The sequence below is a fragment of the Aricia agestis genome, chromosome 5 (assembly GCF_905147365.1).
Source record: "Aricia agestis chromosome 5, ilAriAges1.1, whole genome shotgun sequence".
Taxonomy (NCBI): domain Eukaryota; kingdom Metazoa; phylum Arthropoda; class Insecta; order Lepidoptera; family Lycaenidae; genus Aricia; species Aricia agestis.
Genome location: NC_056410.1, coordinates 10,981,392 through 11,125,570, shown reverse-complemented (window position 1 = coordinate 11,125,570; position 144,179 = coordinate 10,981,392). Strand labels below are relative to the sequence as shown.

Here is a 144,179-nt window from a genome sequence, read left to right as displayed (position 1 = left end):
ACTGAAATGCTAAACTGATTTTGATAAAATTTGGTTCACCGAGTTAAGACTAATGTAAAAGGAAAATGTACCTACAGTCCCGGTCCGAAACGAATTTCGGCGATCATCTAGTTATGCATGCATTTATTACAAAAACCTGATGGTGCCGTAGTCAGTCTAATGATATCTCTTGAAATCAAACGAGATAGCTGTGAATTCTTTCGCAACGAAGTTGCGAGCAACATGTATCAAGGTTTTTTTTTAGGAAATAAGGAGGCAAACGAGTAAACGGGTCACCTGATGGAAAGCAACTTTCGTCGCCCATAGACACTCAGAACATCAGAAGAGCTGCAGGTGCGTTGCCGGCCTTTTAAGAGGGAATAGGGGAGGGTAAGGAAGGGAATAGGGTAGGGGATTGGGCCTCCAGTAATCTCACTCACTCGGCGAAACACAGCGCAAGCGCAGTTTCGCGCCGGTTTTCTGTGAGCCCGTGGTATTTCTCCGGTCGAGCCGGCCCATACGTGCCGAAGCATGGCTCTACGTTTGTCAGCAGAGTAAAATATGAGCGTAGAATACTTACAGAGTGGTGCATTTATGTGGTCTATAGTTGCTATAGTATGAATATTTTTGATTTGCGATATATTCGCCAGTAGAGCCTGAGATTTGCTGCTCCTTAGCATCGGTCCATCAATATTGTGAATGATGAGAAACACCTCTACATTATTTTCCTTCAGCTGTGTATCAATTAAATTAACAATATCTCCAACTGTCGTTGGCACATGAGTATTTTCTAGTAAATCTATAATTATTGCCTCCAGAATATTCTTCATAGTCAGACTCGGGAAGAATCCGTTAACAACTATACACGGATAGTTCTGGAGGCGATCGTTTTGGAACTTCTGTAAAATTGTGCGTTTCGATCCTATTCCATACAGTACAATGTTAAAGTCTTCGCTGAGAACGTACAGCCATTTGTCGAAGAGATCCTCGTATGTTTGAACTAATTCACTTATTCTAAGTTTGTGCTCGCTAGACATGTCAATTTTCTGCATGTTATCATCGAGATTGAGGTTCTTTAATCTGGATAGTGTGTGGTCTGAGGTTGTTATCTGTAAGTGAATATTCAAGTGTTGGTAAATTGCCAAGAAAATTGTTTAAATGCCTCAGTTTGTTTCATTTCCCACATTATGGATGAAGCATATTCACTATTCATTTAAGGCGAGGTCTTATCTCAATCCAAAACGATAACCTTCCACACAACCAAAGGCTAAGCGTGTACACATCATAATAAGATTTATTTTAGCTTAGCATAAAATTGTAGTTTCTAGGGGCGGATCTTCTCTATTTTTCATGTGTTTTTTAAATATCTTTCTAAATAAATATTAAGAAAAAAGATTGTCCGGTTCAGACCTTTTTAAAGTAGACAAATTAACAATTTATTAAAATAAAATGTAAGTTATTCTTGTTAATACTTACATTTCGATGACAAAGAGTTGTCGGAGGTGAGTTTGTAAATTAATTACAGCTAGAGTATTATTTTTTATTAACATGTTTATGGTTTAAATCCTTTTAAATATTGTGCTCTATATCTCATATTTTTTTTTATTTTGTTATTATATTGGAACTAGGTAAATCGGGTGTCAAAAAATAACAAAATGGGGTTTCACCTCACCTTAAGACTTTTTCAATCTCAATTTCTTTCTAAGAGTGAAAACTAATGAGAGTACAGCAATAATAATTTAACAACATTGCAATCACAATCTTAATAAACTAAACTACTGAATACTGATGTTGTATTTTACATAATACTGAATACCTTTAAATTACTAGCAGGTACATAAGTTTCAGTCTTATCGGTTTCTTTGATGTTTTTTATTAAACATAACTTAGGGTTAGCTACTTAGGGTTCAGATTTTCAGTAATACTTCCATGTTTTATATTTCATCACTGAACCTAAGGCAACCTTTTGTTATATCAATTGAATATGAATAAGAAAAAAGTTTCTCATTTACCTTTTTACTAGAGTTCATCATGAAGTAGTTATCAGGGGTCACAAAGTATTCAGAGTCTTTCTGTCGGCCTCTCCTGTTAACTGCAGCTGCTGTTTTCAGTTTTGTGGGATTTTGAACAACCTGTTCCTCTGTCTCTTCTTCAGATCCAGACTGAGATGATTCACTCTATAAAATATTTTAACATAATGACAAGTTTTTGGCAAATTGGGTTGAATCTTAAAGTTATGTATATTGGCTTTGTTCAGTCAAAGGGCTAGCTGTTTAATTGAAAGGCTATTTTAACCAGTTGGCTGCGACATATTGTATAACTAGATGACGCCCGCAACTCCGTTACGCCAAAATTCGTTTATCGCGTGGGAATCGTACATTTTTCCGGAATAAAAAGTATCCTATGTCCTTTCCCGGGGCTCAAAGTATCTCCATGCCAAATTTCAGCAAAATCGGTTCAGCGGTTTAAGCGTGAAGAGGTAACAGACAGACAGACGGACAGACAGACAGACACACTTTCGCATTTATAATATTAGTATGGAAGTATGGATTAAAATTATTATACTAGCATTAAATATTAAATTGTATTAGGTATGTTGAACAATAACAATATTTTTTATTTAATATAATTTAAGTTATACCACAGAATATATATTAGTAGTACTAAATTGTACAGCCTAAGTTATTCATAATATTTATACCAAACCATACCTCCTCATCACTTTTGTCAGGTACAAAATCACTGCTGCTGCCAGAGAAATCACTTTCAGCACTATCACTCTCCACCTCTTGCATTATTCCTGAAATCATATTTTTAAAATTAAAGGAAATATCTGTCAAAGATAATTAAAAAGTATTCAATGGCAGTTCAATTCAACAAGTCTCCTTAATAGGGCCGGATTTATATTTTTATGAGTATTATAGGCCACTTTAATTTTGCTGCCCCTATGTAGAACTCTGCTGTCATCCTAAGAAGCTGCCGCCCCTTTTAGGACGCCATAGGACACTGCTACCCTTTATGTATAGGCATTATAAGGCCATAGCATATATTGCCTGTACATAAATCCAGAGTTGCTCCTTAAATACCATTCAAAATAAATAAAATTATTAAGGTAGCTTTCGGATCAAGGCGACCGCGACGCGAGACCGCGACCCACTGCTGAATTAATAGGATGCAAGCGACAGAGTATGCGACGTTTGGGCTTGGCCTTCATATAACGCAGTGGCTCGCGGTCTCATGTCGCGGCCTCCTTGATCCGAATGCCACTATTACTTACTCTTTTTGAACTTGTTTACAACTTGTTTAGGTGTAGCCAATTCTTTGAGGTTTATTTTAATATTTTTGATGGTAGTTTGTGGTGTTGGGGAATTTATTATCGCCTCTTTTACCTTGTTGTGCAAATCATGTTTAGTATGTCGGGATTTAAATTTGAATATATCCTGCCCATCAACATCGTCAGCCCCAAATAATGCTGAAAAAAGATAACAGGTTTCAAAAATCTACTTTAAAAATATTTTGTGATAAATTATTTAAGTATAATTCCTCTGGTAGTGCTGTTGCTCTCTCAATGCATTAACACAGATTTTGCTAGGTAACATAAATAAATATGATATAACTATAACGGTGATGTAAAGTTAAGAGCTGACTAAACTAAATAGTAGAAAATTAAAAAGTTAAAGTAGTTAAATCAATATTTTAAAAAACCTTAAAAGAAATTGTCATCATCATCATCACCCAGTAAAATACTAACCTGTAGGTCTTTGTTTATCTACACCCTCTACTTCCTCATCTGAACTCTCAACTTCTACACACATTTTACGTTTAACTGGTGACAGTTCCAAGAACTCCCCATATCTCTTTGGTTTTGTTCTATTTCTTGCCAACCTTCTTGGAGTCAGCGGTTCAACTTCTCGAAACTTTTCTGTAAAAGCTTTTAATTTAATTCACAACTCCATAGTTTTTTGAACAGAAAAAAATTATAAAATTAAAATGACCTTAGACCTTTCTTAAATTCCAGACTTTAGAAATAGCTTTATCTTTTACATTTACATTCCAATCTCTTATATTTAACAACAATACATAAAATAAAACGTTTACAAACCTGCAGGTGGTAGCCCTGAAACTTTACGGCTAAATGATTCTGTCTCAGAATCTGAATCCATCGTAAAAACTCGACCAGCAAGCGATAACTACTAAAGCTAATTATTTATGAAATAATTTGGAACAGAATTTACTTTATTATTGCACTATAAAATGTTCTTCTTCTTCTTCTCTATAAAATGTTTCGCCGCCAAACATAACCCAAAATTTCAAATTTCAAAATAAACATTGACATTGGCACTGTCAAATGTCAAAGTCAGTCAAAGTGACTATTTTACTTCTTAATTTTTTTGCAACAACCGTAGATAGAGAAAGATACTCACTATCGGAGTATCGGGTCGTTACTCGTTCTACATTATACATATATCGATACTCGATAAATCATGATTCATTAAGATTCATATCGTGTGGACTGTGGACCGCAAAACTCACAACTCGAAGGCTCGCACCAAGCCGGCTCGATGGAATTTTAAAATAAATCTAATTTCGATCGAACTTACTCGACGCGAGCGGCCGGCGCGGCGGCGGCGTGACGTGTACACTCAGCGTTGCCAGACGTCCCGATTTTGGCGGGATTTCCCGATTTTTCCATCAAAATTAAATGTCCCGCGCGGGACAGGCTCAGTCCCGCTTTTCGGGGAACGCCCGAACGTACGCGCAGCGTGCTCAGAAAGAAAGGTGCGTAATGGAGATAAGAGTGTGGAAGATAAAGAGTGGATTTTATATGGCTACTTCAGCTATCTATTGTCACGTGAACGTTATTTTAACGCAAATAAAAAGATAAAAATTCAATAAACTTTTGATTTTATACCTTTTTTTATTTTGTCCCGCTTTTGACTGAAGAATCCCGCTTTTTCACTCAAAAAGTTCAAAGACTTGGCACAAAAAAATCTGGCAACGCTGTACACTGTACGAATTGCGAGACTTGTATTTAAATGCAGCCACCGTCTCCTTAATTGAAGTTTGAACAGACATCTTTTGTCTCGAACAGTTCTGTGGTTCGGTAAATACATAATATGTATACTCTATGGTAAATACCTACTGTCTACTGAAAGGCGTGCGTCACTTGATAGATTAAGAGGAGTCCACACCGCCCTTTTTTCCATACAAACGTTGTCTGTAACCCTGTTTCCTCCCTGGATAATTCTAGTAGAGTTTTAATTTTTTTCCTGAATATCTACGGCCACTAATACAATGTCCCTATGTTTTCTTTTATTTCATAATTTAATTATTAAATAAGATATAATCGTTCAAAAACTCAAAAAAAAAATGGCCAGATTTTCTGCTGTGATCACTGATCAAACATGGTTCAAACACCCAGAAAACAGATTTGGCTAGATTATACAAAAAAAAACATAGGAACACAGCTCAAGCCTTTCTTTAATCTTTAATGAAAAAAGTACTTAAATCGGTCCAGTTGTATATGACATTCTCTTTGGTTTGGAGAAGGAATCAGAGGACAACGAATCGTTGATTTTCTGCAGTTGTCTCTATCGCGTTCTGCGGTATAGGCTTGAGGTAAGGGAGACAGCTATAGATATTACACGTACTTTTTTTCATTTCTCTAGCCCCTGGTGTATCCTCTTAATGCTGAATGTGTGGACGAAAGCCCAAGGCGTGGGTTTTATTCTATTTGTTCGATCGAGTAAAACCGTATGTGAGTACTTAGTAATTTATAATGTCCTTAGGTTGGTCCAAGAGCCAGCGAGGACCAGACATATGTCATCTTGCAAAAGCTGAAAGTTAAGAGTTGCGTATGCTATTCGGCGTGAATCTGTTATTCGTGATACATAATTTCCGTCCAACTCGAACACAAAATCAGGAACGCGGTACAACTACCAACGTGTGAGATATATTGTGATTTATATCATTGATTTCATATTTGTGTGAGATACGTTCAAAGTTCTCAACATTGTAGCAATAATATAAATATAGTATTTTTTGTATTAGTATTAAATTTTATACATTTTATATGAATTTGTTTAATGGTGGGAACTTAAAATAAAATCCAAAGTAGCATTATATTACATTAAATCATTTATTTGCTCAACTTATTGACAATTTCGAAAAATCACAGTTTTTATTTCTGACAATTGTTTTGTAACTATCATATTACTAGACAACAGCTGTCAGCTATGTAAATGAAATGGGTATAAAATTGTAATATAAATATCATTAAATTTATTGGCCACAGTATATTACTATTTATACACTGAATAGTAATTATAATATGTTGAAATTGGTACATTCATTGTTACATTAGAGAGTAAGAAAATATGTTTTTACTAAACAATTCATTCAAGAAATAGGGTTATGAAAATGAATAATCATCATTAGAAGTGAGCAAAATTGGGATGGATTATGATCATAATGGGATTCGAAAACACGTCGAGGAATAAAAACGAATCACAGCGGCATACAAAAGCTCAGTAGAAATATTATGGTGTGCATAAAAAATAAAAATCCACTCGGCACTCTTGCCTAAAAAACCAAAAACAGGACTCGAAGAAGTAGAAATTAAAATGAAAAGCCCCTGCATCGACAGATATACTCACAACTGACTATATATCTAACATTAATTTTTAGGGGCTACACGCAGTTTAAAATTAGTGAAAAATGGCAACTATAACATCAATAAGTGTTTAAAATAATAGAAATAATGACAATCACAATAGGCTTTAAGTTAACAGCTAAATGACATTAAAATCAAACATGGGTCCGACGGCGACGCCACTTAAAATTTAGTACTTAGATATTATATTTATGGTGGGATCGTAACTCATCTATATACAACACCAACAATTTCATTAACTGATTAAATCACTCGAACCACCTACATCATGTTGTAACATAGCTTTCTACAAGTTCACATTACACATACACTATACAGTATACACTTATGACTCGTTGATTTTGAAAACAGCGCGTGTACAAAACTATGTTAAACACGTTCATTTATTGCGTTCGATTACAGTACTAATCACGTATGTAAAAATTACTGCAATAACTACTTTATTCAGTAACTAACCACACACATATTAACTTCAATTATATGACAATTCCTCGCATCCTAGCCGATGTATTACCATTTAATTCAATCTATATATTCAATGACATAGATAATTCCGTTTAAATACGAGGTTTCATATCGAATACTCTAATAAATTACATTAAACATAACCGTAAGAGAACGTTTACAAAAACCACTTACATAAAATTTTAAAAGCCTACTCGATACTACATAAACGCGCAAAAAGCGTCCAGCATATATTATACACATTAAAGTAATTATTCAAAAAATGATCCAGGAACCACTTAGAGACATAAAAATCATTAGGATCGATTAACACTTTGAGATCAATCATAGTAAACGAGGCGACGGATCCGCGGACCGTCAACTAAATATACAAACACACCGGCCACTCGCACTGCAGTCAGAAGTGAGGCGACGGACAGATCGAGGGCTGCCGGGCCGGGCGGGCCGGGGAATCTTAACAATAAAATAATTTAATAACTATTGGTGTTTCGTGTACTATTGATGTTTCGTGTTCGCGTTGAGGATAGTTTGTGTTTCGGCGCCTCGATCCGTCCTCGAGCGCTAACAATACAGCCTTGTCGAGTAGAAGTGAGCCCGACCGCGCGACGCCGCGTGTGCCAGCTGATACACACGCGATCTCCGAACCTCGACACCGATGAAGCATTCCTTTTCTTGACTCCCATTCGAAATTGAAAACTATACGGGGTTAGGTATAAGCTTGATTGATTTTATTTACAAATCTGTGCCGGCACAGAACTGTGATAAAAGTAAACGCAGAACAACCTTTGTTGAACCCACTTTGTGATGCCAACCAAAAATTGATGATAGTATGATATAAGGACATTCGGTCTTCGAGAGTCAACGTTAAAAGAAAGAGTTTCAATGAGTTTCGGAAATTGATTTCTCCATTGCGGAAGATTAAAGTTTGCATCTCGAAATACGAAGTATGAAATGATTGTCAGCAATCGATTAGTCGAACCGACGATCGGAGTTGACTGCGTTCCTTATCAGCTTGACATTTCCCAGTTCCTCGTAAGCAGTTATCAGGTGCTTAGACTTTCTCTGTGGGTGTGTCCTTTCGGGTCGGAGGCGGCGTTCGGCGCGCGGGGGGCGCGTCTTTGGTATGTGCGCGGGGTGGGTCGCTCTAGGCATACTCTGAGGGAGTATCACAGGGGACGTGACCCCCCACCATCTTTCGCTTCGACATAGGTGACCCCCCCAAAAATCTTGTGACTCCCCCCCAAAATTCGAGGCTGCGTCCGCGTTTAACACTAGGCCTGTTTGATGCGTTTCCTCGGCGGGCCTATGGGCGGGATCTGCTGCTGCTGGGTGGCGAGCGCGCGGAAGGCCTCGGCTATGAGGTGCGGGTGCGACGATATCATGTTCTTCCACCCGGCGGTGTCCATCACATCCGTCGCATGACTCCTGAAACGTCATACTAAATGAAGTGTCGAATTGCAACGGTACAAGTTGGTTTGCGTAAGTTTCATGATAATTAGAATAGATAGTCAAAAGTTAAAAACACCGCCTACACAAATTATAGTAGTATGTGACACATCACACAAGATAATGTAACGAAACTAGTTACATCTCATTCGTTAAAATTATATCGGATTGGAGCAGCTCCGACACTATAGTAAAACAAGCATATTATACATAATACATAGCACACATGAGCACAGCAAAGTCTTTGTAATAGGGTCTCGGTTTTACCCTTTGGGTACGGAACCCTAAAAAGTAGCCACTGATTTTTACATTAAAATGACATAAGTTATATAGCCTATTTAATACTATACTGACGTGTTAATGAAATCTATGGTCTGCGCCTTGAGCTGGTCCGCGGAGTGCAGGTCGGCCAGGATGAGCGTGTCGGCCGCCGTCTCCACCGACAGGCTGAGGCACAGCGCCTCCTCGCACATCACCTTCAGCCGGTCTAACGCGTACTGTAAGAGAAGACATTCATTAACTAATTGTGGTAATAGAAAAGTTGGTTTGTTGATGGCAAACATATGAGATTTGGTCGGGTTGTGTCAAAAGTCAAAACCACAGACCACAGACCACAGTCTACGGGGCACGGACCACAATTAACATTAAATTGACATAATCTGACCAAATGGCATGTGTCATTTCATGTGTGTGTCAATTAAATATCTTGTCCCCTGTGGTTTTGGCTTTGGCTGAGAAATTTTCCAGAATGGACAGGAATAAAGTCTGTTAAAGAAGTTTACAGACTCGCTTTAGACAAGCAAAAGTTGCGGAGCTTAACTGCTAATCTTCAGTGATTGGAGAGGCACTAGAAGAAGGAGACAAAAATATGACGTAGGTCGGTCAACTGCATATGAATGTCTTTGATAGTAAATATTATCTATACATATTATAAAACAAAGTAGCTTTTTTTCCTCATGTCCCTTTGTTCCCTTCAATGTTTAAAACTACGCAACGAATTTTGATAATTCATTCAGTGTTAGATAGCCCATTTATCGAGGAAGGCTATAGGCTATATTTTATCACGCTAAGACTAATAGGAGCGAAGAAATAGAGGAAAATGTGGAAAAAACGGGGAAAATTATTTGAAAGGGCTAACTTGAACGCGCTAATCTCAGGAACTACTGGTCCGATTTGAAAAATTCTTTCAGTGTTAGATAGCCCATTTATTGAGGAAGGCTAGGCTATATTTTATCACGCTAAGCTATCTATGCAGACTACTGGAGCAATTTTTATGTTATTTGGCACAGATAAGAAGTAGACCATGTGAAGGATCATTGGCTATCGATTTTAATCATTTTTTCAGTGGCTATATATTTTATACCGGTGCGACGCCGGGGCGGGTCGCTAGTGTATTATAATTTAGCACAAACTACTTAATTGTTGATAGGATTTTATATTAATACCTTAGAATTTAGAAGTTTGTTTCAAAATACTAGAAATTCCAAAATAAAGAAATACTGTTTTCTATCACAGCCAAACGTTTAAATATACTAAACAAGGAACTCCCTAACCAGAAACATAAACTAAATAATGTTGATTTTCCTCTATGCTAAACTTCCTTATTAACGAAAGTGTGATAAAAATATTCTTTCTACACAACTTTAATAACTGCTGATTGCTGAAACATCATGATAAACGGATTACCCAGATTAAAGCAGCGAAATGTATAAGAAGCGTAATCAGATAATTTAGTTCCAAGTAAATCGTATAGAAACAGTGTTTTACATAGGAAATAGCCGCAAGGTTAAAGGCGTAAAGAATATAAACAACTGATTATATAAACCGTCATATCTGTTATGTAATACACCTTCTATGTCTTTCAATGTCATAGACGCAATTTAATTTTTAAATAATAAATTGATAATATATTTGTTTTGAAAATAAGTATAATATAATAATCTAGGTAAAAAGATAAACTCTAAATCATTTTGATGTTACAGAGAACAAGGAAAATGTTCCTTATATGTGCTTTATACGATTTTAATTTTTACAAAAGTATGACTTAAGAGGATACACCAGGGGCGAGAGAAATTGAAAATAGGTATTTGAAAATGTATTGCTGTCTCATCAATCTCAAGTCTCCCACCGCAGAGCGCGATAGAGACAACACGACAAAAGTTCTAATAAAAAAACAGAAAATCTTCGATTCGTTGTCCGCTGATTCCTTCTCCAAAACTTAACCGATTTAAGTAATTTTTTCATTAATAATTAAAGCAAGGCTTGAGCTGTGTTCCTATGTTTTATTTTTTTTGTATATTCTAGCCAGTTTTGTTTTCTGGGTGTTTGAACACAGAGGAAAATCTGGCCATTTTTTTGGGTTTTTGGACGTTCTTATCTTTTTTAATAATTAAATTATGAAAAAAAAAAAGAAAACATAGGGACATGCTAATAGCGGCCATAGATATTCAGGAAAAAAATCATAACTCTACCGGCATTATCCAGGGAGGAAACAGGGGACAGCGTTTGTATGGAAAAACGGCGGTGTGGAATCCTCTTAAAAATGTACCTAAAAGGACATCGAACAATAAAAGACAAACAACGGTCTTGTCATTCACACATTTTATGACGCATGTTAATTGTTAATTATTCACGTATTATTATTCACTCAATGCAAGGTTCTTACTTCTTGTATAATTTAATTTGGGAGTGCCTCCGCTGCCGGCGCCGGCTACCAAAAATATCAGTAATGGGAACAGGCAGTACCTATACAGGTACTGGAGGCAGCCGAGATATAAAACAACGGCTGTAGGCGCTGGCACTCACAATGGGAGCCGGTGAAAATGCGTAAAACGCTAGGTTCCAGTGCCGATAAACAAATTTATTTACCTTAGCTTTACTACCTTTTTTTCAGTTACCAAAAAGTAAGATTTTGGCAACCGGCGCCGGCAGCGGAGGCACTTCCATTTAATTTTGTTCAAATGGACATAAATACATACATAATTTTTAAACCAATGTTTTTCAACCCTCTTGTGATGCGACCCACGATTTTCTTATGTTATATGACATATCCTTTATATTCAACTAGAGATCACCCAATGGTCGAAATTCGACCTTAATTTCAACGACATTAGGACTACTACCTATATTTTGCAAAAAAATATTGACTTTATCATATTTTTTTCAACTCTTGTCTCTAAGGGACTCAGCTGATCTCAGACTGGTCGTGTAAGCATTGTCTAATAGTATCTAAAATTCAATAAAAAAAAAACTATAATCCATTTTCAATTTGTTACCTTGTTGTCAACAGACTTCAACCATAAATAAGAAAGTATAATTCGTATAGCTTGTCACTCAAAAATCTGTCATTTTTTCTAGTATGTGTGTTGTAGTGTGTGTAATGTTTTATTTCTTAAAAATATGTATGATAAAAGCATAATTTCAAAATAATATTAACTCGATGCACTCCTTTACCATATAAACTATAACTGTGAAAAATTTCATTCACCTAGGTTTCCCCATTTTTCGTTAAAAAGGATACAAAGTTTTTGGCTCACGTATTAATATATAGATATGTATGTTATGTTTATACCCTTTTGTTAAAATGCTCCTACTAAATATATCGATCTTTTTAATATTTGTTGGTTTTTACTGAAACTAACCTAACCCGCCATAGGCTGAAAACCTTAAACCACTGATCTAAAGAATACATAGTCTTCTTTATCAAGTAACAGAGATTTTTAACAGATATTTCATGATTTCGTCGCTCAGGTAACCTTTATGAAAAACTACAAAAACGTTATTCTTTAGAACCAAAAGCTTACCTATATTTTAATAAGCCATCAACTTAACTAATGTTTAATTTATTTAAACAATAACATTCTCGTGATAATAAACGTGAGCGCCGCCGCTTTCGCCTTGCTCCGGTTGGCGAAAGGTTATCTTCCATGTCACCTGTTATTTGCCATTTATAGTAGGTATGTGATACCGCGACGACCTCTACGGCTTGGTGGTTACTAATTAGCACGTCGGCAATTTGAATAACAGCAGGATCTGAATCCCTATTGATCAGCCTTTCTCAAAGTGGGCGATAACGCCCCCTTGTGGACGATGAAAGTCTGAAAGGGGCGGTGCAGGTCACAGAAAAAAAATTGGGGGCGTTGTGTAGAGTCTGGGGGGCGATTTGTAATTGCATTTCATCTGGATGCATTTTAAATTAAAACAGTGGGGGGCGCTGAAACATAATTTGTTCTCAAGGTGGGCAATAGACAAAATAAGTTTGGGAGCCCCTGCTATAGATTGATAAAATTTTTCGCGAACATGGAGCAGACCAACCGATATTTAAAGGTCTATTGCTCTCCCAATGTTGGGCAGTGGGCACTGCAGCTCATCGCCCCTTTTATTCGAAACCGGCTACGCGATAGGCGCGACGTTAATGAGATGAAACTATACTAAGACCTAGCTGTCCCGGTAAACATTGTTTTGCCATAAAATGATTTTCCCTGTTTTCCTGAGTTTCTCTTGAAGTTTTTTCTGATTTTTTTTGCTATAGACCTCACGAAGCCCGAGACCTTTCTAACGAATGCAAAACCATGGAAATCGGTTCGTACGTTCTGGAGTTATAGCGTCAGGAAGGAAAACCCGACTTATTTTATATATTAGATATTAGATAAAAGCGACCTTTTCACGCATAAAATTTGGTTTTGACTTTTTGACTTTTGTATTGGGAAAGGGCGCGAAAAACAAATTTAAGCGCAAAGAAATTGCGGGCAAAATCTAGCTTTTTTAAACATTATCCATACTAATATTACTAATGCGTTTAATCTTCCACGGTGCGTTTTTCGCGTAACTTTCTGCCGCGCACTGTAAAACTCTGGAACGAACTGTCACCAGCAGTATTTCCGGACCTATACGACCTGCAAACCTTCAAGAAGAGAGCGTATTCCTTCTAAAAAGGCCGGCAACGCGCCCGCAGCTCTTCTGATGTTGCGAGTGTCCATGGGCGACGGTAGTTGCTTACCATCAGGTGACCCGTTTGCTCGTTTGCTCCCTTATTTAATTTTAAAAAAATGCGAAAGTTTGTCTGTTTGTCTGTCGGTCTGTGCTTCTTATCTCGGAAAAATGTACGGTTCCCGCGCGATAAACGAATTTTGTCGCAACGGAGTTACGAGTGTCATCTAGAATAGTCAGAAATATTTGATTTAATTTTTGAAATATAGTACTTATATTATTATGTTTACCTTATCAGCGGCGGCGAGCAGGTCGTCGGCCATCTTGTCGAGGTTGGGCGCGCGGTCGGTGTATATGAAGCGCAGCATCTCGCGCAGCACCTCGTGGTCGACGTCGGTGATGTCCACGCGGTTCCGCTTGCGCTCCTCCATCTCGTGCTCGAACATCGCCGCGAACACCGGACTCCGCGCTGGAAACCGACAACATAATATGTGTTATTATACTCACATTATGCTATATTGCTTCTATCAAAAAATTGATTCTTATACAGATGGTAAACCTACGTTATTTTGGTTAAGTTATGTTAGTCAGTTACTTTTTTAACATGGGAGAAATTGATTCTTGGACAGATATAATTTTGTCAGGTTTTGTCGAGTTCAGCTTACGTCAATAACTTAAGCTGGACTCGACAAAACCCGACACAATTAAATAAATCCATCTGTCTGCCCACGAATCAGTTTCTCTCGTGTTACAAAACTTCAAAGTATAAAATGACAAAATTTATATGAAAAGCTCTCAAAAAATCGCGACGGAAAGGACTGCACGCCACAACGCTGCCGCGGGCAGGGACAAACATCAACACAATACAAGACGGTAACGGACGGCATTGCTCTGAACGAGATAAACATGTAAGTAGTAGAGTTTTACTCTACCATTACGTTTCAACCAAATGTTAACTTTCCTAATTGAGTTTTACAAGTACAAAATAGAAATGGATAAAGTATGTGTAATAGGTTGTATTGAGGTGAACTAGCTACGGAGACATCAGATGGCACTGGCCAGTAAACTGCCAAATTTAAGAACACATTCCAGATTAAGGCAATTTTAAATTCTAATGATAACAATATTAAAATATCACAAATATGTACGTACACTACTTCTTATGTCCCATTAAGCCAAGTACCGAGCCGAAATCCCGACGTGAAACCGCGATGGCCGCTAAAACGATGTCAACGGATTTGGGTCGCAATTCGCATTTATCGCGCGAAATAGAAAAATCCAGAGATTGAATTATCGCAGCGACCTCGACCCGTTAACGCGTTGTTATTATACTTACATTAATTACCAATATTTATACAGTAATAAGGAAATACCATCGATGAATTTAATTACGTTAGCCGCGGTAATGTTGTGCAAACGACGTCGCATTTCATGATCATCTACAATAGTATTTGTATTATCTAATTAACACAAAGCCTCTTTATATCTGCCACTTGTTGTCATGTTTACATAAACAAGTTTAATGTTTTGTTGGTTGAGATAATAAGATTTTTCATATCCCAGTTTTATTGAGTAAAACTTATTTATGTTTATTAGCTTTTGCATTATTTTATATTGTATATCACCCTTAGCCCTTTGGCCAAGCAACCCTGCATCGCGCTAATAAGTACCTATAGCCATGACATTATCACATCTGACTGACAGGCCGGCAACGCACCTGCAGCTCTTCTGATATTGCGAGTGTTCATGGGCGACGGAAGTTGCTTTCCATCAGGTGACCCGTTTGCTCGTTTGTCCCCTTATCTATACTAATATTATAAATGCGAAAGTATCTCTGTCTGTCTGTCTCGCTTTCACGCCAAAACTACTGAACCGATTGTAATGAAATTTTGTACACAGATAGTCTAAAGCCTGAGAAAGGATATAGGATACTTTTTAACTGGAAAAAGGGGTTGTAAGGGGGGTGTTTATGCGTAAATTTGTTCAAATTAAGTTAGTTCCAAAAATTCATAACAGATGGCGCTAAGAGTCGCCTACATCGCGCTAGAGCTTACTCAAACGTTTTTCTATAAGAGGTGGTATCATCTTGAGTTGAGTTTCCCGATTCTTTCGATTGATATACACGTTTTTTAATAACTCACTTCTCAGTACTTTTTCTATGCAGTGACGTAACCTTAAACCTATCAATGATAAATAGTTTATGGGTAAAGCTAAAGTCGTGTAATGGAGGGCTAAATAAGCTTTAAAATTTAAAAAGTTTAATTAAAAAAAATGAAATGCACAGATGTTTTTGGGTATTTTGATTTAACCGCACCTTTGCGGTACCAGGGTTTTAAAAAGCTTTTAAATTTGACACCAATTTTGTTGACACCGCGCGCTATAAACTGTAGTCTACGCGGACGAAGTCGCGAGCAACAGCTAGTTTTATATAAACCGAACAGGGTTCTTTTCTCGGGCAGAGAAAAGAACCCCGAAAGGGATAATAATTATCTAGTTGAAGATGTTGCATATCGACATAAACCAACCTGCTAATATCGCTTTGTGCGCCTGGAACTCCCTGCCCCCCACCGCGAGCGTGACGTCCGAGAAGCGTTCATTATCAAACAGCGCTCCTAGGTCGTCGGACAGCCGGCACTCGGGCACCTTGAACTGCACCACGTTGCTCTGCCCGCTGATGTTGATGCTATCCGCGACCACGGACACCTCGCAGAATATCGTCAGCTTGTCCTCGGGGAGCAGACCGTTCGCTTCGTCTAATAGGAAATCCCTGGAAACAGACGGATGCATGGTCAGTTTCCACAGTTTAAACTGCCCACTACTATGACTATTGTAAAAATATTGTTATGGCCAGTTGCACAATCGCCTAATTATAAGTGACAAATAGGTGGTCCCAAAATTTTGTCAGCTACTCAGTATAAAGTAAGCAGCTTCAAGATATATAAATCGTAACTTTTAAGGCGATTTGCGAATTGATAGACGTAGTTATCAAGTTACAACATTATTTACCACCAAAAAAATCATCATTATTATATTCTAGTTAATTTTGCAGTTTAGGCAAAAAATTATGTGTACCTACTACTTAGATAATAATTATGAAATTATAACATTTGAATTAAAATAAGGTACTTTACTTATTATAGCGTACCATACTACTTATCATTCCGAATTTGCATGCGTGGTAGGTACGAGTACAAACTTTGATCCTTGCTAATAAATAAATAAACTCTACGAATTGCATAATGTTAAAACAAACTATTTGAATATACTTACCTACTAATACTAGTTACTACATTATAGTACGTAGAGAAAAAGGGTACCTTCTGATAAACTTCTTGAATCCCCAATCCTTGCCCTGCACGAATCTGTAGGCGCGCTGCGACTCCATCGCCTTCGTCTCCTCCCGTTTGGCATTTAATATTGAGAACTTAAACTTCGCCCGCACTTCTGATTTATTACACGACACTAACAATAAATATAACGATAAATAGTCTTTGCTCTCCTCGTCCAGCCCTTTGGGGTTAACGCGGAGACACCACTTTAATTTGTCACTAGCACCCGCTGAGAAAGTCGATGATTTTAGCACTTCACCCATTTCTTCTCTACAGAAACTAAAATTGTTTATCGTCCACATATAACTAAATTTGACCACCTTAACCTGTAACAAACAAAAGGGAGTGTTAGTTTTTATAATCTACTAGTTGTCCCGGTGAACTTCGTGTCACTTTAAAACCTTCCCTGTACTTCTACGAATATTTTAAGACTAAAATCAGCCCAATCCGTCCAGCCGTTTTCGAGTTTAGCGCGACTAACACATTTGAAAATCCATTTTTATATATATAGATATTCTATACTAATAATATTATGAAGCTCAATTTGTTTTCATTGAAAGCGCTAATCTCACGAACTACTTCAACTACTGGACCGATCTTTAAGTGATTTGGTACAGATATACAATTACATGTAAAGGAATTATAGGCATAGTAGGCTACTTTTTGAAAATATGCGGTTCCCGTGTAGAATTCCATTTCTAAATGACTAGAGGTTCCACGTTACCTCTAGTCATTTATATTACGTTGGAGTTTGGACCCTGCGGCCTGCTAATTAAGTACAATTTACAACATTATACATCAACTAACTTGTAAATTCTAGCAAAGGACCTTACTTATCCCTTTTTGATAAACACCAATTACCAAAACAGATTACTTATTAGTAATAAGTAAGTTATTATAAGTTATTAGTACCATTTGCGTCCTAGATTCTTAAAATAAACCATCAACTCCTCGTTTTACTTCTTTTCCAAGTCATGACGTGTCTTTGTCGTTAAAAACAATAAATAAAGGACGAATTTCACTTGCGCCTTGTCTCGAAAAAACAAACAGCGCGAGTCACAATCATCTTTATTCTCTGATTCGCAATGAGGAACAAATATCAGCACATATTGTTAAGCTTATTTTAGTTAAGCGAATGTAAATGGTAAGTTTTGCCACATAACTATAATTTTCTATTCATCGTCAAAAATCAAAATACAGTTCGCTGTAAAAGCTTCGGCTTTTAACTTCCAAAACCTGTATGTTACGTTGATATTCGTTTATGATAGTCTATGACGTATTTTGTAATATGCAGCATTTTTTTATTTGAGTACGAATACTACCTACCTGTACATACTCCACGCTCGACTTCGGTACTTATGAATTTTGTCATACTCGTATTAGTCTTATTGCTTCGATAGAGGTACATTCTGCGGTCGCGTGAACATGCGAAAACATCTGGTAGGTAGAGTATGCGTAAGCTCCACAACGATTTTAGGGGAAGGGGTTTATAATACTTATTGTATTATAACCCCTTATATATAAATTCATGAAATATTAAGTGAGGACCACTTAATATTTCATGAATTTTGTAATACAAGCGGTACTGCTATGATAGAGCAGGTACCATACATTTACGCTCGGCGAGAGCACATAGGCGCTTTTTACACGAGATATCCCGGTGGTGGGCAAAGCTCGAGGTCAGGGCTAGGCGATGCGCGGCGGGCGTTGCCCCCGGCGGCTGTTGGCTTGCGGTGCTGGGAGGGTCTTCGCCCGGTCACCGACCCGCGCAAGGCCGCCCGCATCATCCCAGTGGATGAGCCGGTACGGTGCTCGCGAAATCAGAATTCTTAAGCCTCCATAATGGTATCCCCAGCGGAGCCCCTCTGCAAAAAACCTTAACCGTCCCAAGCTACTTATACAGGGTATAACAAAAATGAGTGATAATACTTTAGGGTGTGTACCTGTTCCTTGTAGAGAGTTCACTGTGAAAGTGGCAGCGCTGAAAGATGAAAAAAAATTTATCTTTTGTATGGGCAAAAGCCCGAGCGTCACGAGTTTTCCCATACAAAAGTGAAAAAAAATTTTGGTCTTTCAGCGCTGCTACTTTCACAGTGAACTCTCTACAAGGAACACGTACATACCCTAAAATATTATCACTTATTTTTGTTACACCCTGTAGTACCTACGACCCGTCCAAACTTTAGCACGATTAGCCAGTTCCCTGTTCAGTATTTAAAATTGTCCACATAATAATTGTTTATCTGCTAAAAGTAGGAAATCAAAATACGCCGACCTTGGCTCAGCAGATTCTGTTATTATTACACGGCACGTATAGCGCGGTAGATAATGGAGTGAATTCATAAAACAGGAAAATTGACGCGAAAAATATTCAAATCGTATAAATATCACGTAGTAGGTGTGTAACTTGTTATGAAACTCGATATTAATTAAACAGAATCAAGTAAACGAAGTGAATTGTTTATATTTCAAGTTTATGAAAACGTGACACGAAGGGCAGACGTAGAGACATTTTAGCACGTGATACCAACAAATAGAAGTTTAATCACGTGCGTAAATTTTACAGATTTCTCAACAAAACATTAAGTTTAAATACAGAGGAAAGTTTGTCAAATATAAAAAACACCGACGACAATTTGTTTTTATTTTAATAATAAAATATATTGTAATGTATTAATAAAACAGGAAAATTGAAGCGAAAAATATTTATTATTAAGCGAAATATATTTAATATTTTCAACAAATATTTTAAACTCCACATAACTCACAAAATCGAGTAAATGTAAACAGAAAGAGAAAAATAAGGAAAGCTCTACCTCAGGGGTTCCGAAACTTATTTTGTCTACTGCCCACTTTGACAAAAGATTATGTTTTAGTGCCCCCCTAGTTTTAATTTAAAATGCATCGAGATAAAATAAATCACCCTCCAAGCCTCTACACAACGCCCTATTTTTTTCTGGGTCCCATACCGCCCCCCTGTAGATCTTCAGCGCCCACAAGGTGGCGTTATTGCCCACTTTGGGAAAGGCTGCTCTACCTTCATTTGCAAAACTCTTAATTAAAAAGAAAAAAGAAAATCAAAGAAGATATTGATAAACAGTTCGCCTGGACGCCTGGCAGATGCGAAAAAAGTTAATGTGAATTAGGGAATAGCAAAACATCTGTTACACTTTAGCGTGGCAACGCGTCACGTCGTTCCGCAGGTGCAGTGAATGACTTTATTAACACTTAACCGTATTGTGTGACCACCGACCAGTCAAATGTCCCGTTAGCCGTTGCGAATTAAAGAGATTTTGGTAAAAAGTTCCAAAAAAAGTCAGTACCGGGTCGGCGGGTAGCGAGGACGTCGCTCGTCACTCATGCAACGGTCGTTCTAATTTTTTATAATACATGCCTACTTCATTTGATATTTAATACGCTTGACTCATAGGAGGCACCGACTAGTATAATCTATATATTAATACGTGAGAGAAAAACTTTGTAACCCTTTTTACGAAAAATGGGGAAACGTAGGTGCATGAAATTTCGCACAGTTATAGTTTATATGGTGAAGGAGTGCATCGAGCTAATATTATTTTAAAATTATGCTTTTATCGTATATATTTTTAACAAATTAAACGTTACACATACTACGACACTACTACTAGGAAAAATGACAGATTTTTGAGTGACAAGCCTATACATACGAATTATACTCTTTTATTTATGGTTGAAGTCTGCTGACAACAAGTTGACAAATTGAAAATGTTTTTTTTTAAATTTAATTTTAGATACTATAAAACAATGCGTAAACGGCCAGTCTGAGATCATCTGAGTCCCAGAGACAAGAATTGAAAAAAACTATGATGAAGTATTTAATACAAAATATAGGTAGTAGTCCTAATGTCGTTGCAAGTAAGGTCGAATTTCGACCATTGGGCGATCTCTAGTAATATTAAACACGGATATTTAAATACCGCGGTGACTTACAGTCTCGACGAAACTCGTTGAAGTTACGATACATTTCCTACAGATATGTCAACGAGTGCCATTTACAGGCAACAAACGCGACGGCGGCAAATCGTTGCAATTATCAAATTATCAATCAATTTGAATTCAAAATCCGAGAACAAGACCTCATCCTATGGGCTTTGACACACGCGCGCAGAATGTCCACGCTCGGCTCGCTTCCTTGTTGTTTCGTATTAACACAATCACCGCATTACATACGTAACATTTCAATATCACATTCTCTATCTTGTTGAGGTATGGACTACCCATACTTACATACTAATAGTATGAATGAAGAAAATGTGCCTATTTGTCTTATTTCTACATACATCTCTGAACCGATTATGATGAAATTCGATATGGAGACACTTTTAATTTCTTTTAATTCCCTTAAAACTGTCATAGAATACAAAACTTTCCTGGAAAATGAACGATTCCCGCAGTCCGCACTATAAATAAATTTGTGTGAACAAAGTTGTGGGCAATATCTAGCTATTATTGTGGACATTATCAACTGCACTTACGGAATAGAAAGTAGTAAGTGGAGATACAAGACGGCATTAATTAATGATTTGTTATCTAAAGTATACATCCATTGTCTATACTGTATATTGTCCATAGGTATACCGAGTTAACGATCCGCGACGGTAAGCCGCTTTGTTTGACTATACATATGACTTCAACGCGTTCTTACACCCTGTCCGCAGGAAGTATAGCGCAAATCGACTAGGGCGAATATTTGAGAGAGACTAAATTCATGTCTTCGAAGTTGGGTTCAAAACACCTTCGTAAATTTGATGTAACATTACACATTTCAATGTCTAATTAACTTACGAAAATGCTGCTAAAACTATTTGAAAGTAGAGTTAATATTTCAAAAGTTATTATAAAAAAAGTACCAAATTATGAAATTTTTGCGTGTCGTTTCGATACTGCCACTTACAATTTATTATTTATAAAAAAAAATGAGCTAGAAAGGATTAAAAATTTAATGTTAATTTTAAGATAAAGAACTAATAAACTATCCGATACCAACAAATAACACATCAACTTACATTAAATAACTAAAAATTATATTTTTAAAATGTTCATAAAATTCGCGTCATTGTCCTGCGCATTGTTTGTTTTGAATGCCTTGCCGATATACTCAACGTGACGGGTTGAAACCTATTTTGCGATAAAATCTGCTGGCTCACTTTATTTGATCGCAGTGCTTTGGTGTGGATAGAGGTCTTCGTTTTATGCAGGTGAGTCTTTGAAATACGTTGTACAAAAATTTCCAAATAAGACGTCATTTACATTTCTCGATGTGTGCCAATATTTGTCTGTTTTTCACTACTTTTTTTTATACCAAGTTATAAAGGCCCGCAACATTTCTAAGTTCTTAATAATTTTCTTAGTTTTCTTTATATCAATACTTAATTATAAACGAATTTAGTGAATTCCTCATTTTCCTGAACGTCTTTTTCCTGAATAGGTCATTTTTTTTATAAAATGAGGGGGAAAACGAGCAAACGGGTCACCTGATGGAAAGCAACTACCGTCGCCCATGGACACTCGCAACATCAGAAGAGCTGCAGGTGCGTTGCCGGCCTTTTAAGAGGGAATACGTTCTCTTCTTGAAGGTTTGCAGGTCGTATAGGCCCGGAAAAGCTGCTGGACAGTTCGTTCCAGAGTTTTACAGTGCGCGGCAGAAAGTTACGCGAGAAACGCACCGTGAAAGACTGCCACTCATCAAGGTGATGAGAATGGTATATTTTTCGCGTGGGACGATGGCGAAAAGTTGCAGGTGGTATGATTCCGAACAATTCTTCAAAGCGCCCCCGTAATACAACCGTTAGAGGATGCAGAATGAAGCTACACCTCGGCGTAATTCCAAGGGGTCCAAGCTGTTTGAAACACCATGGCAGTTAACAATTCGAGCGGCCCTTCGTTGGATACGATCCAGAGGGAGCAGTTGGTATTTTGGCGCCCCTGCCCAGAGGTGAGAACAATATTCCATATGAGGCCGAACCTGCGCCTTGTAAAGTTGTAGGCGTTGGTCCGGACTGAAGTACTGTCTCGTTTGCATTTTGCAATGTAATGGTCATCGCACATTTCTCAGCTCGCACGCGCCGAACGCGCCGCATTTTAGAATTCGTTTTATTCAATAATGTGACACCTCGCACATTCGTCCGCAGTCCACACACGCGCGACAATCGTGTGCTATGCGGTGCGTTCGACGCGTACAGCGCGTACGGTGCTGACAAAATATGTGCAATCAACTTAAACCATGCGCGAGCTCCGTGGACTTCTTATAAAATGTTGCGGTAAGTCATAATATTTGCCTTATCATTCGATACCTCTGAGTTTGAATAATGTTATGGTAGGTGTCTAGAATCTAGAGGTATATTCTTGTCGCACTACGCATACCCACCAGGGCCCCTTTAATTTTGCCGCCCCTATGTACGAACTCTGACAAACTCCATCCTAGGACGCCATAGGACGCTGCCGCCCATAGGCCATGGCCTATACTGCCTATACATAAATCCAGAGACCCACCTGTGTGAAGCACCAGTTCTCGGCGACGGGCGTGTTGCCGTCGTGCAGCGGGCTGGGCACGCGGGTGACCGCCATGCCGCCGGCGTTGGACGTCACCCGCGCCGACTGTGGGGCGGGCGCGCCGCCCACTCCGCCGCCGCCGCACTCGCTGCCTGAAGCGAGCCTGAAACATCACAGGATACGGTCATACAACGAATTACAACTCTTTAATCTAATATTATGTTATTGGATATACAGAAGGTTCTTGTGCAAGGAGATCGTTTTAATAAACTATTACGTCTACTCGATACCTTAGAGGTGTAATATGTCAATATTCGTCAAGCGTATCTTGAGAGAGGATACGATTGAGGAATGGGACAGGAGATATGAAATGGGAGGGACGGCCGGAGTCACGAAGCTCTTTTTCCCAAGTGATGCTGCTGCATATAGGATTGTCAAAAAGATAGACATAACACACCACACACCACAGATTCTGACCGGACACGGCGGATTTGCCTTCTGCTTGCATAGATTCAAGTTGAAGGACGATCCGTCGTGCCTGTGTCAGCCAGGAGTTGAGGAGACGGTTCCTCACTTAAGAGATGTTAGATAATAACGTAACGTGAGAATTGTGAAGTAAAGAAGTCATTCCTCAATATTATGGTGAGTTGATGTACAGTTAGTACGAACATTTCGCAAAAATGTTGGCTATTTTTGGCTACGGTGTGCAGTACTTTATAATTTCACCAAAATTTTGTGTGAATAAAGTTTGGGAGTAGTAGCAGATTAATAATTATTATTTGTAGAGGATATTTCTTGTCCAATGGCAGTGAATATTGGAGACGTATTTGGCTAGAAATGTTTTAATAAGTGCCTACTTAACTTTGACATTTTAGTTTTGCCAACAAGGGCAGAGCAGCACTAGACTCACAAACGACGAAAAACATTAAAGCCAAAAGTATAACCAAATTCGCTTGAAAGATTGCAAAATAGCATTTATTAAGTCGTAACATAAATGTAACAAACCTATTACCCAAATCTACGTTCACAGTTAAAGCATCCTAAAACTGGGACACTAACAAAATTTTGTTCCAGTACGTGCACACGCCGCTTTCAATTGCAGCGATTTTGTTGTCGGCTCGGAGTTCGGACGCCTTAATAAGGGCCTGTTTCACCACTTCTTGATAAAGTGCCGGATAGGCTATCCACAACTTATTTGACTGATCTCCATTCTCTATCTGTCAAGTTAAGTGGTCGATAGCCTATCTGGCACTTATCAGGAAGTGGTGAAACAGACCCTAAGCATAGTTTTTGCTTTTGGGTTTCGGTGCCATCCATATGTCGAGACTTGAGACTCGCGACTCAAGAACATGTCAAAGTGGAACGCGTAAGAAGCGAAATAACGCTTGCGTGACTTTCACAAATTTCGGCTCTATTACCAAATACGCTTTAAAATCTATGTCACCATTAACTTTTAAGGCATTGTATTTATGTTTGTTTCTACTTGATGAGTAGCTAAAAACAGGGTGCAGTTACTGGTTAACCTATAATTTTACTACTTTTACACTTAGTTGTTGATATTTTTTCCTAACCTTTGACTTCTGAATTAGCATGTCTGCTATGGTAGTAAAGTATAAACGTATCAAAATATACAATATTAAAATGATTCAAAGTATGTAGAGTAACTATCGTTTTGGATACTCCCACAGATCAGAGGTCAAAACTCAGAGGGGAAGTGATCATCAACACCTAAATATGAAACAATTTACTTAATTCGAGTGAACCATGACACGACCTACGCATCTGGACAAAACGAGTCACTTATAAAAGTAGGCTACATTAATTTTATTAATCGGTACGACCCAGAAAATAAAGACGTTGAAGGAGAGACAAGTTGACACACTGGCGGTAAATTGGATCCATTGTTAGCGCTCCTTACGTGCAATTCCTACCCACAAAAACGTCAATATTCATTTAAGAATATCCAGTTGCCAGTTGGTGTGTTTTAAGATCTAAAATAAAATTCAAAGGCGAAGCCAAAATATATTGTACGGCGAAAATAAAGAGGAATATTATGCGTTGTTAATTTTTTAGGTCTCTTTATGCTTGAAAGTGATCTGACGGTGACACACGTTATTACCAGCTATTGGACATTATTAGTAGGTTACCCATGCGTCGATATCCCCCTCCAGTGTTGTCCAGCGATCATGTCACATAGTGTAGTCGATAAAAAATAGCAAAAGTTACCAATCATGTAATTCGCTCTTGCACAATTCGAAGCCAAGGTTCGCGCGTTTTGCGGTGATGTCCTATATTTATGATTTTTCCATACGAGCGTATGCCGATAAGATATTCGATAGAAGCGATCGGTTCGAGGTCGGCACACAAAATTGCCACTGTGGCAAGTGGAGCGGCCCGAACGACCTACATACAGTTTCAGCTAACCGCTCCTATTATGATTAACAATGGCTGAAGTGTCCATATCAGTGTTTCCACATACCGATATAAGGTCGGCGCTTCACAGAGGCCATTGAATTGGGATTAACTCTAAAGAACCTTCCGCTCATATATCTGGTCCGAATTTTAAGTTTAGTGGGATGAAAACTGACGGATAGAAGATTACCATCGATTAGAATTTAGAAGCATCTCGTTTATCGAGCTCAATCCTATTATCCTACTTCCTACTAATATTATAAAGGCGAAAGTTTGTTTGGATGTTTGTTACTCTTTCACGCAAAAACTACTGAACGGATTTTAATGAAACTTTACAGTAATATAGCTTATACATCAGAATAACAGATAGGCTACTATTTTAACCGACTTTCAAAATGGGGGAGGTCATATTATGTTCGTTTTTTATGTTCAACGATTACTCTGCCGTTTGTTAACTGATTTTCAAAATTTTTCTTTTGGTATATAGGGTATCATGCCAATTTAGTATTATATTCACAAAAGTGGTGATCTGATGAAGGATCCATAAGTAATCGAGGGAACTCCTCAAAATTTATAGGGAAACGTGTGGTGACTTCGGTTTCGTGAGAAGTATTCTAAGCATATGCTACCAACAAATAAGATTTTGCACCGAGGTATACCTGGTATACCGTGGTTCGGAAGGTGCTGAGACAACTCCTGATTCTTTATAGATACAAGTTTGGGAGTTTCGGCGTTGTTTTAAGAGCGGAAAGCAAATTATGCTACTATGCAAATTACATTCATCACCATCATCACTACCATATTACACTATGCGTCGTCGATTATGAGCCTATTATGACCCTGTTATTGGTACTTTTCAAAGTCTTTTAGATCGAGACTCGAGTTTGTCAAGCGATAATTTAAAAAAATCTATATTAAATATTTTTAACCTGAAGAGTATGTTTGCTTGAACACGCTAATCTCAGGAACTACAGATCCGATTTAAAAACTTATTTCAGTGTTAGATAGCTCATTTATCAAGGCGATTAAGGTTATAGGCCTTATATTATATTATTATATTATATTATCACGCTACGACTAATACGACCGAAGAAACTCAGGAAAATGTGGAAAAATCGGGGGAAATATTAGAAAGTGTTTATCTCACGAACTACTGGAGCATTTTTTATGGCAATATTTGGCACAGAGTAGACTACGTGAAGAGAGTAGGGACATAAGCTATTTTTTATGAAAAATGTACGGTTTCCGTAAAATTCCTAATTTACGCGGGCGAAGCCGCGCGGGCCATCTAGTTAGCTATATTTTACGATATGAAAACTGTAAAGGAAGATGAAAATCGATTACGAGTATCTAGTCTCAGTAAACAGTCAATTTGCATTCGTCATTCAATTCAATATTTAACGGCTGTTAAGCTGGGAACAAATTATCGGACGCATCTATAAGTCGCGGCTGATGGATACGACTTAACAATGTGCACGGTTCATACGGGCATCCGCGGACGAAGGAAGGTTTGTAGGAAAATGAGTCTTCGGATGTTTTTTTTTTTTATGAAATAAGGGGGCAAACGAGCATACGGGTCACCTGATGGAAAGCAACTTCCGTCGCCCATGGACACTCGCAGCATCAGAAGAGCTGCATGTGCGTTGCCGGCCTTTTAAGAGGGAATAGGGTAATAGGGGAGGGTAGGGAAGGGAAGGGAATAGGGGAGGGTAGAAAATCTAATAGGGTAGGGGATTGGGCCTCCGGTAAACTCAGTCACTCAGCGAAACACAGCGCAAGCGCTGTTTCACGCCGGTTTTCTGTGAGAACGTGGTATTTATCCGGCCGAGCCGGCCCATTCGTGCCGAAGCATGGCTCCCCCACGTATAATGTATGGCCAGTCATTTCAGAAAATTGTCCGCCGTCCGCGGATGAGTCCCGCGCCCCGTTCATAATGTCCGCGGATGAAAAACATCAGCTGTTCGGATGTCCGAACGCTATAGGTCGTCAAGGTCGCGGACGCGACCTTGAGCATACGGACATCCGAACACTGATCTGGCTGGCTGGATGCAAAAACATCGCATCTCTGAAGACGTTTCGGGCATAGATTAGTGACCGACCGAAATTTCAGTTTCGGCCAGTTTCAGCCAAAAAATCTAGTTTCGGTTTCGGCCTTAGTTTCGGTATCTGCCAAAATATAGCCGAAACTTTCGGCCCCGCCGAAACTCGAGTGTTCGTAAATTTACGTGCGCCGTGCGTAAACTACGCATACTTTAACTCGTGCTTGCTCGTCGGTATTAAGGCCCCGGCTTAGTTTGCCACCGTCCATTTAACCGTGTTTTGAGGTTATGTTTTGCAAATGAGTGCCAAATCACTAATTAGTATTTATTTTGTTTTTATTAGTACTTCGTTTTATTTTCATTGCATTTTCTAAACTTATTCTTATCGAACATTCGTAGGCCTAGGATCATTTCCATACGTGACACACAGACAGACAACACAATACCTATCCGAGCGCTAACATGACTAAAGTTAAGGGCCTTCCCTACGGAGATTCCGTAATTTACCGTATTTAGAGCCTTATAAAGTGATAATTTTAAAGCTACGAAGTTATAATAAAAATAGCTCCCACACCGGTTTCGGTGACGGTGGCCGGTTTCATTGAAACCAGGCCAACTACGCAGGAGTCATTTTATAGTGCCCAAGTGTGTGCGCAGTACACAAGAGCACTCTCTATTCCTGTACTCATACATACATAATCCAGTGGGACGGTAGACCGGCGGAATAAAAATACAGCATTAATCTTCAGTATATCAATATTACATCTTTTAATCAGTTGGCTAAGTGTCGTCTAGCTGTAGTGTTGAACGTTGCAGTCCACAAGTCGGCTAAACGACGTATAGCCGTGTGATTGATGGCGTTGTTCAGTCAAAGGGCTAGCTGTTTGATTAAACGGCTATTTTAACCAGTGGACTGCGACATGTACATAATATACCTATATTGTTATCATTAATAAAGATTATTATTATTATATTGTTGAATTTTATTTCTAAGCGACAAACGCACGTTTATTTAATATAATAATATTAGGTATGTAACTGTTGGTGAATTACCTGGTGGTGGATGATTTATGACATATTCTTAAAGTGCGATAAGGCTTTAAATGAAAGTGGGCGGGGCGGGGCGGGGATATATTTCTGTCGTCTGGTACCTGTAACACAAGTCCATGTAGATATTATTATTATTGTTACTCGGATAAAAAAAACGGAATATGAGTACTGAAAAGTTTCTGGGGAACATATTCGATTCTAACATTAATAACATTTATTTTAATCCAATTTGGCACTTTCTCTAATGTATTAATAAAATTAAAAAAAGTAAATTTCAGTAAATAATTGTAATTTTAAATGTTATCAAATTTTGGTTTCGGTTTCAGTTTCGGCTGAAAAATCAGTTTTGGTCGGACACTATAGGTAATACAATGCAGAGTTTTGGGTTCATAATATCAGTACTGTCAACTACTGTCATATTATATTTCTTTATGGTTCATAAGCTTTCCGAGGGTGCTTTCTTTTTTTTGGCGGACAACACAGCGCAGCTACCGCTAAATAATCATCCTCACTGTCGCTGCTTGACAATTAACATCTATAGTACCTGAATGGTTGACATGCTTCCCGCTAACAATTTGAAATGACTTGAATGTGTCATGTGGTGTCATGTGCTAAAATCTGACAGAAATTGATGTTTATTACTGCACATGCGGGAAAGCTGCACATGCGCATAAAATGAAACGAATACGACTGAACGTCCGCGGACGAGTCCCTGCGCCCCGCCGTGTCCGCGGATGAAAACACATCTCGCTAGCCAGATTCTTTTAAGACGTCCGAACACTCAAGGTCGCGTCCGCGACTTATGTCAGACAATGTTGCACAGTTTAGTGTATTTTGTATTAACCAGATAGAAACAAGCCGCATCCGAGAAAAACATCCGAGGACAACGTCCGATAATTTGTTCCCAGCTTTAGTTGTGACTTCGATCGTCGCGTTTAAATTATTTTATCGGACATCTTAGACATTGTGTAAAACACTTTGGTAAGATATCCTAAAACCTTTTGATATCGCCAAATAGAGCTAACGGATAAAATGGTGATAAAACAGACGTGTTAAATCAATAAAAGTCCAATAATCTGCTTGTAAGAGTAGCTGGAAACAATTAGGAACATGATACCACATGAAGGGTAGGTACTCGCTACTCACTCATTCTCACTTCGTTGGATTGTCTGTAGTCAGGTAATTGTTCTGATAGTGACAACTGACAACTAACAAGAGTTGTGCGAATAAAATTTATAGGCCAGACTAAATATGGATTTTAATCTTGTGGTTTTAATTACGTTTACGTACGTATAACTATATTATTTTATAATTGTGTAAAAATTGCATCGATTAATGAAAGCCAGAGGAATATGTAAAACGGTTTAGATAAAGTTGATGGGTGAAAATACTTGAATGAACATAATATTATATTTCTTAGAATATACAAAAGTAGTGAAAATTATAACGCACAATATCAAATATCCACCGTCACAGCGTAGATATAGCTTTAATAAACAAAGGATATCATTATTTATGAGATAATGAATGACGATAGACCATAAAACGGAGGATAACAATGTTTTAATTGTAAATAACATATTGCATTGCAAATTATCTGACGACATTATTTAATTATTATTCTTGTAGTATTAGACACGTACGGTGCTTATAGTAGCATTAAACATAATATAGACTTTCAATAAATAAGAGGGCACTACATAATAAAGGCAGATAGACATAAAACTTTGAACAACCTTTGAAAGGTTAGAAAAAGAATACATACGTACTGGAAAAAATTAATAAGCATTCATACTAATAAGTAATAACTTATTATTTAATTATAGCATCGAGTCTACACTCTGCAGAGACGACAAATTTTGTTCACCAGACATTTGCAAATCGCATCAAAAAGTTGAGCATCGAGCAAAAAGCATTAAAAAAGTAAAAACTTTGGTATTAAATGCACAATTTATATGTTTCGGTAAGTCAACAACCGTCTACGAGTGACCGGTCTCCATGGTGCGTTTCTCTGATCTTATTATAGATGTCACCCGACCTGCCGCTATCTCCTTCTATATTTAAAGTTCATCCGACGTCGTTTCATGATATAATTGGATTTAGAATTGAGATCTACTCCACGGCGAGAGTCGAGACAGTGTAAGCCGTGAATAGGGTTATTTTAGATATAAACGATCTCAAAGGCGGAAGCTAACCGAATTATTCTGATCCTATAGATGACGATTCTTGAATGTTTGTGGCATAACAAGCTAACTGACTTATTCTGATTCCATTGAGGAATGTTTATAGCATAAAAAGCTAACTGACTTGTTTTGGTCCTATAGACGACGATTCTTGAACGTTTGATGCCATGCACGAAACAGGGCAATATGCTAAAACTTAAAACACAAATCAATTCAGCGTTATTGTGCCTTAAATAGCGAACAATATAATCAGAATAAATTCTTAATGTAATGAGCCTTTCGAACAATAGGGACGAAATTAGGGCGCAGAACAATAAGTCGGAATAGGTGGACGAGTGTTTTCTTTATGTTTGCAGTGCAGGCGCGCCGGGGGGAGTAACCAAGTGAGCAATGTCCTCTTAACGACGACTGCGTGCTGTGACTCAGACGCCCTGAGGACGACCCGACAATAGGGTCCTCGACTGCGCGCTTGAAGGACGGATTGTTTACCGAGCGGGCCGGCCCTGCGATATACCTATACTGGAGCGATACGCACTATCTAAATTAATATTATACCTAATACTGAAGTTTGTTTGTTACACGGTACACGCATGACGCAAGTCACAAAGATTACTGCTTCGAATTAAAAAAAAATGAGCTGGATAGTCAATTTATGAAGCTGCGACCAATAACAGAAAAGCCTTTAGAGGAAAAGGAGAAAAAAGGGGGAAAATTAGGTACTAATCTTGTATTGAAACGGACGAAGTTGCGGGCAACAGCCAGCACTTTGTAAGCGAGTAATGTATTCGGAGTAACATTGAAATGTCGAGCCAATGTAACTTTTGTCGGAGGCTATTTACCCCTACTGCATTAATATCACATTTAATCAGATATTTTATTTTATAACGCTATGCCCTTTTAACGATCGCTTGCCACACATTTTTTCATTTTAATCGTTGTATTTTATCTTAAGTTTTTAAAACTCTACATAATACGTGTGAAGTGTTTGTCCGGTCAGTATCTCGCGGTGCCGAGGACCTAGTTTACTTTAACAAGCCTTGATATTTTTGATTATATCAACCTAATTTTGTTTGTGGTCTGCTCCAGCAATCTACTCTGTACCAGATAACCGACGTTGATAATAAACCACTTAACCGTAGTCGAGGTCACAATTTAACGTCTCACACTACACAAAAGAACGAAGATTAAAGAAGTCGCTCGTAGACCGTTTAAGGTAAATAGAAAAATTGGCATTACACTCTATTGTGTTCATACTTAAAATCATCAATTGGATACATAATACAATTAAAACGAAGCGTCCCCTGCTGTTTAATATTATTAAACTATGAAAATGTAATGAATTCGCTGGAGGAGCTTAAAAGTTCTTTTTGAGAAATTGATGCAGAGATATTTACTTCAATAGCTATGCCGATATTATTTAAAAGTCAATGTACATTTTCTCTTTTCTTCAAAACGCAGAATGAAGGCTTCTTGCTCTGCGCCAAGTATCGATCTTGACAGCCTCAATGCAGCAGCTCTATTGGATATCCATATTATTAATATTATTAGAAGCCGCCTTTTAAAGTCACCTTTAGCTGACTACCTCCCTTAATTTGATTCTATATCAGCGTGGCAGGGGCATTTGTTACATGTTACGTTATAAGAACATTAGGTTCCTTTATTTATTAAAAAAACAGACACATTAAGGAAAATTTTCTATATATTTTCCTAACGTCGCGTCGGGGACTAAAAAAGTTCACTTTTAACATTGACAAAATACCCGAGAGCAATTCCAAGAAGAATTCCAAGTTTGTAAGTAATCTAATTGTCCTTATTTTATTCACGAAAGGACCATTTTTCACTGTCGTCTTGGTCACATCGGAATCCTCGGTCGGACGCAATTTACAAAGGATTTCGCTCTCCGCTCGCGTTACCTACGACTTGTGTGCAAATCTGTATAAAACAACTAATGCATTTTACATTAGGCTCCGAGCCAAATTATCGAGTATTTTAAATTCTAAAAATAAATTAATCGATATACTTATTGTCGGTTAAATTGAACAATGAACTGAAAATCCATTCTTTTGAGATTGCAAGACTTACATAGCAGTAACCATCAATAAGTTAGTAGGTATAATAGTAGCATGTAATAATGGCGGAAAATAACCTGTATGGAATCTTCTACAATTTCGATATAGATTATGATCCCTTCGCTCGTAGCCCTATGGTTAGACTGTAATCGGGCTAATTGTAGAGAACGATACGAAGGGCAGTAATAAAGCATGCCCTTAGAAACTTTATGTTCCTGTCGTTACAGCAAACAAGACCGAAATGCATTCACATACTTCAGCCGTTGGTTACATTCGTACTTTCCTACAACCACGACAGTAAAACTACTTTTAAATACATTTATAAATAACATATTATTATGTATATAATATAAAGTGATATATAATAGCACAGGCAGTAGGTACACTTGTTTACATAAGTGACGCGTCGAGCAAACTCATGATCCGCCCAAGGCTACGACAGTCGTCATGTATTGGCGGTCCGTGATAATTTGTAACAATAACGTTTCAATGTCAAAAATATACTTCCACCTTATGTTAATTGTGTAAAGTGGTAATTGCGAATCTTTATTAGATAGTAGGAAGCAGTTTTATAGTAAAGAACAAAACGAACGGAGAACTCAAGAAACTAAGTGGCTAGATGCTACTTCAGTTCAGGATTTGTTTTAACTTTTTGAAGTTCTCTACATATATTCTTAAAAGAAGCACACATCATATAGTATGGGAGCCCTGGAACATTTTTTTATTACTAAGCTATCAAGCAAATTTTTTGTGAGTAGCTTCATTTTGATAAGACGAACAACATTTTTATTTGTGAAAAATTTCAAAAGTGGTAGCTAACAGAAATAGAAAGGATTTCATACTTTGAATTGATGGTCCTGAAATATGGACTGTTTTATTTATAGGAAAATGTTAGTCTTAAATTAAATGACTATTAATCTATCAATATTCAAAAAATAAGCTCGTTAGGGTTCCGTTATAGGGTTCTGTAATCAACAAAACTTGGTTGACTACTGAACCCTAAAACGGAACCCTAACAAGCAGATTTTTACCGACTTCCAAAAAGGAGGAGGTTATACGTTCGGCTGTATGTATATTTTTTTTTTGTATGTTCAACGATAACTCAGCCGTTTGTGATCCGATTTTCGAAATTCTTTTTGTGTTGTATAGGGTTTAACTCGAATTTGTTACCATGTTCATAAAAGTGGTGATCTGATGATGGGATCTTGGAGGAATCGAGGGGACTCCTTGAAATTTGTATGGAAACATATAGTGATTTCAATTTTTTCTGAAGCATTCCAGGTAAATGCTACCAAAAAGTAAGATTTCGCACCAGGTTATACCCTGGATCCGAAGGTACCCAACAGAACTTTTGAATCCTTATAGATACAGGTTCGGGGGTTTCGGCGTTGTTTAAACAACTGAAAGCATAAGCCAACACATCAATTTATTTGATCATCATCATTAAAATCATAATTATGCCATGGGTCATCACATTATGACCCAATTATTGATGCTTTTCGTGATATTTTGCATCGAAGCAGATGTTTTGATGATTATTTCGCTGTTTGTGGACCGATTTTCAAAATTCTTGTGTTGTTGCATAGGGTATAATCTTGATTTTGCATAATAGCCGATATTCAAATAATGAAGACTGTAGTATGTACAGAAATAGTTGAGATTTAGACGAATTCTGAAAAAGGCACTATTATAGAGTAAGAGTTATTTAATACTTTTTAGTTCATTATTATTGTTTTTACCTTGGAAGTCGGTTTTAATTTTTTGTTAAAAATAATAATTTGTATATTGATAGGTTAATAGTTATTTGATTTAAGAGTAACATTGTCCTACAAAAAGAACAATCCATATTTTAGGACCATCAAGTCAAAGTATGAAATCCTTTCTATTTCTGTTAGCTACCACTTTCAAGATTTTTCGCAAATAAAATGTTGATCGTCTTATCAAAATGAACTATGAAGCTACTCACAAAAAATTTGCTTGATAGTTACCAAAAAAAAAAAATTCTACGGCTCCCGTACTATTATAGAATTATTAAATTATTAAATTATACATTATGAAATTACTTTCTGATCAATAGCCAAATACACTGTTTTATGACTGTTGAGTGCAAAACAATAATAATTAGAAATTCTCTTAAATACACTCAATAAAGGGACTGGTTTTGACTGTGAAAACATTTCAAAATTTCTTTTTAATGCAAATGCGCAGTCAATGTTTTTAAAGGAATATGAAATTTTAACGATAGCAATCATTAACCATGCTTTCACCTCGTAAAAAATTCGGATTAAGCTCATTTGATGTTACGTAAATCGTAATGGCATATTTTGATGCTCAAGCACAGAATATAATATATTAGTTGGCTCTAGTAAGTAAAACATATTATGTATGTTATTTTAAAAAATAGTCAATATCGATCAATTACACATTACTCGTTTTTATTGTGCAGTGACTATCGTATTTCATCACTTAGGGCCTGTTTCACCCTTCCTGATAAGTGCCGGATAGACTATACACCACTTAACTTGACAGATAGAGTATGGAGAAACTCTATCTGTCAAGTTAAGTTGTGGATAGCCTATCCGGCACATATCAGGAAGTGGTGATACAGGCCCTTAATGTTATAGGACATCTATTTACTGCTATACATAATAAAATATTACTTGAATATCTTACACGGTGTAGGTAGACAACGCTGTACTTAGTAATTTGGAATAAATAGAATAACGCAGTAATTAAAAGCAAACGTACGAAGGACGGCCAGCGCGATGTGGCTCGTGTCATCAGACAAACAACGGAGCTATTTGCACGGGCCGGGACACAAGGTGACCGCGCCTTTTGTGTGCCGACTATTGTTACTGTAATAATATTATAGCTAGCATCACACAAGGTCCAGAAATGGATAACACTTGGCTAGTCGCTTGTTCAATAGCAAAATAGAAAAGTTCTCTCATCACCAAAGATGAGACAAAGAGGAATAGTAGAGTAGAGCAGATGAGTCGTTCTATAACATTTAATCGTTGAGTCATAAGTTTGGTGTATTTATTATTCATATCAGCAAAAATGAAGTCAGATAAAATTTCTAGAAACCTTAAATGTTTATTGCCAGAGTACCTACCGCTAAATACGATTGATTACCATCTAAAACAGCTCCAAATGTTACACCAGTTACAATAACAACGCATTTAGTTAAATCATTATCAACTGATCACGAGGAAGTGATGACATAATCTAATAACGGTATCTGAGAGCGTTGTTTATCGCGTATCGCCGTATCGTGGTGCGGGCCTTATCGACCACGGAATTGATAAAACACCAAATTCTAATGTAATAAACCTTCACGTATCCGAATACCCTTGATTGATATTATTTCGAGTCGCAATCGTCGAAGTGACATCATGCGAGCGCGGCGTTGAGGAAATAGATCTGAAATATCCAACACCGTCGAGAAGTATGTTAAGAAGCTCCGGCCTCGGGTGGAGCTAGCGGCTAGAGATCGGCGAACACAGCGAGGAGTACGCCGCTAGTCGCTACGTCACGACCTTCATGGGCTGGTGAATGACGTCCGTGCACACGCCTACCGCCGCGCTAGCACGTGGTGCGTGTATTCTCGGAGCTGCGGCGCCGCTCCTGGCTCTTTGCGGAAGGGATCTTGAGATAAATTATACGAAAGCAACGCAAGGGCACCCGCTATCCGAACCTTAAACTAGTACTGTTAATACCAAAAGAATACGTACTTTATCCAAGACGAGCGCACGCTTTGCTGATTATACCTAGAAAGCAAAGATGCAAATACAAAACTCGTGTTTAGTGGCACATGTATAGTATCGTTACGGCTAGGTGATGATAGGTCTAACCCCTATGGCTCGAGAGCATAATGGTCGCGGCAGTTTCGAGCGAGGATAACATTAAGACGGAAGTGGATGTGGCGAGGCCGAGGACGCGGGGCAGTTCACGAGCAGGCTCGCAAACGGTTTAGGGAGTGATATGCGATAGCCTTATACACGCTGAAAACTAGATGGCTAATTTAATAATTACACACGCTACCTTGCTGTATCTCGGCGATTATAGTGAGGTCGTTATTCAGCGGAGACGATGTAAAGCGGAGCTTAGCACAGTCGCGAGCGCGACACAAAGAGCGGGAGTCAGCGCGAGGCGGTTGCGCAACGCTCCGCCTGATATTCGTGAGCGGTTCGGCGCGAGGCCGCCCGCCCCTCACACCAGGAATTAATACGAGATCCCCAATTCCCTAGCAAACACACGCAACTATGTATGTCACCCAATTTTACTACCCGTTTTAAACCTCTAGCGGCCCCCGATCTATTATTTTAAATTATAAAGCCATCCTTAAATCGTGTTACGACGGCACGCGAGAACTAGATACGAATAAGGTCGAGAAGCGTTACCAGAAAAGAGGTCGATGGTAAATAAGGGCAAGTAAGAATGTCAATTCGCGCGGCTCTCGATAGTAATCCGGCCGAAAGTAAGCCCGAAACGGATAAAGAGTTCGTTTGGCAATCCGTTTTGGAAAGTATTCGATAATGTAACGTAAAGGTATTCGTCTATGTGGGACAGATGAATTTATAAATCAAACAAGAAACTGTGCCACCTCGGCCCTATTGCAAGACGTCCGATACTTAATTGCGACATTATTATGCACGAAGAAAAATTTGCTATTAACGCGTACGATGGAAAAGTCATAAGGAAGCGAGAAGGATCAATAAATAATTCGGTAACGAGAAGGCCGAGCGATGTTTGGCCTCAAGCTTTATTGGCTTATGAATAGACGACTACGATTGGCGAGACCTTGAATTTAAGCTAATATAAATTAAATGACCCCCACTTCCTCGTACGCGAGGGCCATCGTTCATCAGTCATCGCTAGCAATAGGAGCGCGGTTAAATCTACGTGTAAAAATCGCTCGCTAAAGGTGTAACAACTATCAACATGATCATCGTGCAACCGAATATCAAGTGATACCAAACTTTGTGCATGGAAAACTCACCGCTTCAATTATATCGACTCTATGACGTAGAGTTCTGACCTAGCAACAAGAGCGCGTTAGTTGTTAGAGTTTATGAAGCCTATAATAATATATTATAATTTCGCTGAGTATACGCGTCGATTGTGCATTACACGGCATACGCTGTCAGCGAACAGCGGGCATCGAGAACGCGACCCGGTTCGCGATCGAGAAAGCATCTACAAAACTCGGTTGAGGCCGCGCATACGGCATAAGGCAAAGAGGACGCGCGCCTCGAAACGTATCAATCTTTAAACATTAATACATACAACATGCGAGCCTTTTCGTATGCATATTTCCCGACAAACTGAAGTGACCTTTATAGGATTTAGCCAATGCTAAAATGGCAAACCTCGAAATACGAGGTTTTTATTACTTCCGCGTTGTATTAATATTTGTTATGTAACGTTCTGTACCGACTCTACGTAGATCGTCTTCGTAAACTTTAACGTCATTCGAAGTGGTATTTCTCGTCGTCCGAAATGTCTACTGCCTAGTTATTAAAATAAAATCGGTAGCTCGCCGAAAGGAGGCCATAGTCGCCGCTTGCGTAACATGCGTTAAATTCAACTCTACTGAATTTTTAATTTCATAAATATACTTTTTACATGGGTCTTTGTCTACTCGTTGGTAAAATCTGTCCTATATTGTAATAAGAATCTAATTAGAATCATCGGAGCGCTACACAACAGAAAAACTCTTCATGTAGCAACAAAACGGGGTCAAATTTGACATCGTAATGCATTTGACCTACATGAATGAGTGGCGTTATGAAAAAATTTAGAAAAATAACTTTGGCTTTTAATTTACTCAATATAAATAGCTTTATGTATCTACAATTGCGGAAATATGGGTTTCGGTTTTGTTACCTGTATTGACATAATTAAATTACTGATGAATATATATATATATATATATATATATATATATATATATATATATATATATATATATATATATATATATATATATATATATATATATAATTGGAATCTCGGAATCGGCTCCAACGATTTTCATGAAATTTAGTATATAGGGGGTTTGGGGGGCATTAAATCGATCTAGCTAGGAATCATTTTTAGAAAATGTCATTTTATTCGTGTTTTATCGAATACTCGGTCAAATAGCTAGTTATTGTTTATGTGTCCTTAGACCCTAAGAACATTGGAAAGACAAAAGTTTTCAAAAACGTGTCTGTGTTAAGAAATACATGACCCTAAAAGGCCGGTAGTGGCTACGTAGTTTATTTTAGTGCTTGCGACTCAACTACTACGTGAAATTTTAATGGTTTTTTTCCCGCAGTAAAATCCTATCTTATTAGTACCTACGCCCTTTCTTGGGACTCAAAGTATTTCCAATCCTACTGCCATTAAAACGGTCAAAGCGTAAAAAAGTTACATATAAAGATAGACAGACCTAGCCCTAACTAGAAATGAAGTAGCTCCTAGCGACTATACTAAAAATAGTAGGGATTTTATAGGGAACGATGACGTGCGTGTATCTCGATATTTACATTGGGCCAGTGGTTTCGGGTCATGCAGCGCGCTAAGGAGAACAAGGTAAAAGATGGTGCATTGAAAGCGGCCTTACGCCCAATAGCGATCTGCGACCGTGTCGCTTCCTATTGGCGTGGAGGCGACAATGCCATACTACCTGAGGCTGCCACGAAGGTGACTACACAAAGGTCCGAAAGCTCATGATCTTATTCAATTATTATGCAGGTATCTGTATAAAATTGCTACAAATGAGGTTTTTGTAGAGTTTTTAAGACTGAATTCGAATTCAAAATTGTTTGATCGAATATGGAGTGTAGAGTACCTTGAGAATTTTGTTTCGTTAACATCAAGTAACAGCTAAAATTGAGTTTCAATTATTATTATTGTGTTAAATGAAAGTTGTTGAAATTGTAATTACAATTTACAATTCAAATGTCCTTTTACAAACAAAGCATCCAGGAAGTGCAAAATGAATAAATTCGACCTCAGTAGATTGTTACTTTTCCTTAACAAAGTAAGGTTTGGCTGCCATTCTAACAGTCTCTCACCTTTGCTTTACATCCTTGACTCGCTATAAACGAAAGTTTAAAGCTGTATGTATACATTCGCCTGGGAGCTTATTTCGGTTTACTGACGTTTTTACTCATTAATAAACGTAAATATCCATGTTTTACATATCCGTCGACTACAAAATAATTTTGCAAAAACAATATTATACATATTATATTAAGTATATATGTATCCTTTATTCTGTAATGTTAACAAAAATCTCGGATAACCTATTCAAACAAAAAAACCTGCGAAAAGCTTACGCGTTAGAAGGTCTTCGTATTAAGGTCAAACCGAAAAAATGCTCAAACAGGGGCGTTTAGGGAGGGAGGGGTAAATAATGGATGAGGACCCTGACACAGTTGCGAAGCACCAAGTGGGAACGAGATTCGGTTATTACAACATCATCGATTCCGCGCCGGTCCCATTGCGTTTTGAGTTCTAAATGGGTCAATCCGTTCACGTCTTCGTGAGCTTTGGAGGGCGCTCGGTGTCCCAGTTCCGAATTGTTCCCTTGGCGAAATTAGTTACACGAGTATCACTGTTTCAACACGCTCTAGCCTATATTATGTAGCCTCCTACCCGAGACGCGATCTGATCTCTCGTTTCGTACAATAATGGTATTAAGATGATCGCGATAACATTTACGAACATAATTTTTAGAAAGCTACGGCGATCGTATAACAGGTGGGCGAACGAATATAGAGAAATTAAGATTTTCTAATCTCTGCAGGGATCTAAAGTTTTCTACAAAAACAATCTAGAATGTTATTACTTATTATTTACTTAAATACGCAATGAATTAAAATATTAAGTAATACAAACGTTGTATTAGGTCAAGACAGTTTGGTAAAATAACGACAAAAATGATGAAGGTTGTGTGTAAATATTCGCCGAAGCCATATTGACTAAATACCCAGCAGTTTCTTAGCGCAAGCCGCCGAGCCTCTAAAATGGCTAAGTACTTTCATTAATGTAAGTGCAACTTAAGTTGATATTTATGTAGGTAGCATGTAAGGAATACTAATATCATTCCATTATCCCTTGGCTAGTTATTATTTTTGGGTCGGTTACAACTTACAAGTAATAAACTAACAACTTTAAGGCACGTTTAATTAAGAGCTCTACAAATTAATTTTATTTAAATTTTAAAGTAAATCGCAAAACAGATAGCACTGAGATCCAATTTTGTCAAAAATGGTAGAGTCACTTTTAATGATACAGCAACTATTGGTGTACACGAGTAAATTAAAAGATAGGAATGAAAAATAAATTAAACAAATTCCAAACGGCGAATTGAGGCACAAAACATCAAAATATAATATAGTGCTTAGTAGTATTATACTATATTCAATGCCTAATTATTTTGATTATAGTGTTACTCTTCTAGAAGGGACTGTGGCGATACGGCGTATGTTTTTACACTTAACACGTTCTCTGCCGGTAGTACAAACAAGAAAAATTACAAAAAAAGCTTTTTGGTCGAAATAGATGTATTAGGTCAAGACTTAAACCATGACACCATTTAGGGTTCGATGGGGAGCAGGGTTCCTGAGATATATTAAAAAAACCCCTTGAGGTCACTTGTGACCTACGCTGCGCTGTAGTACGAAAAGTACGCAATCTTTATCACTGCGCCGCTCCGGTCACGTTTCCGGTTACCGCAGTCTGTCTGTCTCCTGGCTGTAACTCAATAACCGCTATGGCTAGTCTTCTGAAATTTTCACAAATTATGTATTTCTGTTGCCGCTATAACAAAAGATACTAAAAACAGAATAAAATTAATATTTAATGGGGGCTCCCATACAACATACGTAATATTTTTAACCTTTTTGGCTCGTAAACAATAATGGAAACAGCTAGGCACTTGAATTTTTTACAATATGCTTAATTTTATCTGTAGTCTAATAATTAATAATAAATTGTTAATACCATTATTGATAAATGAATAAAAAGTTATAGAAACAGATATTTTTTCCAGACCTTTCCGTTTTTGCATTAAAATTTTCACGTATAATGAACACAGGTGAATACCATGTGAGAGTATTGCTCTGCAGCGCCGCACCGGTCACTTACTACAGAGAAATGTACGATAAACGTGTCCACATTGTGTGATACAGGTATGGGTCCGGTCACCGGTGACCTACGCGGCAGAGAACGTGTTAATAAGGTTGTGGTATCATCGTGCTGGTATGATAGTAATTGTGACCGGGTCTCGACACAGTTTCGCCCGAGCGCGGGCCGGGCCCACTTTCAGCGCCTCCCCAGCTGTTGCCGACTTGCGAGTTACGAGTTACGACACACTCGCACGACTCTCGCGACGTGTTCGTTATTTTGTGAAACTCTTAATACCATAGAGAAATTTAATTTAACATTTGCATTTTTTTATTAGACTCTCATTAGGACAACAAATGCATGTGTGGGGATTACATTGAAATGTTTGTGTCTACTTTATAACATCATCGCATGCATTTAACGAATTGGTCTCTACATTTCCCTGAATTAACTACACAGCATACAAAAGAAAACGCAAAAGGGTTAAAGACATTTGAGTAACGTACCGCGATTAAAGCGTATTACCACAGCGATATCGTAGTGAAAATAAAGAAACCCAAGGCGTTCAATGCGTGTTGTGAAACTGTAGTCAAGATCGTCCGACGAAGAGAAGGTGCCACGCATCGACGCCAAAACAAATAAACAGACGACTTTTCGCACCAAAAAAAAATGCAAATTATTTTTGCACAATAATACTTCCTTATTAAACTAAAAATTCACACTTTGTAAAATTACAAATTTTAAAATGTTATCCTTGTCTGTCGAGTGGCTTTTGTAACTTTGTAATCAGAATAGGAGAAAATATAGATAATAACGACTTTACAAGGTGCAGATCTATTTATTAGTTGAGGGGGCTAATCTATAACAACGTCCCAAGCATGAAAAATTCCTGTCATAATGTCCCTATTTGTAGAGATTATTTAAAAAACAGGGGGATGCTACTAATTACACAACAGGGAACTCTAATTAACGAGTTTGTTTGAAAAATGATCCTCCATTTTAAAGAGAAAGGCCGGAAGAAAAGAGGCACAGCTGTCAATTACGTTTGACACATGTGCGCTTTAAAAAAATAACAGAGAGTCAGCCGTGAGCGTTTCCGCCGATCTTAAACATTTTAAAATATTACACATACAGTATACTGTATACATTTAACAGCACATGACATACATTAAATCCCAAAAGTTTTTCTATCAAAACGGACGGACGTCTACCTGTTTTAAATACTCGAACGTCCTTGACATTAGATGCGCTACCTACATAATTTAAACGTTATATTATTCGTCAATTCTTCAACTATTAACATCTCATTTAAATAATATATTTTTCCATGTTAACTAAGTAATTATTGTAGTCTCTACAATGAGTTGTTTACCAAAAGGCATAACATATTTTATCTTATATTTGAAACGAAACAAACAGCAATAGTACAAATGATTTTCGGGAAGATTTAGCGGGATAGATCCTAGGAAGTTACGTTTATGTTTTTCTCTTCTTAAACTAAAACGTGTATCCAGACTAATAAACTCTATAATACCACAAAACGTCCAAACAACGAATGCAGGTATACATCTAAGCGTATAATATGGAGATTGGAGGTATGTTGGCATCAAAACAGGAGCACAGCGGGTTCGTCGTCGGGCGAGCGGCGAGTGAACGTGCACCGTGCAGTAGGCACAGTTAAATTGATACACTCTTGCGAAATAACCTCGTTCAACTTATTCCTACACAATCAAATTAGACGGCAGCGGCACAGTTTCTGATACCGACGTAGAGAAAGGAGGACTTGGATTGTGATTCAAATTATATTCAAAATTTTTATTGCGGCGATGTTTCACTTTCGTAACATAATGGGGTCTACTTTTTAAAGACAAAAACTAATATTTGCAATCTAATTTGAGTTGAAAACTTTAAGCAAAAGCACTATAGAATTTTACATTACGCGATTTTTATGCCTTCAAAATAATACGTGCGGTTTTAGAGCTGCTTTGTATAATATTGAGTTGATTATCGCCGACGCCGGCCAACCTATTATTATTTCGAGTCAGCCCTGTCCTGTTTTCAGAGTAACCACCGCCATGTTGAAGGCTATTGACCCCTTTGCTGGCGCATCTTCGCGAATCCTTATCTTCACCCACGCGAACCAACTACTTGAACTAAACGCCACATCTAACAACTTTAAGGAAAGCTCAGTTTTAATACTCGAAACTTGTTTTTATATTTATAAACTAGAACTAAAATGGCTATTAAACTATATTTAAACATAAATGCATATTTGAAATTTCAAGAAAATACTCTCAGACCATGCTCGTTTTGAATTTTGATACAAGGCGATGTCATTAGTTTTATTATATTCAATTTGTTACGTATGATTAATGCGTAGATTTAGCCCGGCCGCACATTGTCCGAATTCTGATCAGAAACAGTTGAATTTCGCCGGACCGCCACCCCGCACACTATCCGAAATATCCTTCCGGCGAGTTCGAGCTCACTCGGCTCAGTACAAAATGTAAGAGAAAGCGCGGACGTTCAACTGTTTCTGATCAGAAATTTCGGACAATGTGCGGCCGGGCTTAGCCTATTTATCATTTCGTATAATCCAGTTCGGTGTTATGAAATCGAAATGATAAGGTAGAGTTTGAATTTTCGCATTGTGAAACCACAATACTAGTACGCCCTACTCTATGTGGTGCGAAATGGTTTATAAGAGAACGGCTTATTATGAAACTACAAATTACAATACATTGAACACGGGTGAGAGAAACTAAACAATAATAGTAGAGTTCGTCGGATATGAAAGCTAGAAATGACCACATTAATTGGTTGCATTCCAAATATTTTCTACGTAAGCTCGGAGGATGCGTTTATACGTCGTACACGTTAAAAGTTTTACGCGCAGAGAGCTTTGCGGTTTAACCTTTTCATGCAACGTTGAGAACAAAGGCAAAGACCTAAAAAATTAAGCTCGCAGGACGAGTTGTTTTTCGGTCCTTTTTGTTACCTGCTTAGGGACGAAACGAGTCCTTGCTTCTGAAATCAATAATATGGGTGCCGGATGCTGCCCTGCCACTGGCTCATCGCTTTTGAATTTGGAATCGCATTTTGAATGATTCAGATATTACATTGTTTGATTTGGTATAAAATAATGCACCATGATGCATGATGATTTACTATAAACACCGGTATTCTGGTATTTACATAAAATTTATTTGATTTTAAGTTTTTATAGGAAGTCTTTAACGATGTTTTTGTCCGCACAATGTAAAATTATTTTTTATTCGGATTTCAATTTAAATATTGTAAAATTATTTTATGTGATATGGTTTCCTGATTGAAATATTCCAATGTTACTTAGTTATTAAGTGTTTCGTGTATATGCATTCAATTTTTCAAATCAATATCCTATCCGTCCTCTGTTTATTAAATTTGGAACTAGGACCTCTAAGCAAATCAAGATCGAAGCAATAAAAATTAATATATTATGATGTTCAATGTACTGTTACTTCTAGTTTAGTATTCATGATATACTGTAAAATTATTCAGTGAAAAATAAATAATGACAATCAGCTGATATGCACGTATCTGTATCGTGCGTGCATACAACAAGAGCGCTAACTTAGGTAGAGCTTTTGTCGTTCACAACTTCTGCCTGCCTAGCATACGCCAACGAGATATCTCACTTTACATGTTTTCTCGATGTTTGATGGTTTGTCTCTTCATCTCTATTGACCCTAGCATGACAAACATTTTTTCTCGCGTAGATCTATCATCGAAATAACACATTTTTATAGAGTTTTGTCGAGATAATGTCGAGATTTTGACATTATGAGACAAGTAGTTTTTAATTATCTCGAGAGTGAGATAATATCTCGTTGGCGTATGCTAGGCAGGATGGAATACCGAGAATTAACTATTTACTATCAAAACAATATACATATAGTCGGAAAGTCACTGGGCAAATACAATTTAATGCATGTAGAGATACTGCATTCTAGTATAGTACAAGTACATAATTCTCTACCTAAACAAAGTGTAACCTTATATGCTTTTAAATATTGACAAATTAGTCAAATGATCAATTAATTATTGAGAGCACTTCGAAAGCAATTCACAATGTTGTAATGTTGCTTTTTAATAATCATAATCGACCTTATCTGTAGGAGTTCGCACACTAATCTATTTACATATGTATTTTTCAAATCCAGTGCAAACGTCAGTTGCGTGTGTGTGCGTCAGCCGTGCTGCGTGGAAGATAAAATAGAGAATACATAGGTGAAATTTAAAATACATTCCCATCGACAGAGGGCTGGGGTTCGGCGTTTGGGGTAGCCGGAACGAACAAGGGTGAGGAGAGAAAACATCGGCTTCGCATTAACGGACACGAGGGCGTTTCGAGGAAAACGCACGGTTTCGTAGCGCGCCGATAAAACGTATTCACAGTAAATTATTTCACCGCATTTGTAGATCAAAGGTGATTATGTTTAATGATTTCTAAATCGCTCCCTCTACCTGGCTGTCACTTCTTCGACTTACACAACAAAGAAAGTTATAATGCGTGCGAGTCTCCGTAACTTTCGCTGTATGCAGCTGTTTTATTAAAATAAAAATACATACATAATATATAAAATTTATAATTAATATAGATCGACATTCGACACAATAATAAATAAAGGTTACGATACGTTATCTCAATAGAGAGATTTACCAATTACCTATACAATACAACGTGAAATATGCAGCAATTTTATTGCGCAAACTGACGTATCACATGTAGGAAAATCCTTCAACAAATACAGCAAAATAAAATAGTTCCGTGTTGACCACAGCAACCGAAATAGCTCACCTAGCTAAGGCCATTATAATGTAATCCACAATTTTACACTTATAGCACAGTATCACTGGGGATCGTCCGCGTGATGTCCACCGAGCCCTAAGTCGAGTGCGAGTGATCACGTCCGTCTCACATCACCACATGGTTACAGAGTCGCGCGGGACCGGGGTACAGGCGTGGCGCGCGTTTCACGAGCGACGGGCGACTGGCCGTGGACCGAGGCGGCGAACGAAACTCGCCCGAGCGGAGCCGAGCGCGCGCGGCTCTCGGGCGCTCCGGGCCGCCGAGGGCGGAGCACCCGAGGGACAGCTGCGCGGACCCTTTCTCCTCTCCGGCTCCTCCGGTGAAAGCCCATGAACCCGACGTTATCGAGCTTTTATTACAATTATGTGCCCACTTACGACGCAAATTAAAACGACCGCGACATGCCTCTGAGCGTTTAGCTGGTAGTTGGTACTTAACAACTTTTTGGTATTTGAAAGTGTTTGAACGTACAAAATATTTCATTTAAAGCTCAAGCTTATATTACTTTATAAAATATATACTTATCATGAAAAATGTATTAAAAATATAAAGAAATCATCTAAACAATTATTTTATTAAGGGCCTGTTTCACCACTTCCTGGTAAGTCCACCACTTAACTTGAACGAGAGATAGAGTATGGAGCATCTGTCAAATAAGTTGTGGATAGCCTATCCGGCACTATAATATTATCAGGAAGTGGTGAAATAGGATAGGCCCTTAGAGATTCATATTTGTGATCTTAAAATATCAAACTGTGGTCATAGGCATAGCATTGTTAACGGAGATAAGTCACTTGAGAAAAATTTAAGATACTGAGATAGACTACAAATCACAACCGATTTCAAAATATCTTTGGACGTCGCATAGTCCGTAATTAAAAAAAATATCCACAGCCGAACATATAACCTCCTCCTTTTTGGAAGTCGGTTAAAAATAAGACTAATAACTACTAATAAGACTGTTCAAATAGAGGACACAAAATTCAACAAGGGATTTTAAATGCGATTTTCAATATGTAATCACTGCAGATTCACTCGTGCGCACTTTCCACGATTAACTTTCTCATTTACTATTTGACCTTTCCTTTCTATGGCGTTCACTTGAAGTTCGGGTCACTTATAGTTCCTTTTACGTACCTATAACGAGCGCTGAATACAATATTTAAGCCCTCTAGTACGATAGTGGATGAAACTCTTGAACCATAGCGCAGCTCTATCCAGTCAATCGCACAATTTCCCTGCAAATGTATTTAGGTTATGGCAATAAATATTTAAGATCATTACATAATGTTGGATTATGGATATAATGAGATTATCATTATCCTTCTAAATACAAAAAACAAAGAAAAAATATTATCACATTTAACCGATAGAGAAGGAAGATGGAAAAGTGTCAGGACGTCGAGTATGACGAAAGTAATAAATTACAAACCTAATTTTGGAATTTGGATGACAATAAAAAAATGAATATGTAGTTTTATGAAAGTGGACACTCTTCATCTCTACATAACTTTGAAACATGACCTAATAAACAGTCGAAATGCAAAAAGCATTTCACAGTATATTGTTATCAGCTAAGTTTCACTGCTCACTTTCTACATAAAATAAAATATCAATATATTAACGCAGGCGATGTTTTCATATCCATTCGATAAAGTAAGTAGGTACATAACTTATAAAGTCGAGTGCAGTTTCAACTCTCGCTTTGTTAACAAACTGAGAAAGCTCGGAGTGAAAACCCTACGGCGGCCGCGGGGCCGGGGGCGCGGGGCGCGGGCTGAGGCGACATCAACTGTCACGCATACTTTAATATCTACATCCCATTCGGCTTTCAAATACGCCCGACAAAACTAAATATGACTGTGAAAGTGTTCATTTAGCCGGCCAATGGAAATGCGCTACGAATGTGCATTTAAACCTAAATTAAAGCAGGTTCAATGTTCATTTCGACTCATGGTGACTGGGATTCGTTTAATTTCCAAATGTTTTAGCGATTGACAGAAAAAATATATAGGTCCAGGGAGTTTATTTCTACAACATTCAGAAGGCTAGAACACTCTATCGGTAGGCCGCTTCTTAAACACCGACTAAAGCTGATGCATCAAAGTTGGGCAACCCACAAAGTGAAAGCGTATCGCGTTGCACTCGTGAAACTTTCAGCTCTTTTCAGGAGTAGAAACCGCAAGAAAGCGTCAAGCAGGGCGGCGGTGAAGTCGAATTTGAAAGCGCCATACAATAGCCCGTTGTCGAAATTGGAAAGTCGAGTTGCGCGCATTAATTGCGTAATAGCTCTTACGGAGCGGTGTGCCGTGTGACGGCTGACTCTGACGAAAGGTACCGTGACGTCACACGAAAGTGCATCGGCCGGCCCCCTCCGGAGCGCACGTGTGCAGCGGCGCTTCCTGCACCGGAGGACTTTCTATTGGGAAACGGCGCCGAGTAATCGCCCCCAGCTATTGGGAAACTCGCGCCGAGCGCCGTGCCATCTAGGGAATGCAATCTCGTTCTCGCGAGATCTCGGCCTTTTTTAGCGAGATTGATCTCGGACGAAAAAAGGCGAGATCTCGCGAGTTTAACGAGATTGCATGTGAGCATAAATACGTCTTATTTGAAGCGCGGACTGACGGACTTTTGACGGACGGAGTTGCGATCACGGAGTCAAAACATAGAGGAGCTGGCCTAAGCAACTGTGCACTGTGATTCTCAACTAGGTCCTGAATTTTGACTTCTCATTATTTTGTTAGTTATAAAAGAACTATTTTATTACTAAAAGTTTTGTGTTTGATAGTGCGCTTTTATAATTCTGGACGTCACGTTATCCTACGTTATCGTTTTAGGTACCGCGGACGTCCAAAATTATAAAAGCGCATTAGAAGAGAAGACTGGCTGTTTCTTTCATTTGTTATTTGATAGATAGTAGATTCGTATGTCAAAGTTTGCTACTTAAAAATTATAGACAGATACATCAAACAATGTTTGATGCATAAAATTCTATTGAAAAAAATCGTGAAAACGAATGTTAATTTTTTTTTTTAATGAAAGAAGGGGGCAAACGAGCAAACGGGTCACCTGATGGAAAGCAACTTCCGTCGCCCATGGACACTCGCAGCGTCAGAAGAGCTGCAGGTGCGTTGCCGGCCTTTTAAGAGGGAATAGGGTAATAGGGGAGGGGAGGGTAGGGATGGGAAGGGAAGGGAAGAGAAGGGAAGGGAATAGGGGATGATAGGGAAGGGAATTGGGCCTCCGGTAAACTCACTCACTCGGCGAAACACAGCGCAAGCGCTGTTTCACGCCGGTTTTCTGTGAGAACGTGGTATTTCTCCGGTCGAGCCGGCCCATTCGTGCCGAAGCATGGCTCTCCCACGTATATTTTTTAATACTCATTACTTTCTTCTCGTAATTTATTCAAATATTGTGATTATTTGCAAAAAAACCCACCAAACTGCTTATCTCGCGAGATCTCGAAATTGGCGAGATCTCGCGGTATTGTATTCATAAACTCGCGGGATCTCGCTTGAACCCCAATCTCGCGAGATTTGCATTCCCTAGTGCCATCCGACGAGAGACGAGAATCGAGATGCATCTGATTGAGTAATGAGCTCGGCTTACACAATTAGAGAGGCCGCATTCACCGTGGTAATTGTCGATTACGTTTCTCAATTTCGAAAAGCAGGTACTCACACTTTTGTTGAAGTCTCCCGCCGGCGGTTCTGAAACAGAAGAGGGCCTATGTTAAACGGCGCAGACACAATAAAGCCTAATATTAAAATCGATCGTAATTGCTCGTTATTACGTAATGGATATGTGCCCACCTTGACACTGTTTGCATTTAACAAAACTATAGATGAATGCGTGATAAAAATGTTTGAATATTATTTTAAAACTATTTAAACGGCTCTTTATTATGAAAGGCTAGGCAAACCTACTTACAGTATTTTAGGTATTCCGTATTCATATTTTTATAATTTCATAAAATTTCATGGACGACCGGACGACCTACTAAATTAGCAACCTTCGTTCATAATATTGTTATTTTTTAGCACATGACACAGTTAACAGACACAGAAAGAATTGCCTACTGTACGAGTTACGATTTCGTAGCTAGGATTTACCTTAGGTATTCTAAACGTACCATCGAGGAAATTGATTCCTATGCAGTTGACGGACCTACGTCATTTGGTCGGAGTTTGGACTTATGAAAATTCAATGTTCAATGTGATCGGTCGGATCTTAGGTCCGCCAACTGCCTATAGGAATCAACTTCTCTGATAGTACCTAAATGCTATTTGTAAAGCTTTTAAACCCACTCTGAAAACAATTTGTATAACATTGACGTAAGCCATACAAATGTCATTCTGATTGACCAATAAGTGAGAGAGTTTAAAAATTGAGGTCTCAACTACGCGGGACGTTCCTCAAAGGAGTTCATGGTTGAATGGAACATGTATAGTATTCGAACAGAAATGAAAACTAATTTTGAACCCTCCATCCCTCGACATAAGGTTCACAATGTCGGTGCAAAATTGTTAAGTTCCTAATTGTAAGACAGAAAATATATACACAATAAGCAACTAATTGATACCTTCGCCGCTATAAAATAAGGTCGTTATTAGATTGCACGCGATCGTCATTCACGAAGTAGGTTGAGACAACTCACATCTAGCTCTACACTTGTAAATCACAAAGATTCATTAATTCTACGTCACCAGATTATACTAATAACATCACCGCTTCAACAATATAATAAGGTTAACGATCACTCGCCGATAGATCTGAGGCAAACGGAGCAGCCTAGAATCTAGATCTGTCTTATCTTCATCTAGCTAAAGCAATAATAGATACTCGGTTAAACGATCTAGAAAATAGATTAAGGTCAGGGATTCATTAAAGTCGTAATCGGGGGCGGCGTAAGCGGCTTCGGCGCGGCGTCCATATTTAAAGTAAGGAGCAGAATAAATCGTCTAAAATCTAAATCGTAAGACACGAGTACTTTCTAAAGGCCGCACCAATTAGCGTCGGGAAAGTCTATGCACAGAACTAAATCGAAAATTTAGTTCTGTGCATAGACTTTGCTCGGCTGAATTTCCTAGGCAATGAATAGTATCAGAAAAGCGTGCCCGTGCACTTTCTATTGGAGCAGTTGGCAAAGTTACGATATCTCTGTGACATAATAACCATTCGCCGCCGAGTGCTGCGCCTCGGCCTACGCGGTCCGCAACCCGCAATACATTATGAAGCGCATTCAAATCGTGGGCCATACTTCATTTAAAGTTTCGACGTAAGGTCAGTTCTACTTATTAAATCCAATACTATGGTTTCAGTCCAGCAGCAGCGCATGACCATTGACTATAATAATTGCGAACAGGTAAAAATACTGAAAAGTTTAGGGGACAGAATGATATTACGTTTTTTAGGCAGGTACAGATTATGTCCTTTTTATTTCAAAAAATCTTCCAGATGGAACGATAGAGATCTTAAAGAGTGGGGAGGAAAATATAACATAATTTTTAGGAGGGAATAGGTTCATAATTATTATTGTTGAAAATCCAGAGATCATAAATTTATTGTTGAAAATTCAGAGATTATAACGTTAATCGATTGTGAATGATGTAGATTGTAGACAGTAGACCAAAATTCACAAAAAGCTTTCAGTTTCATTAAAACTTTCATTACCTACTTTCAAATTTATTGTTTAATTTTAAAAAGAAGCAGAAAACACAACGAGGAACCAGCTAAAATGTATTGTAAATGAAAAGATTTCAATCTTTTTTAACAATTTGTTACACTATGTTTTGTAATTCAAAATAAATAAAAACATTAACTTCTGTTTTACTTTCTCTTGCGGAAGCGAAGCAAAATGGTAAGTCGGGAGATGAAAGGTAAGTAAGCACTCGCGGTAGTTTCTTTGCTTCTCAGTATAATAAAATGTAAAAATATAAAATCAGAAAGTTTCCCAAGCTTTTTTTGCAATAAGACAATGATCCAAACTGAAGTTTTTTTTGTTTCATAACATATTTTAATTCGGCTTCCATCTAGATTCTAGAATCTAGACTCTAGAGCCGTGGTCTCCAACCTTTTTTCATACGGGCCACAAACATTCTTGGTCTTGGTGTCGTAGGCCGCAATAAAAATTTTTAGGGTTAAAAAATAACGTTCTTCAAAATTAACGATTAATTAAATTAATAAATTAAAAAAAGACCCCGCCAAACAACTTTAAAAAGTAATGAAATAATATTTAACTGCCTTCAAGTTCAAATAATTCCTAACTTGTGTAAAGTAATATTTTAGTCCATAATTGTTGTCAAGGTGTGTCGGGCGCAAACTTTTTTATAGTAATAATCAAATTTTAGTAACCCAATGTATATTTTATGATATACGTTTTATATAATATTCGATTAAAGTGTAGGAGCTGGTCAGGAATTTTTTACAACTTAAACATAGTAACTTGTGTTTATTTATGTGTAGTAATATTTGTAACAAATTGGTTTATTTGCTATGTTTGTGTATTTTTTTTTAAATACACAAACTTTTTTGGCGGGGTTTTTTTAAATTTCTTAATTTAATTTTATTTCATACTTTTTAAACTTGTGTTGGTTATAGTGCAGAATATTAATTCCTATCAACAGAATCATATTCTCATGATTACCATTTTTTTTATTTTTATTAAATGAGGGGGCAAACGAGCAAACGGGTCACCTGATGGTAAGCAACTACCGTCGCCCATGGACACTCGCAACATCAGAAGAGCTGCAGGTGCGTTGCCGGCCTTTTAAGAGGGAATACGCTCTTTTCTTGAAGGTTTCCAGGTCGTATAGGTCCGGAAATACTGCTGGTGACAGTTCGTTCCAGAGTTTTACAGTGCGCGGCAGTATTTATCGATGTCCTTTTCGATGAGGCCGTTAATATGAGCCCAAACATGAAACCTCCACTTTGGGTTCATACGAAGCTCGGTTCCTATAGAATCCAGGTGATGCTGCAGTAGCAGCATGTAAATATTTAGTGTTTATCTACTTCTTTCTGGCTGTCGCAATCAAAATGAGCTTAAACACGAAACCTCTGCTCTAAGTTGGCGAGGAGTTGGATATCCTATTGATTACCAGGTGATGCTGCAACACCAGGTCAACTTTCCATTATTAATATGTGTATACGTATATTGTAAATTCACTACTAGAATGAAATATAAAACCCATCAAACGACTAAAAGTTGTTAACGGCCTTTCATGAACCAGATAAACCCTGATCCAGTGATGTCCAGCACTGAGCAGGCTGATGATGATGAATTATAGCTAAGAACACTCTCGATCATTTCAGCTTTCAAACAAAAAAAAACTAGATCAAAATCGGTCCACCCGTTTCGACGCTACGATGCCACGGACAGATACACACACAGACAAACAGACAGACAGACAGACAGACACGTCAAACTTATAACACCCCTCTTTTTTGTCGGGGGTTAAAAAGTAGATTATTTTATTTTCTAAAAGGTGACAATCTTGATTTCGTCATAAAGGGTACCTCTTACGCGATAGAAAGGGAGCGCACATGTAGCCAAATATAATTGTAGGCACCTAACACTGCGCGGTCGGAATTTGAACTTTATAGTATCGCAGCATGAGTTGTTATTTTTTTAAACGGGTTTCACGAGTTGGACTTTTGTTGGTACTACTAATATATATTCTGTGCCCAAACATGAAACCTCCACTTTGTGTTCATACGGCTCTCGGCTCCTATAGAATCCAGGTGATGCTGCAGCAGCAGCATGCAAATATTTACTGTTTATCTACGTCTTATTAGTTGTCGCAATTAAAATAAGCCCAAACACGAAACCTCTGCTCTAAGTTGGTGAGGAGTTGGGTATCCTATTGATTACCAGGTGATGCTGCAGCACCAGATCAACTTTCCATTAATGAGTACATATATAATATAATATATTCATAAATGTCACAAACTAGAATGCAAAATATAAAACCTATCAAACGACTGCAAGTTGCTTATCGGGCTTTCGTGAACCAGATAATCCGTGATTTTCCAGCAATGAGCAGGCTGATGATGATGAACTATGGCTAAGAACACTCTCGATCATGTCAGCTTTCAAACAAAAAAAACTAGATCAAAATCGGTCCACCCGTTTGTATGCTACGATGCCACGGACAGATACACACACAGACAAACAGACAGACAGACAGACAGACACGTGAAACTTACAACACCCCTCTTTTTGTCGGGGGTTAAAAAGTGGAAAAAATTTCACGTTTTTCACGACGACTTTACATTACTTTGCCGGTGGGCGTAAATTTCAAAATGGTTTAACAGCAACGGGCCACAGGTAAAGTCCCGGCGGGCCGCAGGTTGGGGATAGTTGCTCTAGAGGGTACAAAATTCTGAATCCAATTTTTTTTCTTCCAAGGTACTGACTGCACTTTAAATGTTTTTGTGCCAGCCCAGAGAGTAGATTTTCACTCCTTTGCTTAAAAGGAGAATACCAACATGTCCTTTCCTATGCATAGTTCATCTTTGCTGTAGTCTCTACTCTCTACATAGAGACGTCAAGAAGAGATACAATTTCTCCAAAAGGAGATACAGCAACATGTATATCGCTGTATATTCCATCTATAATACGTAGTCTCTGTATATATAGAACTGCCATGTTGATAATTGAATTTCCTTTATCCGAAGCAGTGCCATAGAAATTTTCTATGTTCTTTCACTGTACATGAATGTACAGTGAAAGAACACTGAAGTGTTAGATGGTCGTTTAATCGGCAAGAGATCTCAGTAAGAAATACGTTCACCGTCCTAGATGCGCGGTACTTTCGTTTGGAAATCGGCTCGCACAATTGGCCGTATCGAGACAGAAGCCAGCTTGGAGAACAGAGAACGGTGGCGGAACGCATTCCAACGTTTCTATTTTTTTTACTAATAGATTAAACAGCTAATATGTACATTGTACGGAGTTTCATCCACTTCAGAAGAATAAAATTAATATGAAGGAGATGTAGCGTGGTTAAAAATGGACCTCCGCAGTATGTATAGAAATTAAGTGCCTGAATTGTTTTATTTTTTAAGCTTGAAAGCTGTTGTGTAGTTATAATACCATTTTGTATCGTAGTGCTTTATTTGTAAAGAATAGTTATGAAGTGAAGTAAATAAGTCCGGTACTATGGCAACGACCAAAGGTAGCATAGATAAAGTAAAGTATATGTCAGCTCTCCCCCGCTATTCCAGAATGCCTTGCGTAGGCAAGAGCTGCTGTAGGTTACTTCATACAGAAAACTGGTACAGCATCAGTAAGGACCTGGACGTAGTGTTGTAGGCGACGTAAAATAGTTAGGTTTGGTATCCGCATCCTCTAAAGTATATGTCAAAAGCAATCCAATTTTGCTCGACCTTTTTTTTGCACTTGTTTATTGGCACCAATGTTTGTTTTTTTTTTAAATTCATAACAAGCTCACAACCACAACTCTGTAGAGTATAAACTCTACGTAACAAAAAAAGAGGAATAACTCGTAGCTTCTCTACGCCGCGCGCCGTCGAGTACACTGTGCAGTGTACACTGACAAAGTTAGCGTAGCCAACTTCCTGTTCCACGGTATTCACAACTTGCGGAAGGTTTTGATACAGTAAATGCCTACATTTAAATTGCACGCTGCTATGTCGCATTATATTACGACATTAATGTGTTTAGCGCTGCAATATTACATAAAATGCGATTGCTATTTTAAAATTAAATGTCTCCTTAATTGTATAAATATTAGAATTTTTAACACATTTTCAGTACTTAGTCTTCCTAGCAATCGAATCTTGAGTTTGCTAGAGCTCTACATTCTTTGATTTTCCTTGAATGGTCGAAATAGATCATCGCACAAATATTACCATTTCCGTTCTAGAACATTGTACATTCGTACTGGATGAATCATAGTAGTCGTTATGTCATAATAAAATCACAAGTGACCTAAAAAGTGCGACTACAATGTGTCCCAAAAATAAATTGATCGCCAGTTTTCCCCTTTGTGACACGACTGACGACACGTATTGAAATCGGTTATTGAAATTTCGTAGAGTGAATTATTTAGAATGAGAGCGCAAACTCGAATTATAGGCACGTGAAATTCTATGTCATTTATGCAGTTAGTGTGCGCCAGATTTCATAAGCGATCTCTCCACACCCTGATCTAGGTTAGGTGGTCGGCATCGGCGGCAAGCGGCGGCAGCGGGCGGCGGCGTATCGAGCGCGGCCGATGTTAACCTACATACATTGTCGAGCGCGCGGGGCTACGCGGGGCCACGCGCGGGGTCGCGAGAGCCCCAGCACGCCAGACCCGTGACCCGGCCCCGACGACCCTCGCTTCTTTCCTATCTACTGAGTACGGGCCCCAAGTACAACAGTTACATAATTTCGCTGTGTATTTAACGATTTATTAAACGGTCTCCGGTGCCCGTGCTCCGTGGGACCTCCGCCAGAGAATCATTGGATCGAGACTTGAATTATTTTTTGGAGATAACATTCTCAAGCGCGTGATATCTGACAGATTAATAAACAAATTATCTTTTTTATTCAATAAGCTGGTGAAAATATACATGAGTCATGACCGTAATAGAGTCGGAGGACTTATCTACAAAGTCTATTTTTTAAAGGCAAAGAGTGTTTACAATAGAACGATTCCTATCGGTTATTCTTTCCAAAGTGGCAAATATGCTAGTACATAAAAGCGAGGTCTCGTCAAGATAAGAATATCAACAGATTTCCCTGTCGGGTAACAAGGAAGTGACCCTTGTTGGTGCTACTTTGTGTCCTAGAATAAACGAGTCTATTAGGCAAAGAGAACACAAATTATTTACGCTCACAAATCACAATCTATTAGACACAGATTCTATTAAGAACATAGAGAGTGTGGTAAAGCCAAAGGCTTCTATTTAAATTCTTTGGGTAAAGCGCGCCACCCCGGCTACTCTGACCCCGGTAACTGCACCATATAATAGATTTTTTTTCTTGTTAGTAAGTGAAGGACCATTCAAAAATAGGAATATAGGTGAAAAAATGACTTTGATAGCTTAAAAACTCTCCAAGATATCCATACAAAATGTTACCTAACTGTGACGTCACGCTTAGGTAGTTTGTTTGATAGCTATGTCAAATATTGCGTTTATGAAAGTGGTTTCATATATATTTTTTTATAAATTGCATAACTTATCGAATGGTGTACAAAAATTGAGGCATTTTATAAAAAAAATCGACTTGACTATCCAACATTGAAGGCTCATATCAAAAAAAAATACATAAGTTATGAAGCTGAAATTTTGGAAATACTTATATTTTATCGCTATGTCTTTATTTTATTTAAAAATCAGCTAATCTTTGACCTTGTCGTCATCCCTATTCCACACTGCTGATTGGAAATACTCTCACTATAATAAATAATATGAAGTATGAAAGAGTAACTCAGTCCAAAAAAAAAAGGTTCCACGTAACGCACACCTAGGTGACTTTAGTATTAAAGTTGGTTAGTGGTTACCATACTCGGGTCATCGGTCATACAATTTTCCTTGCCACAACGAAATATTCTTATGACAATAACAGCCATATTTAAGCGGTCAAATGTATGTGCGTAATCGTTCTATGCTGCATTATATTTCTACGGATTCAGTGTAATATAAAATTATAGCAGTCATTACGTTTAAATTTTATTGTTTTTCGAACCAAAAACAATTTGTCCCGTTAGTAACGGTCGTCGGATGAAGAAGGGTTTCCGTGTTGTAACGCACTCATTCACCACCGCGACCGGAACATTGCCTGCTCAAATGTTCTGTAATTAGTGCATAATGTGCAGTTACTTTTCAACACTATTATAATTATTTTTTTTGTGCTGACTACATTAATGAATTTTACTTACTTTTTAATTAAATTAATGAATTTTACTTTTCAATAACAATTTGTATTTGGTCTATACTCAAAGTAACAAAGAAAATTAAAACTATTTTTCGTGCGACAATAATGCGTCTTGATACTCTTGAATCTTTAGGGGTTTTTTGGCAAATTGCTTTAGAAAGAATATCGAGTACAGCAAAATAAAAAAGTTGGTTAATAAGTTTAATATTATTATAATTCGTTGTGTCAGTGAAGGCCTGCAACTCTAAGGAAAAGGCTCTATCAAGTGATCCAGTTAACCCCCCAGAGGAAACCACAAAAGTGAATCTTGAACGTTGTGGTGTGGTCAATTTTACCGTGGTATCGGGTTAGACACCGCCTCGATATCCGGTGGTCGTATCACAGATCGATAACCTGATTTGCACATGATTCATCATTCACTATAGTGTCGTTATCACAGCTAATGGCTATTAAAAACCATGAACGAGGCTACAATAGCGTGAATCGTGATACGTTTTACAGTTCACTATTTCGACTGCTGATTGCTTAATTTCATATTAATTGTTCAGCCCCGATAAAAAAGTGGGATATAAGTTAGATGAGCTGTGTCTACACATCTTAGCTCCCAAAATCAAGAAAGTTTGAAAAAAATATTTTTAAAACTTTCTTGATGTTCAGATGGACACAAGTTTTTGATTTCGTTCTATCTGCATAACTTGTGACAAATTAAGTCTATAGCTCCAGCTCTACCATTTGAGAGACTTGACTTGTATTATTCTAGATTTTAGAATACAAATAATATAGGTATTTGGCTCGCACGCGACAGTTCACAGTGCAGGCGCGTCCAGCGCGTACTGGGGTCGTCGGCCGCGCGCCCGGGTTAGCTGGGGACAGACTGACCCAGCCCCAACTTGCAGCGGGGTTACAATTATTTACATATCGTAATAATTATTTCAATATTCAAATTGAAAGAGCACAATAAGCAATCAGATTTACTAGCCCTCATAAATTCAAGAGGGGTATCAAACGTTTATAATTCCACAGACGTTTTGGTATTTGAAAATTCATTATTTGGGCTAACTTTTGGGTCGATTTATATTATATATACTAGTAGGAACAGACGCCCCGATTTGGTCGGTGCCGATCAAATCGGACCGACCAAATCGGAGCGTCTGTTCCTAGTTCCTACTATACGTCCGTGCGAACGAGCGGTTTGGCCGTTACGCCGCGAGATCAGCAAAGTATGTAACGATTCATTTAATACGACTGCTTGTGATCTCGCGATGACCGGTGTTGCCTCCAAGCTCCTGTTAATATTTTATTTTTTATTTAAGGTACCTAATAGACAATAGTGTAGCAATTACCAGTAATACAGGGCACGAAAACAGTTAATTTTTAACTGATCTCGTGCCTAAAACGTATGGGTACGCATTTCATTCTGTAACCGTTGCCAGAATTTCGGAGGTTACGTAAACTGTAAACACAACACAACTCAACAGAGAATCACGATTTTATGATATCAATTACAAACGTATGAGGTATGATACCATTTAATTAGCCAGCAAGCCACTACAGATGTAGAGTTTAATGAACTATTTATTACTGACACCGTAACGTAACTGTCATTACCAAAACATTTGAAAATCACTTAGTTTTTGTTTCATTCAGGTAATATTATTTAGTTTTATGTTAGGAAAGTTTGTTACAGGAATAGTTATAAAATCCAATCAATTTCACAACTTCTTTGCTGAAAACCTCAAAACTATTTAATATTTTTGTACAGTTCAGTCTCTACAAATTTATTTTCTGCTTTTTATCGGTGAGTTTTAAGCCGTTTAGTAAATTATAAATCATGATAAAACTAATTTTATGAATTTTTACGTACGTTTTAGAACATACTTTTTTCACGACAGCCAAAAAATTATAGTTTTTATTCGTCTAAAATCCAACAAAACAAAGAGCGCAAAACACAACATGTAAGTACACAAAAACCATCGTTGTACCTAGCAAATATTACGCACCTTTGCAGAATTATATAATGGGATACAAGCCGTTAAATTCTGTATTTGGGACAGGGTCGTCTGGATGGTGGCCTAGAAACGGGAAATCATTTCGTGTACCGCGTCCTAAATCCTTGGGAAAAACTTATTCAAGGTCTACCGGGCTACGGAAGCATCCTTCAGCGTACTTCAATTATATAACAGAACAAGGTCACATCGATTATAGCGTTACAAAGGGCGACAAAACCCAACCTTCCACCGTTACTATGTACGTTAAACCGTTCCAATTATACATATTTCCATGTAAATTGTAAACTCAAGGATCAGCATAATATAAAAATTATGTGTTTTCGGTACTCGGTAGATACGGAAATAATACGGTTTTGTAGATAAGTTTTCGTTTTATGATATGTATAAGTTCTAGATTTTTTATTTTCATTTTCTTACAATGGAAATGCACAAAATTGCTTATCAGCATGATAGTTACGTGTAGTTTAAAACGATGAGCATAAAGTTCTTAACGACTAGGACTTATAAAAATTATGTAGTGGATTTTCTTGCTATGATGAAAATTTGTGTATTTTTCCGTTACGTTACGACTGTCTGATATTTCAAAGGTTTAGATAAAGATTGATGATAAAGATAAAGAAAGATTAAAGAGAATTTTGAACTGTTTTAGCTAGGAAGTAGACAATACTTGGTTCTATTAAAAATAATAATTAAAAGCCTCTTTAATCTGTTTTTAGGGTAGGGTAAAAACGGGACCCTATTACTGAGACTTCGATGTCTGTCCGTCTGTCTGTCTGTCTGTATCCAGGCTGTGGCTCAATAGCCGCTATATCTAGACTTCTGAAATTTTCACATATTGTGTTTTCTGTTGGCGCTATAAATTATATTTCAACAAATACTAAAAACAAAATAAAATTAATAATTTTTTGCCCTTTTTTGCTTGTATTATCAATAATGGCACTTGAAATTTTCATAAAAGCCTTAGTTATGTAAATACTTTAATAATTAATAATAATATTTAAATAAAATAAAACATTTAGGGGGGGCTCCCATACAAAAATACAATTTTTGGCCTATTTTTCGTTATTAACGGTACGGAACCCTTCCGACTCGCACTTAGCCGATTTTTACGTATTCCGCGATATCGAATCACAAATAGAAAAGTTACGCTGAAGTTAGAAAACATACGTAGGTGCCAATTTCTAGCCAGACTAATATTATAAATGCAAATTGTGTCCCTGATGGAAAGCAACTTCCGTCGCCCATGAAAACTCGCAGCATCAGAAGAGCTGCAGGTGCGTTGCCGGTCTTTTAAGAGGGAATCGGGTCACAGGGGAGGGTAGAGAAGGGAAGGGAATAGGGGAGGGTAGGGAAGGGAATAGGGGAGGGTAGGGAAGGGAATAGGGTAGAGTATTGGGCCTCCGGTAAACTCACTCACTCGGCCAAACACAGCGCAAGCGCTGTTTCACGCCGGTTTTCTGTGAGAACGTGGTATTTCTCCGGTCGAGCCGGCCCATTCGTGCCGAAGCATGGCTCTCCCACGTATATTCATGCTTAAAGCGCTGAACCGATTTTGATGTTGTATGGACATAAACTTGTATGAGCGATAAACGGATTTCGACCTAACACAGATGCGAGCGTCATCTAGTATTTAAATATACATGTCTTTCTATCTTATATTCTATACTTATAAGTATATTTAAAATAGCGCCGTTGGTCTTTGAAAGCAGAAAGAAAAAAAAATGCGTTATATTTCTTAACTGTTTTATGTACATATTATTGTTATTTGATTCAATATCAATAATTAGATTCAATCAAAAATTTAATAATACTTTGAAGATTTATTAGTTATAAACTTATAACCCAAACTTTGGGGACGGTACTCTAATGCGAAGGAGTCACAATAGATCCTCCAGGGTCGCAGTGACATCAGGGCTATTGCCTGCAGCACAAAAAAAAGGGAATAGCTATTGGCTGAAAAAAGTTTTGGTCCCTACTCCCTTATGAAGATCATGGAGTCGAGGAAACTGAGGCTATAAAGAAAAAACCTTTAATTTGTGTATATTAGGCAACCTCACTTATGGATGTAAAACTTGGGGTCTTACTGCTGCTCAAAGATCTAAGCTTGCTAGGTGCCTAAGGAAAGGAGCATGCTGCATGACCCATCCAGTTATAGGAGACAAGATAGAGTGAGAAGTATTGGTCTATGTACCAAAACAGGAATCACTGATGTCCTCACTCACATTGATCAGCAGAAATGGCGCTGCACTGGCCAATGTTACACACACAGGACGCAAAAGGAAAATGTAGAGAGAGGTGACGCAGGCAAATTCAAAGATGGGAGGATGAGCTAAAACTTACTGCGGGAGACCGGTTGCAAAAGTCAGAAAACAGTGGAAGTTGTTGGAGGAGGCCTATGCCGAGAGGCACACTGCGCTAAGAGATCTTTTTAAAATGTAAACACTTAAGCCCCAATTTCACCAACGACTGTTAAAGTTAACGCTCGAATTAGTATCACGTTACCTCTTTCGTTTTTCTTATGAATGAAAGAGAAGACTTGACATTTTAACAAGCTGTTAGCACTAACAGACGCTGGTGAAATTGGGGCTAAACCTCAAAATTTGTTAATTTTCTAGTCCAGTTTCTATAACCAGTCCCATAGGTATTTTTTACATAACAACAAATAAGTTAATAAGCGCGTGTGACGCGCTTTTTATTTGTCAATGGTGTACACTGTACACAGTGTACAACCATTGACAAATTGAACAAGTGAGCCGGACTAAAAAATCACATATTATTATATTGTAATTGTTATCTCGTACTTTTATCTATAAACATAAAAAATTAAGAAAACGAATTTTTGCCATTTGTTTGCAATACAATATTTTTAAAAGCTTTTATTTAACTTGCTCTGTATGTATGTAAGTATGTATGTTCGGGTGAAATCTTGGAACTCAATTTTGGAGTCGACTAACCGATCGAGCTGAAATTTTGCAGGCACGTTTAGTTTAGATGACAATACATGATATTTTATGTGACATCACTCTAAATCCAATATGGCCGACCATCCAAGATGGCGAAATAGTTATTTTCTAAGCAGTTCTACAATATGGATATTAAATGAAGGGGCTTTTTGAGAGTAACTCGAAAACGATTGTAATGTCATACTACATCCAATATGGCGGCTCATCCAAGATAGAGGTGTAGTTATTTTTAATGCACTTCTGCAATGTGGGTATCAAATGAAAGGGCTCATTGAGAGTAACTCGGAAACGAATGTAATGTCATTCTACATCCAATATGGCGGCTCAAGATAGGGGGATATAGTTATTTTTAAAGCACTTTTGCAATATGGGTATCAAACAAAAAGGCTTATTAGGAGTAAATTGAGTCATGTCGTGTCCTGTCGTGCCGTGTCGTGTCGTGTCACTCGTATCGTGTCGTGTCGTGTCGTGTCGTGTCACTCGTATCGTGTCGTGTCGTGTCGTGCCGTGCCGTGCCGTGTCGTGTCGTGTCGTGCCGTGCCGTGCCGTGCCGTGTCGTGTCGTGTCGTGTCGTGTCGTGTCGTGTCGTGTCGTGTCGTGTCGTGTCGTGTCGTGTCGTGTCGTGCCGTGCCGTGCCGGGTCGGGTGGGGTCGGGTGGGGTCGGGTGGGGTCGGGTCGGGTCGAGTCGGGTCGGGTCGGGTCGGGTCGGGCCTGGCCGCGTCGGGTCGGGTCGTGTAGTGTAGTGTCGTGTGGTGTCGTGTCTTGTCGAGTCAAAACCATTCGGGCATTATAAAATGCCTGGTTGAATGTGGTCATTTTTGTTAAGTGATATTTTAAAGTATTTAAATAAAAGCTTTTTTTCAAAAAGTTTGCCTATAATTTATTACAACTAAAAATTAATATTTTTTTATTCTTTATAAACACCTAGCTTATGAAAAATCTGATTTGCCCCCCCCCCCCCCCCCTGGCCTAGAACCTGGGTAATTTGCCCCCCCCCTGGCACCAGAACCTGGGTAATTTGCCCCCCCCCCCCCCCCCCTGGCTCAGAACCTGGGTACGCCCATGGCCCTTTACTATTAATTTATTTTGTTTTCAGTATTTTTTGTAATTGCGGCAACAGAAATGTAACACAATTTGCAAACATTTCAAAAGTCTAGTATAGCAGTTCTTGGGCCTGGAGACAGACAGATAACATCTTTTGTGTCTATAGTAATCTTCAATCCATACCTAACTGGCTAATTTCTGTTTAAAATGGGATGGGACTTTTGCATTTTTTATTGGTTAACATGTTAACAGTAATAATTTCATGTCATCTTAAAACATCTCAAAAACCCAGGTATTAGAGTGGTATTGAAAGATATTTGTACAAAGTGCAGTTAAAGACACATTTTGTTTATATGATTTGACATCGAGATTCAATATTAGAAATGCAGAACTGTTGTCAACTGTACAAATATTCTTAACTATACCTTATATATTTATTGCAAACCAGGGGTCAACAATTGGCCGACCGCCAACCTATTGTGTGCGGACCAAGCATGTTCGAAGATGATCTTCGTTCATCTTAGGACTTCAACATCTCCAGGATTTAATGTCAATATCTATAGCTTGCACCAATATTTCACTCCAAACTTTAGAGATAATTAGCTACAAAAATTGTTACTTTTCTCATTGATATCTAAATAATTACCTTTGTTTACTAATTTTTTCTTTTATAAAATATGTGGACCGCGAAGGTCTTTTCATGTCTTAAAACGAACCCTGAGGGAAACTAATTGGTGAACCCTATTGTAAACTATAGTTTATACAATAAAGACAAGATATTCTGTATTTTGAGTCTGTATCCAGTTAATGCACAGTGCTGTTGTGTGTGAATGTCAGAGTAAGCTTATATTGATAAAGAATTTTTTTTGTCTTTTAAAAAAAAGAGTTCCCAGTTTGAAAATAACCTAAGTATCAAATAATTAACTTCATCATGACACGGTTAGTGAACAATAATGCCTAAATTTGGAAATGTAACTACCTAGTAATACTTGTAGTAGAAAACTTAATAGGAGTCATCATTACTTTATTGCGGTAAATCAACTTTTTGATAAACGAAAATATTGACTTTGAAACTAACAATCGCGTATTCTTTTTGTCAGTTCTCCATGTTGGTCTTGGAACGTCATCGTAAATTCTATTCTACACAGTCCTTTTACACGAAAAGGACATATTTGTCGTGAAGAAATTATAGGATTATCATTAGGGATCAGATTATCTGATGATATTCTGCTACCTTTTGTTGCATTTTGATAAAATAGGGTAGTTGATTAGAATAAATCTAAAAGTAGAATTTGCACTTACCTTTAGCTCCACTTGTTATTGAATCCTTAGATTATTATTCATCACACAATGGACATATAACTAAAGAATAACTAAAAAGGAGTTAAAACTATACAATGAATAAATTTTTAACACAAAAATTTTCAAAAAAAACAAGAATTTCAGACAAAACGCAAACACACCTCAAATACTTGGTAAAAAAGTTGCATGACGTTTACAGCATACAGATTAAATATATAATATTATACCACAGATTACTAGTATATATCGATATTATACTCTATGGTTCGGTCTCGGCATCGGCATTGTCTCAGCAATCTTGTATCTTTCATTGAGGTACTATAGACTGGAGAGAGCCTTATATCGGTGTATAAGCGTCAAAAGCGTGTAATGTTATGTCTACTTACTAGGACATAACAAAGGAGTCGGTCTGCAGATTTCATGTAATAAAAGTGTTAATAAAGGTTTTTAGTGAACATTTAATGCTAGATATTGTTGAGTTTTGTGGTTCCGCTAAATAATAAACCATAAGAATGGTCAAAGCAGGGCTTCAAATACCGTTATTTTTTCATAACGTTATTGCTTCAAGGGCATAGATAACGGTATGAAAATTTACCCGATACTAGAAATAACGGTAAAAATTGGAATTAATACCGGTAAATGTTATAACGGTAAATAGGATTTATAACGGTAAATATATGTCCTTTGATAACGTTATCTTTTGTAAAATAAGTACTTAATATTTTAATCAGTCACTTCAGTATGCAGTATGCATAAAATTAAACTAGACGTGTCTGGTGACCAGTAGGTATATATTATAGGAAAAATGACGTCTAATGAGAATGACATGGTCAGTACTCAGTAGTTCAGTGCTCAGTATCTTTGTTCAAATATTACTAATTTATGGTTTGTATAGTAAATTATTGTTTTGTCAGCACGTGCGCCGTGCACTGGCTGCCGGACGGACTCTGTTGTTTTGCAGACGACGGGGCGAGGTGGTACACAAAGCACACGACGAGTGGAGGCAGTCAGTTCAGGACGTTCGTTCTAGTGGAGATAGAGAGAATAGAGCTAGCTGCCGCCTCGCGCCGCCGCGCCGTCTGCGTTACTGCATGTAAACTGGTTTGTGTGATCCACGGACATGCCGCGCCGCCAGAGCCCGCCGGGGACCTGCGGAGCGGTCTTTTTGCCCTTGGTGTGCGTTGGTAATACATATTGTAGGATTCTCTTTGTGCTATCGTTCACGGCGAAATTGACCGGTCCGCCCAGCCCCGTCGTGTGCAAAGCGCCTCTGATCCGACGGGCTACGCTCCTTAAAATATTCTCCGTGTTATAATACCCACATATTTTGTAAATGCTATCATATAATTTTGTGCTTCCTTTTTTAAATGTGTTGATATTTTTAACTACAGTCTACAAAATATATATGTATTAAACTTAGAATTCTAGTAATAAATACTAAATACCGCATTCGCAACAATTAAAACAAGTAAATAAATACGGACATAGGTACCTTGCATAATTTTCTGCATTCATTGACTAAACAAATTGCAGCACCATCTTGACTTGTTAAGTCAAAGTTTTTTTTTTAATGAAAATAAGGGGGCGAACGAGCAAACGGGTCACCTGATGGAAAGCAACTTCCGTCACCCATGGACACTCGCAGCATCAGAAGAGCTGCAGATGCGTTGCCGGCCTTTTAATAGGGAATAGGGTAATGGGGAGGGTAGGGAAGAGAAGTGAAGGGAATAGGGGAGGGGATTATGCCTCCAGTAAACTCACTCACTCGGCGAAACACAGCGCAATCGCTGTTCCACGCCGGTTTTCTGTAAGAACGTGGTATTTCTCCGGTCGAGCCGGCCCATTCGTGCCGAAGCATGGCTCTCCCATGTATATAAAAACTGGTGCTCGGAAGTCGGAAGTTGGGCTGCGAGTGAGATTTGGTGCACGACGCATACCGCATACCTGATACCAGAAAATATCGTTATATTTACCGGTATTTTCATAACGATATTTTTTGGTTATGTTACTAGATATCTATAAAAAAATACCGTTATCTGGCTACCATTATGAAAATACCGGTACGTAACGATATTTTTTCGGGTATTCGATAACGTTATGAAGCCCTGGGTCAAAGAATGCCTCAAACACGTGGATTTTACATTAGATTTTGAACAACGTTTTTTTGGCTTTTCAATCGGTATTTTTGTAAGCTAAAACGATAATTTATAAGTTTATTAATCCCTCATTCGTGCTATGTAAGGCATTAATGCTAAAAATGTCACATCAATTAATAATTTGGCTATAAAAATTGCACAGCTTTTTACGTGTGTTTACGGATTCTCATCACTTGAACTATAGTTCATCGATATCATGAACTAAATGACTTTCTTTCCTGTATCATAATGTGCTTCGAAATAATCGACAAAAAGAAATATTCAAGAAAATAAACGCACACTACTTGTATGAAAATAAGCACAAAATGGCCACGCGCTGACGGGCTAAGGCCTAAGACTACATCTATACTATAATACTTTATCTATGGTATCTTTATTATCCATAACTTATGTCTTTAAACGAGCAATGGGCATTGTCCAAAAAAAATCACATGTACTTTTTATATTTTTTTTCGTTAAAATAGGGTATTTTAAGAATATATATTAAATAATTTTGAAATTCATTGGCTAGTTTTTTCTCAATAAATTTTCAAAGTTTCGCTCTGACGTCATCATCGGCCGCCAATTGACCTCTGCATATGTTTTAAATTTCCTTTCAATCTTATTTATAATGGCTGGTTCGTCAAATGCAAGTTCTCATTATGTGAAAGCTGATACGAGAAGCTTACTAAAAGTTCGAAACGTAATGTTGGTCGAATTTATTGCTAATTTAACGCCATTGAAGGTCAAACAAAGGTTAAACGTATTTTTAAAAAAATATAAGTAACTAATGGGTATTTTTTTCGTTTATATACAGAAAAACGATCACTGACCTTATTCCTCGAAATGTTTTTGTAATGAGCAATATTTAAAAAAAATGGACAATCCCCATTCTTGTATAGTATTATTATTCGCCAATAGATGTCAGGAAGAGTCATATTTTTCAGTTTATCGATTATCGATAAAACACGAATAAATGACATTTTCTAAAAATGATTCCTAGCTAGATCGATTTATCGCCCCCGAAACCCCCTATATACTAAATTTCGTGAAAAATTTTCACGATTTTCACAATATGACTCTTCCTGACATCTATTGGCGAATAATAATGCTATTATGAGAGTAACTAATTGTTTTAACGACCAGCAGATGGCGTTATTATGTAACACAAGTAACAGTTTGCTATACCGAGCAAAGCTCGGTCATCCAGGTACTTCATGTCTTATGCACACAGTACACGGTTAAATTAATTCCACAATTCGAGCGGCCCTTCGTTGGATACGATCCAGAGGGAGCAGTTGGTAGGTATTTTGGCGCTCCTGCCCAGAGGTGAGAACAATATTTCATATAATATGAGGCCGAACCTGCGCCTTGTAGAGTTGTATCCAAAAATGGTGTCACTTTTGTGTAACAGTAACACAAAATCTTTTGTGTTACTATTTGACAATTCTGGTGGCCTTACCCAAATACCAAAGAGAATATATTCAGGCAATTAAACATTCTCAGCTAGCTTCTCACGGCGTGTGATATCACAAGCCGCGCCGCGCCGAGCCAGCTATTACGGGCGAGCACGAGCCACAGGCGAGCACGAGCCACCCCTTCTCACGGCGCGTTATATCACAAGCCGCGCCACGCTGACAAACATTTAAGTAAAATTAAACTTTATTAACATATCTATGCCGCCAATTTTATTATATTAAGTTTAATTACTTTATTTTGATAACAGATGCCGCTACCTGGCGGCTACGTCGCGCTATAGCTAGCACGAAGATATTTGTTATAGGTATACGGTGATTAACTAGTATGAAAGTATTTCCATATACACTCACTTTTGGTCTTGTAGAATTATCATGCCAGAGCGATTTTAGTCCCATGGTACTGCCGTACAGACGGATTTCGTGATTTTGTGCTCGAACAGAAGCGTCATTCTTCCACCAGTACGAGTGGAAACATAATAATTATTATTATTGTGAATTACAAAAGTAGTATAGCATCACGGGGAACTGGGAAGGTTTTGAGCAATTATTATTGTTCGAAATCGTACATCATGCAAGCTTTCGTCATCATTCCACGCGAAAAACATACCATCATCAATCCACCTTGGTGAGTGGCAGTCTTCGATCGTGCATTTTTTGCGTAACATCCTGCCATGCACTGTAAAACTCAGGAATTAACTGCCACCAGTATTTGAGGACCAATACACGCCATAGGAATTTAGTCCCAGCCCCCAGGGTATCCCACCCTGGGACTTAAATCCCTTTGGCGTGATAATACATTAAGAATGAGTGTAAGTACTAAGTGAAAACAGTTTCATATTAGTTAATCACCTATAATAAAAATCTTCGTGCTAGCTATAGCGCGATGTAGCCGCCAAGCAGCGGCATCTGTTATCAAATAATTTATGAATTACACTTAATTTAATAAAATTAGCCGCATACATTGAAATTTTTTTGTTGAAAAAAGTTGCATTTCATTAAAATTTACTTATAAATGATATCATTTTGCTCTAAGTCACTTCGTTACTTAGAGCAAAATGATATCTATAATTATTATCGTGTTAATAAAGTTCCATTTTACTTGAATTTTTGTCGGCTTGTGATATCACGCGCCGTGAGAAGGGGTGGCTCGTGCTCTCCTGTTTACTCAAGCCGCGCCTTTGAAGTTACCGATTTTAATCGGATCGGGACGCGCCTGCACGAGCCGCGACGCGCCACCCCTTCACACGGCGCGTGGCTCGAGCGGGCGCGGCGCGGCTCGTGGTAGCACGCACCGTGAGAACGCAACCACGCCACCACTTCCTTAGGGCGCGTGATATTAAACGCGCCTGCTCGAGCCAGCCCAAGCCACCCCTTCACACGGCGCGTGGCTCGAGCTTGCGATAATACGCGCCATGAGAAGGCACCAATAGCTTTACTGTCTGACTTAAAATATTTTTAGTTGGATTTTGCATTTGGACTTGGCTTTTAGGCTATTCACATGACAGGCTATGCATAGAACTGCTGTTTTAATAAAATTTAGATAATATTATAAACATTCATAAAAAGTATTGCAATGAAGTACCTAGTTTTCTTTTGCTGCTGGTATTATAGAATGGCCAAGGGCATAATAATATTTTATTATCTTTTTGAGATGCTCATATTTTATATCATTAGTTATTACTTATTACCATAAAAAGGCCATAATAATTATATATTTTTTTATTTAGTAATGAATATATTAAACTGAAGCCTGACAGATATTTTAATATAATCAGTTAGTAAGAGTTGTAAGTGCAGCCACCACATCCCCACGATGCTCTCTCAATGTTCTTTCTGCTAATGTTCTTGAGATTTCCATTTCTTTTACCTGAAAAATATGAAGTGTCTTTGAATTTTTGTCTTAAAATATTAACCCATAAAGCCCTATAAGGACACCGGTGACCGTGACAACAATAGATTTCCAAGAATCTCCAATCGAAGGATTGATTAATCCTTACATTAAATTATATATAGCAAGAGACAATTAATTAAATCATTTAAAGTGCCATTCTGAGATTTAATAACTACTTATCTTGAAAAAATGATACTGATCAAAACTTTTTGCATTTTTGGTCAAACTCATCATTAAATTAAAGTATTTACCGCCGTACTCAGATACATTTAAGTACGATTAACCTCGAATTTAATGAAGAGTTTGACAGATAATAGGGCTTATGTCAAAATTTTGAATTAATAACAATTAATTCATGAAGCCCTAAGCGGCCGCATCCGGCCGCGATAACAATAGATCAGCTTTTGTGTCTCATTATTCCACGATCAATGGGTTAAGTAAATAATGTTCCACTCTGAGTGCGGCAGATAGACTTCTTAAATTTTAAATGTGCCTACTAATTAGCGATAACCAGACTTTTTTAAGTTTTATATATTATGTGTTACATTCAAGCTATGATTGGATGGGTTGTTAATGATGTATAACATACTTACAATTAATTCTATGTCATCCTTCTTTACAGATACTTTTTGTAATTCTTTTTCTTTTTCTAGTCTTTCTGCAGCTTCTTTATTCCTCCGATCACCAATAAGAGAAAGTGCCTGCAGATTTTAAAGGTTGGATAGATTGAATATGTTTTTTTTATATAGAATACATCTTTTGTTGTTGATGATATACTTAGTACAAACTAGATTAATCTCAATAAATTTAATATAACCTCTTTCGAATTGTTACATTGTATCTGTATAATGGGTATAATTACTTACACCAGATATGTCCTGAGATGATATTTCCTTTTCTTCGGCGTAATCTGTTACTTTTTCTAAATCCGCAACGCCACTATCGTGTTTTGCAGTTTTCTTTTGGGTTTTATCTTTATCATGTTGTATGTCGTCAGTATCTCCATTAATTTCTTCATCAGCCATGTTTATATTTAGTTAGATTTTTATATTCCTAAAACCAGAACTAAGGACGTGTGTCCTTTCAAAATTATTATAAATTATTGAATTAATGAGAATAGATTATTTTAAATAAAAATTACAACAATGCCTTGCTCGAAAAGCAAAACTTGAAAACGTTCTTCTTTTCCTTCTTTTGACGTTGACACTGACAGTTAATAACCAAAGACATTTTTTTTTTAATTCGTCCCGGTCGGGATAGGCAAAGTTAACCAAAGACAAGTGATATTGACATAACGTCTTCGTTTCTTCATATTATAATATTTAAGCTATGGACATGTCAAAGAACGAAAAAAATATCGGCCAAGTACGGTACGTACCATAGACTTAATATATATGGTACGTACGAGTCAGACTCGCGCACGATGGGTTCCGTGCGTTATAACTTTTATGTACACTACTAGGTTCTATTCTATGTTTTTTTTTATTAAATAAGGGGGCAAACGAGCAAACGGGTCACCTGATGATAAGCAAGTACCGTCGCCCATGGACACTCGCAACATCAGAAGAGCTGCAGGTGCGTTACCGGCCTTTTAAGAGGGAATACGCTCTTTTCTTGAAGGTTTACAGGTCGTATCAGTCCGGAAATACTGCTGGTGACAGTTCATTCCAGAGTTTTACAGTGCGCGGCAGAAAGTTACGCGAAAAACGCACTGTGGAAGACTGACACTCATCAAGGTGATGAGGATGGTATGTTTTTCGCGTGGGACGATAGCGAAAAGTTACGCGAAAAACGCACTGTGGAAGACTGCCACTCATCAAGGTGATGAGGATGGTATGTTTTTCGCGTGGGACGATAGCGAAAAGTTGCAGGTGGTATGATTCCGAACAATTCCTCAGAGCACTCCCCGTGATGAGCACAACCGATAGAGGATGCAGAGTGAAGCTACATCTCGGCGTAATTCCAGGGGGTCCAAGCTGTTTGAAACACTATGGCAGTCAACAATTCGAGCAGCCCTTCGTTGGATACGATCCAGAGGGAGCAGTTGGTATTTTGGCGCCCCTGCCCAGAGATGAGAACAATATTCCATATGAGGCCGAACCTGCGCCTTGTAGAGTTGTAGGCGTTGGTCCGGACTGAAGTACTGTCTCGCTCTGTTAAGAACGCCAAGCTTCTTCGAGGCTAATTTGGCCTTACCCTCAAGATGATATCGGAACTGGACTTCGCTCGATATGTTGACGTCAAGTATCTCAATGCTAGGGGAGATGGTTAAAGATGTGCCCTCGAAACGAGGATAAACGACCACTGGTGGTGTTGAAATTATAAGAGTGTTTTCAGGGTTTCGAGATACATATTAATTTTGGAGAAATTCTAAAGTATTAAATAAAGCAATTTTATGTAGCTGTATATTTTAATAATATAATTAATTAATAGAATATGACATAAAACCATACTTAAATTATTTTTTTCATAGATGTAACGTTGTGTTTTGGCTTGTCTCATCCTTCCTTTCAGCGCTATATGGAGGTGGTGGCAGGCTGTTATCGTGTATCTAAAAAAAATAACATTAGGATACTGCTCGTATCTATTTTAGTGTCTAAAGTCTAAACACACTATGCCGAATTTCCGCGGCGGAAGTTCGGCTTAATTCCGCCTGCAATGTATTTTAAATTACCGATGACACAGTACCATACCGAAATTCCGTCGCGTTTGTACGTATGCGTTTGACATTCATGCTGACGTAATCATGCGGAATTTTCACCGCGGAACTTCGGCACAATCTTCGGCATGGTGTGTTTAGAATTTTAGACACGATGGATGGACAAAATTAATCGAACATCACAGAAACCGTTCATTTCCCCGATAAAAAACAATTAACCAGGAGTTTGGACTTGTTATTTATTTTAATATTATAATGTGGAAGACTTTGTTTGAACGCACTATTCTCAGGAGCTACTGGTCCGAGTTGAAAGACGTTTTCAGTATTATTAGTTTCATGTATCGAGGAAGGCTATAGGCCAGGGGCTCCCAATCTTTTTCAGGCTGCGGCGCACTTACAAGTCAATATTTTGTCACGGCGCCCTACTCCATAGCTCGTGCTATTAGAGCTAACCTAGCTATTACAAAAATATACCTAAATAAACACCTTTAATGATTATAGTTAGGTCAAGCAAGTAAAATAATAATTATTTAATCATGTGCCTGCTTTGTACGAGTATAATTCATATTATAATATTTGTGGTTATGGATAATGACGATTGATGCAGGATCGACTTACGGCGCGCGGCGCCCCCCTTGCCTTTCCGCGGCGCACCAAGGCACCGCGGCGCACAGTTTGGGAACCCCTGCAGTATAGACGCAGTATAGGAGCGAGGTCCCCGCGACGCCCCTGTACATATCCCGCCTGCACTGGTCCATGGAGGTCGAGGACGTCGTGGACTACATCCAGAAGAAGATGACACTGCGCCTGAGGGTCGAGCATCTGCAGTCTCGCCACAAGGTTAACTTTAGCTCCTTTGTGGTGAGAGTACCGACGAATCTTCTGTCGACTTTCGAGGCGCCGGAGTTGTGGCCGATGGATGTAGTCTATCGGAGGTTCCGGGGGAGACTCCGGAATGAAGCGAACCACGTCGCCGGCAAAACGTGACAGTGTTAGTTTTTAAGAATATACTTATATGCATACAGTATGTTAGTTTTAAGGTATCCATACTAATATTATAAATGCGAAAGTATCTCTGTCTGTCTGTCTGTCTTGCTTTCACGCCAAAACTACTGAACCGATTGCAATGAAATTTTGTACACAGTTATTCTAGAGTCTGAGAAAGGACATAGGCTACATTTTGATGTGGGAAAATATCTTATTTCCATGAAAATATCGATGAAAATGAATTCGCATTGCGCGTGGCCAGCGCTCATCCCGGGGGTCCTGGGTTCGAGTCCCGCAGGCGGAACAAAAAGTTTTCAATGTTCCTGGGTCTTGGATGTGTATTAAAATAAAATTTCAAAAATCTTAAACATATTTTATGTATAATATTATAAAAAATCCAGAAATATATCGATGCAATGAACATTTTAGTTCTAATACGATTCAACAGATGGCGTTTTAATTTTTACTTTATTGTAACATAGAACTAATCATACTTATTAGTTAGTATGTTTTTGTTTATAGTTTTTAATACGTTAGAATATTATGTTTAATAATATAATCACTTGGTATAATAATAATCAATCTATCTTATCTTATAGAACTCCTACTGCATTTCTAATTTATGTGACAAGTTGACAACAGAAGGCGCTCTAAAATAAAGGAGTTCGAGTGTACCGTGTTGGCCTATATTCCATCCAGAAAATATATTAATGCAATCAACATTTTAATTCTAATATATGAAAACAGATGGCGTTTTATTTTTTACTTTATTATTGTAACAGAACTAATCATACCTACTTTACTATATAATATTGTTTTTATTCATAACTAGCTGTTGCCCGCGACATCGTCTGCGTGGACTTTAGTTTATAGCGCGTGGTGTCAACAAAATTTGTGTCAAATTTAAAAACTTTTTAAAACCCTGGTAAGTGGTACCCCTCTTAGGGCCGCGCTACACCGGAATGGCAGCGCTGAAAGTGCTCGCCTCGCATGGCAGCTCCATTCCGGTGTAGCGCGGCCCTTAATTAATCAAAATACCCAAAAACAGCTGTGCAGTGTGCACATAATCTATACTAATATTATAAATGCGAAAGTATCTCTGTCTGTCTGTCTGTCTGTCAGTCTCGTTTTCACGCCAAACGCCAAAAGTATCTCTGTCTGTCTGTCTGTCTGTCTGTCTGTCAGTCTCGCTTTCACGCCAAACGCCAAAACTTCCGAACCGATTGTAATGAAATTTTGTATACAGATAGTCTAAAGCCTGAGAAAGGACATAGGCTACTTTTTTACTGGTAAAAAGGGTTGTAAGGGGGTGAAAATGCGAAAATTTGTTCAAATTAAGTTAGTTCCAACAATTCATAATAGATGGCACCGTGCGTCTTCTACATATCTAGTTTATTATATAATTGATATGTACTTATGTTAGATTTTAAGGTATTTGTTATATGGGCCTTTGATGCCCGAAATAGATGATTTGATTTGATTTGATAGGCTATAATATTATTTTATCACGCTAAGGGCCCTTCCACACGACGTTTGTATTACATCGATACAAAGGCAAGTTGAATGCTCAGCAAATGCAAGGCAGCTTAAAGTTTTAAACTTTATAATATGTGCCAAAACGCGACGAAAACGCGCAGAAGACGAGCGCATCAGAAACGCACGCAAAAAATACGTCGTGTGGAAGGGCCCTAAGACTAATAGGACCGAAGAAACCATAAAGTTAATATACCTACAAATCGGAATAGAGCAACAATCTCGTGCTGTCAAACGAAACCGAAATTGATTTACATCTGTGTGTAACAATATGTGTACGTATACACTTAGGTACACATTACACAAGCATCTTTCTATATTCACTTTATGGAAGAAACAGAGGAAAATGTGAAAAAAAAAGGGGAAAAATTGTTATTTGAAATTGCTTAATATCTCACAAACTACTAGAGCAATTTTATGTTATTTGGCACAGATATAGAGAGGACCACATAAAGGGACGTAGACTATTTTTTTTGTGGAAAAATGTACGGTTTCTGTGAAATTCCTAATTTACGCGGCCGAAGCCGCGAGGAACGCCTAGTATTAAAAATAATTAGTTATACTTACAAAGCCGGCATTTAAGTAAACGGCTGCAGGGTAAATAGCTGAGCCAGCAGGGGCTGCCCTGGAATATCTGCAAAATACATAAGCGTAGTTTATGGGTCACAGCCTTACAGCACACATATCAACTCGGAAAGGGATCGATCGTCACCGTATCGCCTTTCGCCTCGCCGTCAACCAGGCGACAACCTAACGTATGTAGTATGTACGTAACCAAAGCGTATCAGTAGCGGCTGTAAGTCAACTCGGCTACGGCTAGGCGACGCCTCGCTTACGGCTCGGGGAAGTGGAAAGGGGCAAGGGTGGACCGTGGACCAAGAAACGTAAGCGGGTGGACGACGAGCCGTCCACGCATCGCATCCCGGTTCGGAGCCTGTTCCGAGGCGAGGCGATTACGTTACGGTTCCGCTTAGTGTGCGTTTCAGTAGGACCATTCCGCTACAGACGGCCCCTAACGAGAATTTTTAAAATGTGGCATTAGTTACATTTTTCAATTGGAAACTGGAATATACGTAAGAATATGTGTATTTACTAACAAAACAACTTTATCGGTAAAAAATTGAATTCGAATAATTTAGAGCGTTTTTAAGCAATAAGTATCATCTTAGTGTCTAAACACACTAGGCTGAATTACGCCGGCGTAAATTCCGCCGCAAATGTCAAACGCATACAAATACGCGACGGAATAGTGTGTCGTCCATAGATAAAGTATTATAGTATAGATGTAGTCTTAGCCCGTCATCGCGTGGCCATTTTGTGCTTATTTTCATACAAGTAGTGTGCGTTTATTTTCTTGAACGTTAGCTATCTAACCTAACCCAATCAAATCGTATTGGGCCAACATTGCTATTAATTAGGTATTTAAGAATCATTAATAAATTTACTAACCCATACAATTATAATACAGTAGTGAATTTCGATAATATTTCTTAATTTTTAATTTTTATCAAGAAACCTTGAATTATATAGTTTTGGAATGATAAAATCTTTCACCATATCTCATCATAATTGACAACATTTAAAAATTTTTAAGCCTTAAAATAAAAAATACCGTTTCTTTAGTTTCTTCTCCTGATATCAAAAAAATATTCAATTTTTTTTTATATTGCTTATTTACTGAGAAAATAAAGAAAAACTGAAAAATACGCTGTGACGTCATACTTACGGCATAATATCATACAGTTTGTTTGCCTGTTGTAAAATAGTTTTAAAAAGACAACATGAAGCATAAAAAAAAAACGTCACTGTCAACCACCTGTCAACAATGACATTTCTAAAAAATAACATTACCTCATTGGTTACCTATCCTCCAGGTTGACGATGACATTGACAGACGTCATAATAAACGTAACAAACTTACATTGACAGATTTTTTCTTTTGTTAAAGTGTAATGGAATTATCCGTTCAGACGTAAGTATGACGTCACTTGGCGCTTACGTCTCTTTAGAATACGAAGAATTAAAATCTATTTTTTAGGTATCATAAAAACATAATTTTGAAAAAGCAAGAAACACCTGTCGCCTTATTTTAAGTCTACTTTCAAATAAAATAATAAAAAAGCCATGTTAACATTTTGAAATGTTGTCAATTACCAAAAATCTTTGTCGCTAACACAGATATAGATCAAGATATATCTGTGGTCGCTAAAGAGTAAAGAGCGAGCGCAAAGGAGTGAGTGCGGCGTTAGATGAGGAGGCCCCAACATGTTTTTCAGTAAAACAGAGAAACAAAAAGAAGAAAAGTTAGGTTAAAAATATTTTAGTTGCACGATTTGTCAATTTGTAGACTTGTTTTGATAATAGAAATTGATTTTATTGTGGTGCACCTTTCGATATCGTTTTTAAGAAATTCCGTTGTAAGATTGTCCAATTTAGAGTGGAAGTTAGTATTTTTGATAAACAATTTAAATTTTAGTTTTACAAATAATATAAGTATCCGATGTATGAACCATATTTTTGGTGTGAATTCGGTTATAAAGGTCGTCTCGTTTTGTATGATGTTTAAGTTTTTTTTGAAGGACATGTTCAGTTAATCAATTGTTTTTTTGATCAGCATTCAGTTAATTAGCGGAGTTAAGGTAGTGTGCTGAAAAATTATTTTGATGTGCATTTAATAATATCCCATTTATAAATCATTGCTTAACTAGTTAAAATGTATCCCTTCAAGGGATATTTTATTAATAAATATGCTTCATTTTGCCTGTAGGAAGCTTTAAGTGTGTTAAACTATTGCACCCGCGATGATGGAATCGCCCAGTAGGCAGTTTCATACAAACCATAATATTGAACGGCTCGAGGCGATACGGTGCCGATCCCTTTCAGAGTTGATATGTGTGCTGTGACCTTATATCCTCTTTGTAGGTACATTATACTGTACTCGGCGAAACATGGCGGTTTTTGTTGATTGTTTGTAAGATAAACTGTAACTAACATAATTACTAACACTATCACTTACACTACTTACTAACTTAGTCTAAGAAAAATTGTTACTAACTAAATAACTAACACATACTTATTATGGATGAATAATGTCCGAAATAAATGATTATTATTATATTATTGACTTCAAAAACTTGTCATTTTCTATTGAAACCGCGATTGACAATGAAGTGTCAGATGTTGTCAATCGCGGCTTTGACAAGTTTTTGACAGGGAGTCAATGACCGCTACCGCCATGATTCGATCTAACTATAATAATTTTCATGTTCTGAGATGATAATAATATATATATTTTTTTAATTTCCTTGCTAATTTGATTCGAATTTATATTAGTGCTCACAATATTAAATTTAAGAGGAAAATGTACCTATCTAGAACTGGCCGTAGCCCGTTGGTACCTACTAATTAGGTATGCTAATAAATTAAGAAATTAAAAAAAACTCCCGCCAAAAAACTTTAAAAAGTAATGAAATAATATTTAAGTACTTACTGACTTTAAGTTTAAATAATTCCTAAGAGTAAATTAATATTTTAGTCCATAAATGTTGTAATGGTGTGTCGGGGGTTGTTTTGTCATGTAAAATATTTGGCCCATATTATTTTATTGAAGCGACTAAATTCGCTATCCCGTCGCACAAACAATGGTCGCCGTCAGTCTTGACTCTTGAGTTGTAATAATTTATTATTATTTATTCAACAAATGCACTTATCAATATACAATATACATATAAAATGTAGCCAGTAGCCGATTCTCAGACCTAGTGAATATGCATAGGTACTTACCTATTATTAAATTTGGTAAAAATCAGTAAAGCCGTTTCGGAGGAGTACTAGTAACATTGTGATTTGTGACACGAGAATTTTATATATATTACTTAAATAAGATTTGGCATCTACCTTGGTGGAGCGTCTCGTAATCTTTCGTCGACGTGTATCTGTAAGCTCCCCACTGAAAGCCTACCCTCGCAGTTGACAGATCTAGTACCGAGTCCTCTGAAATAATACGACTCAAATGATTTAAATACTTACACAAATAAAAATAAACATATACTTAAGTAGTAAGTACCTAAGTCAGGGGTCACCAAATGGCGGACCGAGGACACATTGTGTGCGGACCAAGCATGTTCGAAGATGAACTTCGATAAAAATAAATTTAGGTCTCGACTTCTGATCTCCAGGATTTAATGTCATAATGTCTTGAGTTTGCAGCAATTTCACTCCAAACAAGCAACGAAAAATTGACACTTTTCTCATTGATATGTAAATTTGTACCTTTGTAATTTCTGTAATTAAATTTTTTTATGTGCGGACCGTGAAGGTCAATTTATTTCTTACAATGGACCCCGAGCACAACTAATTGGTGATCCCTGACCTAAGTAGTTATCTAGATGACACTCGTAACTCCGTTGCGCCAAAAATACGTTTATCGCGCGGGAACCGCACATTTGCTGGGATAAAAACTATTATATGTTTTCCCGGGACTCAATAACAAATTTCATCAAAAATCAAAATTGGTTTAGCGGTTAAAGGCTGGTTTTATCGTTAAGCGTATCGGAAGCGCCGTTGGAGCGCGCGTTCGAATATGTATTGTTTGAATACGATTTATACTCGCGCGCGAGCCACGGCCCACGAGACGAGCCGCGAGCCGCGGGACACGGGAGCGGTTTCCAAAGGAGCTCGAGGGGGACGCGAGCTTTGTGTTTACACTCGCGCTTCGACGCGAGCCGCGAGCCGCGCCGCGAGCCGAGCCACGAGACGCGAGTTGGGGGTAGTATCGAGCGCGCTGCTGACGCGCTGCAGCAGCGCCGGCGCCATAGTCCATTCGTCATATCTCTCCAACTACTTACTTACTTACTAACTTATTTTCCTGTTCTGAGGTGCAGCCTGTAGCCTGTGGGTTCGATCTCAAAAATATAGTACCTGCATTTGTAGACCTACATAAATGCATGCAGTTGAAAAAAAAAACATCCTTCTGATGTAGCCGGGTAAACATATTACCAACTAAATGACGCCCGCAACTCCGATGCGCCAAAACTCGTTTATCACGCGGGGACCGTACCTACATTTTTTCGGAACAAAAAGTATCCTATGTCCATTCCCGGAACTTAAAGTATCTCCATGCCAAATTTCAGCAAAATCGGTTCAGCGGTTTGGGCATGAATAGGTAGCAGACAGACAGACAGACACACTTTCGCATTTATAATATTAGTATGGAAGTATGGACTTACCGTATACTGGTGGCGGCACACATTTTGTACAATAGTATGAATGTAGCGAATATGCCAAGCACGAGCGCCGCCGCCATGATTATTTGCGAGCCAGAAATTAATATAATTTGGTCGATGGGGTCTCTGCGAAATAATAAAATTCCTCCTAGAATTAGGCATCTCTTTATAAAGGGGTAGGTAAAAACAACAATAGTGAGTGTGGCAAATCGCACCTACCCGGCAAGTGCGCCATATAGCTATAATTATACAGGGTGTCAAAAGACCGCTTCCGATAACTTCGTGGGGTTATTATAGGGCATGAGATATATCCATTGGTGCAAGAAATTTTCATGTAATCGCCAGTTTTTAAAATAGTCAAAATTTTCAACACGCAATGTATAATGCGTGCAGTTAATGAGCGATAATATCGCCCGCCGCCAATGAATGAAACCCCGGGCCGAGCCGGCCCCCCCGCGCCGCCCGCGCCGAATACCGCGCGCGCGGCTCTGCGCTAGTCATGAGTTAAGACAAAACAGCTGATCGTGGTGTGCCCTATACCCTAGCCCGTAGGTAGTGAATAAACCACCAATATTGTAATGATTATTAAATTACAATAGTTTTCACGATTTAACAAAATGTTACAATTTATTAATTACCGTTTCTCAGGTTTTTACTCAAAAATACTCAGTTTTTACTTCCGGCCAAAAAGGAAAAGAAATCATAATTCACATCCGATCATCATCCGATTTACACATCTGTAAAAATACATACACAGTTACCTACTGCACCTATCAATACCTATCAATGGAAAACATACGTGATAACATGTTCACTGACCTGTGATCAGCTGTCTGCTTTTATGAAATGCAGTTCGAACTGTGCTCCATGATCCATCTAACTCGATGTAGATTGCAGAGTTATTCAACACTTAACAAAAGTAATTACAGGAGACATTCCAATTCTTTAAACACTTTTTATTGCACTGTTTAAACCGCACTATCGTCTATCGACGACGATGTTCACCTGTTCCTTAAAGCATCGCACATTCATCGGACGTATCTTGTCACGGCCCGTTATTAATTACAAACATAAAAAAAAATAGTTAACAATACACAAAACAAGCAATAATGTGACAACATCTAAACGTAAAATAACAAAACTTAAACAAAAACGTCACAGTACCTACACCAGCACGGCGCGTGTTAGACAGCCGACTGAACAAAATTGAAGAAAAAACTTTGTAAAATAATAGGGATGTATCCCTGTGCAATGTGAATATTTTGAGTAATCGATAATTTAAATTTATTTAGTTTGTTATTATTTTTAGCAATATTCCGCGAAAACAACTTCCACCTTTTTAAGTAAATGAGTGAGTGTACGCATAGGCATGCGTACAGCACCTCCCTCCTCCCACACTGCCTATGCGTACACTCGCATGCAAGAACTTGCAAACACCACCACCACACAAGCAATAATGTTGGCAAATCCGTGCAAGGCCCCTCACCACCATGCAGGTTGAAAACCTCGACGCGCGTTTCGCCCCAACACCGGAGCATCCTCAGGATGTGGACTCTACGAACAACGTCCGTTAAGTCAAGTCTTAAGTTAAGTCTTAACGGACGTTGTTCGTAGAGTCCACATCCTGAGGATGCTCCGGTGTTGGGGCGAAACGCGCGTCGAGGTTTTCAACCTGCATGGTGGTGAGGGGCCTTGCACGGATTTGCCAACATTATTGCTTGTGTGGTGGTGGTGTTTGCAAGTTCTTGCATGCGAGTGTACGCATAGGCAGTGTGGGAGGAGGGAGGTGCTGTACGCATGCCTATGCGTACACTCACTCATTTACTTAAAAAGGTGGAAGTTGTTTTCGCGGAATATTGCTAAAAATAATAACAAACTAAATAAATTTAAACTATGGATTTCCGCAAAGTAACGCCTGATTCCATTAACTAATCGATAATTTTTTTATCGATAAATCGTATTAATTGTTTTACATACGAGTACGTATTGATTACTGTCAAACTAAAAATAAACAAATATTTACTCAATATTAAGAAAAGCGACAATAATTAAAAGTTATTTAATTAATTAGGTATTAAAGTATTTTAGACGCGCATAACGCGTACCACGGTATAACAATCACTTTATCACGATAATGTAGGTATCGAATTTAAAAAATGAGATGAGATCTACTAAATAATAGTTATAATTTTTATTATTTAATGGTAATTTAAATATCGACTAAATAGTATTGAATTTATAGGGTACAACACTTAGATTGTCCTTGAAATGGATTAGCGACACGTGCGTCGGCACCTGCAGAGCGGCGCGCTTTGTCGGCGCCGCGATCAAAGCAAGCCGCCTTTTGTCGGTGTCTTTTGACTACTTCCGAAAGTCGATACACGACGAACATTATTTCAAAAATTAAAATAGATTTTTTAATTTAGTAGCCATTTGAGCATTGAGGTAATAGGTTGTTAGAGTTGTTAGGACTTAGGAGATAATTACTTCAAGTATCAAAACGTGGTAGTATTGTGTAAAGTGTTAATAATTGATTATTATTTCAGTTGTAATAAAATACTTTGTGGTGTGATACATTTCGTTAACGAGAAGTTTTTTTGACGTTCTTGGTGGTGACTGGTCTTATTGCTTGGTGTTAAGGACTATTTTCAAAATGCATAAAGAAGTAAGAACACTTGAACTCAACATTTTTCACGTAAGTTAATTGCCAGTTTTATGTATGAGGTTTTTTCGTGTATCATCTGTTATTTCGATTGATAAGTGACGATTGCGGATAAACAGTTCATCCGCATAGGTTTCGTTACTTACGATGAACTTTTTAACGAGTCTAATAATCTTAGAAGTTTGCCATACTGTCGTAAGTTGTTACACATGCACAGACAGTTACTTACATTTTTCTACATGAGCTACCATTAAACTCTTAACACTGCAAGTAGCTTAGATGAGAGGTCAGAGGTCAGAGTTCTAAGTTCCACGTCATGGTGACCTTCATGGGTTTGAAATTGAAAAGACATACATTAGGGTTTCTGTGTGTTCTGTCGTAAGTCGTAACTCGTAGTGTATCGTCATTCGTCGCATACGACCTTTTGACTTAGCGTGCGTAGGGCGGAGCTAACAGCTGATTAACGCGGTCAACGTTCTCGGGTTTGTACCTACTCGGAACACGAGAACGTTGACCGCGCGCTTGCAAATGCTTATTGGGGTAAAAATAATAAAATTTAAAAAAAAAAATTAAAATATTTTTCTATGTATGTAATTATAAATGTAATTATAAAAAAATAAAGAATAAAAAATTTAAAAAATTAAAAAAAAATTAAAAAAAAAATACATATTCGTAATCAGAAAATGTAGTATAATCATACCCCAAAGTTATCGGAAGTGGTCTTATTACACCCTGTATACTGCTGATTGGTAGGGTCCAATTCCAATCAACAGCAGCAACGTAAATTATAAATATACAATGATATTCTATGTTACTAACGTAACTAGATTGGAAGTTTACGGTAGCAACGCGTTGCCACTTCGAAGATGCCTGCAGGCATATCTCACATACATAATGACATAACGAATATATGACTTGACATTGTCTTTTGAACAAAAAAGTGGTTACGCATTTCTGAGAATCTTTTGTAAGACATTGCTACTTTAGTATTTTAGAAACTCATTGTAAATATATATATTTTGTAATTAAATTTAATATTGTCCTGTATGACTATGATGATGGGTATCAAAAGTGAATTATTGGTAAGTATACCTATACTTTTCTCGCAAAATGGCATATTCCTATTTATTATTCGTAGGCATATCTAGCATATTCATTAATTGAATGCGTCAAAATCCACCCGCGTTGGAAAGAATAGTGTCATAGCGTCCCGGGCATGCCTCACGTGCGATGTTGACTGCGCTATAACGCATGCCCTTGATGAACAAAAAAAGGCACAGTGTGGACAAAGCTAATGGCCGTAATAACAAAAGCTTTACCTGCAGATCCAGTTCCCGTGAGGTCCATAGCATTTCTGGCAAACGCCGTGCCAACACTGCAGGGTCTCATTCCCGTGCTCGCTGCAGCACGGCCCGTAACACTTTTCTCCTAACGCTGCGAATATATGCGTCGAAAAATACGGATGTTTGACTGTATAATATACACATGTCCTACTAGTCTGTCAGGGATGATGGAAACAAACTCGGTCACCGGCTGGCTCTGCAAATTGCAGCAACGGCAGCAATTTGCAGAGACAGCCGCTTCTCGAAATGAATCGGATATCGAGCAACTAGTTGATGTTATCACTTATATGATAAACGGCGCGACCACGGTTTCTTTATAGCGACCCGCCAATGTTTACCGGTTCGATAACCGATTGGCTACCCCCTGCAGGCTGACAGTACTATAACAGCATTCTTAACAAAATCATGCACCACGAAGAGAAAGATTCTATCGGCCGAACTAATCGTAGGTAGCTAGTACCTACTAACAAGCATCTAGATATGGGTACAATAATTAATAATTATTGTACATAGGGCATGTTTTACCAATCGCCAATTTCTGATAAGTGTCGAATAGGCTATCCACCACTTAACTTGACAGACTAGAGTATGGAGAATCTGTCAAATAAGCAGCTGGCCCATGGCCATGCCTTTGCTAAAAAGCTTGGCTAGGGCATTGCCGTGCCCCCAGATAATATTACCTGGACATTTGACGCAGGTGTTCTGGTAGAAGTTGGGCACGAATTTATAGGCGCAGTAGCAATGCCCATTGACACACTCAAACTCATCGCCGACACAGTACGCGCATCCATCTAAAGCACAAAACACACAATACGAATTTTAAGTCGGTTCCAGGGTCATTTTCAGGATTGATTATTTATTATTTGATGTTGCAATCTTGTGAAACCAGTTTGGCAAAATATCCTGGAATAGATGTCCCGCCCGGCTTCGCCCGCGTAAATTGGGATTTTTACAGAAACTGTACATTTTCCCATAAAAACTAGCTATAAGTACTCCTTTCACGTGGTCTACTCTATATCTGTGCCAAATATTGCCATAAAAATTGCTCCAGTAGTTCGTGAGATAAACCCTTTCTAATACTTTCCCCGTTTTTCCCACATTTTCCTGAGTTCCTTCGGTCGTTTTAGTCTTAGCGTGATAATATAATATAGCCTTATTAGCCTTATAGCCTTACTCGATAAATGAGATATCTAACACTGAAAGTTTTTAAATCGGACCTGTAGTTCCTGAGATTAGCGCGTTCAAGCAAACATACTCTTCAGGTTTAAAATATTAAGTATAGATTTTTTTTAATTATCGCTTGACAAACTCGAGTCTCGATCTAAAAGACTATAAAAAGGCTCATAATCATGGGACGATGCATGGTATAATATGGTAGTGATGATGATGATGATGAATGTAATTTGCATAGTAGCACATGCTTTCCGTTCTTAAAACAACGCTGAAACTCCCAAGCTTGTATCTATAAAGAATCAGGAGTTCTCTCAGCACCTTACGAACCACGGTATACCAGGTATACGTCGGTGCAAAATCTTACTTGTTGGTAGCATAATATGCTTAGAATACTTCTCACGAAACCGAAGTCACCACATGTTTCCCTATAAATTTTGAGGAGTTCCCTCGATTATGGATCCTTCATCAGATCACCACTTTTGTGAATATAATACCAAATTGGGATGATACCAAAAGAAAAATTTTGAAAATCGGTTAACAAACGGCGGAGTAATCGTTGAACATAATAAAACGAACATAACACCTCCCCCATTTTGAAAGTCGGTTAAAATTGTAGCCTATGTATTATTCCGATGTATAAGCTATATTATTGTAAAGTTTCATTAAAATCCGTTCAGTGGTTTTTGCGTGAAAGAGTAACAAACATCACATCCATACATCCACACATCTAAACAAACTTTCGCCTTTATAATATTATTAAGTAGGAAGTAGGATTACCAAGATGGGCGTAGGCTATGATTTAGGTACATTATATTTTCTATAGAATATTATTTATCAACTAGCTGTTGCCCGCGACTTCGTCCGCGTTAGCATAGTAGATCACATCCCAAGTATTATTTATTGTACAAAAATTTTCAATGTACAGAATTGACTTTCCTACGATTTTATTATATTATATATTATAAAGATGTTCCGTGCGGTTTCGCTTGCGTAATTTAGGAATTTCACGCAACCGTACATTTTTCCGCAAAAAATAGCCTATGTTCCTTCACGTGGTCTATTCTTTATGTTTGCCAAATAACATAAAAATTGCTCCAGTAGTTCTTAAGATAATAAGCAATTTCATATAATTTCCGTTTTTTCCACATTTTCCTCTATTTCTTCGCTCCTGTCACTTCGCACGCTATGATTTTAGTCGCTGACTAAAATCATAGCGTGATAAAATATAGCCTATAGCCTTCCTCAATAAATGGGCTATTTAACACTGAAAGAATTTTTCAAATCGGATCAGTAGTTCCTGAGATTAGCGCGTTCAAACAAACAAACTCTGCAGAATTATAATATTATAGTATAGATAATTACTAAATTATAAAAAAATGCCAATGAAACTAAGCGTAATTTAAATTTACTTTTTATAAGAAAAAGGAAGCGATTGTTAAAATATGTACACCTACATGGGTGTAGACAGACTCTACAATTTTAATCAGAATTACGTATTTCAGTATTCTGCTAATTAAACTGTAAGGAAATAATTGGTAAATGTAAAAACTGGTACCTTCTTCAGCTGCAGTATGTGTGGCCACGATCACGAGGGACGCAATAAACAAAAACAATCTGGCCATGCCTCACCCGCGCGCCGATTGCAGATAATTTCCAATATCATTGTCTCAACAAGCCTGTCACCCATATTGCGAGCAGTGGTTTAACGCAGTAAAAAAACATACTGATATGTTATCAAAGATCTATCACGTTACGATACAGTTTTGAGGCATGTTTTAAGGAAAATGGAACGTATTTTCATTTATGTAGAGTCGACTTTGTGAAGATTTAGAGAACATATTATATTGATTACATGTAGAGTAATGTTTTAGTTCATGAGCTAAAACGGCAACCTTGATGAAGCAATTTATTGTACTATAATGTCATGTCTACTGAATATTGCGGAAAATCTCCCGAAATTTCTTTCTCTGTTTAATTTTGATAATTCGTAGCTCGGAATGTATTGTGGTCTGTGGATTATATAATATGCAATATAATACTGTCACCAGCAGCATGGGCGTACCCAGGTTCTGGGCCAGGGGTATAATTTTTAGTTATAAAAATATTGAATTGCAAGCAAATGACAAAAATTCGTTTTATTATTTTTAATTTTTATACATGAAAGTACTAGATAATATACTTAGTAGGGACGTCAACATGATCCAGGGGGGGCAGTTGCCCCCCCCTGCCCCCCCCTCGGTACGCCCATGACCAGCAGTATTTCCGGATCTATACGACCTGCAAACCTTCAAGAATAGAGCGTATTCCCTCTTAAAAGGCCGGCAACGCACCTGCAGGCTGCAGCTCTTCTGATGTTGCGGGTGTCCATGGGCGGCGGTTGTTGCTTTCCTGAGGTGACTCGTTAGTTCTTTTGCCCCCTTATTTCATAAAAAAAATAACTACGCAGAAATTGACTTGGACCCTGCTTTCGTGGAGCTGAACGAGATGCCTATTTAAATTCTGTGTATCTCAAAGAAGAACTACTAAATACTAAGTAACTTTACGTATTTCAGGCATCGTTTGACTTTAGCATATTTACAAGAAACAACTAAATTCATTTCCTCATCATTCAATAGTATCTACGTTGGTTTGTACTTGCCTAACACTTGGCAAGCTAAACTTTAATTTTTTAGAATTCAAGAGTAAATTATTAGCATACAGTACTATTTTTGAGAGAGCACTATTAACCTCGTCATAATTAAATTGTCGCCGCTTCACATTAAAAATAAGTGAATTGTCATCAGCAAAAAGTACTATCTCATGCTTATCTTTTTATAATATACTAGCGACTCGCCCCGGCGTCGCACGGGTATAAAATATATAGCCACTGAAAAAATGATTAAAATCGATAGCCTATGATCCTTCACGTGGTCTACTTCTTATCTGTGCCAAATAACATAAAAATTGCTCCAGTAGTTCGCGAGATAAGCCCTTTCAAATAATTTCCCCCGTTTTTTCCACATTCTCTTATTATTATCTAAGCTCGACGCTCGTCATCTCAGGCAGCCGGCAGGAGACACGAGTATGCTATCAGTTATCACACATGTTTATCAGTAGCTATTCACTATAGTCACACATCACAACTATCGCGGATATTTTGATGCTATATATTTTGAAAGTACCTAATTACCTATAGATTTTTATTTTTTACCTATAATTAGCTTTCTTATAGGCGATCACGATATAAGTAATGTGCTGTAGACAGTTTTGATCTTTCTTTTCTAGTCTTGCATTAGACGCTTCTCGCTTGTCGCGAGTTATGCCAGAGATATGAACTGGCACCGAGGAAAGGCACAAATAAAAAAAAATGTGGCACTCGGGGACTGCCGCGGTAAAGCTATTGCAATTTGCATAGCATTTTTTATCAACGCATGCAATTATAATTCACATGCGTCTAGTCGCACGCACACAAACACCGTGCCGAAGTCTGGCAACGCCGCACCACCGACCGTCACATTGGAGTGGGTCGTGTTAGGTTTTTTTCGTTACATAATTTCTTGATTCGGTCGCCACGCTCAAAGCACGCGATAAAATCCATGCAGTAGCTTAAAAGCCCAACACGTTCTTAATAACAATTTAATATAATATCTATGAGAAGCATCCGCGTAACGCTAATGATAATTATAATGACTAGAGTAAACTGAGGTAAGGTCAGTAAACAAATAAACAAGTTGTATTTTTAGCCCGAGTCTGGAGTCCCGTCTTATCTGTAGTCAGCTGTCGTGGACTAGTGCAGTGTTCCGCAAACATTTTGTGTTCAAGGTACATCTAGAAAATTTTTGGAGATAAGTACCTACACGACAAATTAATCAGCGTGTACAGGGGTGCTCTGAGGTCCCGACTCCCATCCCTTCGTTGATCGTCTTAAAATGTTCCCTTTTTTGGTTCTTATAAACTAGGAATATACCTACACGACGACATTTTGGTACACCAACCACCAACTACTGGCCATAGTACACCAGTGTGCCGCGGCACACCTTTTGCGGAACACTGGACTAGTGGTTGCTAACTTGTATTTATACGACTTTTTAACCGACTTCCAAAAAACGAGGAGGTTATGATATTAATGGTCTTATAGGTACTTGGTATTGATATTGTACTAGAAAAATTCACGATTTCGATAAATACCTTAATCGCGGATTAATGAACATCAGCGCATGAATGATAATAATTAAGAAGTTACATAAAATACCAAGTATTCTACGCGAATTATTATTATACCCACCAGGCGCGGTCGCAGCCTGAAGTTTTGGAGGGGGTCACTCACTAGTCACTACACTAAAAATTTATCGCTGTTATAGGAATAAGTAACTAGAAATTTCCTATTATTATTTGGCAAGATTTTGAGATTTTTCCCTCTGACCTTAGATTTTGGGGGGGGGTCATGTACCCTGTGACCCCCCCCTCCCCCCTCCCCCCTTCGGACCGCGCCTGATACCCACTGATTACTACTAACATACTTATCTAATTTCATTGTTACTGTCACTAACACATCTATAGACAAAATTAGTCTGAAATACAGTTTTATTTATTTATGAGTGCCACTTTGAGAACGAAATTACGGAACTAAGTTTCCGCCTTCGAGACATTGTTTCGTAAACAAAACAAGTTTGGGTAACGCCGAACTATGGACCACGTCCACAATATTATATTATTTATTTAGAGCAATAAGAAACTGATAGTCCATTCATCGTGTAACACTTATGCTGACCAAACATTGTTCTTGTAGTTTGCCACATTGTATTAATTTATTATTACCTAGTTGTGGATATAGTGCTCTTCATGGAAAAACTGGGAGAAAGGAAAAATGAACGCCGCATATCTTGTATGTTTGAATATTTTAATCTTTGTCGTGCATAATCATTATTAAAAGGAATAAAGGAAATTTCTTGCTAGTGAATGTTTATTTTAATAAATCCAGCAGCTTTTTAGCAAAGTATTTGATATGCATTACATGCATAATATTGAAAAATATATAGATTTTAAGACAATCTTTATTTAGTTACTTTCAGAGTTGACCTCTCTGGACCCATTTACTGTTCAGCTATTCCCAAACTTCAAATAACTCTAGGTACAATGTTATGTATTGTAGCTACAATTATCTGGGGGCACGGCAGTGCCCCACCCAAGCTTTTTAGCAAATACTAGCTTAACTAGCTTAACCTCTAAATTACACGAAATTTCGATAAATAGTTTAATAGTTACAGATGGTCAAAGTTACTAAATTTTGTCACTCACTGACTGACAGATCATCAAAATTCTAAGGTACTTCTAGCAAAATTAGAACCTTTAAATTTGGTACCCGGATAGATTTTTATTCACAATGAAAGGTAAAATAATTATGAAAACGGCCAAGTGCGAGTCGGACTGGCGTACATAGGGTTCCGTACCGTAAATTTGTATGGGAGCTCCCCTTAAATAATAAGTTTATTTAATTTTTATTATTAATTATTAAAGTTAAAATACAGTTGAGTATTTTCTGAAATTTTCAAAAACCTTACTGTTATCATTATGGATATAGAGCAAAAACGGGAAAAAATTGTGTTTGTTGTATGAGGCCCCCTATTAATAATTTATTTTATTTTAATTGGACTATTAGCTTCTATAACGACACCATAAATACATAATTTGTGAAAATTGCAACTATCTAGCTATTGCGGTTCTCGAGATCCCGCCTGGTGACGTACCTCTAGCAACCATATTTTATCCAAATAAATATCATTTCATTTCATTTCATTTCATACCTACCCAATAAAATATGCAATTAGTCGCTGATTATTTCTCTAGTGATCATTGCCAAGACACTGTGATAATTATTAAGAAATCTATTGATACATGGAGCGTGTCCGTAGGCAGAGTAGGTATTTAGGCTGCTGCAGAGCCCTTCAAAGGCGAGTCCAACTCGCACTTGGCCGCTTTTTTACGTTAAGGACGTACGTACGTAACGTTGCGTAATAAACGTAATCCAGTTAGCAAAAGGATTTTATTTATGAACACTCATTCTAGTTAGCCTAACGTAATAACATAGGGTGTAACAGTACGTTTAGATAACCTCCTCTACCACTTTTCTTAACTTGGCTATAAAGTACATAAACTATCAGAGAACTTTATTCATAGGCAGACGGCGGAACTATGTATATAGGTCTACCTGAATCTGATGACAAAAAGTGAGAAATTAAATTGACCCTATGATATTATAGTATATGTCGTTTAGGAACGAAATCTGAGGACCAATTTGTATGAACATACGCCACAAACCCAGCCGACAGATCACTTATATTGATGTTTGAACTGACATAACTGAACCAAATGACGTAGGTCCGTCAACTGCCTATGAATAAATTTCTTCGACGGTACAAACGTGGTACAAACGGTACACCGTCTGATTTCAGATCTACATTTTGCTGCTACTGTACCGGAACATACACAGTGCGGACAGTGAAGAACTAGGCTCGTTCAGAATAACAGACCGAGTTTACACGTGCAGCAAGTGGCTGTCCTTGATAATTGACGATATTTGTAACAACGCTTACACAATCGTTAAAAGGGACACGTCGTCGGTGTCAATTATGGGTAACGAACAATTCGAACAAATCTATTTTCCAGAGCTTTAGAAGTTAGACGTAGCGGCTGATTGTGGTAGCGGTCTCTACGTACATTATTATAATACTTCCGAACACGTCGTGTTTAGTGTTTTAGTGTTAGTTTTTAGTATAATTGTATGTATGTTAGTCTATAAGGTATTTATAATATGGGCCAAGATGCCTGAGTTAAATAAATAAATATAATTATCGTGAGCATCGAAAAACTTTCGTTGTGTGTGTCATACACAACGAAAGTTTTTCGATATATTGTTTGTTTCTAGAAAATCTTTCAAAACATTATCTATTTACCTACGCGTGTTCTCTTTTTAAAGTTTAATTAAACGCTAAAAAATATACTACCTACCATATTACTTATATCTCAATGCTACCTACTTATCAATTTCGACTTTCGCGGTTCGCGATAGTAATATAAATTTTCTAAATCGTGTAATAAAAGGAATAAGCCATAAGATAGGTACACCTGCTCCTGCAGGTAAGTAACACAAATTGTTATGAAGGTAACATAACAATAATTAGTGATGCTGATAACTGACGATTAGCAAATTTTAACCGATTACGATTTAGCAAACTTTAACCGTCAATGACTTTTAATCTTATCTTGGGTTAAAAGTAAGGTTTTAAGTTGGTCATGTGACCAATTGATTTCTTAAAACGTATAATTTATTAATAACTCTATAAAAGAGCTTGAGATGACGAGATATCAGATAATCATGGGCGTACCTAGGTTCTGGGCCAGGGGGGGGCAAATTACGCAGATTCTGGGTCAGGAGGGGGCAAATCAAATTTTTTAGAAGCTAGATGTTTATAAAGAATAAAAAATTAATAATTTTTAGTTGTAAAAATATTGTATTGCAAACAGATGGCAAAAATTCATTTTATTATTTTTAATTTTTAAAGACGAAAGTACTAGATAATATACTTAGTAGGGACGTCAACATGATCCAGGGGGGGGGGGGGGGGGGGCAGCTGCCCCCCCCCCCCCCCTCGGTACGCCCATGCAGATAATATTATTATATGTGCAACTTATTAATTATGTATATTTGTTTCAGATAAATTAATTCCCAAAGATCTTAAAAACACCGTAGTAGAAAAAAAATGGCGACGATTGAGGCGACAAGTCGCGAGCGAATGTTGCGAGCAACCGTGCACAGTCGGCAACATCATCATGTACTGTCCAGTAGATGCAAGGCTGCTGAAGGAAAACCCATCTATTTTTGAATGGGAAACCACTGGGTTTTATGGTGTTAACCTGTAGACCTAAATAATGATCCTGCCATAATGTTTTGTTCATTGTTGTGTTTTCCTACTGATTGTGTTTCGAGTTAAGTAGATACATATTATAAACTTTTGACGAGAAAGATATAGAATTAAGGTTGGTTATATTTTAAAACGTATGTAAATATGAGTTGTACTAAGTGACATTGATATATAAACTTGTGCTTTGTGCGTTATATAATAATATGTTCTATCTTCATCGTCCTGAAAGTGTTACAAATAAATAATATTTGAAAACTTCAATGTTTTTTTTGTTCTTCCTATATGTAGGTAAGTATTTTTTAGATTTGAACCAAAATTTTCTTGGTAGAGACAAGGTAACTAAGGACGAACTGAAGCTGATACAAGATAAAATAAAATCGGCCAAGTGCGAGTCGGACTCGCGCACGAAGGGTTCCGTACCGTAATAGAGCAAATGTAAGCCACAAGTGTGTTTTTTGTATGGGAGCTCCATATTATCTTATATCTTTAAACGAGCAATTCTTGTTTTAATTGGAATCTCGGAATCGGCTCCAACGATTTTCATGAATTTTAGTATATAGGGGTTATATAAATTTTAGTATTTAGTATAATGCGCCAACCTTATGATCGGATTTTTTTTAATTCTAGATAATTTTTATTATTGACAATATCGTCATAATAAAAATTATCTAGAATTAAAAAATATCCGATCATAAGGTTGGCGCATTATCCAAATGCCGTAGACGAACATTTAGTGAATGAGTGCATTCAGTTAAAATCTTACTTACTGCTGCAGTCAAAGACAGAGTCTTACACCTCTTGCAGTGAAATTTTTTGGCTAATTTTTGATAAGAAACTTGTTGATGTTTTCCCAAACTGCTATACCATCTTAAAGATTTTTTAACGAACCCCAACCGAACTGAAACCAATAGACGGTATCTCTGTATCTCTGTCCATCTGTCTGTCAGCAGCAGGGGCGGATCTACTATATGGCCCATATAGTAGATCCGCCCTTGCTGCTGACAGACAGACGGACAGAGATACAGAGATAGAAGTCTTAGTAATAGGGTCCCGTTTTCACCCTTTGGGTACGGAACCCTAAAAAACGTACCAGAGTCTTTTCTCTGTAAATAATACCCTCAGAATGCCTCTATTTTAGCGTGTGTACTTTTCCAGGCAACCTATGTGGGTTGCCTGGAAAAGTACAGACACTAAAATAGATTCTGACGTCACTATTTGGGTCTAAGATAGTAAGGTTAAGTTTATTTTTAGAGTCAGGATACGTGTTTATGAGATGATACGTACCCAAACAACACGATGTTTCATTAACGTGGCTTTTTTGAATTAATTAGTGACACATTGCGTTAAATCGGATGTTTGCCCACGACGTGAGAGCAGGTAGGGTGCGGTCATGTTAATATTTTCGGTAGAGACTAAAAGGTTTCCGCTATGATGTTTCTATCAGCATTTATTCTACATTATAAATATTTATTCCGCACTTTGAAACGGGGTTTTAATGTGAAAAACTAACTAGATAGTGTTTTAGCTTTTTAATTACCTAATCCCCGTAAATACTACATCATAACATAGTACGCATAGGCAATGTTTACTGTCTTGTTTATTTTTCGCAAGCACGTAGGTTACTATTATTATATGTAGGATAGTTAATAATATTGAGGAAGTAATAATAAGTCTCCCTTTTATATCAAGGGGCAGTTCTAACGTATCAGACAGAAACATTAAAGGTCGTCAGTTAACATTATTTTTATTGTTAAAATAATAATAAGAGAAATCATAAAAAGCCGCGATACATTAGAATTAGAAAGGAACTACATATATTATAAAAGTATCGAGCATAATCGCTTGCTTATGTAATAAGTGGTTACCCTATAAATAGCAACCCGCGTATATAAACTTGACTTATGGTGAAATTTACATACGTGCTCCAACTTCCAACCCTCATTATAAACGAAGAATTGGTAAGTATACCTTACTGTAAGTCGACATTCAATAATAATTGTACAAAGCTACTCATGCCCAGTTTTTTAGGGTTTAGTGACAGCAGTTTATCTTTTTAATAGCGTCGTTGATTAGTTAACATTTCGACGCAAGCCAATAAAGAGCGCTTATCGTGAATAAATAAAACTACTGTCAAAAAACTTCAACCGGGCATTATATTCATAAAGTCCTATACATAAAGATTTTTAGTTACTTATATATAGTTTTTATCCCGGAAAAATGTGTCTCCTGCGATAAAATTTAAAAAACCGTGTAACCTCTACATTCAAACACACGAATAGTTTCTACTTTTCGTTGAGGCGATTATTCGTTTTTAATTATTTTGCTCATTTTCTGTATTAGTCAAGCTGCTCCATCATTCCACAGTAACCGTACAATTGCCGGCGTGATGAGGCTGCTGATGATGGTGTCGTGTCTGGCGGTGGCGTCAGTGGCGTCGGAGAAGCCGGTCATCCTGTGCGGCCGGCAGCTCGCCAACCGCCGCCTCATACTGTGCTACGGCGACAAGGACGACGAAAAGAGGATGTACTCCGACTCCTTCCTTGGTAAGTCTATTCGGACTGGCCTTAGACGGACCGCAGGTTGCAGTCGGGACAGACTGCTCTAGAGCGGTCGCGTTAAAGTCGTACACGATTGCAACACGACGGCATCATGCAGTCGGCCACACGTTATCATTGTTGTTCGACCGCACGGCGAAACTTGACAGCAGACGACTGCTCCGACCGCTCAAGAACTGCTCGAGCGGCCCGTGTATTGCGGATATGAATTTAGTATGGAAACTGCAGATCGCCGAGCGGCAACCGCACCTTGCTGTCGCTCTCGACTGCAAGATGCGGTCCGTCTATGGCCGGCCTTAGTAGTTAGAGAGTGAATTATTATAAATAACGCAACTAATGTGACTGTAGGACGTTTTCGCTGTTCATGTTTGAAGACGTGAGTGGATGAACCAGATACATATCATTTTAAAAACATAAGGACTAATACTTATTTTTCCCTTTTAATTTGAACAAACCTTGTATAAACTTTATCTACTACATTATCTGGCTACACATAAAATACAGTTTTTATTACAAATCATTGTCCGGCCCTAGAGCCTCCATTTATGCAAAAACAGCATTTTTTAACTGTTTTTTTGTGCTGAAGACAGGTCAATTGGCCCTGCCGGGCTAGCACGGCCACCAGTAGAAATGCGAAAGTATATAGACAAACTGTGGAGATAAACTTAAGGTGAACTTCCGATCTTTTTTCGTTCCGAAAAATTCAATTAAAATGCCACTTTATGACAGACTATAGTCCTAAAAATTCAAATAATATCCTAATTTATGACATTATATATTATATAGTTAATGGAATCAGGCGCTACTTTGCGGAAATCCATAGTTTAAATTTAGTTTGTTGTTATTTTTAGCAATATTCCGCGAAAAAAGTTTTCGAGGAATATTGCTAAAAATAATAACAAACTAAATTAAATATTATAGTCTATAATAAAGTGGCATTTTAATTGAATTTTTGTCGGTCGCGATTAGCCGCGGAAAAGATCGGAATGGACCTTAAGTTTATGTCCACAGTTTGTCCATACTTTCGCATTTCTACTGGTGGCCGTGCTAGCCCGGCTGATGTCACTGCGACCCTTGAGGATCTATTGTTTTTAACTGTTACTTGATTCTTCTACTCGCGTCTTCATTACCAATAATATGTTATTTATTATTATACAACAAAGGGTGAATAATGAATATCAAACGGCAGGGTCTCGTCATTACTCAATTTCTATATTTCACTTAAAATATTACTTTATTTATATCACGACTACACCATAATTAATGGGATACCTTACTTAAATTATCAAGTTTGACCTCCTCAAATCCTTTCAATCCCTTTTGAAAAATATATTTCGTGATCAAAATATAAAAGATAATAATCTATTTGGTTCAATTAGCAAGGTATTTTAAAAACAATAAAATACTGTAGCCACGGCTGGAGCAGTATTGCTGAAATTACGACAGACATTTGATAATAATCAAACTTAACTTTTTCCTTTCAGATTCACCAGTGAGTGAGGAAGACTGGTTCGAGGAGTGGCCATGGCAGGGTCGGAGGGGAGGTCTGAGCGCGGGGTGGGAGAGATACAAGAGGGGAGGGCTGGCCGACGAGTGCTGCCTCAAGCCTTGCACCACCGACGTCATACTCAACTACTGCTGAACCAAATATAGTTTAATCGTGATATTCTAAATACTATTAGATTAATTCGTATACATACTTAATAAAACGCATAAACCTGTAGCTAATTTTTCATTTTTAATAACCAGGGGGCTTAACTAACAATAATCAATTTCATTCATTTTTGATCGGCGATTCTATAAAAAACTAGCTGTCCCGGCAAAATGATTTGCCTTGTTTTCCTGCTTTTCTCTTGAAGTTTTTTCTGAATATTTTTTTCTACAGACCTCACGGTGCCCGAGACCTTTCCAACGAATGCAAAACCGTGGAAATCGGTTCGTGCGTTCTGGAGTTATAGCGTCAGGACGGAAAACCCGACTTATTTTTATATATTAAACAAATAAATAGTCAGGGAGCCCTAGAACATTTTTTTTAATTACTATCAAGCTAATTTTTTCAGGAAATCAGTAAAGCCGTTTCGGAGGAGTACGGTTACTAACATTGTGACACGAGAATTATTAGTAACATTGTCCTATAAATACGACAAGCCATATATTTTTAGGACCATTTAGGACCAAATCAAAGTACGAAATCCTTTCTCTCTTCTCTATCTCTGTTAGCTACCATTTTCAAGATTTTTCGCAGATAAAAATGTTGTTTGTCTTATCAAAATGAAAAATTTGTTCTAGGGCTCCCTGACTGAAATGACAAACAACATGTTGGCTAAACCCTAAGCGTCGTAGAAGCTTCGTAGCAAACGCTACGCTTACCTGTTCGTAGCCCAGGCTCGTAGAGCTACGGCGTAGCGCCCTCGTAGCGGTGCAACTTTGAGGAAACCTTACGTGTTCCAAATTCCAATAATAGCTCGTTACGACGCATAACCAACTTTATTTAACTTAGCTAATTTCCAAGAAAGCAACGAGTAAGACCTTGTCCATACGATGTAATATGTTTGCATAATTTTCAGAATCATATTTTGTAAAACTTTATTAGTGAATGCAACCTACATTTTCCTTTAGGCTCTCGTTAAGTGATAGGTAGTTATTAGAGTTCCGTACCCAAAGGGTAAAAACAGGACCCTATTACTAAGACTTCGATGTCTGTCTGTCCGTCTATAATATGTCTCTATAATATTTCTGAATTAATATTTAATATAATTAATATTTAAGGGCGCTCCCATACAACAAACGTATTTTTTTGGCCTTTTTTGCTCGATAGCAATAATGGCAATAGGTAGGTACTTGAAATGTTCACAAAAAATACTGAGTTGTATTTATACTTACTTTAATAATTTATAATAAAAAATTAATAAATTAAATAATTAAGGGGAGCTCCCATACAAAACAAAAAACAGAAAATCCTATAGTACCTATTTTGAACAAGCAAGACATTGAAAACATGAATTGAAAACCTCAAACTGTTCTATTTAAGTCTTCCAAAGTAGACTTCGACGATAAAGAATATGATGGACAAAGACCAACCTAATACAAGGACATACACACAAGCCGTTATGTGCTCAAGCGTGATCGGTAGCGTCTTCTGTTCGTCCAAGTGCTTGAAGAAATAGTTCATGTAGACGGCGTAGCGCTTCTGTACAACCTGCGTGAGGCCCGCCTCAACCGACCGGCTCAGGATCTCGTTCACGCGAGCCGCTAGGGGAGAGTGCCGCTTGAGGTACATAACCGTCGGGCTGTTCACGATCTTTTCCGGTATAATCTGTAGGTTTTGCGACCCGTTGCTCTTGAATATGTAATCCTTGACGAACTCCTTGTTATCCGCCACCACGAAATCGGAAGCGCCGTGGGAGATCTCGACCAATTTTTCATACACCTCCTTCAATTCCAAATTAACCCAGTTGTTGTAGATGTAGTCGTCGTCCGCGTAGTACTCCCGGAGTGAGCCGTGACCGCCGAACGGGTACTTATTGTGCAGCACTTTGTCGAAATTCGGGAGGTAATCCTCGTGGTCGTGGCGTTTTAAGCTGTTCATCAGTGCCGCCTGGTAGCAGCTCCTCATGATGAAGCAGAACCAGATCCAGGTGCAGACGATCCCTAGGAAGTGCCTGTTGGACGGAAACTGTAGGATCGGTATGCCCAAAAATAGCGCCCAGGAGTAGAAGAGCAGACTAGATTTGGGGGGACTCAAGTTGAAAGTTTTACGTATTCGGTCCCAGAGACCCGTTCTGATGAACGTGTTAATGAGCACGATGGCCATGAACACTAGGAACAGCATTACCCTCGTGATCAATTTGAACGGGTGCAAGAGTTTCTCGTACGCCGGCTGGAGAGGCGGCAGTTTCGCCGACCAGACTATGTCCATGGAATTGTAGACGAAGGATATTTGGAAGTTTCCGTATCTGGTCTCCGTCACCGGCATGGAGCAGACGGAGACGTCGACTTGTCCGTTAAATACGTGCCCTAGGGATCCCGTCCAGTTGTTATTTTCATACCGACCCCAGTTGCCGAACTCTGGTATTTTCACGACGAGAGAAGCATTTAAAAAGCTCGTCATTAGGTTCACTAGGCTTCCGTCTTCCCCGGATATATGTTTTTTGTCTTCGTCTATGTGCATAAAAGGAGGTTGTTCGAAAGTCGAGACCACGAGGGGGCATTTGTAGAAATTCTTATATTGTGGGAGGAATTTGGATTTAAAACAGTTGTCGTTAGAGCAGCCTACATGCACGTCTTCGATTACGTCCGGTACTTTATTTTTACACTCCCCAGGAATTATTTTTTCGTAGGAAAACGTTAAGCTGCTATTATCGGTATCGGCCCTCAAAAACAGAACATTTACAATATTGTTCGCAGATAGCACTTCGAATACTTCTTTTTCATCGCAGTCCTCATAATCTGTAGCCGAACAAACGATGACATATTTACCAGAGTTGTCGTAGTTGCGATCGCTTAACCATAGTATTACCCCCACTATCTCCTTGGAATCTTCTCCGAAAATCACGAATTGGCGGACGGGACGGTTGTAGGCGATGAATTTTCCCATTTTTATGACGACGGACTGCTTGTATTCCAACAGAAAAGTTTCTAGAGGAATCAACATGTGCGCCGCCTGGATCATCACGAGAGTGAGGTAGCGCCACTCGTAGTTGTAATAAACTAGTTTTGCAGCCATTTTCCCTAAATCTTCAAAAACTGGCGGATGTTCGAATGTGGAGCCGAGAGTTGTATTCATTGTTTACAAAGACCAAGATATACGACTCGTCTCAACTGCTAGAAAAACAACTACCTAGCAAGTGATATACTATAAAGTGCTAGATAGTACGTAGTTCAGTGATTACTTTTATTTGCTCCAGTAAAAGGTTGCGGTATTAAACTGTTAGAGACAGTAGTATTCAATCACAATATTGTCCATTAGCGTCGATCAGATAGCCGGTCGGGTTTTTTGCCAACGATTTTAGCTTTTAGCGCTAAACATTACTTTGATTGGAGCAAGATAAGTAATTGAAAGAATTTAATATTTCTAGTATACAGGGCAGGAATATTCATAATCCAAGAAATATAGGCAAAACTATCCCATCGTTGGCATAGTAATGACACCATAGATTTTTGTTTGGAAAATATAAAATACTGAATAGAATGGACTGTATTGCCAATGAAATTACGACTTTCTGTAGTATGAACTCTTAAAGCGGTTTCAATTTAACCACCAAAATAATTAAGTCCGTACTCGGTAGTCAGAAGTAGTCCTATGAGCGTCTGGTAACGCATGTGTAACTTATTGTGGCAAACCCCGTAGCTGATTTTGATTGGGCAGCTTATGGCGGCCATACACCATGCCTCCTATCGTCAAATCGGCGTGACGCTAGCGATTGGATCGGTTAGAACTGACAGTGTGGGAGTGGATTGTGCCGTCAAGTATAACTGCAGTCATGTCAATCCACTCCCACACACTGTCAGTTCTAACTGATCCAATCGGTAGCGTCATGCTGATTGAACGATAGCAAGCATGGCCGCCATTATAGCGTACATAATATCCGACTGATCTGTACGTTATAAACCAGTTCAATATCAGGAGGATCAGAGGTCGCGGACCGTTAACGACCTCACCCGTTACGGCCTGGGGATAACCACCATTATTTGGCTTATCAGACCAAATTTCTTCAATTACTGTAAGCACCAAACATTAGTAAATAATGATAAAATTAAGAAATTTAAAAAAGACCCCAACAAACAACTTTAAAAAGTAATGAAATAATATATTTTACTGACTTTAAATTTAAATAATTCCTAAGTGTCAAGTGATATTTTAGTCCATAATTGTTGTCACGGTGTGTCGGGGGACCGCCAACAGTGTCTTTTGCATTTTGTATCGCCATGTCACTGATAGTCTCGATTTGGTTCGCTGAAAACTGACCCTTAAACTATAATGTTATGTGAATTTAAACATCTACATTAGCGGTCCCACGACACACCTTGGCAACAATTATGGACTAAAATATCACTTTACACTTAGGAATTATTTAAATTTAAAGTCAGTAAAATATATTATTTCATTACTTTTTAAAGTTGTTTGACGGGGTTTTTTTTAAATTTCTTAATTTAATTTTATTTCATGCTTTTTAAACTTGTGTTGGTTATAGTGCAGAATATAAATCACTATCAACAGGATCATATTATATCCCAAATCCCAAACCATCTAGGAATGTCCTTTTGGATGAGGCCGTTAATATGAGTCCAAACATGAAAACTCCACTTTCGGTTCATATGGAGCTCGGCTCTTATAGAATCCAGGTGATGCTGCAGCAGCAGCATGCAAAAATTTATTGGTTATCTACGTCTTACTAGTTGTCGCAATTAAAATGAGCCCAAACACGAAACCATTGCTCTAAGTTGGTGAGGAGTTGGGTATCCTATTGATTACCAGGTGATGCTGCAGCAGCAGGTCAAATTTCCATTGATGTGTAAATATTCATAAATGTCACGAACTATAATGCAATAAAGCCCACCAAACGACCGCAAGTTGCTAATCGGCCCTTCACGAACCAGATGAACCGCGATTTTTCAGCACGGAGCTGGCTGATGATGATGAACTATATCTAAGGACACTCTCAGTTAAGTCAGCTTTCAAACAAAAAAAAACTAGATCAAAATCGGCCCACCCGTTTGGATGCTACGATGCCACAGACAGACAGACAGACAGACAGACAGACAGACAGACAGACAGACCGACAGACAGACACGTCAAACTTATAACACCCCTCTTTTTTGTCGGGGGTTAAAAATAAAGTCATGATGGTGCATATTTCGCTCAAAGGCTTAAGCTTAACATGGGGCAATAATATAATGCACTATAATGTCAAAATAGTGAACAATGCACCATATTTTTAAAACAACAAAAACAACTTAGACGAATTTTATCGTAGTTAATACTTACAATGTTCCAAATTGAAGAGCTTATGGTATCTCATATTATGGTTGAAGGCACTGCTATCTTATAAATAGCACGGAGGTATTTTTATAATAATAAATAATGAAGACATGAGTGGAAGAAGCAGGTAAGTAACAGTTAAAAAATTGCCGTTTTTGCATAAATGGAGGCTTTAGGGCCGGAAAAAGGATTTGTAATAAAAAAATGTGGATTTTATGTGTAGCCAGATATGTTGGCCAGCTGATGAAGTAGGTAAGTTACAAAGTTTTTGAAAATTATAAGGGAAAAAATGAGTAATAATTGTCCCTATGTTATAAAATGTTAATTATCTGGTTCTTCCACTCAAGTCTTTATTATTATTAAATTGTTTAAACTTCTGAATGGGCGAGGACCCTAAGAATGGAGCGACATTACATTGCGGTGCGTCGCTGCTTCGACTTTTCTCATACATATTGTGTTGAAATATCAATCCTTCTATTCCATGAATAAAATATTAAGTATTTCAATAAAATATTTTATTTATCTTACTAACGGCCGTTCCCAATATTTGATCTATCTCTGGTTTTGCCCTACTAGAGGTAGGAATAACTCACATTAGACATTAGAGATATATATTTTATGTCAATTATGAGCTATTCCTAGTAGGGCAAAACCAGAGATAGATCAAATATTGGGAACGGCCGTAAGTAAATAAAACATAGTAATGGAGGTATAATTTAACATAGTTGAACGAAGTGCTCAGTAAACACCGCAGATAGGTAGGTAGGTAAGGATATTGAATAAACCAAATGTCGAAATTTTTAAAGTAATTTTGATTCAAAGCGTACCGAACGCTTACGTCATTAAGAATATCTAATAATAATCTTACATGTTGAAATGGAATTTGAAGTTTGTAAATGAAACATATAATGATATAATATTATACACTGAGGGCCTGTTTTACCACCTCCTGATAAGGCTATCCACCAATTAACTTGACAGATCAAGTATGGAGAATCTGTCAAAAAAGTTGTGAATAGCCTATTAGGCACTTTATCAGAAAGTGGTGAAACAGGCCCTAACCGCCGTACTTAGAGACATTTAATTACGATTAACCTTCAATTTAATGAAGAGATAATGTATGGGGCTTATGTCAAAATTTGGAATTAATTACAATTAAGTATTTTTTTTTTATGAAATAAGGGGGCAAACGAGTAAACGGGTCACCTGATGGAAAGCAACTTCCGTCGCCCACGGACACTCGCAGCATCAGAAGAGCTGCAGGTGCGTTGCCGGCCTTTTAAGAGGGAATAGGGTAATAGGGGAGGGTAGGGATGGGAAAGGAAGGGAATAGGGGAGGGTAGAGAAGGGAATAGGGTAGGGGATTGGGCTTCCGGTAAACTCACTCACTCGGCGAAACACAGCGCAAACGCTGTTTCACGCCGGTTTTCTGTGAGAACGTGGTATTTCTCCGGTCGAGCCGGCCCATTCGTGCCGAAGCATGGATCTCCCACGTATAATTAATGTTCCACTCTGAGTGCAGCAGTTAGATAGGTCTCTCTAATCCCTATTTAACTTTATTTTTTCTTCCCATATACAGCTCCACACAAAACACTATGCCAGATAAAGTCCACCCTACGACCAGTATGAGGTAGCAGCCTGTAAAATGCTGCAGTTTGATAGGCCTCTGATCCGACGTAGGAATCCTTTTGTACTGAGATAAAGCGTTATCTTCGTATATTTTCTCGACCAAGCCGGATTCTACCAGGCGCTTCAATATTATATTTATGGATTTCACCAGCGGGGAATACTTTTTGAAAAACAATACCGCGTGGCTGCTCGCTATCGTTTCAGGTAGAACGTACAAGTTCTTTTTGTAGTTTCGCTGATACGCGTCGGCGGTAGCGGAGTTCATGGCTAAAACGAACTTTTTGCCCTCGCCGAGCTCCCGTAGCACTGTAAATATTTCATCACTCTCTATATTTATCCAACTATCGTAAACTGCGGGGCAGTCCAAGTAAAAATCTCGAAGGGCCAGCCCCCCACCATAAGGATATTCCGCTCGGATGTACTCGTCGATGCTCGTTATGTCGGCGATATAAACGTCGTTCTTCAGACTGTCTATGAGGTACACCTGGTAGAACGTTCGTATTAAATAGCAGTACCATATCCCAAAGAGCACAATGTAGAGAAACGTCATTTTCACGGGCAACCTGGTGAGAGGCTGCCCCATGCACATTTCCCAGCAGTGAAAGAACATGCCCTCGGGGACTCTGCCCAGGTGGGCTTCAGCGAAGTTCGTTTTGAGAAGTATAACAAAAGCGATCGTTAGAAGGAAGGAGACGCTCAGCGCTATCCTCGCGTTAGCCTGCAGCGGTCGCAGGAGCTTCATGGATGCGGGCTCGATTTTCGACGGGTGGGTGACCCAAACTATGCTCACTTTATTATATCCAGTGGAAATGTCGAAGGACGAGAATCTCGCGAGCGTTAAACTAGCGGAGGTCATCGAGAAATTTGCCCAATCGTAGTAGACGTCGCCGAGGGAGCCGACCCACGTGCCGTTTTCGTCCTTGTAGCCCCACCCCACCCCGACGAGCGGCGTCATTATCCTGAGCTCCGCGTTGAGTGCATTCATTAGTATCAGGAGCAAATCTCCGTCGGCTCCTGTAATCGTATCGTTGATCTGCATGTACGGCGGTTGGATGAATGTCGACACGTAGAGGGGGCAGCCGTGCATATCTTTGAACTTTATCGGAAACAGCGCGGTGCGTTGATTCTGCTGCTGCTCCTCCAGGCCCCACGATAGAACATTAACGGAAGGGCCGTTTTTACAGTTCTTGTCGAAAAAGTATGTGTACCCTTCGATTCTGTCAGCTTTGATGTTGAGGACCAGCACGTTCGCGACTCTATATTGCCACAGTATGTCGACCGCGGCCTTCTCGTCGCACGGTTTGTCGTCTTTTTGGCATACCACGATATACTTTCCGGTGTTGTCGATTCCTCTTTCTTTGATAGTCTTTAGCATGTTGTGTAAATCGTCGACGTCCAGAGCGAACAGAACGAGTTGAGTTATGTTCTCCGGTACTCTGATCAGAGTTTTATCCATGAGCAAGCTTTTGCCGTAAAATTTGATGAATTCAGTCGCAGTGCAGACCAGAGACGAGTTGAAAACGACCAGAGTCGCGAAGTGCCATTGAAAGTTATGGAGCGCGATTTTAGCGGCGGCTTTGGGTAGGTGCGGGAGCTCACATGTGACGGGGTACATCGTGGCGGCCGTGGCCGAGCGCCTTCCGTGACGAATGTAAACACGATCGGCGTTCGTGCCGTCACAGCACACGTAATTAAATAGAATCACCGCAATAAATCGGCCGAGTGAGCTAATGCAACGCAATCGTTAGTAGCGCTAATGATATTTTAATGGGTCTTCTTTTTCTAGGATTTAATAAATTTTGTTATCTTTTACGACACCTTTGTTGGAACTAAATGCGTGATAATCACGTAACGCTTTCAATAATCGAATTAACATTACATCGATCGATCGTGACAGGTATAAATAAAACAAGAGCGTAGCTGAAAAAAATTATATTTTATGAGAAATTATAATTTACAATATTACATACAGGCATCCATCTTCAGTCGAAACTTAAGCTAAAATTCACAATCTCACGCAAAAGGTAAAGCAACTTTAGACTATAATATAGTTAGCAATATTTGTGTCGCTCAATAAAAAATACTCGGGTAAGAATCACACCGGTACACGAAACTCAGTCCATCTGAAAGGAAGATGGCGCGTCGGTGCGCCGCTGCACGCGCGCCCGTCGTGTGCGTACAGAGCCGCTCCTCACCCCTCGACCTAGCGCCCCCCACTCCCAACGAAATTGGACGTCGCGTCGCAATTAAAGTTCGATTGCCTGGATTCCCACAATCGTTTACGTTCAATCGCTCAGGAGTTCGACTTCGTTAGGAACATATTATATCGAGAGGAGACTAATGCGATCGAGTCGTCACTCGCTAGAAAACCACCTATCTCGTAGCAGATATTGCGAATCATCGATTGAAACTCAAATAAAAACGTCTTATCCGGTTTGGTCCATTTTGAATTTCGAGCTAACCTTACAGTATTGCCTGAGATTGCCTGCTACAATTTTTTTTGCATTTCAGTTTGTGCAGACTTTGCTAGATTCATTTAGTTATTTTTATTTGTCCACTATTATAACAACATTGCGCCAAGAAGCATACTAAAAGTATGTTTTGCAACAGGCAATGTGCGTACAATAATTATTGTAACTAGCTTTCGAGTACACTGGCATGTGATTGTGTGTCGGATTTCTGCAAATATAAATACATATTTATAAAGACTAGCTACAATTTGGTTAAAAAGATACAAAACCAAAAATGGAGCCCGTGTAAAAAAAGATGTAAAAAAAAGATTGGCAGTTCTGGCAGTTTCGTTCGTTTATATAGTATATCGACGCTATCTTCCTAAGAAACCCCTAACTTCAAAGCATTTCGGAATGAATATTATAACTCTGTATTAAATCGTCTGAGGTAGGTCCTACGTGTAAAAGAATACAAAATAAACGTATATTCTCGAACATAGACTCGAACTATATAGGCTTAAATAAATACAATGTAAATGCATTTGGATAATATATCGTGGCTCTGTACACGCACTAGGTACTCAGTGGGCGGGGCGCGGTGCGCGGGCCGAGCGCCGCGCGAGCCAACCGCGAGCGCTCGCGCCCTAGCCACCGCGTCCCGCGATGCGATCGATTCAGTCAGAGTTTACTAGCGTATACTTTACATTATCTATTAATAGTGAACTGTATTTGTATCCCATAAATATAATGAGCTTAAATTAATTCATTTAAAATCGTCTACGTTAGTTGAGACCGTTTATAATATTGATAAAATTTTAGTGATATAGGAGTCCCAGGTACATTCGATTCTTTTACAACTATATTATGTCGTACGTTGGGATGGCGCGTGCAGAGGCGCGGCGCGTCGCGGGGCAGACTATGTACAGGACTTACATAGAGATTGCGATTAATGGATTACATCGATAAAATATTCCAATATTTGTGCGCTAAGTTTCAATTTCACAAATTTTGAGCATTTCAGACAGCTGTATATTGGAGCATGTAGTTTTGCTATTGACAGTGTCAGTACGCCTAAAGAAATCGAAACCGCCCGACCGAAACGACACGTAGAGAACTCGATTCACAACAACGAATAAGTTAATACAATAAGTTATTTATAATCTTTTATTATAGAAACTTTGTTTCTTATCATACAAATAAAATTACTAAATAAAAAAACAAAGCAACACACAATAGCATAGCATCATAAAATTATCTAAAATATAGAAAACAAATAATAGAAATTGATATAATATTTGTGCTTCAGTTACACCTCAATGATGCCAAATGCCAATAGCAAAACTTGGCATTGAACTGTCCGCTCAATTCACTCAGCACATTTAGACCCAAATGTACAATATATTACATTCCTGTGGTAAAATCTTTCCGTTCACAAAACCGTCGGCGTCGATTTTTACAATTCACAAATCGCCTTATTGTATTATACTTGGGTTTCACTAGTAAAAAAAGTTTATATCAAATGCTTCAAAAATATCCTTACACAACTAACGTAGTAACTTCCTATACTGACATACGGCTAGTAGAATGGAATTTCATATATGATTAACATTAGGAAGAAACCAAATACACCAGACTGGGTACAGAGATGCCCACAGTTAACTCACAAAACAGTTTGCGCGAAGTCAATTCTTATAGAAAAACACCACTTTAAAAATATAAACAGCTTAAATAATAACATATAACATGTATCAAGTAACAAAATTGTAATGTACAAAATTAACGCAACCGTTATTAAATACACCATATTTCTTCGTTTAAACAAAACAAAACGATCAAATAGAAGCAATCGTAGAGAGGCGGTCGCTCGGACGTCCCGGCCGCCGACGTCACACGCGGTGTCGCGGCATGCGACGTCACCCGCGAGCGAGCGAGCGGCGCCACATGCACACACGTGTGGTGTTACGACGTCCGACACGGTCGCACTTGGGAGTGTGACGTCACACGGCGAGCGAGCGCCTCGCCCGGTCCTCGGCGCGCGCCGGCGCCGCAGCTCGCGAGACTACTATCCCGACTCGCTCGAGTGCAGTGGACTAGTTTGTTCGAATCCGTTCGGACATAAATGTATACTAATGTAGAAAGATTATGGCAACAAACTTTACAAAAATCCTAAAACAATGACTAAAAGCAGCTCGCGCCGGGGTCGACACCCGCCGCGACTTTAAAAATGCACGATTTAATATTCACCGATACAGACACATACATAAGTCGTGAATAACTTTCATCATAAAAAAACATGTCAAAAATTCTCGATCGCATCCGCGCGGCGATCGGTTCGGAATCGAGAACGAGCGCCGTCCGAACTGGTGCTAGTTTTGGATAAATGACTTACAATCTAACCTTACTTTTCTCATAAATCATTTGGTGATGAACGAGTTCGTCCATCCGATCTCAGTTCGTGAATTTACACATGTCGGGCGCGACACACGGCGCGGCGCTTACACGAGGTTGTACTCCTTGAGGTTGGACTGGAGGATCGTGTCCTTCACCGCCGCGAACACGAACCGAATGTTCTCCGTGTCTGGAACACACAAGCGGCACACTCACTACGTCTGGCGGTACTAGTGACGTCACAATTAGCGAACACAAGTATACGGCACGTTGGATTTTGTCTAGCAATTTAAACTGTTTTTCATTAATGAGCAATTGACAAAATTACTGCATTCAATTTTATTCTCTTAGCCAAAAATCTCTAGTCTTCTATTTAAAATTAAATATAGTAAATACAAATGAAATGTACACATTATATAAAGCAGCTAGAAGTATGTATTTTGCCTACGAACACACATGGTATGTTAAGATGACAAAATATAAAGCAAAGGTATCTACTTAACATGAAGTACACTTACTCATAATATGAGACCAAATAAGTCCGAAACAAGCTTAAAGTGTAGGTTAGTATAATAAAACATGCACACGATTAAAATAAAACATTTATTGCTGCATAGAATATAATATAGTATAAAGCTAAATAAAACTAATTCATGCAAGATTGAACTCCTTAAGCGCGGACTGCATTATGGTATCCTTGACGGCACAGAACACCAATTTAATGTTTTCAGTGTCTTTAAAAATATCCAAAGCAGCATGCGAAAATAAAAACAAATAAAAGAAAATGATGCATCACACATTTTTTTAACATTATACTTTAGTCAAGATGCATTTGTCAATTTCGATAACTAAGTTCGAAATCAAAAATGTTTTGTGCGCTAGCGTTGCTTTTTGTTAAGTCCCATTATATATTTTATTTTTAAACTTCCCTTTAAATATCTTTCGTAAGCATTTTACTAAGCGCCTTAGGCCCTTTTCACATGCATACGGTTGCGGCACGGTCGTCGTGCCGTACAAAGTAGAAATATATGAGCTACGTAGACAGCTTTCACATGGCACGGCGACCGTGGCGTGACCCGTGTCATACATTTCTACTTTGTACGGCACGGTCGCCGTGCCGCGACCGGATGCATGTGAAAAGGGCCTTAGGGTCTATCGTGTCAAACTGCTGTCATATGTCACGATATAGCTGTCATGTCCATGATAGACCAAAAGCCTAAACGAGGAGGCTTACGCCAAAAGGAGAAGAAGAAGAAGACCCAAAGACCCAGTCCACACGGCGCATTGCGTTAGCGACGCATAGCCGGCCACACGGGCGCTGCGTCATCGCAACGAAGCAGTCTTAACGTCGACATTCTCCCGCTTCGTCTCGGGGGCTGACCGTCATGTGTGCGTTGCGACGACGCAGCGCGCCGTGTGAACACCTTTGTTATTTATATATATAAAACAACGCAACGGCAGCGCTGCGTCGACGCAACGCGCCGTGTGGACTGACTCTAAGGCAAAACAAACACCCTCATTGATTGATGCAGAATTATTTAAACTTTGTATAAGTAATACGTAATACATGATACAACTGCGAAGTATATAAAAGCTGTATAAAAAAGTGTAAAAACATCTAAGAAACACAAAGAAAAAACACTACTACAGTCACTAGCTACACCACCACAAATATCTACCACGCTACCAAAATCAAGGCACACCTTAACTTACCCGATGTTCCATGCTATCTAAAGCCTTACAATCTGAGGTAGTATCTAGAAGTGTACTTTTGAGATTACAATAACTGTTACTTTAATTTGTATGCCGATAATTATTGAAGGTAGATCATAAATTAAATGCAGTGATTTTGTGTAAAATTTTTCTATATTCGTTAACGACCAAACTGAGATATATTGGACAAGTATTCAGGCAGAATTTAAACTATAAATAATTTTATCGTTCATTTTATAATTTCGTTTTACAATATTATTCACACTTCTTGTATATTTTTAACACAAAATGTGTGAAGAATTAAGAAAACAGGTATCCTAATCCTACAGTACTCCAATGTATTGGGTACTTATATTTTAACACATAACTGCATAGTTTGGTCACAGACTCACAGTAGACATACAGACATACATCAGCAACGCCCGAATCATCACACGTATAGGAACCGCGCCAGAACTATAGACCACATGGTGATCACATGACAAGGAAATAATAACAATAATCAGTTTAAAGTTTCAAATAACTTAGAACTACTTGTATGGCACAGGCCATACAAGTAGGTTCTAAGGTCTTTGAAACTTTAAACTAATGGATGGCAGGAAATGTCAAATAAATAATCAATTTACTGATTGGCGACATCAAGTTCGCAGCACCCTGCACCATCCATCATCCATACTAATATTATAAATGCGAAAATGTGTCTGTCTGTCTGTCTGTTACCTTTTCACGCCCAAGCCACCGAAGCGATTTTGCAAAAATTTGGTACGGAGATACTTTCGAGTCCCGAGAAAGGACATAGGATAAATTAAAAAAAAAATTACGGTTCCCGCGCGATAAACGAAATTAGGCACAACGGAGTAGTATAGTTTATTATTATATGCGTTGCGTGTGCGTTTTTTGGCCCATCTATGACCAAACTGTGCAGTTTAGGGCTCCCACACAAAACTGCGAATTCGCATCGCATCGCAAAAATCTGCGATAAAACTCATAATAAAAAGGACATTGCGATGCGAATTCACAGGAATTCGCATTTTTGTGTGGGAGCTATTAATCGTCACCGTGGACTTACCTGTCGCACAGGTGAAGTGCGAGTAGATGATCTTCTCGGCGTCGGGGTTGAGGTCGACGAACATCCGCAGTATGAACTCGCGCGCGGCGCTGGCGTCGCGTTGCGGACCTGTCACACACGCTAGCTCACTACTTGCACACTACCTTAAGTAGCAACATACTTTGTACTCCTAGAGAAATTGTTTGATGGTGGACCAGCGTAATTTGGTAGGGTTATACCAAGTACAGCCGTCAAATCACGACCAACTACTACTTGATATAGCCCGACTGAATAACGTAGATTTCCCATTTGACCAATGAATTATCCATTGCAAAACTCCAGTTACAAGTATGTTGCTATCAACGTCTAGCTGTCTAGCAGTTCACAAAAACGCCTTGTCCACTAGAGTACTAATAATTGCCTATGGCACGATTTATTATCGTGCAATGGTTTTTTGCTGCATGAGCATCGTGCTCCTGAACCGTATCAATAAATCGGTGCGACTAAGGGTCATACCTCACGGGGACGCCTACGCGACGTCGCCAGTGACGTTATCATGGTAACGTCAGCCCTAGTCGACAAGTGACACGCGATTATCGTAAACGCTAACAAAATGCATGCGATTGACATAAGTCATCGCTTCGCTAGCGAATACTAATGTCAAATCCCATACATTTTGTGGCATTGGCGATTCGATACGATGGCTTGACGCTTGTCTAGGCCCTGATGTCTCTACGTCGCTGCAAAGCGGTGTTTTTCTTAAAGTTAAGTTTAAAAACACCGCTTTGCGGCTACGTAGAGACACCAGACGTTGCCATGGTAACGTCTCTCGCGACGTCGCGATGGTGTCCCGGTGAGGTATGGCTCTTAGGGTCAATTCAGACCACAACGGGATGCGTAGATGCATTTCTAAATTTACACGGATTTGCCAATTTGCAAGACGTCTCTCGCAATTGAAATCTTTGCGGTCTGAATTAACCCTAAATTGGCACCAGCGACTAATTATTGTACTTGTTTCATAGTGGACCAGGGATCTTCGGCCGCTGCTTAAAATTTCACGATTTTAGTGTTTTAAAATGCCTTTACTAATCGCGAAATTTATGACAACGGATTTATACTAGCTTAAAAACAAAACGAACGTTTACGTATATCTACCATTACAACTTTTGTGTTAGTAAAGTACGGTCGACGCATATAAATTCGTCCTTAGCCGCTGGTCTATTTCAGACGCGCATCGGTATCCGGCTTCTATGATTAAACATGTGCGTGGAAACGTACCATTTACCATATAACATACGTACAAGCCGTATGCGATAAGTTTGCCACTGTCAACTGTCACGTGTTTAAAGTTTTCTCACTCATTCGGTTCTGTGAGTAAGTGAGAGAACGGAAACGCGTGACAGTTGACAGCGGCAAACTTAGCGCGAACGGGTAGTATGCATGTGAAAGAAACAAGCTTGGAGCTCATAGGCCAATGGGCGAATCTCTATATATGGCGACCTTCTTTAAAACATACACTAGCACTACATATTATAACTCTTTAGCCAGTATAACACGAGGGATATGTCTGTCCACCTGTGGCAGTGGTGAAGTGCGAGTAACACGACCGGTCGGGGTCGGGGTTCTCCTTCAGATACTTTTGTAATATAAACTGTTTCGCGGGCTCCGGATCCAACTTTGGTCCTGATTGTACAAGTTATAGTTAACGTCTGAATAAAATTTAAATGTGCGTTTTAGTGTTAATGCGAAACCATCCCGGTTTTAACGATAATATTAAAATTAAAAAAAAAATATAAAAGAAGGTGCCAGCTTAATATTTTATAAAATATTGATTTTTTTTACAAAAACTACGAATTAAAAGTACATAACTTGAAACTGAACGGATTTCAAAACACCACCATTCAGCGTTCAGTGACGTCCTGCTATCCGTTAAAAACGATCAAAACGCTCAAAATGCCTTCTATTTTGAGCGTTTTGATCGTTTTTAACGCTAAATGGAACGCGGGGCAGGCCAGCTGTAGTGACGCCATACACACTATAGATCCGATTTGGCGCCAAAAAAATTGTCAATTTTAAACCGCATTTTTTGCAGTAAATTCCAGTGTTTTCATTTTTTATTATACTTGTGGTCTATTCTACATGTAGGTCTTTAAAATAAACACAAAATAAAAATATCGCATCTTTTCTAGTTAAGTTCAATTGTTGTGACATAGAAATAGATATAGATATTATGGGCGAGTTATTTGCCATAACAGTAGTTGGTAACGACTAATTCACAATTTTTTACTCATCCATCTATCCGTCTACGATAAAAAACACGTGCCCTAGTGTATGCGAAGTTGAAACCATACTTACATACTAAGAGACAAGAGAAATGACATGGTAACCCTGCAGGCTTAGCATGGTCACCATAGAAACGGATTCTATCTACGGAGGATAGACAAAGTGACAGATTAACAAAGGGAATCTGCCATTTTATCACTATAATCTATCAGTATGTCCTTTCTTTCCCGTTTCTAATGTTTTTATGCTAAGCCTAGGTCGAATGGGCCAAAGAATAGGAACATAGAGGATCCATACCATCGTACTCGGGGAAGTAGTCGACGAGATGAGAGTACATAATCTTCTCCTCAAGCAGATCCTTCTTGTTAAGGAACAGAATTACCGACGAGTGTTGGAACCACGGGTACGTAATGATGGTTTTGAACAGCGCTTTCGACTCCTCCATTCGATTCTGGAATACAGAAAACATTTTTTTTTAATATCAACAAGAATTTTGAGTTTAAAGTCATGGTAAGAAGAATTAAAAGGGTCAACGTTCAGAAATAAGAAACTTCAAAACCTGATTAAAACATAAGGTTTCTCTTGATTTAAATATATTGTAATATTATAAATGCAAAAGTATGTCTATCTGTTACGTTCAAACCACTAACCAATCTAGACAAAATTTGATAGCAAGGTACCATCGAGGAAGTTGATTCCTATGCAATTGACAGACCAACGTTATTTGGTCGAATATGTCAATTCAATGTTAATTGTGATCTGTCAGCTGGGTTTGACGTAACGCGACCAAACTACTTAGGTCCCCGATTTGCATAGGAATCAACTTCTCTGATAGTACTTTCAGTCCTGGAAAAGTTATTATCGCATCTTTAATTAAACAAAATAATACATAATATATCAATATGACTCACCTCATTTTCGGATTCGAATAAAATTTGATCATATTCACTAAGTGCTACTAAGAATATGATAGATGTGACGTTTTCGAAACAGTGAATCCACTTCCTTCTTTCGGATCTTTGCCCGCCGACGTCCACCATCCTGTTACAGAAATTTATACTTTAAACATTTGCAATTTGCGTAATATAAAGGTTGCTTTTGCTGTCTGTTCGTTAGGATATTTTAAATTACTGAACAGATTTTAATGCAGTCTTAAACAGGTTGAGAAAATAAGGCCGGTATAAATAGTCAGTACTCAAGATGCATCTTGGTCTCAAGACGCGATTCGGCTCTGTGATTGGTCCAAATTTTGACAGCCAACCAATCACAGAGTCTGAACTGTGTCTTGAGACCGTGATGCATCTATTTATACCGGCCTTAGAATGCTCATATCTATACTAATATTATAAATCCGAAAGTATCTCTGTCTGTCTGTCTGTCTCGCTTTCACGCCAAAACTACTGAACCGATTGCAATGAAATTTTGTACACAGTTATTCCAGAGTCTGAGAAAGGACATAGGCTACATTTTGATGTGGGAAAATATCTTATTTCCATGAAAATATCGATGAAAATTAATTCGCATTGCGCGTGGCCAGCGCTCATCCCGGGGGTCCTGGGTTCGAGTCCCGCAGGCGGAACAATTTCTTGGATGTGTATTAAAATAATATTTCAAAAATCTTAAATATATTTTATGTATAATATTATAAAATATCCAGAAATATATCGATGCAATGAACATTTTAGTTCTAATACGATTCAACAGATGGCGTTTTATTTTTTACTTCATTGTAACATAGAACTAATCATACTTATTAGTTATTATGTTTTTGTTTATAGTTTTTAATACGTTAGAATATTATGTTTAATAATATTATCACGTGGTATAATAATAATCAATCTATCTTATTTTATAGAACTCCTACTGCATTTCTAAGGTGTTCGAGTGTACCGTGTTGGCCTATATTCCATCCAGAAAATATATCAATGCAATCAACATTTTAATTCTAATATATGAAAACAGATGGCATTTTATTTTTTACTTCATTATTGTAACAGAACTAATCATACCTACTTTATTATATATTACTTATTATAATATATTATACTTCGTCCGCGTTATTATACTTTAGTTTATAGCGCGCGGTGTCAACAAAATTTCTGTCAAATTTAAAAACTTTTTAAAACCCTGGTAAGTGCGCGGCCCTAAGAGGGGTACCCTCTTAGGGCCGCGCTACACCGGAATGGCAGCGCTGAAAGTGCTCGCCTCGCCACTGCCATTCCGGTGTAGCGCGGCCCTTAATTAATCAAAATACCCAAAAACAGCTGTGCAGTGTGCACATAATCTATACTAATATTATAAATGCGAAAGTATCTCTGTCTGTCTGTCTGTCTGTCAGTCTCGCTTTCACGCCAAACGCCAAAACTACCGAACCGATTGTAATGAAATTTTGTATACAGATAGTCTAAAGCCTGAGAAAGGACATAGGCTACTTTTTTACTGGAAAAAAGGGTTGTAAGGGTCATAAATTTGTTCAAAAAATTCATAATAGATGCCGCCGTGCGTCTTCTACATCGCGCTGACGCTTGCTCAAAAGTCTTTCTATAATAGGTGGTATCATCTTACATTTAAGTCTCGATTTTTTTCGATTGTTATATCTACTCTACGGTATTAAATAACTCAGTACTTTATCTGTGCAGGCAGTGACGTAACCTTAAGACCAAATTTCACCAACGACTGTTAAAGTTAATGCTCGAATTAGAGAAGACAGGACATTTTAACAAGCTGTTAACACTAACAGACGTTGGTGAAATTGGGGCTAAGCCTATAAATGATAAATAGTTTATGGGTAAAGTTGTGTAATTGGGGGGCTAAATAAGCTTTAAAATTTGGCATAAAATATAAAGTTTAATATAAAAAATTAAGTACTTATTGTGTGCACACTGCACAGCTGTATTGATTTATGGGGTACCAGGGTTTTTTTATAAAAGCTTTTGACACCAATTTTGTTGACATCGCGCGCTATAAACTGAAGTCCACGCGGACGAAGTCGGGGGCAACAGCTAGTTTATAATAAATTGCACGATGCAAAGCCGACGCCAGTTTTAATATAATATGTAAGTATTATGAAGACATTATTATAATAATGATTAAACTTGTCTTAAAACGACTAGACATTACAGTTTATTTTGATTTGGGACTTGAACCCAAAACCATTTTGTAAATATACAGGGTGTAACAAAACTAAGTGATAATACTTTAGGGTGTGTACGTGTTCTTTGTAGAGAGTTCACTGTGAAAGTAGCAGAGCTGAAAGACCAAAAACATTTTTCACTTTTGTATGGGGAAACTCGTGACGCTCGGGCCCTTGCCCATACAAAAGTGAAAAAAAATTGGTTTGGTCTGGTTTGGTACAAGTAACACGTACACACCCTAAAGTATTGTCACTTAGTTTTGTTACATCCTGTATATGAATGTTCATCATTTTATATTACAAAACTATTTGCAACATGCTACAAACAAAACATTACATAAAACAACCTGCCAAGCAAAACACGTGTAAAGCAAGCAAACAGAGCGGCGTGCATTTTTTAATTGTAACAAAATAAAGCAAAAGTTGCATTTCAAATTTCAATCAATCTCTAGTTGTTTCGAAAAAGCATTGTGTTATGGTGTTGAAATGCCATAACCGTATCATATTATCAGTTTGGAGATATCTTATTTATAATCTGATAAGGTCGCTATATTTATAAGAGATGCATTTTTATCAACAAGCAAGAAAATCAAAATAACCTACTTATTGCGGCCTCTCCGAGTTGGACAACGATCAAAATTTAGGTGATGACCTTGTCTTTCTCAAACATTGTTTATAATCGTCGTCAAAGCTAGATGCAGCTTTCTTATCATGACTATCCCCATATTGACTAAACTTGGAATAAATAATAGTTGAAAAGGAACTAAAAAAAGCACGCTTGTTTTCAAAAAAAAAATAACAAATTATTACATTGCGATTGGTTATTAACTTATCAATAAGTACACAAACTTTCGAATTAATTGGACTACTGGAGAGTGGAGATAGGCATCCATTACACGCTCATGCAATCGACAGTCAATTCCGTCAATCATGAATTATGTTTGACTGATGGTGACTGACGAATGGTATAAGACGGTCACTCAATTCTCTTCAGTTTTATGTCAGTCAAAGCCAAAATTTTCAAAGGTATACGCTTCTAATTTCTTTCCTATTTTGTCAGATGTGACAACACTCACTCGAAATTCGTGACTGATGGTTGCATGAAGCAAAAATCAAGATATCCAGATTTTCGTCAATCAACTTCATGCAACCGTCTATCACGCTCTTACATGGTAGGTTATCCATCAGTTACAGCCATGACTGCGGTAAAACTGACGGCAAAACCTACCGTGTAATGGATGCCATAGGTGAAAACCGTGCTCAAAGATTCCGTTACATACAGCACAAGCTTATAAAAACGTGTTAAAAATACCCTTAAGTTACCGATGATCGACGTCAATTAAGTATGCTCTCTGGCTTCCAATCATAGCTGTATCCGTCATAATCCTAGGTGAAGTAGGCCTCTAAACGAGTACAGTTCTAACTGCATTAGCGGAAATGGAGAAGAAGGCCGCATTAAATAGAATTTCGGCCTCGGATATTTGCGAGTAATGCAATTAAATAGCGTATTAATACCGCGGATCAATGTCAGTGGTCTTGAAGTTATTGATTTTGTGCTATGTATGTTTATGGGAAGACTTACAATATAATCTGTTAAGCTATTTAAGGACGATACTAATATAGCCGTAGGCCTACTGCTAAGCCACATCTTGACACAATGGATCAAAACAACAATAATAATATGGAAATTGAAACTATGTAATTAAGAAACACATATACAGGATGTAACAAAACTGTAGAAGTAGCGGCACTGAAAGAGCTAGTTTTTTCACTTTTATATGGGTAAACTCGTCACCCTGGGGCGCTTGCCCATACAGATAAAAAAAGTCTTTCAGCGCTGCTACTTTCACAGTGAACTCTCTACAAGTAGGACTGCCATCACCCAAATTGCCTTCGCCAGTCAGGCACGAAAAAATTCCCGGACGTTTGGCCAAAATGTGGTTATTTCCCCGGACTCCTCTTAAACAGTATTATTTTACGATAACGTCTTGCCAATTTTTATTTTTCCAACAAGAACTTGTAAAAAACTGACTAACTCAAGTCCGTGCAAGAAACCGTGTGAATGCTTAGCGAGTTTTTATCTTTCGCTTATTGCTGCATGACTTCAAAGTTTTTCTCTCAACAAAAGTGTCCGAATTTACCCGGACACTTTTCAAAAACCCGGCCAGACGCACCCCGGACGCCCTTCAAACTAGGACAAATCGGAGGAAATCCGGACGGACTTGCAGCCCTATCTACAAGTTACGTATACATTATACACACCCTAAAGTATTATCACTCAGTTTTATTACACCCTGTATACAACTAAGAAATTGGGGAAATAGAAATTGGGGAAATTGTTGTCACGTCAAGAAAACGTCCTATGCACTGTGCAGCTACAGCAGCTGCACAGTGCATAGGACATTTTCTTTATCGCTTCTTTATAGAATCACCGATCAAAATGCATGGAATTGACGAACATCAACTTCATATTATCGAACGCTATGTCAATTCCATACATTTTGATCGGCGATTCTATAAAGAAGCGTAAAGCAATCGTCTTGGCTAATGGCCCAGGAAACAAATGAGTAATATATTTTATCATCGAAATAGTTTGGTCAGGGGAAACCACAAGCCAAAGGAAGTTACTAGATAACAGTTATAATGAGCTTAGCAACCGACTACATGTGTAAATACAATCGCTACTTATTTATAGAATAGCTTAACTGCAACAATGTAAAGAAACGTAAGTGTATTCAAACCTGGACAAACCTGAATGTAGTGGCAAACAAGCAAAAACTGCATACTCATTTTTAAGCATACTATACTTACGGCCGCTTCCAGTGAGTTTACATACTTAACTTTAGTCTTTAATGAAAATTTTGACATTAAACTCATATTTTCTGTCAAACTCTGCATTAAATCAAAAAATAAATAATAATAATCAAATGTCTACAGTCTATAGTGCGGCCGTTAGATAGGTACTAGTGTCCAAAACTACAGGTTCACTCCCGAGCCTCCAACTGCCATCTGTACTCTGTAGTCACATACCTAAACACAATGCCGTCTAGATCGAAGGGATATTCTAGTATACCCGTGGTAGGCTGTCGAGCTCGGAGAATGTCCTGCTCGGTGGGTAAATAGTCCGCCTTCTCGATTCTCTCCAGATCGCTTAAATAACTGAAATGTCATGCAACATATAAAGCACATGCAAAAGGCAGAAAGCTCGTGAATTTCGATTTCTCGATTCGCACGCTCGTGCGTACGCATGAGCGTACGCGCTAGCGTGCAGAGACGAGCAATCGAAAATTACACGTAATGCCCGTATACGCTTCGAGATACGGGTTCGTAGGTTATAGAAGCATGCAGCCCAGCATTCCTTAGTAACATGCAAACACCCGTCGACCAGTTTTACCTAAATCTTATTTCTTCCAAGTCGAACGGGTACTCGAGTATGCCGGTGGTGGGCACTCTCGCGCGTAGTATGTCCTGCTCGGTCGGTAAGTAATTTGGTGCCGCCACGCGGTCTATCTCCTGCAAGTAGCTATAGAAACGAAAGCGTTTAATTTTTACAGCCAAATGTAGAGGTTTCAACGAGACCCCTTGGTGGCCTAGTCAGAAATGTAGTAACAGTCATATTTAGGAACTAAATAGCACTCTTTATGGCTGTTTTCACCAACCGCCTCCTAACGCTAAGTGGTCCCCTAGCGGCCATTAAGGGTAAATATCTTTCAAGATTTCACGAATTTTTGTGTGTCACGTTCGTCCTTAGGGCGTAAGAACTTTTGCAAAACATTACTTTTTTTTTAATGTGTTTGTTTTAAGAGATATTTGACCCGCAAAGGTCGCTAGGGGACACTTAGCGTTAGGAGACCGTTGGTGAAAACAGGTATAAATCTTTTAACTTCCGAGGAGTTCACTTATCTATACCAGTGGTTCCCAATTAGTTTTTGCTGAGTACCACTTCAAAAAAGACCTCAAACCTGCGTACCCCTTATTGTAGCAATCACACTAATAATATTATAAATGCGAAAGTTTGTGAGTGTGTGTATGTTCGTTACTTTTTCATTCTCAAACGCCTGGACCAATTTTGATGAAATTACCAATACAGGTAGTAAGTTGACACCCTGGATTAACATCCGGAAATTATTCTTGATTTTACTGATAGCCGCACGTACCCCTTGATGCAATTTCACGTACCCCTGGGGGTACGCGTACCACTAATTGGGAAACACTGATCTATACTATTATAATTATTCTGAAGAGTTTTTTGTTTGTTTGTTTGTTACAACGCGTTAATCTCAGGAACTACTGGTCCGATTTGAAAAATTATCTCAGTGTTAGATAGCCCATTTATCGAGGAAGGCTTTAGGCTATATTTTATCACGCTAAGACTAATAGGAGCGAAGGAGTAGAGGAAAATGTGGAAAAAAACGCGAGAAATTATTTGAAAGGGCTTATCTCACGAACTACTGGAGCAATTTTTATGTTATTTGGCACAGATAAGAAGTAGACCACGTGAAGGATCATAGGCTACTTTTTGTTGACTAATTTGTTTGTGAAATATTATCTAATTTACGCCGTACGCGGGCGCAGCCGCGCGAAACGTCTAGTACTATTAATACTTATTTCTAATACTTCTCAGACAAGTACATAATATACAAAAAGTTGAGGAAATAGTGTGTTTTTCGTTCTATTTTTCACTCTCTCAGTTCAGACATACCTACATATATTTATTATATAATAAGGCATGTGTTAAAATATGAATAGAAAAATTCTTCTTTAACAAATTATAACTAAAATGTTTATATTAAGGCGTCTTATGCGTGGCAGTTCCATAAATTATATATTTTATTAACCATGTCGAAATAACATGCATAGAAACAATAATAATCCAAAAATTTTGTGACGTAATATACGAAGAATTGAGTGATTCTCACTGTTGTATTACAATTTTTTTTAATGTCATTAAGATAACAAAACATTCCTGACATTCGCAAGAATAGCCCCGAATTGAATTTATGTAAATAAAAAATATTTTTCTATTATGACATAAGTTTACAAATTTTTTACTCAGATTTGTAAGGTCTTTGTCAGTTTTAATTGTTAAAAAACAACTTTCAAGTAACAAGTCAATTTTGAATATTAGTTAGATTGACCAATGATCATACTTAAAGAGTTAAGGCCCACCTTCACTAATTTGGATTGCTACTCCTGTGTTAAAATATTATCATGCCTACTCTTTCATACATATACGAGAGGAAGAAAGAAAGATATGTATCATGATATTATACGAGTATTAACATTCACCCAGACTTATAAAAAAACTGAGAAGCGGGCGGGTGCAGGGCCGCACACAACCATCTAAACATCGTTACGAACATTATAAATGCGGAAATGCGTCTGTCTCACGCTTAAACGACTGAATCGATTAAGATGAAATTTGGTATGGAGATACGTTGAGAGATGGGAAAGGATATAGAATGATTTTGTTAAGTAAAAATGTGCGATTCCCGTGCGATAAGAGTTTCGCGCAACGGAGTTGCAAGCATCATCTAGTAGATACCTAATCCATATATATTATAAATACGAATGTGTGTCTATCTGTCTGTCTGCTTGTTACCTCTTCACACCGAAACCACTGAACCGATTTTGCTGAAATTTTGTATGTAGATACTTTTGAGTCCCGGTAAAGGACATAGGATACTTTTTATCCCGGAAAAGGAAACACATTTCTCGCAACACAGCTCCGCTCAGCTCTGGTGGAAACGCAGCCTAAACACACAATCACAGAGCCTGAACCGTGTCTTGAGACCGAGATGCATCTTGAGTACTGACTATTTATACCGGCCTAAGAGCATTAAGACACTTACTATTTGGCCGAGTCGGTGAGCTGGTACTCCCGCCTGCGATCGTAGCACTCCTGTATGCCGGAGTCGGCCCACAGCGCCTTGATGGCCTCCACGTAGGGGCTCTCGAACGTTGTCACGCTCTCAAAGTCGATTGATGTTATCAACTCCGCCTGTTCCTGAAACCCAGCGAAACACTTTTGAGTTTTCGATCTTTTATTCTGTCTTTCTACATTTCTGTCTCTTTGTTAACCCCCGACAAAAAAGAGGGGTGTTATAAGTTTGACGTGTCTGTCTGTCTGTCGGCCTGTCTGTCTGTCTGTGGCATCGTAGCATCCAAACGGGTGGACCGATTTTGATCTAGTTTTTTTTGTTTGAAAGCTGACTTAATTGAGAGTGTTCTTAGCTATAGTTCATCATCATCAGCCTACTCCGTGCTGAAAAATCGCAGTTCATTTGGTTCGTGAAGGGCCGATTAGCAACTTGCAGTCGTTTGGTGGGTTTTATTGCATTCTAGTTCGTGACATTTATGAATATTTACACATTAATGGAAGTTGACCTGGTGCTGCAGCATCATCTGGTATTCAATAGGATACCCAACTCCTCACCAACTTAGAGCAATGGTTTCGTGTTTGGGCTCATTTTAATTGCGACAATTTTCAAAATTTCTGCACGACCTAATTACAAATCCTAAGGCTTTCGAGGCCTTGTTAACAATATAATCTATATGTTCATCAAAAATTAATTTTGAATCTACGATAACTCCCAGATCCTTTATAGTTGTTAGGTTGTAAATATTATACAATTTTATTTAATACAAATGCTTTAAGTATTTTTTTTTCTTTTTTGGTACTACATAATATGTAAGTACATATTTTTATATCTTTTTTTACAATGTCAGTTTTTTTTACATTTTATTTACATTTAAAAATATTATTTGCGTCACTTATGTCGACGACAAACGATTTGTTCTGTCACTAGTAACGTAGGTATCCAGATTTAGAAAAAATACGTTCACATGGAAGTCTTGATTATAATATTATAATTTACAGAATTTATCCATAATTTACTTAACACGCAACGCAACACTGCAAATGCAATGACAGCCGAATTCACCCGATTTGACAACGAAACGACACGACAACGCGCAACGATCGAACGAAACCGCGCGCGATCGGCAGCGCGGGCGGCGCACTATGGAAAATGGTAGAACTAGAGCATATCATAAATGGATTTTAAAAATATCACAATTTGAATGAAATATTTATTGCATTCGATACTCTAATAACCAAATAATCCTAATCAGACATTTTTTTGTTCTAAAACTGCATAAATATTTTTTTTTCATAGGTTGAAGTAAGTTGAAGTAGCGGATGGCTCATTCAAATGTTTGCATACACGTAATTCAAATGAATATTGTGAAAAAAGTATTTAGCTCATGCATGCGGTTTTATACATTTTTAAAAATGATATTTTATGTTCTTAATAATGAGCTATTAACTTTTTTTAATATGCTTTTTATTTTTGAGTAAGTACTTAAAATTGACATACCCTATTTTTCACTTTTCTTTTTTTTTCGTCGAAGGTTTTCACATTTACCGACGGCTCGCGACGTGCAACTTTATGTGTTATTTGATAGCCTAACTATTTATAAATTAAAAATTAAAAAAATCAGCTGCGGAAGTTTGCGGTCCTGGAAGTTATGGGAAAAAATGTGATAGCGGTCGGAGTAGATAATTCGGTATCTTTTGCGGTTACTGCTGACATAGTTTACAAAAACTATATTAACCACAATATTTTGATAGCAATAGCTTATCATCTATTTTGCACTCGTCGTGCATGAGTAAATATGCATAACATTCATATTAGTACGTATTTCATATCTAAAAAACCAGTATATAAGGGGAAGCAAATATCTTCAAATTGCACACTTCAGCGTGTATTTCATATTGAGTGACACTTATTTAAGTTGGTTATTTCCATTAAAATGTCAACTTTCAACTGTACTAAGGGCGATTTCATCATTCCCTATATCGAGCGTGGCAGAACCTTGGAATCGTTGTCCATAGTTCTACAGCAAACATTAAATGTTTCTGAAAACAACTCGTGTTTTGTAATTGGTGACATTCAAAGACATATTCTGCCTTCTTTCAATAAGCGCTGGGCTCAAGCATCACGGAAAAAGGACAAATTTATTCGGAATAATACAAGCTGGCTGGAGTCAGGATATTCAGTACAGTTTCGGGGTCTGAAGCACATTCACTGCCATCAACTTCTGGTGAACGAAGAAGATAAGTGGAAACTCAAGTGATGGAAATACAGCACGAAGGTTCTTTTACAATTACACTTGCTCGGCGAACATAACAGGTGTTGATGAAACATTGATTAAACGCTTGTATATTATTTTACAAGCTCTATCTTCTGGAATGATGATCGATCCCGAAAAATTTGGAGTTTATGCCGTAGAAACTGCGCGAATTTATGTTAGTAACTATGATTGGTACTACATGCCATCCTCCGTGCACAAATTACTTATACACGGAGAAAACGTGATCAAACATTTTTCTGTTCTTCCTATTGGGCAACTGTCGGAAGATGCACTAGAGTCGCGCAATAAAGACTACAGAAATATGCGCCTGCACCATGCCAGAAAATGTTCCCGTATAGCTACAAATGAAGACGTATTTAAAACGCTTCTATATACTTCAGATCCATACGTTTCAAGTTTAAGAAAACCTTATGTGAGAAATGTGAAGGATCTTGATGAAGAGGCACTAAGTCTTTTGAAGGTGGTACCTGAAGGTGATCCTACATTTACACCGGAAGTAATTTTAGTTAGGAATAGCGAGGATAATAACAATTAGATATAACATTATAAGTAACTAAAACCTAGAATAAAACCAATAATATTATAAGATTTGTCTAATCTAAGATAAATTAGTTTGGTGTGAGGCATAGATAGGTACTATACGATTTTATAATTTTATGTATTTTATTATGCTTGTGTGATAAGTATAATTTTACTCATATTAGTACTTATTTATAAAAAATAAACTACTCGTATTACTTTTTTATCTTTTCTTTTTTTTTAACCTAAAATAAATATGTATACAATGAAAAAAAATACAAAAATTGATTATTTTTTAAATCTTTGTATATCACTGTATACATGTGCCAAATCTCAATACACTACGATGAAAAACCTTCAAGTTACAGATTTTTGATCCGATAAGGACCCAAATTTTCCACTGTGCGGCGCCGCGCTAGGTCAGTGACCGCGCGGTACGTTATAACGTAGCGTCTTACGCATAGATTTATAGCGCGCTATTAGTTGCGAAGAGCGCGCTATTTTTATCAGCTATACGTTATATTAACCACCACTAGTTTTAGTACATAAAACGTAGATATATATTATATATCTACGTTTTTTGTATGGCTTTATTTCTACGATTGGACAAACTAACTCTAAAAATATATGTCTGTGTCTAATGTTTCACATTCCCTTGCGGCCAAGGTAAACCTACATAATCGGCCAAGTGCGAGTCAGACTCGCGCACGAAAGGTTAAAATTTAAAAGCACGAAAGGAGCCCCTTTAAAATTTTATTTTATTTAAATATTATTATTATTTATTAAAGTATACATAATATAATTAAGGCCTTTGCGAATATTTCAAGTGCCTATTTGTTGTCATTATTGATATACATCAAAAAAGGCCAAAAAAATCACGTTTGCTGTATGACAGCCCCCTTAAATATTAATATTTTTTTGTTTTTAGTATTTGTTGTTATAGCGGCAACAGATATACATAATCTGTGAAAATTCCAACTCTCTAGCTATCACCGTTCTTGAGTTACAGCCTGGAGACATACAGACGGACAGACATCGAAGTCTAGTAATAGGGTCCCGTTTTTACTCTTTGAGTACGGAACCCTAAAAACTATATTTTTAGGATTCCGTACTCAAAGGGGAAAAATGGGACCCTATTACTAAGACTTCGATGTCTGTCTGTCCGTCTGTCTGTCTCGAGGCTGTAAATCAAGAACGGTAATGGCTAGAGAGATGGAATTTTCACAGATTATGTAACTATATCTGTTGTCGCTAAGTATAACAAGAAATACTAAAAACAAAATAAATTGCATATTTAAGGGGGGCTTCCATACAACAAACGTGATTTTTTTGCCATTTTTTGCTCCATATAAATAATGATGGCAATAGATAGGCGCCAGAAAAATTCACAAAATACTCAATTGTATTTATACTTTAATAATTAATAATGAAATTTAAATAAAATAAATAATTAAGGGATGCTCCGATACGTTTTTTTCCTACTTTTTGTTCTATAAAATGGCACGAAACCGTTCGTGCGCGAGTCCAACTCGCACTTGGCCGATTATTTTTCTAAGCATTACATAATATTTCGAACTTACATTATGACCAAACATTTATGGTACATAAGTTTTAATTTACAAGCATCAACGAGATAATTTGTGAAGACGAAATAATTTGCGGTAGTTATCGTTTTTCCTCCTATTCGTGTCTTTTGCGCGGAGGAAGTGTTTAATTCTCATGGATCTCGTAAGCGTTCTTCGTTCACATCGACTTGAAATTGAAACTCTCTACATTGAAACAAATATCCTAAGATCCGACCGTAAAATCAAATATGTTTTAAAATAATCTTTAGAACGTACAGAATGGATTAATGTTGGGTTGCCTTGTTAAAAGTAGCCGCAAGTACCTCTAATTGAGTAGCTACGGCCGTGTGTTGGGGTAGTCTCTGGATGTACTATACGATTTTAAAATTTATTTTACTAATAGAAAGCCTTGTGATCGGCTAGTGTAATATTTTTTTTTTTTTCAAAATTTTGAAAAAAAAATCATAAATAGGGAATCAACAAAGTTTTTTTACCAGGAATTTCCGGCAGGCGAAGCCGTGGTCAAAAACTAGGACATCTATAAATCAAAGGTGACTGACTGACCGACTGATTGACATAGTGATCTATGAACACCATAAAGTTAATATAGGTACCTACCTAGCTTTCCGGTAACGTAGGTAACTTTATGATCAACACACAGCCCAAACCACTGGACGGATCGGGCTGAAATTTGGCATGCAGGTAGACGTTATTGACGTAGGCATCCGCTGAGAAAGGATTTTGATCAATTCTACCGTCAAGGGGATAAAATAGGGCATGGAAGTTTTTATGAAACTTTGTCAATTTTAAACCGATCGGACTGAGACTTTGAAACCTAATCAATAATAATACTTCTTAACGCGAGCGAAGCCGCGGGCAAAAGCTAGTACTACTATAAAAGTAATTTTTAGGCATCAAGAGATGAGTCATATTACAGTAACTATAATATTATGTTTGTTATTATCTCTACTTTTGACAGGTTAACTTGATTTGAGTGTATCATAAAATTTTGGAAACAAGTTTCTTGAGACCTCGAACATTGTGAACTATAAGTAACAGTATTTAATTATTTACACTCCGTTCTTCCGAATATACGTAATGGGAAAATTCTATTGTTACCTACTTCATAATAGTTTCAAAGTTATATAACAAATGATGAATTTACATTTTCCTTACGTGTTCATAAGAGAAAATTTCAAGTCACCCTGCTCAAATATAGTTTGAAGGTATTTTCAGGAATTCTATACGTTTTTGTTGAGTGATTCGCGTTATGACATTACGCGATTACAATATTACATCGTAGTTGCTACTACATAAACTTCTTATGGTATTATCTTCGATCACTAATATACGGTATTATTCAATAAGTAGGTAGACAATGACTTACTGCAAGAATTAATATACACCGGAATGTACCATCGAGGAAGTTCATTCCTATGCAATTGACAGACCAACGTTATTTGGTCGAATATGTCAATTCAATGTTAATTGTGATCTGTCAGCTAGGTTTGACGTAACGCAACCAAACTACTTAGGTCCCCGATTTGCATAGGAATCAACTTTTCTGATAGTACATTTTGCCGTGATTAGAGGTAGCTTACTACCATGATCTAAAAATGGTGATGAATGGTCTAAAAATGATGGTGAAAAGTTTTTATAAAAATCACTATAACAGTGGTTTCGGAGCCCACTGCCAATCGACTGTCTACTTCTTGCCCATGATAATATTAGAATAGAAGCTGACTTATGTCGACTCTGTTGCCCGCGTTAGAGAATGCTAGACTGGAATTGATCATATTGCTTATGGTGCTCATAATGCGTTTTGCACATTTTCCTCCAATGAGGATTGAGATATGTGTAGCATTAAACGACCATCGCTGGAGTTATCCAATTGACACTGGCGCCAGTTACTATACCAATGTAAATGCACAAGGATACTTACTGAACCGGACGGACTCGCGTACTGTATTTTAAGTAGATCCATGGCGCGTATCATACTCTGCATCGCCATGAAGATGTTCTGGTAGACCAGCTTGATGAAGCTGCGTTTGTCCTCGTCGCTGTAGCCGGAGCCGTGGATGATTCTCATCTGCTTGATGAATGTTGATTTGCCCGACTCGCCGGTACCTGATGACCACAAGGAACTTTAGACACCCTTTTTAAGGAGCTATGCAGGTTGTTTTTTTTCTCTGTTCAATACATTTGAAGAAGGGCAAAAAAATTAAGTACTCCATACTATAAAACAACATAATATTATATTATACTAGCTGTTGCCCGCAACTTCGTCCGCGTGAATTTGTATATAATACTTTAGTCAATTTTATATAAACTTTATAAAAAACTTTTTGATTTTTTCTATAAAATGCGAAGAAACTTTTTCCCCGACCTAATATGATGCCAATATTATGTGTACGCATGTTAGCGCAAAAACTACTGAACAGATTTTCTTTATTTTGTTACTACTTAGTACTTACTATCTACTACTATGCTATAAAAGTATAGTATCTCTTATACGTGGGAGAGCCATGCTTCGGCACGAATGGGCCGGCTCGACCGGAGAAATACCACGTTCTCACAGAAAACCGGCGTGAAACAGCGCTTGCGCTGTGTTTCGCCGAGTGAGCGAGTTTACCGGAGGCCCAATCCCCTACCCTATTCCCTTCCCTACACTCTCCCCTATTACCCTGTTACCTCTTAAAAGGCCGGCAACGCACTTGCAGCTCTTCTGATGCTGCGAGTGTCCATGGGCGACGGAAGTTGCTTTCCATCAGGTGACCCGTTTGCTCGTTTGCCCCCTTTATTTCATTTAAAAAAAATAGTATTAACTCTACTCTAGTTTTAAAACGAAAAATTATGGGGTTCTCATCCTATCTAGAGCCTAAACTACATCTATGCAACAATTTGATGTAAATCTTCGTTCAGAAATTTGGCGTGAATAAGTAACAAACACACACAAATTTATTATAGTATATGAATTTTCCTTTCTTACGGCCGTTCCCAATATTTGATCTATCTCTGGTTTTGCCCTACTAGAGATTTATAGAATTCCTATGAATAGCTCACAATTGATATAAATTATATGGCTCTAATGTCTAATGTAAGCTATTCCTATCTCTAGTAGGGCAAAACCAGAGATAGATCAAATATTGGGAACGGCCATTAGTTAATTAATTCTTTATCAAGTAAGTAATTATGTTTTATGCACAATATTAACATCAAAAAGTTAAAAAAAGTAATTCAAAATAAATATGTCGAGATTAGTTAATTTAACATAGCCAATTGATGAGTGTTACATATATTTTAATTTAAAACCATTCAAATTTTAAGTAATAATTTCAGATAAAAAATAGTATACCGGAAATCCTGATATATAATATAAAGATAATAGAACCTATGTACTGAGGAAGTAAATATTAAAATAAAGCTGTCAAATAAATATATTATTTTTAATATATTATAGTTTGATGTTTGAGGGAGGAAATGTTGTTAAAACTTCATTGCTTCCTTGGATGTAAGTTACATCCATTGCCCATAATATTAACACTAATTACATCATGTAAGTGTAAATATTTTCTAGGGGGTTTTGGATGATAATAAACAGATTTTCTGTCCTACCTCAGGAAGCTATGCATTTTTGAGTACTTAACTACTTTTTTGTTTGCATTGACCATAAGTTAATATACCTAGCGGAATAGAGAAACAAAGGCCTGGCAAGAGAGATGTCACTATCAGTAACACTGCATGGTAAAAAGAGACGTGTAATAAACGACAGCAGCACTCTTTTTTTGACGTCCAGTCGGCACGTGCCGCACGTTGACAATTTAAAGAGACGTGTGATAAACGACAGCAGTACTCTTTTTTTGACGTCCAGTCGGCACGTGCCGCACGTTGACAATTTAATCCATAGATAAAGTATTATAGTATAGATGTAATCTTAGCCCGTGATCGCGTGGCCATTTTGTGCTTGATATCGATAAACTATAGTTCAAGTAATGAGAATCCGTAGACACACGTAAAAAGCTATGCAAATTTTGTAGCCAAATTATTAACTGATGTGACATTTTTAGCACTAATGCCTAATATAGCACGAATTTATTAAACTTATAAATTATCTTTTTAGCTTACAAAAATACCGATTAAAAAGCCCAAAAAACGTTGTTCAAAACTTGCGTATTTAATGTTAAATCCACGTGTTTGAGGCGTTCTTTGGCCATTATTATGGTTTATTATTTAGCGAAACCACAAAACTCAACAATATTTAGCATAAAATGTTTACTAAAAACCTTTATTTACACTTTTATTACATGAAATATGCAGACCAACTGCTTTGTTATGTCTTAGTAGGTAGGACATAACATTACATGCTTTTGACGCATAAACACCGATATAAGGGGCTCTCAGGAGAGAGCCCCTTATATCGGTGTTTATGCGATATCAGTCATTCTTTCAACGATGTTTCTATTTTTTAAGTGTCTTTCAATTACCGATAAGAAAAAAAAATAGTCATCATGCCTATTCTATGAGATTAAATCATTGAGGTACTATTTATAGGAATAAATAGTACCTCAATGAAAAAATAGAAACATCGTTGAAAGAATGACTCTGATAGCTTAAAAATTCACCAAGATATGACAATTCAAATACCTCATAAAAAAGACCTGCCCGAAACGCTCCATACAAATTGCTACAAAAGTATGACGTCAGTGTTTCGTAGTTTGTACGCATCGGGAGACAACTTTGTTCGACAGGTATATTAAATATTGCGTTTATGAAAGTGGTTTCATAACAAAAGTTGCTGTTAATTGCATAAGTTATCGAATTGTATACAAATATTAAGAAATTTAATTGAAAAAAAAAATTGACTTGAATATCTAACTTTGAAGGCGCATAACAAAAAAAAAAACAAATGCTATCAAGCTGAAATTTTTGGAACACTTATTTTTTACCGTGATTTCTTTATTTTATTAACAAAATTCGCTAATCTTTGACCTTGTCATCATCCCTATTCATGTTCAACCATGCTTGTGTAAGTGTATAAGTATACGTACACATATTTTTCACACAGATGAAAACCAATTTCGGTTTCGTTTGACAGCTCGAGATTGTTGCTCCATTCCGCTAGGTATATTAACTTTATGGCATTGACCCCGAAGCCAAGCTCGGACTTCAAAGTGACTTGTTGTTTGCTTTTTTAATAATCAATAATGTTATGACAATAATATACCTTTTAGTACCTACTGGCTAGGTAGCCTATTGCCAGGAATGAGGAGGTGCCTCAGAATTTATCTATAATATAAAAATGAGTCGCTGAATGTGTTGCTAAGCGCAAAACTCGAGAATGGCTGAACGGATTGGGCTAATTTTAGTCTTAAAATATTCGTAGAAGTCCAGGGAAGGTTTTTAAGTGACACGAAGTTCACCGAGACAGCTAGTATTAAATAAAAAATTGCCCATCAAATTTAAAATAATTAACTTATATTATTTTTAAAATTATGTTGATAATAATATTGTCAAGATAATTTTATTTTAACACTAGCTGTCTCGGCGAACGTTTCTTTGCCATATAAAGTATTTGCCCGTATTATTTTATTGAAGTGACTAAATAAGTACGTCACCATAGCAACGTCCATCACTATCCCGTCGCACAAACAATGGTCGCCGTGAGTCTCGACTTGTAATAATTTACTATTATGTATTTATTCAACAAATGCACTTATCAATATAGAAAGTACCCAGTAGCCGATTCTCAGACCCACTGAATATGCATATAAAATTTGGTTAAAATCAGTAAATCCGTTTCGGAGGAGTAAGTACGCGGCCTAACATTGTGACACGAGAATTTTATATATATAAGATATTAAATTATTGCACATAAAATGAAATTCTAAGAATAAAGATATTTATTACATTCAAACATCCTATTTGATTCATAAAATGTTTTATAATTATTTTTAAACTAACATAGTCTCAGGTTCAATAGTGTGAATTTTAAATGTGTGAACAAGTTTTTTTTAATAATAATAATTAAAGTTAGTGGTCAAACGTAGACCTTAATATTTCTCACTTAACTGACAGCATCAAAAGGATCTTCTTAATAGGAAGAATGGTAACAGGCAGACAGACACAAATATTTATAACACTAGGTGAAATTGCCTTAACTATCAAAGTGGAAAACAAGTAACAGAATACTCGATATTGCCCACTGGCATACTATACTTCTTTAAGAAATTTTTGTTTTATTGCAAGAATGCTAACATTATTTATTCCCATTACAGTTTCTTTACTCGACTTAAACTCAATTCTCAAAAAAATAAAAGGTATTTGTTAGGGTCAATTTTAATAATAGAGCAGAGTCGAAGCGCAGCGAAGCGAATTCCCAAAAACTGTACACAGAAAATTCAACCTTAACTCCAGAATGTAACGCACATACCATATTACTTCTGCAAGATCAACCAGGGTTGGTCGGGATAATTTAGATTAAGGTTGAGCCTTGAAGAGGGAATCTCAAGGAAATTACTTAGGTTGGGTTGCACCAGAGGCGTGGTTAAAGTTAAAGTTATTTTTATATTTAAATATGGCGTCCTTTAGCTTTAACTTTAACCTCAACTTTAACCGGAGAAATTCACGTATGAGCGGAGGTAAGGATGCCATATTTAACTTTAACCAAAGATTTGATTTTTTACTGAAGTTAAAGTTACAGTTAAAGTTAAAGTTAGTTGGTGCAACCCAGTCTTAGGCTGGGTTGCACCGACTTACTTTAACTGTAGCTGTAACTTTAACTATAACTTTAACTACAATGCACAATGTCAAATCTTTGGTTAAAGTTAAAAATGGACGCCATCAAGATTCAAGACGCCATATTTAACCATAACACAAGGCTTTATAAGAACGTGGGCGGGGGTGCTGCTGGTAAAAAAGAACTGTCAAAAATGGCGTTTTTATATGATGACAGCGTTAGTTCCTTTTTTCGCCACGTGTATTTAAAACCTTGTCGAGCTCTATGGTTATGGTTAAATATGGCGTCTTGATGGCGTCCATTTTTAACTTAAACCAAAGATTTGACATTTTGCATTGTAGTTAAAGTTATAGACTTTACAGTAATTATAGTTGGTGCAACCCAACCTTAACTATAACCATAACTTTGACCATAACTTTTAACAAACTAACTTTTTTAACAAACCTAAGAATATGGGTGTAACTGTTAAGATATACGAAGCATTTTTATATTTAAAACAAGTAACTTTTTGAGAACAAGAAGTCTGAAAGGTTTCTTAACATTAAGTTTAGAAAAAAAATTCTAATTTTTGGGATACTTTTAGCCCGGCCGCACATTGTCCGAATTCTGATCAGAAACAATTGAATTTCGCCGGACCGCCACCCCGCACACTATCCGAAATATCCTTCCGGCGAGTTCGAGCTCACTCGGTTCAGTACAAAATGTAAGAGACAGAGTTCAACTGTTTCTGATCAGAAATTTCGGACGACGTGCGGCCGAGCTTAAGGGCAAGCCCTTTACAATTTTACATTATTTTATTTTACTAATACTAAAATATTCCTTTTATTTACTAATACTAAAATATTCCCGAACCGGTGATAGGAACCTTAGCAACGACGTTCAGAAATATTTTTGTAAAAAATTTACTCTGAATAAAAAATATTTTGATTTGATTTGATTAGTGGAGTAACATTTTATTTATTTATTAATTTATTATTAATGATCTAGCAGCATTTGGCTGATAATTACCATATCACACAGTGTTGTAATTCACACACTCTTTATTTATTTCTTTTGCAGGACTTATAACTTATAATTTTACTTAAAATTTAATAAGTTATTCCTTTGTTTATACATATTTAATAATTCTCTACAACTAAATAATAAAATGAAAACATCTTCAGTACACAAGAATTATATACTGTTCTAAGTTCTTATATTTATGACACTTAGAGGATTCCACACCGCCATTTTTTCCATACAAACGTTGTCCCCTGTTTCCTCCCTGGATAATGCTAGTAGAGTTATAATTTTTTTCCTTAATATCTACGGCCACTAATACAATGTCCCTATGTTTTCTTTTTTTTCATAATTTAATTATTAAATAAGATATGAACGTTCAAAAACCCAAAAAAATGGCCAGATTTTCCACTGTGTTCAAACGTCCAGAAAACAGATTTGGATAGATTATACAAAAAAAGCAAAACATAGGAACACAGCTCAAGCCTTTTTCTAATCTTTAATGAAAAAAGTACTTAAATCGGTTAAGTTTTGGAGAAGGAATCAGGGGACAACGAATCGTTGATTTTCTGGATTTTCTGCAGTTGTCTCTATCGCGTTCTGCGGTATAGGCTTGAGGTAAGGGAGACAGCTATAGATATTACACGTCCTTTTTTTTCATTTCTCTAGCCGCTGTAGTATCCTCTTAAAAACATTTTACAACAAATTACGCGTAAAACGAAACGTAACTATAGTGAAAAATTAATATTAAATACACGTAAACAAAAAATAATGTTCCGTCACACGTACAGATGGGTAATGGAAAAATTTCCGAAAGAAAAGAAAAGAAAAAAAAAAATACAAAATATTTTTCCATATTGAAATGTCAACCAAGATTAGTAAATAAAACAAGATAACTACGGGATAACATTTTAAGGTTTTTATTTACTCTTTTTCTTGAAAACTGCTATGATTTGTTGCATAAGCCGGCCCTTAGCCCTCAAATTCAAAAACTGGTAGTGAGTAGTGAGAGGTCGTTAGACCTCTGGGACTTGGGAGGAACGGTTACAAGTATCGCTGGTAAGCATCACCCTGATAGAGGCACTCAGGCCACTATTTAAAGAGTGGGTGAACCACAAACACGGGGCATTCTCCTTTCTTCTGACACAGATGCTCACCGGGCACGGCTGCTTCGGTCAGTATTTGTGTCAGATAGCTAGGAGAGAAAGCGACGCAAGGTGTCACCATTGCCTTGACGAAAGGGACACGGCCGAGCACACAATGACGACGTGCCCTTTCTGGATGGAGCAACGTACGGCCCTTACGGCCGTCATTGGAGTGGACCTCTCGCTGCCAGCGATAATTCGGGCAATGCTGAGCAGTGAGATCGCATGGCAGGCAGTAAATGACTTTGCCCAGGAAGTCATCACCGCAAAAGAGGAGGCCGAGCGCAGGAGAGAACGGGAGGCGCTCGACCCTTTGAGACGGCCGAGGAGAAGACGCACGCGACGGAGTGGTCGCGGCGACTTACATTAGCCGGGTACTCGGGGCGGTGGTGTGGGGACACCGCCATCCTTTGCACCGAGTCCTAGAGAGAGAGCCGTGATGCGCAAGGTGTTCCTGCGCATCGCGGCCCCCTGAGCGGGGTGGTGTCGGGTCTGAAAAATGTAGATGGTCGCTGGTAGAGGTGCGGTAGGTTCTATCCATAAAGTTAACATACCTAGCGGAATAGAGCAACAATCTCGAGCTCTCAAACGAAACCGAAATTGGTTTCATCTGTATGTAAAAATAATATGTGTACGTGTATACGTACACATATTATTTTACTAGCTGTTGCCCGCGACTTCGTCCGCGTGGACTTCAGTTTATAGCGCGCGATGTCAACAAAATTGGTGTCAAAAGCTTTTATAAAAAAACCCTGGTATTCCTTAAATCAATACAGCTGTGCAGTGTGCACACAATAAGTACTTCATTTTTTTATATTAAACTTTATATTTTATGCCAAATTTTAAAGCTTATTTAGCCCCCCAATTACACAACTTTACCCATTTTTTTTCGGTATTATTTTATTTCGGTAGTTTTGGCGTGAAAGCGAGACTGACAGACAGACAGACAGAGATACTTTCGCATTTATAATATTAGTATAGATTATGTGCACACTGCACGGCTGTTTTTGGGTATTTTGATTAATTAAGGGCCGCGCTACACCGGAATGGCAGCGGCGAGGCGAGCACTTTCAGCGCTGCCATTCCCGTGTAGCGCGGCCCTAAGAGGGGTACCACTTACCAGGGTTTTAAAAAGTTTTTAAATTTGACACAAATTTTGTTGACACCGCGCGCTATAAACTAAAGTCCACGCGGTCGAAGTCGCGGGCAACAGCTAGTTATGAATAAAATCAATAATATATAATGAAGTAAGTATGATTAGTTCTGTTACAATAATGAAGTAAAAAATAAAACGCCATCTGTTTTCATATATTAGAATTAAAATGTTGATTGCATTGATATATTTTCTGGATGGAATATAGGCCAACACGGTACACTCGAACTCCTTAGAAATGCAGTAGGAGTTCTATAAGATAAGATAGATTGATTATTATTATATCAAGTGATAATATTATTAAACATAATATTCAAACATATTAAAAACTATAAACAAAAACATAATAACTAATAAGTATGATTAGTTCTATGTTACAATGAAGTAAAAAATAAAACGCCATCTGTTGAATTGTTGAATCTTATTAGAACTAAAATGTTCATTGCATCAATATATTTCTGGATTTTTTATAATATTATACATAAAATATATTTAAGATTTTTTGAAATATTATTTTAATACACATCCAAGACCCAGGAACATTGAAAACTTTTTGTTCTGCCTGCGGGACTCGAACCCAGGACCCCCCGGATGAGCGCTGGCCACGTGCAATGCAAATTAATTTTCATCGATATTTTCATGGAAATAAGATATTTTCCCACATCAAAATGTAGCCTATGTCCTTTCTCAGACTCTAGATTAACTGTGTACAAAATTTCATTGCAATCGGTTCAGTAGTTTTGGCGTGAAAGCGAGACAGACAGACAGAGATACTTTCGCATTTATAATATTAGTATAGATTATATTTAATCATGCTTGTGTGGGTGTATACCCACACAAGCATGATTGAACATGATTTCTATGAGATTAAATTGTCAACGTGCAGCATGTGCCGACTGGACGTCAAAAAAAGAGTGCTGTGAGTGCTGCTGACATGTATCACACGTCTCTTTTTACCACGCAGTGTTATTGATAGTGACATCTCGCTTGCTCAGGCCTTTGTTTCTCTATTCCGCTAGGTGTATTAACTTTATGGTTCTATCGTACCCGCAACTCTGCCTTTAGCAATGAGTGGGATTTTAGTGGGTACACTATGCAGGAGTCCCACATACCCCGGCCGATATCCCTAATTTGCCGGGGATGCGTAAAGCATTTTCCCATGTTACAAGAAAAGGGGGATTTTGTTAGCTCCCATACAAAAACCACTTGCCTATCTTTGCTTTATAACGGAACCCTTCGTGAGCGAGTCCGACTCGCACTTGGCCAGTTTTTAATAATAATAATAATTATTATTATTGTAGGGTCTAATCCATGATCAGAAATATCCAGTTTTATAATTGCTTGGGTCCCGGACTCCCGGTATATAATTTACCATAGGCATAGAAAAAATCATAAGGATCTTTGTTTTGTTTCTTCAATTATTTGCGCTAAATTTGATTTTAATTATTGAGATACAGGCGAAATTATACTTTGACTTGTTTTTTGCACTTATTTCCCTAAATACTTTTACAATGAAAATTATACGGACTAAAGTTGTAGAAAATCAAATTTGCGACAGCTTTAGTCCTTACCATTTTCGTAAGAAATAAAAATAAAGGAGATATTATGGCTAAAATAATATTGTTTTTTTTTTTTAACAACAAAACGAACACCTAAAGTCATTCAAGCCTTTGAATTTCAATTTAATATGAACCATATTTGATATTTCATTTCATTTTTTACTATTCACTACTTTATTTAAACTAATAATTTCAATAAAAAAAAAATTCCATTATTTTTCAGAAAAACCAAACTGAAAAATTTCCTAGCTTTTAAAATTTTTCGGAAAATTACCCATCACTAGTCACACGTAACTTCAAACACGTATTAAAAAATAACTATGCATCTCCTAGACACAAATCAGGTGTCATTTGAAAGGGGTAACTAACCCCTATAAAATGCCACCATTCCCCCCCCCTTTCCCTATGATGCGTGATTCAAATGCTAACCCGTTCCTGAGATTAGCTTGTTCAAACAAACAAACCTCTTTCGCTTTATAATATTAGTATAGATTACGCTGTTGTCTGTACTACCATCCTTAGTTTTTTCTGGGTTTTAGTATTGAATAATTTAGTAAATTGTTCGTTCTGTCTTTAGTTTTTGTTGATCTAAGTAAATTCTTTAGTGACAAAAATTAATGGGATATACTGTGAAATAGTATTATTTTTAGGCAAAGTGTACCCAAAATTTAGGGTAATAGATTATAATTTAGACTGTCATGTGACTATATAAAACATTATTATTTAAATATACTTGGAAACTTGACACTGCATAGTAAAAAGTGTTATTTCTTGAAAGAAAATTTTTAGTACAGAAATCTGTTACTAAGTATAATTTGAAAATGACAACTCACCAAGTAAAAGTAACTTGAGTTCTCTTCTGGCATCGCGTTTGTCCTTTCGGAGTTGCCGCTCTATTTCTTGATTGATTCTTTTCTGTTCTTTGGCTTCTTCTGACATGCAGCACTCCATGTTTCTTCAGGGCAGAGGGCTGCAAGCCGTCCTCGTGCGCGAAGCCCTGTCCTTTCGGCAGGCCTATCAACCGAGGCACACCACTCCTAGAAATTACATATCGCTACACTCACTGCATCCCGAATTTATCAAGTCGACGCTCACAAAACTACACACCGATGAGATCGCGCGTGAACAATCATCCGAACTAGCATGTAATAAATACTAAAACCGACAATCCGGTCACTGGGTGTGGTGACTTATGATCGGTCATATACATATACGCTCCTGTCAACTGCCGACATAAACACTTCGAAATCCGTTTATATACGACTCTCGAACCTTGCGAAGCGACCGCTTAATCTTATTAATGTAACCAGATTTAAGAAACCTATAACTATTTCCTGCACGTGAGTAATAATATAATTAATACGGTGGGCAAACCGCGGATTGATGAAACCTAGGTAATCTACTGATAACTAGAACGGCCTAAGTCTAGGTTACGATTTAAGTCACGAGCGATAAGTATACAGTTTTTAACACACTTTACAAACGTTTTCTTTCACATTACGTACCCAAGTATATATCCATAGGGCACGATCGAATTTTCACTACGAATTATTGCACTAACCACGACTTTATTCACTCAAGTCATCAACGTCCGCCTCTCTCAATATGGCGCTGGGAAATTTCGGGCGATGTAACTACTGCGCGTGCGTCGAAGTAGTATTAGCAAATTAAAAAATATTGGCTAATATATATTTTTAAGGAAATGTTAAATAAATATTATAAATTTTATTGTGTATAAATTGAAAGTGAAAATAGAAAAATTAATTTCCAATTTTCCATGCTCATCAGAATAAATTTGACAGCTTTGCTGTCATCGAGTATAAATTGTCAGATGCAGTCAGATGTCACCTTTGGCACTTGACAGATTGTCTATTTTCTCATCTGTTATTCTGTTATCGTTGGGCTTGTGAAAAAAATCGATTAATGCACCCTAGTCTTTAGTCTTTACTCTTTGACCCAAGTTGACCCCACACGAGTACCTACGTACGGTACGACGAACGAACACGACATATAAACCTAATATTATAATGCTTACATTTTCCTAGATTAGGAAAGAACACTTGTAGGGGAAATTTCTTAGAAACGTGCTTGTATAATAGGTTTTATCATTTTTATTCCTTACCTAATCCCTGGTTCCAATATAACTATCCTTTCACCATCATCAGAGAGAAAAATTAAGTAAGTTTTAAAAGCTGCTTAGCATACCGACAGAACGTCTACCGTAGTTTATCAATAAATGAAAAGAATAAATTTTATAAACTCCAAACTGTAGAATGCAATATCGTTGATTTACTACCCAGACTAGAAAAAGTTCTCAAGGATCGTTTGAAATGGTAAACTATAAGAAATAGTTTTAATCGGCTCCAACGATTTTTATGAAATTTAGTATATAGGGGGTATCGGGGGCGATAAATCGATCTAGCTAGGAATCATTCTCAGAAAATGTCTTTTTATTCGTGTTTTATCGATAATCGATAAACTGAAAAATGACTCTTCCTGACATCTATTGGCGAATAATAGTACTTTAATTATGTGAGCAACTAATTGTTTTAACGACCAGCAGATGGCGTTATTAAGTAACACGAAGTCAATGAGTGTTTGCTATAGGTACCGAGCAAAGCTCGGTCATCCAGGTACTATATATAAAACTCAAAGGTGACTGACTGATTGACATAGTGATCTATCAACGCACAGCCCAAACCACTGGACGGATCGGGCTGAAATTTGGCATGCAGGTAGATGTTATGACGTAGGCATCCGCTAAGAAAGGATTTTGATAAATTCCAACCCCAAGGGGTTCAAATAGGGGATGAAAGTTTGTGTATAATAATACTTCTTAACGCGAGCGAAGCCGCGGGCAAAAGCTCGTAAATTATATAAAGCTTAATTATATGTT

General features: G+C 37.8%; 8 protein-coding genes across 20 annotated transcripts in view; 1 reads left to right on the top strand and 7 right to left on the bottom strand.

Annotated features, from left to right (window-relative positions):
- Window positions 1–4,208, bottom strand: part of LOC121727276 (origin recognition complex subunit 2) — a 5,254-nt gene extending 1,046 nt beyond the window's left edge. Inside the window, exons 1-6 of the mRNA XM_042115005.1 lie at window positions 4,082–4,208; window positions 3,731–3,901; window positions 3,257–3,451; window positions 2,691–2,779; window positions 1,992–2,156; window positions 560–1,088 (exon numbers count right to left, since the gene is read on the bottom strand). Coding sequence (XP_041970939.1) covers window positions 560–1,088; window positions 1,992–2,156; window positions 2,691–2,779; window positions 3,257–3,451; window positions 3,731–3,901; window positions 4,082–4,142 — 1,210 coding nt within the window. The 5' untranslated portion in view covers window positions 4,143–4,208. The remainder of the gene's footprint in view (window positions 1–559; window positions 1,089–1,991; window positions 2,157–2,690; window positions 2,780–3,256; window positions 3,452–3,730; window positions 3,902–4,081) is intronic.
- Window positions 4,209–6,094: 1,886 nt separating this feature from the next.
- On the bottom strand, window positions 6,095–66,454 carry LOC121726857 (protein roadkill). Of its 5 annotated transcripts, XM_042114461.1 has the most exons (9): window positions 47,066–47,269; window positions 36,840–36,875; window positions 23,353–23,515; window positions 16,810–17,147; window positions 16,018–16,259; window positions 13,783–13,961; window positions 8,918–9,060; window positions 8,387–8,542; window positions 6,095–8,261 (listed from the first exon to the last, which is right to left on the bottom strand). In XM_042114461.1, exons 1-8 carry the CDS (start codon window positions 47,077–47,079, stop codon window positions 8,389–8,391), a joined length of 1,269 nt encoding a protein of 422 aa, XP_041970395.1. In that variant the 5' UTR covers window positions 47,080–47,269; the 3' UTR covers window positions 6,095–8,261; window positions 8,387–8,388. The 5 variants fall into 5 exon arrangements, with proteins under 5 accessions (XP_041970395.1, XP_041970398.1, XP_041970399.1 ...); XM_042114464.1 differs by lacking the exons at window positions 36,840–36,875; window positions 47,066–47,269 and adding exons at window positions 50,759–50,787; window positions 66,283–66,454 and having other exon boundaries at window positions 6,095–8,542; XM_042114465.1 differs by lacking the exons at window positions 36,840–36,875; window positions 47,066–47,269 and adding exons at window positions 48,215–48,315; window positions 50,759–50,785 and having other exon boundaries at window positions 6,095–8,542.
- A 5,145-nt stretch (window positions 66,455–71,599) lies between these two features.
- Window positions 71,600–72,948, bottom strand: LOC121726915 (huntingtin-interacting protein K). Its single transcript, XM_042114560.1, has 3 exons — window positions 72,653–72,948; window positions 72,380–72,487; window positions 71,600–71,762 (listed from the first exon to the last, which is right to left on the bottom strand). Exons 1-3 carry the CDS (start codon window positions 72,809–72,811, stop codon window positions 71,667–71,669), a joined length of 363 nt encoding a protein of 120 aa, XP_041970494.1. The 5' UTR covers window positions 72,812–72,948; the 3' UTR covers window positions 71,600–71,666.
- Window positions 72,949–74,197: 1,249 nt separating this feature from the next.
- On the bottom strand, window positions 74,198–89,082 carry LOC121726926. Its single transcript, XM_042114573.1, has 7 exons — window positions 88,924–89,082; window positions 86,876–86,986; window positions 86,172–86,286; window positions 82,194–82,316; window positions 80,863–80,958; window positions 77,533–77,599; window positions 74,198–74,337 (listed from the first exon to the last, which is right to left on the bottom strand). Exons 1-7 carry the CDS (start codon window positions 88,988–88,990, stop codon window positions 74,254–74,256), a joined length of 663 nt encoding a protein of 220 aa, XP_041970507.1. The 5' UTR covers window positions 88,991–89,082; the 3' UTR covers window positions 74,198–74,253.
- Window positions 89,083–95,038: 5,956 nt separating this feature from the next.
- LOC121727102 lies at window positions 95,039–102,610 on the bottom strand. The gene is made up of 3 exons (XM_042114782.1): window positions 101,848–102,610; window positions 100,927–101,514; window positions 95,039–95,241 (listed from the first exon to the last, which is right to left on the bottom strand). Exons 1-3 carry the CDS (start codon window positions 102,608–102,610, stop codon window positions 95,039–95,041), a joined length of 1,554 nt encoding a protein of 517 aa, XP_041970716.1.
- LOC121726771 (bombyxin G-1-like) lies at window positions 96,529–99,514 on the top strand. 2 transcript variants are annotated; one of them, XM_042114277.1, is made up of 3 exons: window positions 96,529–96,646; window positions 97,634–97,812; window positions 99,309–99,514. In XM_042114277.1, exons 2-3 carry the CDS (start codon window positions 97,656–97,658, stop codon window positions 99,464–99,466), a joined length of 315 nt encoding a protein of 104 aa, XP_041970211.1. In that variant the 5' UTR covers window positions 96,529–96,646; window positions 97,634–97,655; the 3' UTR covers window positions 99,467–99,514. The 2 variants fall into 2 exon arrangements, with proteins under 2 accessions (XP_041970211.1, XP_041970210.1); XM_042114276.1 differs by lacking the exon at window positions 96,529–96,646 and adding an exon at window positions 97,157–97,227.
- A 3,742-nt stretch (window positions 102,611–106,352) lies between the features above and the next one.
- LOC121727101 lies at window positions 106,353–108,050 on the bottom strand. The gene has a single exon (XM_042114781.1). It carries the CDS (start codon window positions 108,048–108,050, stop codon window positions 106,353–106,355), a length of 1,698 nt encoding a protein of 565 aa, XP_041970715.1.
- Window positions 108,051–108,352: 302 nt separating this feature from the next.
- LOC121726770 (guanine nucleotide-binding protein G(q) subunit alpha) lies at window positions 108,353–143,083 on the bottom strand. Of its 8 annotated transcripts, none has more exons than XM_042114274.1 (9): window positions 142,789–143,080; window positions 142,117–142,320; window positions 131,634–131,818; window positions 125,303–125,457; window positions 122,481–122,609; window positions 117,229–117,358; window positions 116,615–116,768; window positions 114,056–114,163; window positions 108,353–111,463 (listed from the first exon to the last, which is right to left on the bottom strand). In XM_042114274.1, exons 2-9 carry the CDS (start codon window positions 142,232–142,234, stop codon window positions 111,381–111,383), a joined length of 1,062 nt encoding a protein of 353 aa, XP_041970208.1. In that variant the 5' UTR covers window positions 142,235–142,320; window positions 142,789–143,080; the 3' UTR covers window positions 108,353–111,380. The 8 variants fall into 8 exon arrangements, with proteins under 8 accessions (XP_041970208.1, XP_041970206.1, XP_041970203.1 ...); XM_042114272.1 differs by lacking the exon at window positions 122,481–122,609 and adding an exon at window positions 122,845–122,973 and having other exon boundaries at window positions 142,789–143,079; XM_042114269.1 differs by lacking the exons at window positions 108,353–111,463; window positions 114,056–114,163; window positions 122,481–122,609 and adding exons at window positions 111,862–112,025; window positions 115,610–115,717; window positions 122,845–122,973 and having other exon boundaries at window positions 142,789–143,083.
- Between the last annotated feature and the right edge of the window lie 1,096 nt (window positions 143,084–144,179).

Coding starts and splice junctions, on each gene's coding strand:
- LOC121726857 (XM_042114461.1), bottom strand. Junction 17,148..23,352: donor AGAACTGGTGCTTCACACAG/GTGGGTCTCTGG, acceptor TGTTTGTTACAG/GTTAAGGTGGTCAAATTTAG. Junction 8,543..8,917: donor ACCATAGATTTCATTAACAC/GTCAGTATAGTA, acceptor ATGACGTTTCAG/GAGTCATGCGACGGATGTGA.
- LOC121726915 (XM_042114560.1), bottom strand. CDS start 72,811: ATGGCTGATGAAGAAATTAATGGAGATACTGACGACATACAACATGAT. Junction 72,488..72,652: donor CATCTCAGGACATATCTGGT/GTAAGTAATTAT, acceptor TAAAATCTGCAG/GCACTTTCTCTTATTGGTGA. Junction 71,763..72,379: donor AGGATGACATAGAATTAATT/GTAAGTATGTTA, acceptor CATATTTTTCAG/GTAAAAGAAATGGAAATCTC.
- LOC121726926 (XM_042114573.1), bottom strand. CDS start 88,990: ATGGCCAGATTGTTTTTGTTTATTGCGTCCCTCGTGATCGTGGCCACA. Junction 80,959..82,193: donor TGTGCCGCCACCAGTATACG/GTAAGTCCATAC, acceptor GTATTATTTCAG/AGGACTCGGTACTAGATCTG. Junction 74,338..77,532: donor TTTACTTAAATGCCGGCTTT/GTAAGTATAACT, acceptor TATTTTTTTTAG/ATACACGATAACAGCCTGCC.
- LOC121726771 (XM_042114277.1), top strand. CDS start 97,656: ATGAGGCTGCTGATGATGGTGTCGTGTCTGGCGGTGGCGTCAGTGGCG. Junction 97,813..99,308: donor GTACTCCGACTCCTTCCTTG/GTAAGTCTATTC, acceptor TTTTCCTTTCAG/ATTCACCAGTGAGTGAGGAA.
- LOC121727102 (XM_042114782.1), bottom strand. CDS start 102,610: ATGAATACAACTCTCGGCTCCACATTCGAACATCCGCCAGTTTTTGAA. Junction 101,515..101,847: donor AAATAACAACTGGACGGGAT/CCCTAGGGCACG, acceptor TATTTTTGGGCA/TACCGATCCTACAGTTTCCG. Junction 95,242..100,926: donor GCTTGAGCACATAACGGCTT/GTGTGTATGTCC, acceptor CATAAAACCCAG/TGGTTTCCCATTCAAAAATA.
- LOC121727101 (XM_042114781.1), bottom strand. CDS start 108,050: ATGTACCCCGTCACATGTGAGCTCCCGCACCTACCCAAAGCCGCCGCT.
- LOC121726770 (XM_042114269.1), bottom strand. CDS start 142,234: ATGGAGTGCTGCATGTCAGAAGAAGCCAAAGAACAGAAAAGAATCAAT. Junction 122,974..125,302: donor CTCACCGACTCGGCCAAATA/GTAAGTGTCTTA, acceptor TCGTTTCTATAG/CTACTTGCAGGAGATAGACC. Junction 116,769..117,228: donor TATTCGAATCCGAAAATGAG/GTGAGTCATATT, acceptor TCTGTATTCCAG/AATCGAATGGAGGAGTCGAA.